Source organism: Primulina tabacum, chromosome 1 (assembly GCF_025594145.1).
Source record: "Primulina tabacum isolate GXHZ01 chromosome 1, ASM2559414v2, whole genome shotgun sequence".
Lineage (NCBI taxonomy): Eukaryota > Viridiplantae > Streptophyta > Magnoliopsida > Lamiales > Gesneriaceae > Primulina > Primulina tabacum.
The window spans coordinates 57,721,303-57,828,841 of NC_134550.1; the positions used below are offsets into that span (position 1 = coordinate 57,721,303).

Genomic DNA, 107,539 nt, shown 5'->3' on the forward strand with positions numbered 1-107,539 from the left:
AATTTGACATTTGAATCCGTATTTTACTCATCCGGATTATAAGGCATAATTGGGTGTCAAATGCAATTCCGTATTTTACTCATTTGAATCCGTATTTTACTCATCCGGCATTGCATTTGACCTTCCAAATCCGGAATCGTTGAAAAATTTTACTCATTTGCATTTTGACATTAAAATTTGTATGCCTTGTAATACTAATTACAAAATTAATGTATCACGCCTACTTACCAAGTGTTACATGTATTTACCATTTTTTTTAAAAAGAATAATATAAATGACTTTATAATTATTTCAAGGTTGCATTCCTCGACATTACATGTATTAAATTAATAATAATAATAATAATAATAATATATTTTATTCAAGATTTATTTAGAATTAATTTAATTTAAACTTTTATTTTAGTAACTAAATTAAGTTTCAAGGAAAATTTTCCTTACGTAGAAAAACAATTTTGACAAATATAAGTCTTATCTTTTAAATTTTTCATTTGTTTATGTTTATTATGTTTATTTTTATTTTAAATTTATTGATACTCTTAATTGTTAAAATTGTTAATATAAGAAATTGATATATTTGAAAATTTTAATAACTCATGTTTAAAAACTTAAATTTTTTAATGTAACTAATCAAATTTACTAAAGTAAAATTTAAAGTAATTTTATTTGCGTATATTTTTTAAATCTAAATTAATTTTATTTCAGTATATTTTATATTTTTAAGTATTTTATCTTAGTATATTTTTTAAATTTTAAAGTAATTTTATTTAAGATTTCATCTTTCATATCAAATTACTGTAACAACATAAATGTAAAATAATGGGTGAGATTTAATAACTAAAAATCAAAATGTTTTAATTACTGTCATTAGTATTAATAATGTAATTTTTTATCACATAATTATTAATGTTATCGCTATTCTCCTTTTTATATTATTATTAGTTTAAAAAAAATATCTTGTTTATTATTTGTAGTTACTTTTTTTTTCTTGTTTCTATTAATTATTCGAATAATTTGTCGTTGTTCCTAGTACTTATGAGAGAAACAAACATGCTCATATAATAAATGTCAGACAAACTTATATTGGAGTAATGTGTAATATGGAAATATATTTTACAAAACAAATATTAAATAAAAATGATTGTTGTTTGATTTTTTTATTACAAAATATGTTGTCATTATTACATTAATAAAATCTTATTTGTGTCAATAATATTATATTAAGCTAATTAGCTTAACATTACATTATGCTAATTTTCACAATCTTATTTGTGTTAATAATAAAATTCACAACATTTTAAAATCTGTCATGTTTTAATATATACTTTCTAAAATATATTGTTTTTTTTAAAAAAAAAAAATCGTGAGTTCTGACCATATAAGATAAAATAAATAATCACTTGGACCACTCTCTCTCCATATAGTATGGGGGTAAAATTGTTTCATAATAATTAAATTTTGAATTGCCATACCCTCCTCCATATATTCGTCGGGAGTTTTCATTATTTTTATTTTCTTCTTTTTTTTTGAAAATGAGTTTTTATTATTCCATGTATATAACTTTCACAATTTACCAGTATCTAACAATGATAGAAAACAATTGTTTTTAAATAAATATTCTGACCGGAATTTTAAGGAATGTGCGTCCGAAGATGATGATTGAAATAATATTACATTATGCTAATTTTCATAATCTTATTTGTGTCAATAATAAAATTCCATCAATCAAATTTAGTTCAATAAATCAACGACCAATAATAAATATAATTAAAAAAATCAATAACGTTACTTCTTAAGATTCACTAGTACGAAATAAATTATCAGATCAACGATCAAAATAATAACATGTCAATGTTAAACATTATTACAAAAAAATACAATACAAAACAACATTAATTCAATAACAATAAAATAAATTAAAACCTGAATCAGAAGAAATGCTTCAACTTGGGATGAAAATATGCGAAGATCGGTGGTGTTGAATTGCAACTGAATTAGGCGTGCTAATGAAAATCTGCGGAGAGAGTAAATTCGGTGTGCTAGCAAACTGCGGACATCGGTGCAATTTAAAGAGGGAGAGGAGGAGTCACGGGACTCCTCAGAATCCGCGAAAGTACATTTTTTTTAAATTTAGATTCCAAGTCCAATAAAGTCTCCATCGGTATTTAATATTTTTTCACTTCTTGTAAATTTTTATTAATTTGATTTTTTTTTTTTTTGTGTTTTTGCAGGTAAATTTTTGTTCCAATGTATATTATGTATACTAATATAAATTATTTATGTTAAATATTAAATTTATAAATAAAAATATTATTTATGTTAGACTAATTTTGTTGTGTTATTTAATTGTTTTTACAATTTTAGTTATTACGTGTTATTATTAATTTTTGTAAAGAAATTTCAAAATCAATTTTTATGATAAATTTCATTATCATTATTAAATATTAAATTTTGGAGGTGATAAAATTCAAGGAGTTGAATTTATAATTTAAATAAAAATTCAAATGTTGAATTTGTAATGGATTTAATCTATTAAATTCAAAAGTTGAGTTTATTAAATATTAAATTAAAATTGGTGGGAAGTATGTTTAATGGGCTTGTAGGAGTACAAGTCTAACATACTAAATAATTAAAGTTCTTAATGGACTTTGATTAATTAATTAAACTAGTTCGACTAGCCCAATTAATTAATCAAGCCCATTAATATTAATTATGTGTATTAAGGTCACGACTTCATTATAAAAGGGTGTTGAGAGGCCATAACTCTAGCCACCACAAGACACCAATTTCGAAAACACTCTTCTCTCCCTCACCTAAATATTTCAGCCCTCTCTTTAGAAAAGAGATTGAGCCGCCTCTCGATATTTTGATATCCAACGTAAAAACTTTTTCTAATTTTTCTAGTGCAAATTAGAAGAGGAACAAATCTTCTAGTCGTTGACCTGATTTGAAGATTGAAAGAAGGAGTTCTTGAAGAAAGTTCGTAAGGATTCATCAAGAGCTATATCCGCCTATACCGGATTAGTTGGAGCCAAGTGATTTAATTCAACCAAATGTATAAAATTTTAATGTCTTATGAATGTTTAATCATAAAACCATACGAGTGCTCGAATATATATATTTTGATTGTCAAAATAAAATAAAAATTTTAAAACTTCCGCTGCGTTTGGTTACGAGAAAACCGAGATCCAACAACAAACAGTTTAATCGGTTTCTACGAAGGATTATTTCGAGTATCTTCCGCTTGGTTTAAACATCAAACTCGATTTAATTCATCGATGTTCAATAATTCAAGAACTAGCTATTGTAGCTCAATGATTTACCCCCTAATCGATAATGTCATATGTGTTTGTTGCTGATAAAGAACAGTAGCATCAACATGTCCAGCATGTAATGACATCCTATAATTAATAACAAGAATAATATATTATTATCTAGCACAATAATGTCTATAAATAACAACTACAACATCAATTAACAAAACAATTATAATATATAACATTAACTATAAATAAACCAATTTTTAAAAAATTAAAAATAATAAATAAACTAAAAATAATATATTCATAATCTACTAGTTTTGAAAATACAAAATTCTTTTAATAATAAAAGTTTATATACATGCCTCGATTAAAATTTTTATAATTAAATTTTAATTGAATGAAAAAAATTAAAAAACGAATATTGAATAATGCAAATTATTTAACACATGCATTATTATTTTAAAAAAGAATAATGCAAATTATGATTTTTTTTTTAGAAAAAATAATGCAATCACTTGCCTTTTAAAAAAAAATGACGACATTTTCATTTCCACGTCAAATTATTAAAAGTAATACAATAAATCATTAAAAAAACCTTATTGTAACTTATGATTATATGGGATAATGTATTTTTTCAAAAATATTGAAGAATCAAATTAAAAAACATGATTTTTTTATTTTTAAACAAAAAACTACGTGATTTTTATTTTTTATTTTCAAAATAATCTTTTAAATTAAATGTGGAACAAATATATATATATATATATATATATATATATATATATATATATAAATATACAAAAATACATCAAAGTTAAAATTATTATTATAGTAATATACAATTATATAATTATTATAAAACAATAACAATAACTGGAAAAAAAATTAACTAACAAAAATTTACCTGCAAAAACACAAAAAGATTTTAAATTAAGGCATGTATACTAATATAAATTATCTATGTTAAATATTAAATGTACAAATGAAATTATTATTTATGTTAGACTATTTTGATACATTAGTTTCAATTTTATTTTTGTTTTATTTTATCAAATTATTAACATTAATAAAATAAACCGTTTCACTATTGCTTTATTTAATCAAATTATTATAATTCATACAAATAAACAATGAAAAAGCCCGATTAGTTGTTGTTATGTCGTCGGATAATGTCCCTTGAAGAATCAACAAGTAAACTTCATTGAACCATATAACACATTCTGTATCTCCGGCGGAAGGGTTATTGTCATCCAGAGGAAATCCATCAACATCCATCTGGAGAGGGATGTTTTCAGCGGACGGGGCGGTGGGATATGACTGATTTCTTGCATCGAGCTTGTAGAGGCGGCGGAGTGAAGGGTTTCAATTTTTATTTTAGCATATATCGAAGGATCTCAATTTTGATTTATCCAAAAATTAAAAAAGGAAAAGTCTTTTAAAAGAAAAAAGCTACAACCGAAAATATAATAGTGTGTTTTCGCACTTGCACGTACAAGGTTAACAAAAAATTCGGTTAAACTAAATTATTCTACCATACTAGACTAATTTCGGTTTTAAAAAAATCCATTTAACCAATATATTTTAATATATCTACTATATTATAATTTATAATACATAAATCCATTAGAGAATCTACAATTGATAATTTTAATGGATATACAAATTTATAATTTACCACTCATAAAAGATATTCGATAATTAAGATGTAATAATGTAGATTGATGACTCAAAAACTTTTCACATTAGCTTCCCATTATCCTAAATAACCATTATTACATTATCTTAACATCGAAGCAAAATTTATAATTAAAGTTTATGAAAATAATTAGACTATGAGTGTGTGTGTGTATCACCATCATAGGAGATCTACGGAGGCCGATGAATTTCAATAATCTATTCAAAAAGCAGGTTCCTCGTATAATTTAAGTAAAATTCCAACATAACAAATTGCAACCACAGACTATTATTATAGGCATTCAAAAGAGTAGGAAATGGGAGAAGAGTGTCTGTAAATTAACTCACATAACCATGTTAACTAAAAACTTCCACATGTTCCAAATCTGTGCCCTTCTCATTTCCCGAACCATCTCCACAAGTTGAAGAATTATCTGCACCTAAGTCAGGAAAGTTGCGGTAGTTCAAAGAATGCAGCCAGAGGGCCACAGCTCCATCCTTGTGCTCTGTTAATGCGATATATGGATAAATATACATCATTTTGAAGTCCTCGGCCTCCTCTGAAAAACCCTTCAATGACAACTCTTCGTGACTATCTTTCCATTTCTTATTGTAAGACGTGAAGAAGCATTCGTCCAGATACAATCCAACCTCAGGAGCCATGGGCACATTTATGTTAACTTTCCTGAACTCATTAAAAATGTAAGTTAACGACACAAGAATATTCATCAAAGAAAAGTTCAACCAAGTATAGGGTTTCAAAGAATCGTGCACTCACTGTTCAAAAACGGTCTCGAACAACGACACAGGGGTTAAGTTCCTCATGATCACAACTGCAAGACCGATCATTTTGCGTATTTGATGAAGCATGAAGCTCTGCCCCACAACCTCGCATTTCACGAATTCAATTCCATCAATGTTTAATGTGGTATCTGCGGTGAACGACATAATGTATCTTTTGGCGGATGGGTCCTCTGCTTTGATTCTTGAAGTGAAGTTATGAAAGTTGTGGGTTCCCTCGTAATTCTTGAGTATTCTATTAAACCTCTCCTTTACTTCCTCTCCATAGCAAAACTCACTCTTGTTATCCAAAATCGTAATGCCATCAGCATTCACATTCTCGAGGTCAACCTTGCCTTCCTCCGTCTCCCCGTGTAGCATGCCCCCATTTTCGAATTTCGTTACAGAATCACTATCATCATTTCCAGAAGTCGCAGCAACATTCTGTTCTGATAAAGCACATCCACTGTTCGACGAATTGCCTGAACCAACTGCAGCATCTTCACATACATACTCGAACTCTGAATTTCGGTTTCCCATCAACCCAATTACCTTCCGCCCTCTCTCCGAACATTCCAAACACTTAACGAGCTCATTTGCAGACCCTAAGCTAGCAAGGACACTCTCTCTATCGCGATGACAAGATGGATCGAGCGCAAACACAGGGATCAAGTAAACATACCGCCGCTTATCGCAGAACTTTTTAGCACTGAAGGAAGGCGTCGTGCGTTTGTAACCAAAAATCCGAATCTGGGTGGAAAGGTGCGAGTTCAATCTGTCAACCAATCCGGGCGGATCGATATAGAATCGCCCAGACACTACTTGACCAACTGCACTGACGCCCTTATCGGTCCTGGCAGACCTGGCAAAGTCGTACCGTTTGTGCAGACCCCTGTCAGCTTGGGGAACAGCTCCGGAATGGTACAGGGCTTCCTCGAGCTCGCCTTCAATGGTTTTTGCGCCGGGATTCTTCTGCATTCCCTGGTAGCCCACTCCGCAGTAAGCGAAAAATATCGCGATTTTTCGCCGCTTGAACTTTGGGTTTTTCGTAAGATTTTCACCGGCGGCGGTATTCTCGTAATGATCTTCGTCATCGGAGGTGGTTGATGACATCTTTGGACGTTTGGGATTCGGTAATTCTTTTTGTGGTAGAGGAGATGGCGAGGGGTTATCTGTAGCCATATTCATGTGTAGTGGGAAATGCGGCGTGTAACTGTGACCCCATGTAGAACCCTAGACAAGTAAGCAAGTATTCGCAAATCAAATGTACATGTGAAGGTGATACATACATACATATATATATACACACACACACACACATTTAGATAATAATATAATAAAATAATAGTATATATATCACATGATATTTAATGTTTTTTATGGATAATTTTTTAAAATTGTCCAAATTAAAAAAACTTCATCCCCTTTATATTGATTATAATTACTATTTTTTAAAAAATAGAAAATTATGCAAAGTAGATTTTAAAAGATAAATATATCGATTTTTTTCACTTATTTTCCCAAATAGTACTTTTTGCTTCTCCATGGTTTGTTTCAATTATAAGTATACCCTATCTTGATTTGTTTTTATTTTCTTTTTCGTGAAAGAGAGGCATCTTATTATCTATCGTCTTGGACACCAAAAACTCTCGAAATTTCTGTAAAAGATTTTAAAACTTGATCTGATTTGAACATGTTACGAGACTAATAATGAAATTGATTCCCGTTACGACGGAGACTGATATTAAGAACCAACAACGTCTATTGTTGATTGTTATAAGATAAATAAGACGTAATTACCACATCTTTTGGCACCTTGATTAAAGAGTAAATGCTACAACTTCAAAGGCAAATTTTGACGTTATTATAACCATCATGCGGCATCTGGACAAAGTAGCATATATGCTGCACAAGTGCAGCAAAATGTGTCATCAGGCCACATCAAAAGCCAAATGTCTTGAATAATCACCCCAAGAATTTCAAGGGGATGAAGAACAAAATCAAACCTGAAGATATGCTGGAAAAGATTGAAGGCGGTAAATACAGTGAGACCTACTTCAAGGGTCAACCTGATACAATCGGCATATAAAGATTTAGTTTTAAATAATGAAGTATTGACAAGATATAGGAGAAGAAACTTACTCGCATCTGAATTTGGCAACGAAATGGAAGCCAAGCCAAGCGGTGCTTAGAAAATAGGTTATAACCGGAAGCAATCAACGCTGCAATACAACATGATATATTAGGATGAGTCCGTCCAAGATCACCATCAACAAATTCCTTGATGTATGTTCCAGCCTGTTTGAGAAACAAGCATCAATACCAATGGCCAGTCAAATTTTTTGGGAAGGTGGAAATTCATTATTTTTTTTCTCATGTATTTTTATTTACATGAGCATTGAGCATAACTTGGAAATATAATCACATCTATGTCATCTGAAATCCAAATATGAAATGCAATCTCCTTCCTTTCAGTACATATGTTATGTAGTCTCCTCACAATTAAATATCTTCAGCAGCATTTTATATAATATAGCGATGGTATGGAAGCCTTAAGAGTTGTGCATAGAAATGGCGAAGACAATCCTACTGAAAAGATCACCTGTATGCATAGATGCAATAGGAAATATTGAGAATGTCCAGCTATCCTCTCAATTTTCATCCTGAAATGTCATGAATTGTAAATATATACCACATTAAAATGATACCGGAAAATTGTTTGTTAGTTTCAAATACCAATGTATGACTTTTTCACGCTCTAATGGACTTCGACGATGGAGAACCCATAATGGTGTTCTTTGCTGAATTGGCAGAATAATAAAAAGGACCCATTTATCATTTAATAGCCATGATATTGCATGTGTAAAGGAATAATTGCTTTTGAGTATATAGGGATTAACTAATCTCCAATTTATACAAAAAAAAATTCATTGGATGAGAGAGGAAGAACATAAAAAATGATGTTCACCGTGTCTTTGAGAGATGATAAGAGTCATGATGTTCACCCCTTCTCTCATCATCAATAATGCAGTGAGATTGGCTGACATCTCTTGAGTGCTGCATTAGAAAAGAGTTACTTGCATGATTAAGATATCTGGAATGACAATGTTAAACCGGTCAATTAGGAGAATTCTTCACGAATTAAATACCATGAAACAGATACCTAATGCCATAAAGTAGAAAATACACAGAAACAACCTATGATTTATGAATTATGAACAATTGGCCATCCGAGTATTGGCCGAATGCATCTCCAGAATTGAAGCCCACGGAGTGCAATGCAGGATTAAAAAGGTAAATTCCAAGGCCCCGTATAGATGGAAGAGGCTTATGACTCCTGAGATTACTTTTAACGAATGTCACAGAGATACATAGTTGCACCTTAAGATATCTCCCACCAATGAAGACGGGAGTCCTGTAGCCTTGAAAAACCAATGAGCAGCGTTGATTGATCTGAAAACAATGAAGTTGTCGCCAAAAATATTTAGTGTTATGTAACTCAGAATTGTCAATCCAAGGTTCCAAGGAATTAAAGTGATTATGGTGTTTCATGAAGCTGCTGCTTAGCTCCTCAAGTAAGAAAAATTGACAAGCGTGGAATGAATGACAGAATCAAGAATCATGCGCCAAAAAGCAGCATGGCCAATTAATTGACAGATAACAAAGTATTGAGTAATAATTCTTGTACATAATTCGTATAGTGCCTGTACATTAGCATATACTCTACTTTTCTACAAAACCGGAAACAAATCTTCCTAATAATGAAAGTAACAAATGAACTCCTAAAATCTCTCTAATATAATCCAGAAAAATATGTACACAAATATACAATATTCTAGGAAATCTTCCAACAATCCCCCTCGAGCTGCCTTGAATATATGACTCATAGCAAGCTTGCCAACCAAATTTTCAAACTGCGCTTTGGGAAAATATATCAGCCACTTGACTTGTAGTAGGTATATAAGGCATGCATAATACACCACTGTCAATTTTTTCCTTGATAAAATGCTTATCCACTTCTACATGTTTTGTTTTGTCATGTAGAACTGCATTATGAGCTATAGAAATAGTCGCTATATTGTCACAATAGACTTCAATTGGTGTCAGTATGAGAATCTTCGGCTTTTCCAAAATCCTCTTTATCCACGACACTTCGCAAAAATCATGTGTAACAGACCGAAATTCTGCTTCTGCGCTACTTCTTTCAACGACATTCTGTTTTTTGCTTTTCGTACCTAGGATGCGTCCATCCAAAGTCTCCATGAACAAATTCCTTGATGTATGTTCCAGCCTGTTTGAGAAACAATCATCAATACAAATGGCAAGTCAATTTTTTTGGGAAGGTGGAAATTCATGACTGTTTTTCCCATATATTTTTATTTACGTGAGCTTTGAGCATACCTTAGAAATATTATCACTTTTTCACCAACCACGTGTGCATCTATGTCATCTGAAATCCAAATATTATGTAGTCTCTGGAGTCCGGACAAAGATCCCATTTCAGGTTTATTCTCACAATTAAATATCTTCAGCAGCATTTTATATAATATAACGATGGTATGGAACCCGAGAGTTGTGCATAGAAAAGGAGAAGACAATCCTAAATCAGTTAAACAATCCTAAATCAGTTTAAACGCTGAAAAGATTACCTGTGTGCATAGATGCAGTAGGAAATATTGAGAATGTCCAGCTATCCACTGAATTTTCATCCTGAAATGTCATGAAATTATATATCACATTAAAATGATAAGGGAAAACTGTTTGTTAATTTCCCGTACCAATGTATGAATTTTTCATGCTCTAATGGACTTCAACGATGGAGAACCTCACTGGCGTTCTCTGCTGAAATGTAATGAAATGTAAATATATACCGCATTAACAATTAAAAAGGCCTATTTCGTGCTCTAAAGTACTTGAAGTCTTCAAAGATGGAGTATCACATTAAAATGGTAAGGGAAAACTGTTTGTTAATTTCCCGTACCAATGTATGAATTTTTCATGCTCTAATGGACTTCAACGATGGAGAACCTCACTGGCGTTCTCTGCTGAAATGTAATGAAATGTAAATATATACCGCATTAACAATTAAAAAGGCCTATTTCGTGCTCTAAAGTACTTGAAGTCTTCAACGATGGAGAATCCTTACTGGTGTTCCCTTGCCTATGCCTGAAGCAAAGCTAGCAAAAATTTCTAATAGCACAATGAGAAAAAATAAAAAAATTGAAAAATCCTAAAGATCATCTATAGAAAGTTTACAAGTTGAATACCAATTCGCATCCAGGCCTTGGTGATAAAATCTCCCATTCCAAACCCAAAAATTTCAGAAAAAAGCTTCCTTTCATTCCCTTGTGCAGTTGTGCAATCCAAGTGGTCGAAAATTCAATCTTAAATTCACAATACAACTTTGAAGATTTACTCTGGAACTCCATCACCAATAATCCGCACATGAGCAGTCTCCATCCTTGAAGTGGTGATAGCGATTTGTATCTCTAACAGAAATTTCTCTCCTCTCGAATCTAGATATAAACTTTATAACGGCATGGCAGTCTCCGCAAATGCGCAAGTTTTTAGTGACTCTGAGAGGTGACCCCTTGTTAGTGTTCAAAATTCCAAAAACTACAGCCAACTTTTCACTGTGCCCACATAAGATGTGTTCTTTCTCCTGATCCTCCACATCTTGTAGCACATAGTCAGTATCAGGGAAGTAACCAGATTTCTTCATTTCCATGCTATATTCATTCAACTTATCCATAATTTGAGCCATTTGTGGAAGTGATTTGTCACCTGCCAAAAGCATGTGAACTTTGTTTTTAACCTCTATCCAACTGCAGCCCGGGTTCTTCTTCAGCCCCTTATCTCTCATTATATCTCTTACCTCATCTACTTTTTTCCATTTGCCTTTAGAAGCATAAATATTAGACAACAAAATGTAATTTCCAGGATTGCTTGGTTCTAATTCAAATAATTTATGAGCCGCAAGCTCGCCCAAGCTCATGTTATGGTGAAGTCTACAGGAACTTAATAATGCACCCCAGACACAAGCATCAGGCTCAAACGGCATTTTCTCAATCATTGAATAAGCTTCATCAAGCTTTCCTGCACGACCAAGCAGGCTTACGATACAAGCATAATGCTCCAATCTAGCTTCAATTCCATGATCCACATACATGTTTTCGAAGTAATTACGCCCTTCTTCTGTAAGGCCACTTTGGCTACATGCAGATAAAAGGCTAGTGAAACTAACAGAGTCTGGTTTCTGCCCACTTCTTTGCATCCAGGCAAAAATTTCAAGAGCTTCTTTACCCTTTCCATGCATTGCATATGCTCCCAGAATTACATTCCAGCAGACCAAGTTATGCAATGGCATCCTGTCAAAACAGCATCGAGCTATTTGGATTCTTCCACAATTAGCATACATATCAATCAGTGCACTTCCTACATAAACATCATTTGAAATCCCAGCTTTAAGCGAGAAACAATGTGCAGCCTTTCCATACGTTAGAGCTGCAATATTACCACAAGCAGGAAGCATGCAAGGGATGGTCACCGAGTTTGGCTTTACCCCAGTGACCTGCATTTCTCTAAAAAGATCTAAAGCTTCGATATCTTTACCATGCTGTGAGCAACAAGCGATCACTGAGGTCCAAGAAACAACATTTAGTTCGATCTGCTGGCCTCGAAAGCCTTTAAAGACCTCTAATGCCTCACTGACAAGACCATGACGAGAGAGTCCAGCAATCAAGGCATTGCATGCCCCAACATCCACTTGACGCATCTCTTCAAACACTCGAGACATCTCCAAAGAGCATCCGCATTTTCCGTACATATTAATAAGTGCACTAACAATACATTTATCCACCACAAATCCCATCTTCATCACATGATTATGAATCTGAATTCCCATCACTAAAATACCCAAGTTACCTATGGCAGGCAGAACACTGGATATATTAGTCCCATCAGACTTAAAACCAAGTGAATGCATTTGCTGAAACATCAAAACAGCATCCAAGAAACACCCACTCTGATTAAATCCCGCAATCATACCATTCCAGGACACAGAATTAGGTTCAAACTCGAGATTTTGCACTTCATTAAATACCTTTTTCGCATTGACCACATCACCTTTCCTTGCATACCCTGCTGCTAATGCGCTCCAAGACTGCACATCTCTCTCAGTCATAGTATGAAACACCTTATAGGCGCAATCTAATTCATCACATTTCACGTACAAGTGAACCAATGATGATCCAATAAAAGGATCCAAGAATAGACCAAATGACAATGAATATCCATGAACTTGTTTCCCAATTTTGGAGGACAATAATCCAGTGCAAGCCTTGATAACGCTCGGTAAAACATGTACGTCAGGAAAAAGCCCATTTGATAGCATTTGAGAAAATAAACTGAGTGTATTCTTAAAATCATTGAATTTTGAGGAAGCATAAATTAAGGTAGTGAACGAGAAGATATCAGGGTTTATGAGAGATCGGATAAGGGTTTTTGCATCAGAAATGCATTGGCAGGCGGCATAGAGAGAGAGGAGCTTGGTGTTGTAACGAGGGTTATCAAAAAGGTAAGTTTTGAGGAGTTGAGCATGCACCTGTCGTGTTTGACACAGTGATGTTGGGACATTGGGGCTTAGTAGATGTCCAATAACTGAATAAATGTTGGGCTGAGCTATGACCTCACTGCTGCCATCAATGCTAGAAAAAATCCGGTAACCAAAACCCTGATTTTGGAAATTCAATTGCATGGTTCTGTTCATTTCAGTATCAGAACAATTGTTTGGCTGGTCAGAAAATGGTTCTTGGGAGTCGTTGGGAACTGAGATCGAAAATAATGGGTTACTGTGAAATGAAGCTTTACAATTTATAATAGGAGTTATAATCCCCCTGCAGACAAAGTAATAAACCAGTGCATCAATTATAAATTAACTTAAAGACATTAAAAGATACAATCTTCTGAAATAACAACTGAAGAAAGGTGAGGAGAATCCTATCCCACCTACTAACAGCATGACGGGTATTTCCACTGGTGATAGATCCCGGAAGAGCAATCATGAGAATCCTGTTATTCACATCACGACCAATAGGGATATCAACACACCCCGGTCTAGATGACGGAACTCCACTAGTAAGACTCGTGTAGACTTTGTTTATGGAGTGTTCCTTGAATTGTCCAGCTATATGGGCGAGAGAATGTTGATCCTATTCGGAGAAAATTAAGAAGCTGCCTACTTACATACTGATTATCATAGAAACACCAAGATGATCTTAGACAACTGAACGAGTTTTGAGGGCATACCATATGAGCAGACTTGTTGACAACAAGCACGTGTTCATCTTCAAATACAATGTCCAATGGACTATCTTCGGGTCCAGCCCTCAAATGATGCAACTCTGAGATAGTGCAGTGGACCATATCTCCGTCTCTCACCACATGAGACATCTTCACAAAATTTAACTAATAGCATTACCAACAAACCATTAACAAGAAAAGAAACTGCGAACTGAGATCAGGACTGATCTAGCTTGACAGTATCTCTGAAAGGCTAAAAAACACTCAAAATTCCCTAAAAATTTAAACTTGCCACAAAATCCACACAAAATATCTTCATTCCATCTCTAATTATCAGCAACTCACACCACTGAAAATAGAGACTTTCCATTACAAAGTAACAACATAACACGCACTGTTCTTTCTTTGAATACACTGAAGAAACACAAGCTTCTGAATGAAAAGACCGAGAAATAATTGGAACAAAAAAAAGAAGATAAAAAGAATGAGAAAATAACCTTGCTAACGACGTGACCAATAACCGACACCAACCCCGAGCGTATGCTGGACTGAACTCTAGCTCTGCTGATGCCATTTATCCTGGAAGCGATCCAGGAGTCAAGTCTCAGCTTTCCAAAATCCAAATTCAGGGTTTCCTCGATTCTGGTGTCAGAATAATGTAGTTCTCTAGAATCCGAAAAATCTGGGTTTCCGGCAGGAATGATTTCGGTACAAGAACAAGAAACGACAATGAGTCTTCCCAATGAAAAATTAACAGGTTTCGGGAAGGGCTTCGCACAGTTCCAAGCCATAGCGTTGAGCGAAAACATTTTCGAGGCTTTCCTACCAAAATTTGATTCTCATTAGTACGCATTAAAATACCTTTGAACCAATGGTAGACAATATGCAAACACATGGAATCTCTAATTTAGCTGCATAGAAAATGTTAGCTAGTTCGGACTCAGGAATTGTGAGACTTTTTTTCTTTTTCTTTTTTTGTTGATTTTAATTTGATTGAGAAATTGACCATTCAATTCTTTCAATAAATAAATTATCGTTCTTTTTAAAAAAAAAAATTAGGCTTATGTATTGGGTTAATAAATAAAAAATAATATATAAATTTGCCGACACTGCCAAGATACAGTGTGATTAGTGGCGTACCAATCCCGATCAAGAGTGAGTAATCGTCGGCGGGAGTAGGGAAAGGGACGGGGATAAAGGGTCTGCTCAGTGCTCTGCTCAGAATCCTGATGGCGCCGAAACCATCGGCGGCTTTGTGGAAGGCCAAGGATGGGAAATAGAAGAAACTCCCGATTTGATCCTTCATCTGAAGAATATACGTGAAGTTCTTTCCCGGTGGAATCGGGCATGTAGTCCCATACACTCCATCTTCATACGAATTCCTCCTGTTCTGTATCCCATTCCTGCATTTTTCATTTTTTTACCATACATTTTTATCTTGAAATCAGATTTATCATTCAAAGGTTGTACTTTTTGTAGCGAAATTCGTCATATATAATCGAGTTATGCTAGATAAAAATCTTGATTAGTTATGTGTTTGGACTAGGCATGATAACTTTCTCCACGGGTTTGGGGCTCCGTGGAGAAAACCGAAATAGGGATGGGAATCCTCGATTTTTTCGGATTTGATTTCAGGTTCAAAGATTTAAAAAAATCCCCGATATAATTCGGGACGGATATGAGATTATTATTCTTATCCTCGAAATCCCCGAACATGTCCCGAAAATAATATAAATAATAAAATAATAATATTATTAATATGAATAATATAATAATATTATTATATTTTAAAATATCAATAATCTTATTATTATTAATATTGATATTAATATTAATATTATCTCTAATAATAATAAATAAAAAAAATTTGGTTTGAGAAAATTTTCGAATTCGTCTTCGTCTTGTCATATTATTATTTTGGAAACGGGGATGAGAAGTTGATTCCCGATACTTTCCTGTCGGGGGATGTCGAGAGGATAAATGGTGCCGTAAGTCACATTCCACGTGAAGAATCTGTAAGGATCATCTGCCGAAACCGCCATGAAAAAACATAGAACAGAATACATTGCTGCTAATTTCAGAGCCATTTTTTTTTCTCTTTTTAATATTTAGTACCCAACCACAAATTCCATCGATGGGACTGACGGAAGAGTTTTAAATGGTGGAGGTAATTGCTGGCGAACACACAAATATATATACGTGTTTGTCTCAATGCGTGCGTGGTGTGTGTATTTATGTAAAAGTGGTGTTGTTCATTCAGACTGCAGCTGTGGATAATATACAGGAAATGTTGAACTTCTTTTAAATAAAATATAATGGGAAAAAAATCAAATTGCTTAGAGCATTTTCAAATATTGATCATTTACATTGATGCAAAAGTGGGAAATCTTTGCATAATTTTTATCATATAAATTTAATGAGCTTAAAATTATATTTCAAGACAAAACACAATATTGTATAAGATTGAACTATTAGCTTCATCGTCATTTAAAAAATAAAAACAAACTCCTATTCTTGATAAGCCTTCGTGTAAAATTAAGTAGAACAGGACGAATGTCATGTTCCCGAGTTGCAGTCGGGTGACCACGTTTGACATAATTTGATTTTGTTTTAGATTTATGTAATCGTGTATATGATCTTATTAACACTCAACAAACATTAATTCCATATGACACGTGTACGATTTGTAAAAAAATCGCAAAGAAATAAATAAAAGATTGGGTGGGAAATTTTCGAAAATAATGACACAAACTATTACAAGACGATCTCACGTGTCGACTTATTTGTTCACACATGCCATTTTCTTTATCTTTTCAACTGAGATCTCGACATTAAGCCATTACTGGCATAATTGATCTGTCGTCTGAATGCTGCAAATTTAATGAGTTTTCTGATAAGTTATTCATATATACATTTTGAAAATTTACTAAATGAATATATCATAAATGATTGATAGAATATAATTATTATTGTTTATGTAAAAAAAAATGTTGTGACCCCATCCTTTTTTATTTACTCGATTGAAATTATATATTAGTTTGCCAATTTATTTTTATCGATGACAAGTGAAATTTTCATTGGATCATTAGAGATTTGAAATTGTTCATATATCAGATCATATGCAATTGAATATAATGTTAGTTTAGCGTAAATATTTTTTTTATCGATAGACGGGATAATAGTGTCTGATTTCGGCAAGTGTCACTAGTCCAGACGCAGGTTCTGAAATTACCCTGAGCCTGAAATCACAAATAAGATCGTTAGGAGGGGGCCAGGAGGGTGTCCTGACGTAGCCCCTCCGACGCTCAAGTCAGTGACTGAGGATATATGGGGGGAGCAGCTAAGGGTGCTGCTGAAAACAATATATTGAATCCAATAATCATACGCTCCAACCTGGTATTTATAGGAGAATACATGGGCTTGTCATGGGCCATTCACCTGTGGGCCTTAATGATGGGCCGGGAATTTGGGCCGGATCTTGATGGGTTCATCCCTGGGTATCACCAGTCTCCCCCTCCCGAGTTGAACTGAATCGTAGGTTCAAAGTTCGATTGATTGCGTTGTTCTCGGTTTACAACATGTGAGTTGTGCATTTTCTTCCAGCCCTCCGTCAGTCTCCAAAAAGTTGGAAACAAATCAAATATCAATCCTAGCAACGCTTCATCATCACCTCGCCGCCTGCACGCCAGCCCCAACAGCGTGCGTCCTCCCTTGCACGCCTCGCCCCCTCGCGCGCTCGCCCGGCGCCCTCGCCCCGCACGGCCGCACAGCTCCCGCGCGCCACGCCCTCACCGAGCTCGTCCGGCGCCCTGCCGAAGCACTCGCCCCCTCGCGCACCACGCTCGCCTGCTCGCTCGGGCGCCGGCTCGCCCTCAAGCCCTCGGCCATGCCTTCGCCCTAGCGCCTGCTCGCAGGCGCCACGCCAGCTCGCCCGCACCCCGCAGCTCGCCCGCCACTCCAGCTCGCCCCTAGGTGATGCCTTAGCAGGAAAATAAAAATTCCCCACCCTCTAGCTTCTCTGCTAAGCCGGGTCTTAGCAGGAAAATAAAATTCAACTCCTCCATCTAACTCCTCTGCTAGGTGATACCTTAGCAGAAAAATTTAAATTCAACACATTCACCCTCTAACTCCTCTGCTAGGCCGGACCCTAGCAGAAAAATAAAATTCAACTCCTCCATCTAACTCCTCTGCTAGGTGATACCTTAGCAGGAAAATAAAATCAACACCTTCATCCTCTAACTCCTCTGCTAGGCGATGCCTTAGCAGGAAAATAAATTCAACGCGCCCACTCTCTAACTCCTCTGCTAGGCGATGCCTTAGCAGGAAAATAAAATCAACACCTCCACCCTCTAACTCATCTGCTAAGCCGGGCCTTAGCAGGAAAAATCAAACTCTCACCTCATCATCTCATAACTCCTCTGCTAAGCCGGGCCTTAGCAGGAAAATAAAATCAACACCTCCACCCTCTAACTCCTTTGCTAAGCCAGCTAAGCCGGGCCTTAGCAGGAAAATAAAATTCAACACCGCCACCCTCTAACTCCTCTGCTAAGTGATACCTTAGCAGGAAAATAAAACTTCAACACCCCCACCCTCTAACTCCTCTGCTAGGTGATACCTTAGCAGGAAAATAAAAATTCAACACCTCCACCTTCTAACTCCTCTGCTAGGTGATACCTTAGCAGGAAAATAAAACTTCAACACCTCCACCCCCTTACTCCTCCGCTAGGTGATACCTTAGCCGGAAAATAAAATTCAACCCCTTCACCCTCTAACTCCTCTGCTAGGTGATACCTTAGCAGGAAAATAAAGATTCTCCACCCTCACCCCCTAACTCCTCTGCTAGGCGATGCCTTAACAGGAAAATAAAATTTTTCTCATCCCCGACTCTGCTCCTCTGCTAGGCGATGCCTTAGCAGGAAAATAAAATTCTTCTCCTCCACTCTGCTCCTCTGCTAGACGATGCCTTAACAGGAAAAATTAATTCATTTCATCCTCACAATACAACAACATCCACGAACTTAATATAAGAACTTGGCTTTATTAACTTTCAACTGATAACATAAGATAAATTCAGAAACAAGTAACAGCAAAATTCAAGTCAAGATTAATATTCTCTAAGGTGGCAAGCGTTCCTCAGCCCCTTTAGACCCTTGCCCGACGCATTCTCCAACTTTTATCTCTGCTCCTCTTGTACCTCCATAGGACAAAGTTACACAGTTCTTCCTTTCCTAATCATGTTAACCTCCAAACGCGCTCTTTTCCCTTCCTCCCTCACTGCCCCTTCATAACATCGACACGCGACCCTCTGATCCCCGCATAAAACTCCAACCTCCTTCCCTACGGGAACTTCAACTTCTGATGATACGTGGACGCTACAGCTTTGAAATCCTTTAGGGCTGGTCGCCCCAGAATTCCATTGTAAGCAGATGGGGTGTCCACCACAGTAAATGTTGTCATTTTTGTTACCCGCTGAGGCACATGTCCCAAAGATAGAGGAAGGACAATCTGACCGAGCGGCGGGATGGGATGTCCTGCCAATCCATACAGCGGGGTGGATATCGGCTCAAACTCAAATCCTTCCATCTTCATTTGATCCAACGTGCTCTTGAACAAGACGTTCACGAAGCTTCCATTATCAATAAATATCCTCGCCACATCATAATTGACAATTATGGTCGTTACCACCAAGGCATCGTTATGTGGAGTCATAACGCCTCGAAGGTATTCCACCCCAAAACTGAAGACGGGGTCTTGTGGTAAGTCTGCACCCTTAGATATCTCAAAGTTCTCCAACCTTCTCCCATGTGCCTTCCGAGCTCGCCCAGAGTCTCCATCAGTAACACCCCCCAAGATCATATGAATCATTCCTCTAGTAGGGTGGTTATCCTCATTCATTCCTCTCCTCGGTTCGACGAGTTCCTTAGGAACACCTTGACCTCGACCTTCATCTCTCTGCTCCCCGACCCTCTGATTTAACCATGGAGGGCCTTGACCACGCCTAGGGGACGGGCAAGACCTCGGTCGACTCCCGGATGCAGATCCTTCTCGTCTGTCCCGCGAAGGCAACCTAGCACTGCTCTTAGCCCTTCGCGACTTCTCCCACCTCTCCTCGGGCTCCCTCACCTCCATCACCTCGTCACTGACTCCTATTCAGAGGAACATGTAATGAGAATTGTCTTTTGTCCCTAGCCTTATCATCCTCTCTCTCGCCCGCGCCTCTCTTCCTACTTCCTCTTTCCGCTCCCTCAACTCTACTTCCCCTAGGTCGGTGCTCCATCCTCTTATGCCGCTGGGCATCTTCGAGATTTACATATTTTTCCGCCCGAGATAACAGCTCATCATAACTTGATGGAGGTTTCCTTACTAATGATTTAAAGAACTCTCCTCCTCTAAGTCCCTGGGTAAAGGCACTTATCATGATGTCAGGAGTGGCCGCTGGTATCTCCAGCGCTGCGTTGTTGAAACGCTGGACAAATTCTCGCAAAGTTTCAGCCTCTTGTTGTTTCATCACAAACAGGCTCAAATAATTCTTCTGGTGCCTCTTGCTGCTGGCAAATCGGTGCGAGAAAGCTGTAGCGAAATCCTCAAAGGACTGTATGGAGTTGGGTTGCAGGGTATTAAACCATTACTGGGCTGACCTCACCAACGTGCCCAGAAACACCCTGCACCTGACCCCATCTGAATATTGATGTAATAGGGCCGCATTCTCAAATCTCCCCAAGTGTTCTTCGGGTTCAATATGTCCATCGTACTCTCTAACATTCGACTGTCGAAAATTTGGAGGAAGTCCTTCTTCTAAAATGGCTAGTGAAAAGAGACTTCCTCTCTTGGGTGCTGGTGCTCTGCTTCCCAACTGCTGCCTCAACATCTGTATCTCCCTCCACATCTCCTCCATCTCCGGATTCTCCTCACTTGGGAGGGGTCGCGTCTCCTCCACCCTACTCTGACTGCCCTTCACATTCTCCTCTCGCTCCTGGCGAGCGGCGTGTTCTTCTGCAAACATAGACTCTTGATTCCTCTTCATGGTCTCATCCACTGTTCGGGTGATAAATTGGCCCAACTGTTCCAGGGTCAAGTTCCCCACATTCTCATTGGGACGGGGTTGCTCGACCCTTGTCTCGTGAAGGGACTGCTCGGCTTTTGTCTCTTGACGAGATTGTTCTTGTCTCGTCTCAAGACGCGGTTGTTCTTGTCTCGTCTCAACATGAGATTGTTCGGGTCCCCTCTGAGGACGCGATGATGCCGAGGTAACTCTTCTACTTCCTTTCTTGCCTACCATCTCTACGTCTCAACTCAAGTGTTCCCATAGACGGCGCCAAGTGATACTCACGGGAAATTTAGGGTCCGATTCCGGCAAGTGTCACTAGTCCAGACGCAGGTTCTGAAATTACCCTGAGCCTGAAATCACAAATAAGATCGTTAGGAGGGGGCCAGGAGGGTGTCCTGACGTAGCCCCTCCGACGCTCAAGTCAGTGACTGAGGATATATGGGGGGAGCAGCTAAGGGTGCTGCTGAAAACAATATATTGAATCCAATAATCATACGCTCCAACCTAGGTATTTATAGGAGAATACCTGGGCTTGTCATGGGCCATTCACCTGTGGGCCTTAATGATGGGCCGGGAATTTGGGCCCGGATCTTGATGGGTTCATCCCTGGGTATCAGTGTGCAATCGCACTTGTACGGGTCTCGGTCCAAGTCGTGGAGGCCATCGCCCTTGAATTTATGGAAACTCACAAATGTTGGCACACGAGTTTTAAATAAAACTCACAAATGTTGGCAATCTTGAACCTCGTACCGTCGAGAATCTAGTGAGGCTTAAAAAAGCTAACTTGAATCCCAGTGTCGATCACAACATAAACCCCGGCTGCAATCAGCAACACACTCAACACCATCCCACAAATCCCCAATCCCCAATTCAAACACCACATAAATCCTCCTTTATTGGGCTTCTTGATCCTGATCCACATCAGGCATGGATAGGCAAATGTCACAGGAACAGCTATCCCACCGATTAATCCAGCCAAACTTCCAAGAAATGGGATCGCCACCGCCACGAAGAAACATCCATAGCCAAACATGACCCTAAAGACTGCCCTTAGCCACCAAGGGCATGGCTTCTTCATGAAGTTGGTGTATTTTGATTCCATGTCATCGAACATAGGCATGCCGTATATCTGGAATGAGCTTAATGCATTGATTATGATGAATATGCTTATCAATCCAAGGATTGTTTGGGACGTGTCTCGGCCATGGAAGGCATAGATTGCCGACAGCATTCCTCCGTATGCTGGTATCTGAATATTGCAAAACATGTCTTCAAATAACAAACTTGTGATAATGTATAGTTTTGGCCCGTGTCTTGCCAGAATAAATAAAATCAAACATTTACATGTAGCCTTATTCTTAGAATGACTTTTTGTGATATATACCTTATCCCCATATGCCCAATATCCTCCATAGCAAGAGGATACAAACATAGCGCAACAATGAAATATGCAGCTTGGACCCCTCTCCACATGGGCACCCGAGATGGCTTCTTTTCGCTTGAAGGCATAGTTGCCTGCAGGCCCAAATCAATGCTGAGTTATAGACACTGTAGATTTATGTAACTTTAAAAAAACTAAACCTTCGTTGATCTAATCGGAGAACAATATTTCATGTTTTGTTAAGATTTGGATTTGAACCTGACTTAATCCCAAAAGCTAGCTCAAAGGGGGAAGATTGTCTAAGTCCATATATACAACTCTCATGGATTTTATCCAACTGATGTGGGACAACTAACACACTCCCTCATGCCCAGAAATAAACATTTGGAGCTTGAAGTTTACAAATGACCCAAATATGGGCAAAACATGATGGCTCAACTATGGGCAGTCCAACACATAACGATGGAATATGAGCTCTGATAACATGTTAAGATTGAGCATTTGACTTAACTCAACTCCAAATTAATAGTCTCAAACATGGTTTTGAAGTTGAGTCAGATCCAAGTATCAATCTTAACATGTTTGAGACGATATTTCATGTTCAAGATCTTATTGTAATAAACATCTCCCTCAACTCATAAAAAACATTAATAGTCCCTTTGAACTCTCTCGTACCTTGTTTGTTGTTGACATTATGAGTTATGAATTTGGCATTAAGATTATACCTGAACTTCAAGAGTAACATTGTGGCCCCTAAAAGCAAAGGCAACGATCCCAAACGCGTTCAAAATCTCAAAAAAGCTTTCTGTATTAGTACTCGGTTTCACGTGATCATACGAAACACCTTTCAATCTCCCCTTTGTAACAGACACGAGCCACATCATGGTGCAGTACCCTATGGCCGTAACAGCGCCGAGGAGTGATACTCCGGCGATGGAGTTCAGATTCGGGAGCTGAGACAGAACCACGGCGGCGGAGCTGAAGACCAGGTACCATTCCACAGTGGTCAAGGGTTTGGCCGCGCAGTCGTGGCCTCCGCAGACTATTTGGTAGAAGAGCTTCGAGGTGGAGCCGCCCACGACGATGAGAGCCACGCATGTGCCACCGGATAGGTATAGGATTGGGAATAGGGCGAAGATTTTTCCCAGTTTCTCTCCTGTGAAATTAATGCATGTGATGGGGGTTCCATCGTTGATGTTTAGAAAGTGACGCTTAAGTTGAAGACAACACACGATTTATTTATGATAATTTATACGTCTTAATTATTACATTAATTTTCATTTTTTTTACCGGATTTAACCTTAACTTGACAAATGAATAATAATGATGTGGCACTGAACAAAGTTGGTCTATCCATGATGAAAAATGTTAAAATTAAAAAAATAATGACAAGTTAATTAGATTAAATTATGAAATAACCAATAATGACATAAAAAATAAACACGTTCAAGTTATTGAACATATTAAAATTGAAAATAATACAGTGATAAGTTACTAGACTATTTTATTTATTTATTAGCTATTTTAATAATAATAAATGTATTAGCATCATCCATGAGACTAACATGAATTAAATTTATTTTTTCGATTTTTTAAAATCGAATAAAACCAACTATATATTCGAACGACACTTGACTGTTGGTTTCTTGGTTCGATTAGTTTGGCTCATATCGATTAGTTTGGTCTTTGGGAAAATTCAATTTGGTTCGTATGGTTTTTACGAGAAATAATTTTTCCCGATTCAGTTAGTACTAGAAAACGATCGACCTCATATTAATTGGAGATTTACAAAATCGAGTTCTTCGATCTGTAACTAAATTACAGCAGATTTCTAGTAATTATACGCTATTTTCTAATATTCTTTATTTGTTTTTATTTTCAAAGTAAATAATAAAATTTTGACTTTTTAGATTAAAGATTATATTAGAATTTTGTGAACACGTAATGATAGAAAGATTTGTCTTTGATTGTACCAAACGTAGCATTGAAGAGTTGAAGAAATCTGCTGTAACGTATTCCATTTTCTGCGGATTCATGTAGATTTGTGAGCACCCAGAAGGTGTAAAGTTGCCATGCAAATGCCACGGTCAGACTTATGATCCCCCAACTCCTGCAAAATCATACCTATTATTTGAACTCCAAATGCCTAGCTAGGCAAGAAATTAAAAAGAGAATTAATGCAGCAGACTCCGATATATCCATCACTTACCAACCAAGAATGGTGAAGGCAACAGGGAGTACAAGGGCTTGGATCCCAATACCAGCACAGAGTGTGTGAAAAGCGGCATAGAACGCATTCCCATTCCTAGACTCCGTGATGGGAAGCCAAGCATCATGAGGATCAAGCCTCGTCAGCTTGATCGCCCTTCGCAATGGGCTTCCCAGCGGAGAAATGAAATTCGGAGTTCGAAAACGGGGTGGGTGAGGGGCTGAATTCGGGTGTACGATTAGCGAGAGCAGTGGCTTTCGAGATAGTGAAGGTGAGTTGTACTGTGTTTGCATGGAAGGGGCAGATATTTCGGTGCTACCCGTTGGCGGAGCTGTCGTCGGGCCTTCTTCGATCAACTCCGCCATCGATTCTCCGTCTGTATGTTTGTGTATGTGAAGATGACTGATAAATGGATGATTTTATAGAGGTATGAACGCTGAGGTTGAAGCAAGGGATTTTCTGCTGAAAACGATCATTCGATCGCCACGAGCCTTAGGCGTTGGATACGTTGGAAATTTGTCAAGCCATATTACTTACGAGTAGGTCTCTTGTGAAACGGTCTCACGAATATTTATCTGCGAGACGGGTTAATCCTACCGATATTCACAATAAAAAGTATCCTACCGATATTCACAATAAAAAGTAATACTCTTAGCATAAAAAAAATATTTTTTCATGGACGACCCAAATAAAAGATCTGTCTCACAAAATACCACACAAGTTTTTGTTATTTACTATATTGAGAGTGACAAAATTCTTGCTTTTTTTTTTTTTTTTTTGATAATTGCAAGTATAGTTCTTTGCCTCTTTGTTACTAGCTCGTTCATATAAATATATATATATATAAATATTATAATATATATATATATATTAATTTCCATATGATGGATTCACATAATGAATGATATTAAAATAAAAAAATACTCTTAATACGTATTGTGGATAGTTAGAAAAATTGGGGCACAGGAAACTTAATTTTATCTGACTTTTGATGCTCCAAAATGTTGTTTGTTTTGACTATTTATGTATGAAGTGTTGACCAAAAAATAGATTTGGTGGACGAATAATTCCGACCAGCACCACTTTTAGAAATTAATAATGATATACAAATGGTTCTCCATAAAGAAGGAATGAAAACATTATTTCTATCAAACAAACATGTCATAGCATCTCAAACTAAATAGATAATTTAGTAGTGTTGAGTGGAAATGATAAAAACAGTAGTAAATAAAATTAAATAACAAAAAAATTAATTTGCTATTATTATGTATTAAACATTAATAATTAGTTTATAACAAAAGTTCTTATGAGACTGTTTCACTGATCAATTTTTAGACGTATTTTTTACTTACTCCGACCCATACAAAAATATATTATTTTTATGTTAAATGTATTATTTTTTTACTCTTTACATAGATCGGATCCATCCGTCTCATTGATATAAATCTGTGAGTCTCGTCTCACAAAAAATAAACTCCTAGTGAGTTTATTTAAAAAATAAAAAATAAAAAATTATACTCTGATCTTAACTAACCACTCGCTGAACGTTGATACATGATTACGATGATCGACAGTCTCACGGAAAACATATTCTTGGTTTATTTGGAGAAGGGATATTTGATCTTAAGTAGCTACTCGCCAAAAGTAGGTACATGTATGTTTACGATGATTGACTAAATTTAGTCCTCTACTTCTTGCGTTTGTTTTAGTTATCTACCAAAGAAGTTTCAAACAAATTTAGCACCGTAACTACCCTACGTGGTAATTATAATTAAATTATGAATATAAGTTGGGCCCACGAGGATTTTTCATTTTCCAACAATAATTGGTAGATACTGTAAGCGAAGTATAAAATATTGAAAGCAGACACCTCTAATAAATGAAAAAATCAAGCGTATCGATTCTTAGTGTACAACCAAAAATTTTGCTTCCCTTCTGAGATCTGTCAAAAGGTAGCGAGCACACATAATGTGATCGAATCGGAACCAGAGCTTCATTCCCAGTTGACAATAATTTGCCAGTTTCAAGCACCTTGTAGCGGGAACCATTGTTGGGGCCACTTCGGATACGTTCGCTTAAACAAGCTCATGCACACGGTGTCGTGCTGTTGAAGAACCCCATTTAATATGCATTTCATCGCACCTGAAGGAGAAAACAAAAGGATGGAAAAGGTCATGTAACCAACTCGAACACGTTTCGCCGCTCTCAATCTTTGCAGAGGTAAAATTAACAAAGGAAAGAGAACTGATCAAATTTGGATTGTATGTGTCTTCGTTATGCGCAGGTGAGAAAGGATAAAAAAAAACATTGAGGTTATTTGGCAACACTAATTTGGGATATGAAAACGTCTAGAGTAGAGAGAGAGAAAAAAGAAAGAAGAAAAGGAAAGCGGGTGCCACAAAGGCACACCTTCATTTTGTATAAGAAAAAAAGCAAGAAAATTCCATCGTATGATTGAAAAAGCAGGCCTCCGCAATCAATCAGAAAATTCATTCAACGGTTAAAAAAATTTGCATGCACCTCACAAATTTCATCAAGGTGAGGAAAGTACCATGTGTGCCTACAGGTTCCTTGATGCGCCCGCGACGACCACATTTTGTCCAAACTTCAACAGGCTGCATTGAGAAAAGAAACCACTACACAAATAAATTCCAAATAACTTTAAACTTCACTGGTAAATTAAATTTTACAGATTTCCTAACCTTGAACCATCTCACATCCTCAGGGTTATGAAACATATATCTCACAGTTGCTTTTGATTTCGATACTCGTTGTGGATAACTGCATAAGATGCATCCTGCTGTATTATTTATCCAATTTTGAAGAATAAATTGAAATGCAAAACCGCATTATCAATTCCAAATCAACGCAAACTGATTACGAGGTGCATTATGAACAAGTTTCCTAAGTATCAAAATATCAAGCTAAGAATTTTCACATTTGTTTAAAGCAAACACAACAAGGCCGATATTTATCATACCCAGTTAAAATAATTTTCTTCAGAACAATCCTGTCGGGGTCTACACCTCTCAATGAACCAACAGCAGCAACGGTTGGAATGGCATCTTCTCCCTGGCTCTTGAAGGCTATCAAGGGAAGAGATGAAAAAGAAATCGGAGCATAAATTGAAGCGATGGAAAACCGCCCTGCATGAAGAAACCTCTCCATTTTGTGCTTGTTAGCATTGATACTGTCCGCGGAAAAAATAGGTCTGCAATACCAAAGTAAGAACGAGTTAATCATTTGTAGATCAGACAATAGATACATATATTTGTTTCTTCTAAAGCAACTTAACCAACATATATTACCGTGATATAAACTTGCGGAAGCCGACATGAAACAGGAGTTCTTCTTTTGCTTTAATAGGAGCAGTATATGTGTCATGCTTCCGAATGCTAAAATCCAATACAATTAAATATTGTCAAAAAAATGGCATTTATAAAATAATTGCTGCAACAATAAATCAGATTAAAGAAAAGGAGCACCTGAAATGGAGCACAGAGATTTTAGATTCATGCTGCAGAAGACCAGAACATATTATTGGCATGGTCTTCACCAATTTGCACAACGTAGATCCAACAATTACTGAAACTTCCTTGATATAAACTCTTATATACGAGCCAACTGGTACCGAGTCAGTTGTGTCTTGCTCTATACCAAGACTTTTTGCAAGTGCATGCTTTTGCGTTCTTGAAAAGTTATCAAATGCAAAAATTCTGGAATACTCAGGTGGCAGAGATTCCTACAAAGTTATAAAAGTCCCAAGAGATATTACCAACAAAGATCCAGGACAGTGCAATTAACTTAACTGAACATACTTTGGGGTCCCACGAAGAGGTTCTGAAAGATTTGACACCTCTGTACTTGGAAAATCTTTTTCGAGCTGGGACATCTAATGGAGTATCCACTTCATCAGGAAACTCTGTATTGTAACAATATAGATGCAATTAGCAACCAAATGAGAATTGGGTTTCAGTAAAAAGGACCTAGGAGAAGAAAATCAAAATTCAAATACAATTGCAACAAACTAAATGAAAGTCATGCTCAAAGATTTTTGGTATATCAAGACGTATTATTCAATCATCAAACTGTGCAAGGTATCTTCTGGGAGAATTCAATAAATTTAGCCAAACAACCTTAGATTATATATTATCACAGCTTATAAATTCATGTAGCTGAATACTGACTAAAAAGTAAAAAATTAGCTACATGTCGGAAAATGAATAAAATACTGAAAGGTACCTTCATCTTCAGCACGTGCTTCTTTGATTTTTCGAATTTGAGCCTCAATCTGCTCTTTTGTTAAATTCTCACCTTCCTGAAGAACGAAGTAACCTCATTTACACATTCAGAGGAAAAGAAAAGGCAAACTGTTGTATAGCAGGCATTAAAAGAATGAGCTTCAAATTGCTTTTGTTGAAGAATACGGCCTTACTTAAGTGAGAAAACTAAAGTGTTCCATTTAAAATTATCAATTGAGACTATTGAACTATTCATCAATAGACAAAGTGGACTATTTTACATGAATAAAAAAAGACACAAAAATCACCGATCGGCGGTCTATTCCAAAGAGTGTTCTTATAGGAACTTGTTATTACAGTTAAAGAAGACATGGAATTCATGCCAAACTTCATTGTAATGCATTTGGTATATGCCTCCTGCTTAGAGTGCTTGTACAGGTTATTGACATTGATTGACGGCAGATAAGATCACATATTTACCATCATTGAAGAATCTAAGTCAGTTTCTTCATCAGAATCTCTCAAATTCAGTGAAGCCTGATCCTCGTCTAACTCAAAGCCATTCTCTACTTTCTGATCAGAAGAGCAGGCCTCTCCATCTTCCACCACCATACCATTACCTCCATCTTCATCACTGTCCGGATAATTATCGTCAGAATCATCTATAATCCATGCGGCCTGCAATTTTTTTTTACAACAGTAGAAGCGTTTAATTACATTGCATAGGTGGTGTGTTGCCAATCTCCATCAACGAAATTTAACATATAAGAAAAGTTTAGAAATTTTAAACAAGGGAACAAACATGGCCACACCTGATACTCAGACGTGCCCTTAGGAAGCCTTTTCTTTTTCACCCTCATCTCCTCTTCATACTTGTCAGCTTCAGCCATTTCTGCCTCTGTTGGCCACGTCTGAATTTAGAAAATATCAACAGATACTCAGTAGAGATGATATAAAGATGAAGGAAAGAGATATGTATCAGAAGAAAATTTAATGAACACGCTTTCCAAGTGCACAGCAGGTTATCTCAGATAATTGCCGACATAGCAAACAGCTGTAACACAAGATGCACAAGTAAGAAATCAACATATAATTTGATTGAGGACAGCATTCCATGAAATAAAAGCCAAGGTTTCTGATGCCCAAATAGAAGTAACAGATATACAAGAATGGAATCAATTATCCAGAAGCTGAAAATATATGGAGCACCAATCACAAGATATCAACCTGTTCTCCTGCCAATACGTCTGGGATATTTTCAATGACCAAAGAATCTTGCTTCATAGGATCAGGGGTAAGGCACCTCACAACCTGCAATATGCGAGAAAAATAACAAAATGAATACAACTGAAAAGAGGACAAGAGCTCAACATCAGATGAAGTATGAAGATAAAACACTCTCCACCTCTGAAAAGACTCAAGTTCTAATCATGACATTTTAACTTAAAGCGCGACTAAAGATCCCATAACAGTAGCATGTTACCCTACAAAATTGTTTGCTAAGTTTCTAGGCAGCCAGTTCACGTTGAAAATCCATAAGAGTAGGTATATCCTAGATTTTTCTCTACTCCGCTAAATTCAAAAGGAGCGGGTATGAAACTCAAGCAAATAGAATATTAGCCAGGATTACTCCTTCAATGACCATCCAAATCCTCCATAAGATAAAATAGATACATAAATCACATAAATAACCACCAGACATGTTGACAGTCACATATTAATTCGGCGGTCCAAAAGATTAGTCATGTGTCGTTAGCTTTCATTTTTCACTGGGTAGCATAGAAAAAATAAGGTTCTGATAAGTGGTGGTCATAAGAGAAATGGAGCCGAAAGATAAACATATTCAATAATCATTAAATCATGTGTTGTGTAACTATGGCCATTGATTGGACATAATACATCCATTGGTCCATAGAAGGTCAGTTACAGCAACTGCAAGTAGTAACATCATATAGATGATTCGACATTCGATAATCAATACTTCATCCAAAGCATGTATCTGCATTAAAGTTTAAACAACTAATGACATACTTGTGCATCATTTATACCCTCTGAGTCCATGAAGTCCCCTACTTTTTGTACATTCAGAGTACACGGATCCTTGAGAAGTTCAATTTTGTGCAACTGAAAATCCCCTGCACCAGTTACGTGTACCTGATCCAGAAAAACTCAGACACTAACATATATAATAGCAGTAAATCAACTACAGAGGCTGAGGATGTCACCAGCTGATTTACTGAGAGACGACAAGCACGAAGATAGCCTGTAAGGACAAGGGTACAATGTTCTGAACTGCAACCGTCAACCGCAAAGTCAACCTGAGACAGTATTGAAGATTTTAATACAAGAAAAGCGAGATTCCTTGACTCTGAGTTAAGTAGCATATAGTTTCTTCCTACAAGTTAGAAGCCAATTCACATGCAATATATCGATTTAGTCAATGACAAAGTATGGGTGTCCTTGTAACTTGGCAATCTTTGCATAACTTCTCTCCAGTGCATGCAAATGGCCATCACCCTACATCGTGATATGCCACCAATGATGTTCCCCGTCATTAATTGTAGAGTCACAGAATTTTGAGACGAGTCATGAAGATTTGGAAGATTTAAATTATTTAATATCCACTTCAAACATGAGTAAAGCAGGCTTTACAGATAATCTTCCAAGATATGTGACTAGCCGAGGTGGTTGTGACAATTCTAATATGGTCACTTCAAGTCAAGCTAAAAAACAAGGAAGCTCATCCTCAGGTTCTAAGTTGAAGTTTAATTTTATTGTCGCCTTTGCTTTATGTAATTTGATTACTCGGGGAGGAGATTGGCCTAGTACCCTTCCCTTGTAGAAGTCTATCACTTTCAAATAGAATTCTCGCAAATTGCTACCAAAAAAAAGCTCCACATAGCACATCACATTTAGTTCAACAATTTGACATGAACACTACCTTACATTTTTGTCTAGAATTACTCGCGACAGGAAATGGTGTTCACCCGACACAATTAAAAAGTAAAAGTAAATTCATTTATTTAATCTAATCTAAATTAAATATAAGAGTTAAAAACAGTAATATCGATGTTAACAGAGAAAAGTAAGTCAGCTTCACCACGTCCATGCATCTCAAACTCATTAGTAGCGTCAGTAGCAGGGGGCTCAGGGGGATTTAGTCAAAATCTATTCGAGTGCAAAATAAATTAAATGAAGGAAGATTAGCAACTCAAATGGGAAAACTATGATACAAGCAATTCAATCAACTAAGATCAAATGCAAGTTTTACGAGACTGCCTAAAAATTTGTCATATTGTACCTTTTGAGCCATAAGGTAAGGCCTTTGGTTTCGCCAATGAAGCGCCTTAAGCCTTTGTTCCTTGAAAAGTGAAAGGATCTATGGCCACAAAATAAGTAAAGAGAACAAGTCTCAGGAGCCAATAAAAAGTGAGGATTGTAGGACAGCTTTAGTTGCCAGTTTGATAATGACATTATGATGCAGAAGGGTAATCAATTAACAATTTACCTTATGCAACTCATCCTTTTTATCTGCGGGATAAAACTTGCAATCTTCTGGAAACTCAGAAGCAAGCTCAGACATGCACATCTTCTTCAGCTCATTTTTTCCTTTCAATTCATCAGGAAGATCCTACAGACACCTCTGAGATTTTAACCCATAATTTCCTTCCAATATTCTATAACTAACAGAACAAGGGGAGGGGCATACAGAGATGTCAATAGAAAAAATCATATACCCGAATTAGCACCACGGTGCTCGGGAGACCAAGTGTTCTGAATACCGAGAGACACTGAGATCCAAATGAATCAATAAAACAATTGGAGTCACTCTCTTCAGAAAATCCATTTGGGGATGCTACAAACACAATCAAATCAGCAATCTACCAAAAAATGTGTCAGCATAAAAAGTAAGGATAATTCAATAGTAACAAGTATTAGATCTGCAAATTAAAAAATGAACCAGAAATTACCTTGGCCATTTCCATGCATGCTAATAAATCACCATGGGGTGCTTTCAAGACCTAACGCAGACACATGAAGTTAATACCCGTCAACTTACACATTAACATTATAAATTTTCAAACAACATTACCAAGGAAATTATTTGTTATTCTCATATGCCATCATGATTCACATATTTACTATGAGCGAACAGGCAGTGGTAATAACTATAAGCAAACAACAAGCTCCTAAACTTAAATTGGAACTGCATTAATAAATATTCTATCCTTAGTGAATTTGATGTGCGTAAATATTCCAAGTTTCAGCCTTAACCTCACTGAAGCTCACGACTTTCAGCTCATATTCGAAAATTGAAACATGCCTACAAAATTACATATTTCTGACACAAAAATAACCATGAAAAGGTAAAATTTTAAGCTACCATACACATTAACATTATAGAAGAAAGTGAGCTGTCTATAAAATCCATCATTGAGATACACAGTTACACACAAAATATTTGGGGATATAGACCATATTGTGAACATACCGTTGCTCTCATCTTGTAATCAGATGATGCAACTGCAGGAAAATTTACTCCATTTCTCTCTCCAGACAACAGAGCTAGAATGTCTTCTTCAAGTGAGTTCAAGTTCACTGAGGCTAAAAGGCCAAATAGCACCTAAGACACATATATGTTGTCAAAATGTAATTTGAAAAAAAAAAACTAAGCAGAAACTTTATTGGCGTCTTTATGGTAGTTTTTTTTTATTATCAAGTCTTTATGTTAGTTGCTTAAAGGAGCAAGGGAAAAAAGTGCATACAACAACACGAGGAGGACACATTTGTCCTGACAATGCCCTCTTCTCTTTCAATACCGCCACCCTCTTCTGTTCCCTTATCTGCAGTCATGTTTGTTAACTAGAATTCAGTTGAACGATGCAGTAAATTTCAAAAATTAATGCTATCCGACTCGATGTACCAGTTATTCGTGACATAAACCCAGTGCACTTGCACCTATAGACGTAGAAAATCAAGTGAATAGAAGAAAATAATCTGCATGAATTTTAACGATACCATCTTGTTGCGCTGAAGTCGACCAGCTTTCGCTCCTGTGAAAACATTGAGTTCGGGTTTTGACTTCTTGATTTTATCTGACAGCGAAAAAATACATTGAAATTGAGCATATCTGTTCCGAGAAGAGATAGATAAAACAATTCGAAAATCAAGAACTTCACCTTTTGCAGAAACTTTGTGAACATTGCGGGAAGACTTGGAAGCAAATCGGGTTTTGTGATGTTTGTTCAATTGAACCCTAGAGCCTCCCATGTCGCCAGACGAATTACAGTTCGGCGTCTCCTTTGTCTTTCTTCACATGACTGTGAATTCGATTTCTTACAACCGTGGGAAAATCGGCATGTATATCATATCATGGGCCTCAGCCCAAAATTACTTCAATATGGCTAGGCCCAAATATTACTGGGCTGGGTACAATTATCCGGAAGTGGAGGCCCCAAGAAAAAATCGAAAGCATAACAAAAAATTGGGAAAATATCGTTTATGTCGTGGAAAAGTAAAAATTTATGGTAAAAAGTAAAAATTTCAAACTCTCAAAATTTACCAAACTACACACTTTATAATATTTTTCTCTCTACTCAATTGTGATTTTCTTCACAAATGAGAGATCTATTTATAGGAAATCTTTACAAATAATCCAAAAATAAAATACATCATTACCTACATCATCACACACTAATTTTCAAGATTTACAACTCTTATTTTCAACATTCAAATATTCAATACACACATTTTAAATATATTTTTCAACACTCCCCCTTGTGATGATGTTCATAATGATTGTCTTCATTACGTGTTTTTATACTGCCTCGTTAAAAACCTTACTAGGAAAAACTCATTGGGATAAAAACCATAGCAAGGGAAAAAGACTGCAGTCACGTAAACTCCCCCTCATGTTGACACGAACAATTCTTCACAAATTTCGTAGATTGCGCATCCCAATATTATATATATGCTATCTGAATATTGACGTAGGAAGCGCCTTTGTGAAGATATCTGATGAATTTTCACTTGATTGAATGTGACGAACATCAATACATTTATTCTTCTCAAGCTCATTGGTGAATGCGAAGAACTTAGGAGGAATATGTTTAGTTCTGTCGCTTTTTATGTATCCTTCTTTCATTTGAGCAACACATGCAGCATTATCTTCATATAGTATCACAGGCTTCTCGTCGAATGATAATCCGCATGAGATTTGGATATGTTGGGTCATTGATTTTAACCACACACATTCACGACTTGCTTCATGTAGTGCAATAATCTCGGCATGATTTGATGAAGTTGTTACGAGCGTTTGTTTATGTGAACGCCAAGAAATTGCAGTGCCTCCACGAGTAAAAACATATCCAGTTTGGGAACGTGCCTTGTGTGGATCAGATAAGTATCCAGCATCGGCATAACCAATTATACTTGGATTAGCATCTTTTGAATACAAAAGTCTCAAGTCTGTCGTTCCTCGTAGATAACGGAATATATGTTTAATTCCGTTTCAGTGTCTCTTTGTTGGATATGTGCTAAATCTTGCCAACAAATTTACGGCAAAAGATATATCAGGCCTTGTACAATTTGTAAGATACATAAGAGCACCGATAGCACTTAGATATGGTACTTCTGGACCAAGAATATCTTCATCTTCTTCACATGGTCGGAATGGATCATTTTCTATGTTTAATGATCTAACAACCATTGGAGTACTTAAAGGATTTGATTTATCCATATTAAAACGTTTAAGGATCTTTTCTGTATAATTTGTCTGGTGAACAAACATTCCACATTCTTTTTGTTCAATTTGTAAACCCAGACAATACTTGGTTTTTCCAAGATCCTTCATTTCAAATTCTTCCTTCAAGTATGACACAACTTCTTGAATTTCCTTATTCGTTCCAATGATGTTTAAATCATCAACATATACAGCAATAATTACGCATCCGGATGTTGTTTTCTTAATGAAAACACAAGGGCATATTGAATTATTTACATATCCATTTTTCTTCAAGTGATCACTTAGTCGATTATACCACATTCGACCAGATTGCTTTAACCCATATAATGATCTTTATAATTTCACAGAATAACATTCTTTGGATTTTGAACTTTGTGCTTCAGGCATCTTAAATCCTTCAGGGATTTTCATATATATATTACTATCAAGTGATCCATATAAGTAAGCTGTAACAACATCCATAAGACGCATTTCTAAATTTTCAGATACCGCTAAGCTAATCAAATACCGAAACGTAATTGCATCCATCACGGGAGAATACGTTTCTTCATAATCAATTCCAGGCCTTTGAGAAAAACCTTGTGCAACAAGTCGAGCTTTATATCTCACTATTTCATTTTTCTCATTTCGCTTTCGAATAAAAACCCATTTGTATCCAACAGGTTTTACACCTTCAGGTGTAAGGACTATAGGTCCAAAAACATTACGTTTATTTAGCGAATCCAATTCAACCTGGATGACTTCTTTCCATTTTATCCAATCCTGCCGATTTTTACATTCACCAATAGATTTTGGTTCATGATCTTCATTATCATTTATGATGTCGATTGCCACATTATAAGAAAATATATCATCAATTTCTTCTATATCTTTTCGATTCCATATTTTTCCAGTATTAATGTAATTGATAGAGATTTCATGATTCTCGTCAGTTTGTGGTTCTGACAGAATATTTTCATCATCATGTGTTTCTTCAGGAACACCATTCTCTATTTTGTGATCATCATGTGTTTCTTCAGGAACATCATTCTTTATTTTGTGATCATCGTGTTTCTCTATAAATTTTCTTTTTCGAGGATTTTTATCCTTGGAACCGATTGGCCTTCCACGCTTCAGGCGTTTAATGACATCATGAGTATCTTCAATTCGAGCAGGGGCATTTGCAGCATGTATATATGATTTAGTTACCCCTTTTGTGTCAGCAAATGCATCTGGTATTTGATTGGCTATTCTTTGCAAGTGTACAGTTTGTTGTACATCTTTTTCACATTGTTTTGTTCTTGGATCCAGATGTAACAATGATGATACATGCCATGTAATTTCCTTTTCGGTATGTTTCTGTTCTCCCCCTAACATTGGGAAGATTTTCTCATTAAAATGACAATCAGCAAAACGTGCTGTGAACACGTCGCCTGTCTGAGGTTCAAGATATCGAATGATTGATGGACTATCATAACCGATATAAATTCTAACATTTCTTTGAGGTCCCATTTTCTTTCGTTGCGGTGGTGCAATAGGCACATACACCATACATTCAAAAATTCTCAGATGAGAAATGTCTGGTTCTTTACCAAATGCAAGCTGCAATGGGGAGTATTTATGATATGCACTTGGTCTGATGCGAATTAATGAAGCAGCGTGTAAAATTGCATGTCCCCATATAGAAATAGGGAGCTTTGTTTTCATAATCATTGGTCTATCAATCATTTGCAGACGTTTAATCAATGATTCAGCCAATCCATTCTGTGTATGTACATGAGCAACATGATGCTCAACAATGATTCCCATAGACATACAATAATCATTGAAAGTTTGGGAAGTAAATTCACCAGCATTATCAAGTCTAATTTTCTTGATTGTATAATCGGGAAATTGATTCCTCAATTTTATTATTTGAGCAAGTAATCTTGCAAATGCAACATTTCGAGTTGACAATAAACATACATGTGACCATCTGCTGGAGGCATCAATCAATACCATAAAGTATCTGAATGGTCCACATTGTGGATGGATTGGTCCACAAATATCACCCTGAATACGTTCAAGAAACATTGGTGATTCAGTTTGGATTTTGGCTGGTGATGGTCTTATAATAAGTTTTCCAAGAGAACATGCTTTACATTGAAACTTATTATTCTGAAAGATCTTCTGATCTTTCAGCGGATGACCATGTGTATTTTCTATAATTCTTCGCATCATTGTTGAACCAGGATGTCCCAATCGATCATGTCAATTGGTTAATATTGAAGAATTATCAACTACCATGTTTGATTCAATCGGACTTATATGTGTATAATGCAATCCAGTAGGGAGCATTGGTAGTTTTTCAATCACATATTTCTTTCATGATTTATATGTGATAAGACACATATATTTCTTATTCCCTTCATTCATTGTTTGAATATCATACCTATGGGAATATATATCATTAAAACTCAACAAATTTCTTTTCGATTGTGGTGAATATAAAACATCATTGATCAAAAATTTTGTACCATTAGGTAACAAAAATTGTGCTTTACCACATCCTTTAATCAAGTCTACAGGACCTGATATTGTATTCACCGTTGTTTTTGTTGGTTTTAGTTCCAAGAAATATCTTTTATCTCGGAGGATATTGTGCGTTGTACCACTATCGGGTATGCAAACTTCAGCTTTGCTCATAGCATTTTTCATTTTTGAACTTCAAAAAAATATGCAATGAAATAAGATTACTGACAATATATATTTAAATATAACACATATCATAATTATACAATAAAACATTATATGGATACATGAAAAATAAATTATTGTTCATTTATATTCTACCACTATATTGTTCATTTTCAGAGAAATCATTGAGAAAATCTGCAGCATCAATATTGTTCATTTGTATCCCACCAACATATTGATCATTTCCAGAGAAATCATTCATAAAATCACCAGCATCAAAATGAGTTGAATCACTCAAACGGTCACTGCGTTCAGTGAAGTTGGTCTCCTTTTCTTTCCCATTTAATGATTCTTTATAAAGTTACAAAGGTGTTCAGGGGCTCGACAAATTTTGGACCAATGTCCTGGAGTACCACATCTAAAACAAGAACTTTCATATCTTTTTGATTGATTCTCATTAACACTTGTATTCTCATGATGCCTTTTCTGTGGATGGTTTGGGACGCTCTTTTTGAGATGAGTTATAAAAATAACTATCTCTATTTTTTTCAAAACCACGGCCTCGACCACGACCACAGCCAATTCCACGTCCACGTCCACGTCCACGACCTCGACCTCGACCAAAACCTTGTCTTTGAATTTGATTTTGGTTTCCAGGTTTAAATTCATTTTTACTTATAGCATTTACTTCTGGAAATGCTGTTGATCCAGTGGGTCGGGACTGATGATTTCTCATTAATAGCTCGTTGTTTTTTCCGCCACAAGAAGACAGGCGATGAGTTCAGAATATCTCGCAAATCCACGTATTCTATATTGTTTCTGTAGAGTAATATTTGATGCATGAAACGTGGAAAATGTTTTTTCAAGCATTTCCGATTATGTGACCTCATGTCCACAAAATTTTAGCTGCGAGATTATTCGATACATCGCTGAATTATAATCGCTGACTTTCTTAAAATCTTGGAATCTTAACATATTCCATTCATCACGGGCGGTCGGAAGTATAACTTCCCTTATATGTTCAAATCTTTCTTTCAATCCTTTCCACAAAATCATGGGATCTTTTTCAATTAAATATTCACATTTCAATCCCTTGTCGAGATGTCGACGCAAAAATATAATGGCTTTTGCCTTTTCTTGTGATGTCGATATGCCATTTTCTTTTATTGTCTCACTTAGCCAATGACTCAAGATGCATTTCTACATCGAGAGTCCATGGCATATAATTTTTTCCCGTGATGTCGAGCGCAACAAATTCGAGCTTTGTCAAATTTGACATGGTGGTACTAAAAAATTACGATGCATTTTATTAGTTAATGAATATTGCAATACAAAGTAATGAATAAACAACAAGTACAAGCATTTGTAAAAATAAAGAAAACACACGAGGAGGATATTCTCCGATAAATAAAAGACTCGTGAGTATGATAACCAAAATAATTAAAAATAACCTTGAGAAAGTCATCTTCTTTTTTCTTCGAAAATTTAGTGAAGAATAATTTTTAGAGAAGAAGAGAAAGTTGGAGTGATTGAAATAGTTTGTGAGATCATATTTATAGGGCAAAAACTAGCCGTTTTTTTTACCATTTATGACCGTTGGTGTACAAAAAAATAAAGGTATGTATTTGTATAATTTTATGGTAATAATATGATGTATATAATATTAGACATGTTTAAATAATTATGTATATCATATCATATTATTATAACGAGGTGTCATAATTTATTTTGTTTAAAAACCTTATAGGCTTTTATACTTGTCGTATCCCTTACCGGGAGTGTGGGATGTCGTCTTAACATCCTCCCAGGATTTATAACAAGTTTTCGAAAAATTTATTTTTATTATTAATAATAACATTATATTATATATTAAATATATACACAATAAATAAATAACAGTAAAATAAATATTATTATTTTTGTTACCTTTTTCTTCTGTTAGGAGCTTGGAAAAGGATGGAGTACTTTTAGAGCTTCGTGCTGATAACGTGTTGTGAAAAAGTAAAAATTTATGGTAAAAAGTAAAAATCTCAAACTCTCAAAATTTACCAAACTACACACTTTATAATATGTTTGTCTCTACTCAATTGTGATTTTCTTCACAAATGAGAGATCTATTTATAGGAAATCTTTACAAATAATCCAAAAATAAAATACATCATTACCTACATCATCACACACTAATTTTCAAGATTACAACTCTTATTTTCAACATTCAAATATTCAACATTCAAATATTCAATACACACATTTTAAATATATTTTTCAACAGTTTACACCAATAAATATAGCTTTTTCTAATAAAAAAATACGACATTTTTAAAGCATATCTGTATCTATTGAATATCTTATATACAATATTATTTTTTATTTTTTAATTGATTATGATTGGATTAAAATATTTGAAACGTAAATTAATCAATAAATTCTGTAAAATTATTTTAACAAATTAAATTTAAATAGTAATTATAAATAGAAATATATAATTTTATTCGAAGCAACATTTACTATACGTACACATTTCCTTAGTTCGGACGCCATTTTCATTTCCTACGAAACCATATCGAATGATTAATAACGTTAATAAAACAATAATAAAATTATGACTCTAGAGATTATTAATTTTTATAATTACCTGGTTAAAAACATCTAATTGATCGGACAATTTTACTCATGCATCAAATATTATAAATGTAAATTTATAAAATTAACTAAAATTTGTTTTAGCTAAAAATTATCAGAACAAATTTAGACATTTTTAACACTTTTATTTAAACTAATTTAAATATGAGTATGTCTTGTGGGACGAGCTCGCATAACTTTATTCGTGACACGAGTCAATCATATTTATAATTATAATAAAAATAATAATTTTTTTCATAAAAAAACAATTTTTTTTTTTTATAGTGACTCAAATAGCACATATGCAAGATTCGTAAAAATGTAAGGCTGTGAAATTCACTCTTCTTCCTCTCACGTTTTCACGTCTGCGAGTAAATGTTGTAGGAGACAAATATTTGAACATTACACCGAAAATCTTCGAAGGGACCCGTACTATCATGCGCCACATTGTTGGTAGACTCGCCCCTTCAATTCTTGTCTTGTTACAATCATTATTCCGGTCCGTTTGATCCCCTTCATTCTCTCAAGTTCATTGAATCTCCTCTATGTGCAGGGAATATACAAATAACCTGAAAAATATTTGTTTTTGCACTAGATTCTGAGTGTTACAGACCTATAATCTGCATGATGATGAACTCTAATGTTTCAATTTGTACACTGCAAGAATTTGTGGGGCATTCCCAGATGCAGTTTTCAGAGTTGTGAAATGTCAAGGGGCGTCGTGCTCAGATTTGTATGTTACTTTGCTTTTTCAATATAGACAGTCGTTTCTTTTTCTTGGTATGCGGCTTTGGCGGGTGGCTGCCTACCGAATTTGTTGGGACTAAATTTATTTTAAGAAATGGAATATCAAGATTTTTTTTTTGGTTGGGGGGGGGGGGGGGTCGTCGGGTGTGGGGGGGGGGGGGGGTGTTTGGCCTGGTTATGTAACCGTTGAACAGCAGGAATATGTTTGTGTGTGTGTTGATTTGATTGCTCTGTAGCAAGTGTAAGATCATTGACTGTTCACTTGTTGTTTGGAAAATGCTGTGAGTTTTAGAGAAAAAGTTAAATCACTTTCCAACCATTTACTCTTAATTGATTGTGATTGAAAGGTTTTTTTTGTTTTAGCTCATCTTAAAAATTTCAGGTGGTAATGCATAACTTTTATCCTTTTAGTCGAATCTGAGAATCTTGTTGGCTTGTTACTTTCTTGAAATCGAATATTTTTTAGATGCCTGTATATTTATTTAATCTTAGGTATCAATGCATTGTTACTTGTTTTCTATGACAAACACTTCTTCAAGAACTAATGCCGGAAATTAAGAGAGGATCACCCCATTAATTACTTCCCGGAGGAACCTGCTTAACCAGAATGCTGATCTTTTTATCGAACAATTTTTCGGAATTAGAGTTCATATTTTGTATATATCTTAACTCTTGTGTAATTTGATTATCTGATTGGATGTAGCAGGCGAATTATGCATTTTTAGATGCAAATTAGACTGAAAAAATGCAAGCAGTTGGGCGGTTATCAAACGAGAATAGGTGTTGCTATTGACTGTAGTAGTAGGAAAAAAATTTCTCCTCTTTATCTTCTAGGTACAGTACGATTTTGATCATACTGCTTAAGGTTCGGAGAATATTAGAAAGACCCATGAGAGTGTCACCGTGGAATCAGTTCCAGTTGGTGGATAAAGAGGTTGATCCTGATATCCAGCTGGCTTCGGGAAAGAACGGGCTTGTCTGTGGGTGCACATTCTTTGTGTGCTTTGGTCGCCCATCTGCCAGACTTGAGAGCCCATGTCATTTGAAAGTTGGACCTGTGCAAAACCAAGAAGTCTTGCCAGGGCGTGCTGTTTTTTGTAAGAGCAAAGATCTGCGATGCTCTGATGATGGTGATGGTGATGATAGCAGCGTTAGAAAGATTATTAGTCTTAAGAGTAGTTTGAAGAAACCAATAGATCTTTCACTTGCTGCCACAGATTTTGGTGGCTGTACCAAGGATCACGTGGCATTTTGTGAAAATAATGGCGATGCTGCTTGTCAAATGGAGAGGAGGAAAGTGCAGTGGACAGATACTTCTGGAGGAGAGCTTTTTCAGGTTCGGGAATTTGAGATGAGGTAAGAGAAATTGATGCTTTGGTTTTTTTATGTTCCGGTCAATAGGATATTCTAACCAATTAGCTCCGGTTTTACTTCTCTTTTGTGTCACTTATGTTGTTTGGTTTGGGATACGCGGGCTACTCACCAACTACCAGCAATTACCTTTTCCTTGTATGGTTCTCTGTTTTTGGTTTTTGCTTGGATTAGTTGAATTACATCATCATTGGACTGAGGGTCTGAAATGCCACATTTGGTCTACTGCTCTCTGTGGACCTTGTGGTGTAGATTCTCATACTTGGAGGGACTCTCTATTTCGGTTGGCTGGTTAACTGGTAATTGTAACTTTATTGACTCAGAAACTTAATAGTGTAACTATTTTCCATCTATATTTTATTGATTCTCATGGGATTTTATTTAAGAACTTAAATATATATGGAAATGCAGGAACTGTATATCTCAAAATGGTACCACAGCCTTAAATGTTTTTGAATACATATACACTTTTTCTTTCTCCCGGACCACTGGAGCATGCTATTTCCTATAGCTGAGACAGATATATGATTGGCATCACTTTTTAAAAATGTTAATCATGAAAACTTTCGTATCTCTGAAACTTGTATGTGAGAGTGAACAATGTTGGTTATTCATGGACAATACGCGTAAACCTCAGATATCGTTAGGGTAGCAGAAAGTGAGGCAAAAAAAAACTCACTCTTGGGCATTCATTTACCTCATTTTTCCTTGAGGCTTGTTCTAATTGGCAGTTCCACCCCGGAAAATATAGGTTATACTCTGTTTTGTTTCTGTAGAAACATATTGTTTGAAAGTTAAATAAGAGAATACGATTATCTGTAATTTTGTTTTTAGAGAAGGACTTTTTCTATCAAACAGTTAGTTAACGTGAGAATTTGTTGGTAAAATGTCACTGGGTAATGTATAAATTTCTTATAATGTGGGATATTTTAAAACCTTAATAGATGGTGGGGTGAGTTATAAGTATCATATTATAAAACATAGTAATATAGTTGTTTTTGAAAGTGAGGAAAATGTGAATTGAAAAGAATGCTTGAATTTGGAGATGTGAAAAAGATTGAAAAGTGGTCCATTGTTTTATTTTGCTTTCGGAAGAAAATAGCTGGAATATGATTGTATACCTTCTTGGTGAAGGGAGTACCAGAGTTAATAAAGAGTATGGTACGCATTCTGTCATGGATAGAGTTCACGCAAAAGAGTTTTTGGAATCTCAAGCTGTACATTACTAGGAAAAGCACATGGCTGTGAGCTTGCCCTACTATAGTTTTTCCTTCGAATGGCAAAAAACCCTGATTCATTGCTGTAGTTCTGCACAATTGTGTCGAACAAACCTGCGCACCCTTGTTTCTAAACTTTGGTTGTCCGCATACAATTGTACTTTTTGTATCACATTTAATCCATTTGAAGATTGACAATCTTATGGCATGGCATTACGCACATGTGTGTTTTGTACTTGTTGAGTTTGTTCTGTGTATAACATTCTCAGTCAGTTTAATGATCAAGCATTCAATGTGATTGCAGCGAAAATGGATCAGACGATGAATTTTTTCATTGCAACAAAAAGGCTTGTTCTTGCAGTATTATGTAGTCTGAGGTTTTTTTTGCCTGATCCAACGAATCACTGCAAAAGATGTATTGAGCCTCATGGAAGAAGGAAATTTTGAGCCTATACAAGAGGTGTCTCTACTCTTGCTGTTTTCCTATTCCTTTCGCCAAAGTCGATGCTCACGTTCGTGCAGTAATAGCTCTCTTATCTAGTTTCTTGTTTGATCATTTCGATTCGGATCAGTCTGGGAAGAATCTTCTGCGCGTGGATGAATGATAGAATTGTTGTTGTGAGCTGTGGTACTTCTTTTGTAGTCTTGTAAAATCTAGTCGTATATGCTAAACTCTTCTATAAACTAGTGTTGTGTGCACACGATGCGTGTCGATTGAAATAATTATCATTGAGACTTTCTTTTTATTATGAATGATATTTAAATATTTAATGACACATATAGATATAGATAAAAATAAATATATTTTTTTATAAATTTTTTTAAAAGTATAGCTAAGATATAATATACCTAAATCATCAAAGTTAACATAAAGTCCTCGTGATTTATAATAGTGTATATATTTTATATATCATTGGATAAATGAGTCTCATATTTTGCAATACAATAATGTGTTTTCTTGTGTATTATGGAACAAACTTATAAATGATACAGTTTTTTTTTAATAAATACAAAATGTTGACTTGAATTTTAGCTCAATTTATTTTATTTTATCCAGTTATTGAGCTCTAGTTATCGAAAAATAAATATTTGAATTGGAGTTTGATCTTATGGGATTTTTATATTATATTATAATTATATATAATAATAATAATACATGCAAAAATCTGGTCATGTCTAACTCATTCACATCTAGAGCTATCGATGCGAGATTGGCTCGTTGAGTTGGCTCAATCGTCAGCCAAATTTAATGGGTTGGATCGGAAAAATCCCAACACATTTAAAAGCGAGTTCCATGGGCCAGCGGCCCGACCCGTTTTGCAACTCTGTCCACATCTTCCTAACTCATTAACCACAGGTAAAGGAAAATAACAAATAAAAAGAAAAACAAATCAAATTGTATAGAAATTTCACTTTGGGAAAACACATCATGGGTGAAACATAATTAATTATTTAAAGTTATTTTAGGTACTAGCGTCTATAAATGTAGTTCTAACTTAAGTTATTCAGATAAAGTGACAATAAAATAGTTCTAAAAGTGGATATGTTCTTATAAAAATTCTATTTCTATTTTTGATTTCATTATAGTGGAAATTTATAGCGGTGACAAGTACACGTGCTCTCACATCGATAGTGAACCACTATAAATCTTTTATATTCTTGTATTTATCTTTTATATTTTTTTATCGTTTTCGATAATAAAAAATAGAACTATAATTCATAACAACTGATATCAGAGCGTATGTTGAATTTGAAAGAGATGGCTAGCGAAGAAGGTTTGACACATGGTGTAATGTCATGAGGCTATTGATCTTTGGACCTGCAATCATGTTTCTCACAGTATCTCATGTATATAATTCATAGTTATATATCACTCAAAACAACAATTTCTCTCGCTTTTTCCCAGCACTCGAACTTAGTACTTTCTAGTCAAATATATATGTTCTTAAAGTGTTTGTACCAATTGAGTTAGCCATGGAGAACCCATTTATTTGACCAGGAAGTACTAGGTTCGAGGGTCGAGGAAGATGAGAGAAATCACTGCCATGAATAGGACAATACTGTGAATAATGTACATGAGATACTATGAGGGCCGCAGATCAGTATGCTCGTGAAATTACACATGAGATTGGAAATTTTGATGAGAACGATTTTGTTTTATGAAGAATGTAGATCAAGGAATGTTTGTATGATAAAAAAACTGCATCAACCGCTTGTAGGAAAAAAACCAACAAATTGTTCAGACGACAAATGGAAGCTTCTTGATAGCCATGTGTCAGGTGTTATTCGATTGACACTATCGAAGAATGTGGCTCATAATGTTGCAAATGAGAAATCGACTTCGGGTCTGATGAAGGTTCTTTTAATACGTACGATAAGCCTTCCGCAAATAATAAGGTGATTATCATGAATTTTTTTAATTTGAAGATGACTCAAGGGTCTTATGTGACAACACATCGATACGTATTTAACACAATTGTCAATCAAATATCTTCCATTGATATTAATTTTGATGATAAGATTTGTGTCTTGATACTTTTTACGTCTCTCTCAAACAGTTGGGAATCAATGCATGTTGCTGTTAGTAATTCTGTTGGTTCTGAAAAACATAAATTTAATTATGTTAAAAGATAGAATTCAGGTTCGCACAATAGATTCCTGTTGTACTTTTTCTACATCTTGTTTAATCATCAGTTGTCCATGCATACATGTTACACATGGACCACTGGACTGGCATTGGTTACAATGATAAATTGTACTTGGTGCTTTATCTAAGTGGATTGATTTTGTTTAACAACTAGTCTTTCTTTAAATTTATCTTCACGAGAATTCTTGTCTTTAGATGCAGCCGAGAGAGAGAGGAAATAAAGCTGGGATAAATACCTCTCTGTTCCCTTTGAAACTAAAGCCTTTTGTTGAGCTAAATATGGACGTGGCCTCAGCTTCTCCTAGACGTTACTTCTTTGAGGTATGCTACACCAGTTGCTTTGTATATTTTGCTATGTCAAATTATTCTGAATCGACGACAGGATTGATTGGTGTATCCTGTTATCGTGATATCTTAATCTTGCACGACTGCTTTATTATCAAGATACGTTCAGTTGTATTGTTTCTAATCTAAGGGCTTCTTTAGGTCACGAGTGTTTTTGCCAGTGCTGAACATGAGAATGAAATGCTTTAATATTTTGCCTCGACGGAAGGAAGAGATGATCTGTACCAGTACAACCACAAGGAGCGAAGGACTGTTTTAGAGGTGACAAGATATTGTTAATTTTCTGCCAGTAATCCCTGGAAAATGCAAGACATTCGATATTCACCTTCCATATTTCATATTTTTCAAGGAAAATGGCAGTGTCCTTGATTTGCAACTTTATTTCTGACATATTATATATTGGCTTTGGGAAAATATATCACTAACCATTTGCATGAAGGAAATAATTTTGTTTGTACGCATAAATTGCGATTTCTTTCTTAACGAACCAAGGAAAAATAGTTGCAGTCGTCTGTATATATTGCTATATATCAGAGATATAATGTGTAATATATTCTATGTTTTCCGATAATGTGCTCTTTGATAGGGTTCAAATGCTTCATTATTTATGTTAGAAGGACGAGGAAACGTTATCGACACTTTTCCAGTGTTAGAAGGACGAGGAAACGTTATCGACACTTTTCCAGCAAACTTCTTTCCTACCATGCATTCATACTCATTTTCACTGGTCGCTGTGATGTTGGTATTTGAGGATTTCCCTTCTGTGCAAATGCCCTTCAAATGGTTGGTAAAATTGGTTCCTACATTAATAACTAGGGCCTTCTCCATCTCTTCTTATCATTCAGCTCATCCAAATCAAGTGCACTTAACGATAAGTGTGGTGACATGGACGACCCCATACAGGAGGAAGCGTTCAGGGCTTTGCTCGTCATGGCTAGCGAGTCTTGATCCTCAGCAGTGAGTCCATTATCATATTCTGACTTCGATCTGTTATACCAAAATAACCTTGGTTTCCTGTTTATATGCTTTCACAATTGTATTTATTTGTTAACAGATGTACTAATAGCAGCGTGGTTTAAGAAAGGTTCGCTCCCTCCTCCACCACCATCCCTTCCTCTTATCCTCATTGGCCCTGGAATGGGATGTGCACCTTTTCATGGATTTGTGGAAGAAAGAGCACTTCCAAATGAATCTGACCGGATCATTTTTTTTCCTTCGGATTTAGAAACAAAGAAAATGACTCTCTATTGAGATTTTTCGATGAAACATTCACAGAACGGAGGGGTACTATCCGAGGACAAGGGTGGAGGATTCTATGCTGCGTTTTGAAGGGACCAGCCACAGAAAGTGTGTGTGCAACACAAAATCAGGGAGCAAAGCTATAGGATATGGAGTTTGCTTAGTCAAGGTGCTTCTCTATATGTTGCTGGATCGTCCCCTTTATACAATACAAGTTTGTTGCTAGGAAAGGAGAATCAGTCATCAATAGAAGTTTACTGACCTGGCCTCCGAACCGTACGTGGGATGAGTTTCTGCCCAGGAGATTCGGTAAAGTCTTCCGTTGACTAGGAAAACTTGCTTTTAGGCCTACAGGCGGCCGTCCGCCCTACAGCCGCCCGAAAAGGAACTGCAGTGATCTTGAATAGGACTCGGTATTAAGAGTATAAATGATAGCACTCTAATTGGAAGGCTTTCAAACAACCTAGCTTTTACTCGAAAGCATTAGCGAGCTCATAGCCCTCCACCCATTGTCTCCCGGAAGACAGAATTCCTTCTGATGTATTATCAGCATTTGAAGAAATCGTTTCTGCTGAAAATGGGGTTTCGAGCACTGGAAAAGGCTGGTAAGTATTATGTTGAAGCTGTGCTGTTGGAATGTTAACAGTATACGCTGACAAGCCGCAGACTTTGTGGATCAAGTTATAATCCACTATATACTCGATCTTGAATGATGCACACTTTTCTCGATCATCGTGACCCGTAAGTGTCACTTACTGTAATGATCATGCATTGTTTGTTAATTTTGGGTTGCTTTTTCTTCAGTTTATTGTGCTGCAATCATTTCGTCCATTGATCTTCTTAGCTCTCAAGAACACAGAATTTTGAACGTTGAAGCTCCTTTTTTGTGTCACACTGTGTACTAACTCATTTAACCTCTCTGTATATTTTGGTTCAACTTTTAATTTCAAAGAATTGATTTGCACGCTAAATTCCCTTCTGCTTTTGTTGTTTGAATCATTACAGCAAGCCTGTCTTCTTCAGCTTTTAAGCCTGTGCTTTAAAAAAAACAATATAGATAAATAAATATGAAATAAGGTAACCATGTCTTAAAATTCGAGAATGGAGGTTAGTTTTTAATATTGTTTTTACAACGTCACACTAAAAATGTTATTTAATTGTTAATTTTAGAAAAAATGTAATGGTGGTGACAGTTGTGCATGACCAGAGACAACCAGGCACCAATTATTGTTCACTATTATTTTGCCATTGTTCCAATATTAGAAGTTTACACCCGTGGGTGTGTGTGATATAGCACATTTCACTTGTTAAACCTTAAAATAGATCACCGGTCGAAGGGAAAATAGGTCGTTGTAATAAGAAGATTATGAGTTTAAAGTATGTTTGGAAGAACAATGGAGAAATTCGACTGTCTGCCCAATATGCATCAAATGAGTTACATTAAGAAATGATATTGTTTATCAAGATCAGTCTATGCTATATCGATAATGTTTCTCTCTCTGTTTCAATATTATTATACCATATTGGTTCCTCGCATTTTTATGAAAGTCGACATATATGTTTATATTTCAAAAGATAACATTTAACCAAATCATAGATAGAGAAATACTCTAGTATATGTTTTTTATTGTTAAAGTAACAGTAATAATTTAAATATAATGGGTTATTTTAAAATTACAATTTAATTTTTCACTAATTTTTACAATATATTTTAAGTATAATTAAATCAAATTACAATTTATAATATTATTTTTATTTAAATATAAATCAAATTAATTATAATAAAATTTCATACCAATTACACAAGTTTATATTAAAAAAAAAAAAACACTTTTTCTCCAAACATTCCCAAACTTTAAAAATAAACCCTGATTTCCAAAATTTCAAACCCGCTCTCCCACTCTCATCATCAGATCACAGAAAGCCAAGAGGATTATCAAGCCCCCACTTTTATTTCATAAATCCTGCCAAAAGGTCACGTTTTTTCAAAATTCAGCCCAATTCTGTAACTGAAAATCGCTCACTTGCGCAATTGCTTTTGGTCGTGGTTGAACGTCTCGAAAAAGGAGATGGACAATCACTGCAAGTTCCAAATCTTTGACTCCTTTCCCGCTTAGGACAGATCAGGGCGGCATAGTTTTAGCTCTATTTATTCTTTCTTCATCGCTGCTGTTTATACTGAATGGATAAGCGCATTTACGAAGTTTGGAAGGGGAATAATGTGAGATTTTTGTTTCTGCGTTTGTTTTTTGGGTACTTTATGTTTGTTCATACTTCAAAATTTCTGGGTTCTTCTTTTCTGGGATTTGAGTTATGCTTTTACTCTGGCTTATACTGTGACTGTTTTTCCCTCTTATCAGTGTAATTAGCATAAAAAATAAATAGTTCAAGTATTTTAAGTTCATTTTTGTGCTTTTTTTTTGTTCAAGTGGAAATTGATCTTGTCCAGTACTGTTAGGAAGTTGTGGACTTTATATAGTGGTTATCATGATAACTCGGGTAACTTTAGTTGAAATTAAAGGGTGTGGACTTTATCTCTGATGCTCGGGCATTTACAGCTAACTCTTGCTTTATTGAGGTATCATAGATGATTAATATGTATCATGATGATGGACATTGTCGTCTAAATTTGTATCCAAAAAAAGAATCAAGTGGAACTTGTGAGGCAACAGAGATTAATGCATCTGTTACATTTAACAGAAACGCTATCTTCTCAACTTCTTAAAATAGCGTGAGGGCTTGAATGATAAGTTTCTCGATTATCAAATATACAAGAAATGATTCAACAGAGCAATGGATAAACATGTCTTGGAATGAAGGCTATCTGAAAAATGGATTCTACAATGAATGATTCTATGTTCTCAACTACTATCATCTTTGGACTAGAAGTAATTTCTTTGAGGGATATTTCATTTTATATTGATATTGGAGAATGTGATCTCAGAATGGTTTAGGGGACACTGGTATGCATATGGTTTCCTTACTGCAGCCAATAATGTCATTATAGCCCACATGTGGGGCTCACATGCATTTCGAATCATGAAGTACTACACATCCTTACACTCGTTTTATGCTACTGACTTAAGTTTGCCACCAACATGATAAAATAAAGTGTGAAGTGTCCCTTGCACAGGGAATAAGAGCTAAAAATTGGCCATGCGTGTGTCTGGTGTATGCCTGCACTTGTGCATCTATGGAGTTACAGAATATTAAAACTAAGGGTATGAAGTGAGAACTTGTATCCACTGTGGTTAGATATTTTTCTTCATTAAACAGTCAAAATGGGTTAAATTGTGGAAACTAAACACTATAAATGTCATAACTTCTCATAAATAATTTGGTACTGCTTTGCATTTTATAAATTTAATAACATCTTCACAATCCACCTCTTGCAGATCTTTTTCCTTGGTGGGAGATTGATATTTGGCCCTGATGCGAGGTCATTGCTTGTCACCCTATTGTTAATAATCGGCCCAGTTGCTGTCTTTTGTGTTTTTGTTGCAAGACATCTTCGCCACGAGTTTTCCTCGTATAATGCAGGATATGCTATTATGATTGTCGCTATAGTCTTCACAATTCATGTTAGTGCGAAAACTCTTTTACTCTTAGATGCTTTTTGAACTAACATGGCATGCTTTGAATTTTTGGCTGGTGTGCGCTTTCCCCTGCCTTTTGTATGATTGCAATCATAGTTGTTCTAAACGGCAAGGATGTGTGGACATTTGACTGGGTGATCCTAGTATTTTTCTTCTGGCCATATTTTCTAAACTTCCTACAGACTATATTATATTTCATTAGGTAAAGCATAGTTCGCACCTGAGGGAGCTGGCATACTACCATGCATGGTTGATGCCAAAGAAGGCTGGTGGTGAGGGTCATGTATGCTATAAGTACTGTTTGTTGTGGACATAACATCAGCATGGATCATTCAATCAACAATCAACCCACACACATCATCAATTTTCGTATCTCATGTTCAAGGTTCAAAAATTCATTAGGCGCTGACTAGGCGCCCGCATAGGCGTCGCTAGATGTGATAAAAAAAATAAGGGAAATTTTAGAAATTTTAGTTACTAGGGCTCCAATCGTTCGGATCTCCTCCAATCTCATCATTCCTAGAATCTTTGCTATTCTCTTGAAGAACGTCGAAATCTTGGAAATTCCTTCTAAGAGGTACAACTGTTCTTACCCAGACTACCAACCTAAGACCGCCTAGGCTGGTCGACTAGCACTTTTTCTGTGCGGTGCCGCTGCCTAGGCTGCAATTTAGAACATTGCTTATGTTACACATCCATATCCTTTCACCATCCCATCCTGTCCCACCAGGATAGCGGTGCCATATAGTAAGCAATGACCATCATAGTAATTTTTTGGGCCCCTATGGTATGTCAATGTGTGAAATTATTTAAATTTCCAGTATCCCAACAGAGACATGCTAATATACCTTCTCACCAATTATGTTGCGGCTGCATCTTCTCATGTATGTCATGCCATTTTTCCCAAGTACTTACTCCATTGCTCATTGGCATGAAAATTTCTCCTTATTTGAAATTACATATAACTGCTGTCATAACACACACACACACATACAAAAGAAAGGGACCCTTTTTGATCTCGTGGTGAAGCTTGTTATAAAATCAATCTACACTCTCTTCTCTTCATTTGATCGTCTGAATATATATATATATATATAAACTCTTCCAATTTCCCACTTTAATTTTGCATATTAGTATTTTTTTCTCAATATTTTATTTGTTATTCAACAACTCTTTTATTACTATTATAGTCCAATTTTTTATTATAAAATCCATCTGTCTTTTTAAGTTTTACAAGATTATAATATATTATATCCACTATTTCACATACGCAAATTATGTGCATCTATTACTAGCTTAAATTAAATGCCAACCTATGCTTGCTCAACCGTGATTATTAAGTGATTTACTGGACAAAATGCTTGTTGTTATGTTGTAATTGCGTGTGAATTGCTAATTGGCTCCAGCTATATCTTATGCAATGATTTCATTACCCTTAGATTTTTTATATTCGTATTATCCGTCCTCTTTATTCCATTATGCACTCCACTTACCTTTATTCACTGATCTTTTCACCCTGCTCTATATAATGTTATCAAGATATGAATGCATTTTTCTTGATGCATGGTTTATGTTAATCCAAGTTTTTATTGGTTTATAATGAGATTTTAACTAATTTTGACAGGTGTTGGTGCTTCTTCTCCTCACTTCAGCTCGGGATCCAGGTATCGTACCGCGTAATTCACATCCACCTGAAGAAGAATTTTGTTATGACAATTCAGCATCAGTGGAGATTGGTGGGCGGCAGACACCAAGCCTCCAGTTTCCTCGAACTAAAGAAGTGATGGTTAATGGACTTCCTGTCAGAGTTAAATATTGTGATACTTGCATGCTCTATCGTCCTCCTCGTTGCTCACATTGCTCCATTTGCAACAATTGTGTGGAGCGTTTTGATCACCACTGCCCTTGGGTGGGCCAGTGCATAGGATTGGTATGAGAATTCATCTTGAGACTGTTAACATTTGGATTCTCCCTGCTTTTCCTTTATAGATGTGTTATGTCTTTTTCTTTTTTTTACTGTATTTTACTTTATTGCCCTAACTGGCTCTTCAATTCTTCAATGTGCAGCGGAACTACCGGTTTTTCTTTTGTTTTGTCTCTTCTGCTGCCCTTCTTTGTATCTACGTGTTTGCGATGTCTGCTTTGTACATCAAGGTTCTGATGGATGATTATCATGGGACTGTATGGAAAGCGATGAAAGAATCTCCGGCGTCTGTAGTTCTGATGTCATATTGTTTTATTTCCTTGTGGTTTGTTGGTGGACTTACCGGGTTTCACCTTTATCTAATAGGCACAAATCAGGTTGGATTTATAGTTTTATCTATTTGTCCTTTTTATTTAACTCTTTTTTTTGTTTTTGTTGCCTGTTGTTTGGTTGGTGGTTAGATTTTGGTTTTGATTATTCAAGAAACTGTAGAAAGAGCTGATGTAGTTTGTGCTCTGAAAAATTTGTGCTATTTGCTTATCAGAATTTATTAACGCCCTTGATATAGTAGTCACATTCCAAAGTTCAGTCAAAAGTTCGTTAAGGATAACACTGCATTGAGATAGAGCAATGGAATTAAATTGATGTAAAATGAAAATTTCTACCTTATCTGACTTTTTCCCTATTAAATTATTGCAACTCTCTGGTGGTTTTGGCTGTTGTGAATCATTATTGTATCATCTGTGATATTTCCATGATATAGTTCTTTCACCCGGTTGCGATTAATTCAAATTCTCTTTGTTGATATATGTTTCTGCAGACAACCTACGAAAATTTCCGCTATAGAGCTGATAACAGAATCAATGTTTATGATCGCGGTTGTTTGAATAACTTTTTGGAAGTATTTTGTACGAAGGTAAAACCTTCAAAAAACAACTTCCTAGCATTTGCACAAGAGGAGCCACAAAGGCCTCCTCTGCCTACCACCCGGGATGCTGAACCTCTTGATACTGGTGAGGACCGACGCACGAAAGTGGAAGATGATCTAGATATCGGTGGAGATCTTTTGAAGATCTCGCAGCGTCACAACATTGAAGATATTGAAGCAGATATTCGTAGCAGAGGAAGTGATGTTCCCCATCATAATTCCTCTGAAGGCGATTCTGTTTTTGGATCCGATAGGCGAGTCCCCACCATGCAATCAGATGTGAGACACTCAAGTTGGGGAAGACGAAGTGGAAGCTGGGAGATTGGATCGGAAGGAACATATGTTACTCCAAAAGAAGCATATCAATGAGCACATATAAAAACAGTTAATGAGATTCATACTTCGGAAGAGGTAACATTCCCAGATGCTCGATTCTTGTGTCGCTTTTGGACTTTGGAGGAAATATGCCTTGTGTTAGCTATTCAATCTTAGGCAAGCATATTGAGGATACTTTTGGTCCTCTGATCTCAATCTAATATTTTTATTATTTATGTAGCTTGAGGGGAAATAGCTTTTTTCTATCTTTTCCTGCATCTCTTAACATGCTTATTATTGATTTGTTGTGTGATCGTGTTCTCTTGAATTGGTATTCTTTGTGTAATTAACCTCGGAGGTCAATTATTGATTTTATTATTTATTTTGTTTCTTGTTGTATGCTATATTTTATATTTAAAACTCTCCATTATGTATGATTTTGCGAAGAGCATAAAAAATATCACGGTTTGCAAAAGAGAGAAATTGATACAGATGCAAAAAAGGCTATCCACTTTTCTTTTCTTTTCTATTTTGATTTGAAGATTATTATAATACAGTTTTTTGTGTTACAATCTATAAAATTTTAAAGACCTAACAAATAATAATTAATTACTCGACTGTTCCAACTATGATTGGTGTAGTGATATTTTTAGCATAATATGCCGGCAGCGTTGGCCCTTGGACTAGGAGGGACATTTTACAGTTTTCTCTAGCAAATATTGTCCCAATCCTCTAGGGACTTTTATGGAATCTCCTCTATCAAATAAAAGATTGAAAGACTATTTATCCAAATATATTTTGAAAGTTACAAATCATGTTGCGTAACTTAAAAAACAAAGGCACATTTAATGTGTGTGTGTATCTATATATATATATATATATATGTATATATATATATATAAGCAAGTCAACAAATTTGAAATTCATTATATCAAATCCATAAATCTAAACACAACCTTAAACTTCTCTGTCTAATTTTCTAAGTACAAGGTTAATATGAGAGTAATATACTAATCTCAAGGATACAAATTCAAAGAGAACATTGCACAAGCCTTGTTTTTATTACAAAAAACAGTGGGTACATCTACAATTGGTAATACTGCACAAAATAAAGGCCAGAATCAAATATCCAAGTTCACAGAGAAAGATACAAAACAAGCCCTCGAGTCTAAAACAAGAAGAAAAAGGTTCTTGTATGAGTACCCTTCGCAAGAAGGTGATATAATTTATGGGAAAAAACTTAACTTTATTTTCTTTTAGAATCACAGAACATAATTTATCCAAAGAATTGATGAAAACAAATATAAATGTGCGCATCCCAATCTTTTTTATCTACACACAGATCGCCCCATACCTTCTTCAGATAAAATATTTCCACTTCATGTCCATCAAAGATTGGGGATCTTTCCCTAGAAATTCTTCTGTTTTCTGCAGTTACCATGAAACTTTCTGCATATAAACTCATAAAGGCTGGTATGTTTTGACATCTTTAATCACAATTCAACCCGCAGACTTCAAGTATTATACCGTCTCTTGACAAAAACGGGTTGATTCGTACCCACAACAATGAGAATATAGAAGCAAGAAGGATAGACCACACCACAATGATGGTGGGAATCCTGTTTTGTCTTCCCATGAAACCTTTGAGGAAAGGGTATAAATGGAGAATGACCCAAATTGCGAAAAACAAACGGCCAAATAAAGGACCCCATGATTCGTACCCATTGCTTATGGCATCCGATATGCCAACTATAACTCCAATGATGTTGATGATCATTAGCGTCAATGGAGGGATCAACAATGAGGTCCATTTGAAAAGATAGAGATCAGAAAATTCTCCATCATCTGCAGCTTTGGAAGTAACAGTGAAATTTGTATTCACACCAGCCAAGACCTTAAGGAGACCTTGGATCAGAGCAAAGAAGTGAGCTGAGACGCCTCCAATTACCCAAAATTGCTCGTTTCTCCACATGTCATCTATCCCAACACGTCCCCACTGTATTTCTAAGATACTCGTTGCAGCAATTGATATAAAGAGAGCCATGAAAAGTATACTGGCATAATTGCTTATCTGTAGATTAACAAGAAATATATCAACAACAGTGCCATTAAAGGTAATAAGGAAGTTTCTTCTTGGGTGTACTACTGTTAGAAATCAAAGAACATATTACAAAATTTAATTGATAATATTAAGATTATGATTCATCTTTAATATGATTAATCCACTTTTTACCACATATATCCAATATTTTCACTTATATAAGGAGATGATTATTGCAACCTACTAAAAAAGATATAATAGAATTCTAGCCCTCTAGGCATTGTGCTGTGGAGACAAGGTAGTTAAGGCCGAACCACGTAAATTATGTTTTGTGTTGCATGCTTGCCTTCATTTTTAGTATTAATCCCGCATTGCATCCATAATGAGCAGGAAGAAATTTAAAATAGCATGCAAAGTTTACTTGACTTGCTCAATTCTGGAACAGAGCTTACCTCAGGGACAATGAATTTTCCTGTAAGGAGACAGACTGCTGGCAAGGTACAATAAGCAATCAAGGGAATAGAAGTCAATGGATAGATGATCGAGTTTATGTAAGAAAATCTCTCTAGTGGCTTCAGACCACACCCATACCCATACCAAATCGGGCAATGCCTACTCAAGAAAATCTCAACTGATCCCAAGGCCCATCGAAGAACTTGGTGCAAACGATCAGAAAGATTGATCGGGGCTGACCCTTTAAACGCGGGCCTTTTGGGTATGCAATAAACAGATCGCCAGCCATGACAATGCATCTTAAAACCGGTTAAGATATCTTCAGTAACAGAACCATAAATCCATCCAATCTAGAAGAATAGAGGTGTGAGAACATATAAATCAAGAAAATGTCGTGAAGAAAATTGTATTTGCAGAGAAAACATACATCTCTTCCCCATTCAGTTTTATCTTCATAACCACAACTAATGACATGAATAGCTTCCTTTAAGAGCGATGCCGAACTTGCTCCGGCAGGAACACCGCCATCTTCTAGAAGTGTTGAAGCAATGAACACCGGCGACTGTCCAAATTTTTTTTCAAACTTTATTTGGGGCATGAGGGATGATTTTTCGCTGTCAACTCCTGCCAAAAAAAAGGGGAAATAAAAGCATTAATCGGATTCTTGAAAAAGGGTATTGATGACTCTTTTGACATTTTTTATAGGATCGAGCTCTGTCCTGTAACTAATGTTAATTGTGCAACTCAAGTTAATTAAATTATACGTCAACCCCAACACCAAGTTTTGATCAATGCAGCCACATAGAACAACAAGAGCAATTATTGCAACCTGATATATCCACTCACCTTCGATTCCTTCCTCGATATTTTCTAGAGCATGAATCTGTGTCGAAGCTTCCCTAACCTTGGTATTTTTCTTCTTATCCTTCAACGTCTTTTTCTTGTTCTTCTTTCTCGATCCAAAACAGCAGCAAAACCATTTTGGCCAACAATTGCATGTCTTACCAGGGGGCTTAGCCTTCTTGGGGGCGTCGTATCCATAAAGTGCTTGCCTCCTGAAGACACATCCAGTTCCAACATATATCGGACCTTGGATCCCATCAAGTCCTTTCATATTTATCTGAAATCATGAGAACATTAGCTTCCTGAAGATAAAACTTATGAAAGGATTGACCAATATTCACAAAAGGAGTCACACATACATCGAAAAAGACAACATTACGATTTGAATATCGATCATGCTTATCAATTCCATCAAATCTTTGAGGAAATTGCACGTAACATATTTTCTTTCCAGACTGAGGATCCATCATGAAACACATAGCTTCCCTAAGAGCTTTGCTGTTATTTATATAGTGATCACAATCAACATTGAGTAGGAAAGGTGCATTAGAGATGACAGCCGACACCCTTATCTGGAATCACAATAAAAGGGAAAAACAAAGAGAGAATAAGATAGCTCAATATGTTAAAAATTAATCTCAAGAGAGAAATGACAAGATTGAATTACCAAAGAATTCATAGCACCGGCTTTTTTGTGATGCTCAAAACCCGGCCTCTTCTCACGAGAAACATATATAAGCCTAGGTAACTCATTCCCTTCAATATCTCGCACACCATTTTGACCAAGGAACACCTAAAATGAAAAAAAAAAGAAAAAGAAAAGAAAAGAAGCATTTATTAGTAAATAGTATGTTGCTGTCTCTTCATCAAACATGTAGGACAACATCGAGCATGAATTTTTAATTATACCTGTATCATTCCTGGATGGTCTCGAACATTATTTCCCGGCCATGGAGTTCCGTCCTGCATGGTCCAACCATCCTCAGGAACCTTCTGCGCTGTGGCAACCAATCCATTTATTCGAACTTTGAACTCTTCGTATTCTCTCTGTGTGAAAGCAGTCACAGCAGACAAGTTGCAGCCATTAAAGTTGCACCAAAACAGAACTTACTCAATTTCTTGGTACTCGAGTAATAAAACCAAAACTGGGTATTTTTACTGAATGGAATACAAGCATCTTCTTCTACATTTCACAAAGAAAATATGCCTACTAAGAGAAAAAAACAGAAAATTCTCAAACAGCTACAGTGAAAAAGTAGGATACCTTCATTGCACGGCGTTCTCTCACAAATGTTGGCTCGACCTTGTCTTTCAAATAGTCGACCTTTTGAACAAAATACCATTCAGGAGCCCGAGGCTCTATGCTATATTTCTTGCAGAATGGGACCCATTTTCGGGCAAACTCAGATGTTTCAGACAGAGCTTCAAAAGTAAGCATTGCAGCACCATCGTCCGAGACATAGCATGCAACCTTGTCAATTGGATAATCCACAGCAAGTATAGAAAGAACTGTGTTTGCCGTAATAAGTGGCGGCTCTTTCATTGGATCCACCGTACTCACGTATATGTCCACAGGAGCTAGCTCTGAGGGCTTTCCTTCTTTCTCGTACCTAATAAAAGTTTTCAATCCACATGAATTTATAAATAAAAACAAACTGAAATGGACCAGATAGTGGATGAAGGAAATATAAAGATAGGTATATACCTCAGCGAGAGCCTATCCAAGTAGGTTTCTCGCTCAATGGGATACCATTTTGGAAGCTGGTCAAATATCCACGATACAGCGAACCATATCTCACAGATAATGGATGTTAACCATAATCCATATGCATCATTCACAGGGTGAAGAATTCTATAATGGAAGAACAACCCAAGAATCGCCAACCGTATTACAATGATTATTCGGTAAGGGCTAATCTTGCTTGAAGAAATCGGTAACTTCCTGGAAAGTGGCTGCCTGCCTTCATCCATCCTGAAAATCATATCATAATGAAGTTTTAAAAAGAGAGATATCAAGGATGACAAACGCATTCAAAATCCTCTTCGGGGTAAGCACTTCGACCGTTATACCAAGTTCTAACCTTCTAAAGAGTTTGTTTCCAACATTATTACAACTTTAAACTTTTATCCATTAAGGTTGCATTCGGAATGATGGATCTCAAATTCATAGATTTTAGTTTCAAGTTCACTCAAAAAAGGAAGAATTTGAAATTTATTGTATTTTGTGTAACTAGTATGTGAATATAAAAGACGTAGATTTAAGATTTCATCCATTGTTTCATTGTACCAATAAAACTATAATCGAAATTCGTGAATTTCAAATCCATCCATCCAAATGTAACCTAAAACTTTATCCATTTTCTGCCAATGGAGGATGTAGTAGAACTTTGAGTTCAAAATATTGGCCTTGTTATCCATAGGGTGACAAAGCAGGAAAGGGGTATGAAAAATCACCGTCTCCAGAGGAAAAAAAATGAAACTGTGTACACCAACGATAGTTTCTTGAATTAAACCTTGTTATTAAATTCCAACCACGAAAACAAGAGTAGTTACTAAACAAGTCAACCACTCGTTAATATTTTTTTAAAAACTTGAATCGATTGAAAAATCACAATACAACCCAGACCACCGACACTTCTATACCGAACATAAATGAAAATCAAAGCGAGTGGACCTACTTGGGTAAATCAGGATCATCCAGCTCATCTCCATTAACACCACCTTCATCTCCTTGATGCTTAACCACTTGAAGCTTATCATTTTGCTTTCTCTTCCATTCTTCCATTCTATCTTTCCAGGCAATGGTACCATAACCGTATACGGCTAAGTCTTTCTTCGGATCCATCGGCCGTGGTGGCACTGAAATGTCAGTAGGCAAATAACATTTGTAACCCAGAAAAAAGATTTTTAAAGAAAAATATTAAATATTTTAAACCAAATTCTAGGGTAACTCACAAGTCATGGAGGAATCGGTGAACGGAGCCGGATGTATTCGCTTTCCACGGCTCATAAATGGTGGGATAATAAGAGCATGCTTGTCGGCAGAAATCGTATCATCCTTCAAAAAGACACGAGACTTTAGTTAACTTTAAAATCAAAACACTTGTACATTTACAAGAAACATCAAGATTCCGGGTTTGAGAAATTTTCGAATTAAAACCCAAATTTATACTCAAGAAACAAACAGATGAAGGAAAAATGGACGCCCAACCAACCTCTTGACCATACGTGAGAAGAGGGATATCTGAGTTAAGATTTGAATGGTCCACTTCCGACGGAATGGTGATCCCAGAAGCACTCCGGCCAATATTATGGCGAGCAAAGTGGCCAGCTTCAGAAAAGTGCAAAGGGGCTCTCCTGTCATCGCTGATATAGTCAAACTCGTTCTCCAAATCATCAAATTCATCTTCATCTTCGTCTCCATCAACTCTAGGACTCCCTGAAAAGTTAAGTAGGCCGGTAATTTAAAGCAGACAAAAAGCTGAGAAAATTTCAGGCACTAGTTACCTTTAATGCGTTTGTATCTGATTTTGCACTGAGGACAAGCTTGATTACCCTCCCTTCTTTCGTATTCATAGCAAGATCTACAAACAGGGAATGCACATTCATTGCAGGCAACGAAGGGCTCCCCATCTACGGTGAATTCAATCTCATCCCCACAAATCTGGCAATTTTGACCGCTCAACTCTTTTACAGAAGTCACCTGAAATTGCAAAAATGAATCTTTGAAGGTGTGAACAAGCTATCAAATCAAGAGAACACAAGATTTCTACAATCAATGAGACTGATTTTGGAGTAAAGAGAAGTGGAAATGCAGGAAAATGTAAAATTATTAAAGAATGCAACTAGAATTTTGACCGGCTCTGAAATCTAGAAAAGTTAAAAAGGAGGTAAAAGAAGCTAATTCAGGAAAAGTCATTCACATGACGCATAAATCGTGGTTTGACGCAGAAGGGCAAATTGTACAAACATGATTGTGTTAAGAAGATGGTAAATCTGAGCATCCAGAACAAAATGCAATGGACGCTAAAAACTTTTTTGAAAAAGAATACCAAATCGCATAAAACCTTAAAAATTAACCATGTTTATCGTAAAAACAGTGATTCCGAGTACAATCCATTTGAGAGATGAACCCACGAAACAACATGATGATGAAATCTTTTCAAACACTCACTCTTCCAACATCATCGGCATTGATGACCACAAATTCATTCCTGTTGTGTGAACCAGCAACAAGCCTGCCTTTAGTATCCATCCCAAAAGGAAAGAACGCCTAAAAAACCTGAGCCTCCTCTCTCTCCCTCTCCACTCAAACACAAACACGAAAGATTACAAGTAAAAATGAAAATCAAACAACCCCATTTGCACCTCTTCGAAGAAAGAAAGAAATAAATGCAAAGGGCCTCTGATTTTTCCTCTCCTCTTAAACACGCAGCCCCTTCACATTAAACAATCAACTGAAAATGATACGCTAACAGACATTAAAGAAAACAAAATAATATCACATTTGGAGATGAAAACTGGTTTTTTTAATCACAATGACTTCTTTAGTTTTTGGGAGTGGTTGTGTAGTCTCCCCTTTGATTCTTTTCTTGAGGGTAACCCCCTGTTTATGAAAAGGGTCCCTCTAAATACCCTCTATCTTTCCTACTCTCTCTAACTTTTGTTGAGTGGTGAGCTGGGGAAGCTGTGGTGCGTAGATCACAGAATCGGTTACCACGGGGTTTGAAGACCCCGATTGACGAAGACAAAAATGGTACGTAAATTTGTTTGTTTCGACATGTAATTTCAGGAAGAAAAAAAAAGGCGTTGAATCAAGGAACTGGGTTTTATGAAATATAGGTACAACTGTAAAAACTTTTATTACAATTTACAAGGGGAGATAGAGGGATGTTTATTAATGGAGTTTCTAAAAATATTCAACTTTTATTACAATTTACCAAAATTTATAAATGGAGTTTCAAAAATAATAATAAATGGGGTTTATTCAAAATATATATTATAAATAAGATTTTCAAGTAATTTTGATAATGTGAACTTGTCACTAATAATCATGTTTCTTTCATTTTTCTATTATTTTTCTTCAACATCTTTCTATTTTATCTCAAAACTCATTAGTTTTTTCTCTCTTAATTAAATTTTTTTAAAAAAATATGACTTTATTCGAATTAAATTATGTGAACACGCGTGTATATATATATATATATATATATATATATATATAAAGAAGAAAAGAAAAAATACATCACTAAATTGACCAATCAATATAAAAAAATATGAACCAACAAATAACATGAGATTGATTGTTAGTTACCAGAACAAAAAGCTATGATCGGAGGTAATTGTATATTCTAAAATTTGCAAATGTTATCATAATTCAAATATCATGTTTCAAATCATTATTCCATATAGAACTAACCATAATTTCATCCCAACAATTTTACCACTTACCTAATAAAAAAGCAAATATGAGATCTAAATTATTATTCTACAAAATGGGTAAACTTGTATTACTTCAAACAATATTTTAATCAGTGGAAAAAATCAGTGATTTATTTATATTTTTCAAAATCATTATAAATAAAAAAAATAATTGACCTAAGATGAATAAATTTAAAAAATAATAAATCAAGTAAACGATTCTCATTTGCATTTATTTTACATTTTTACCTCCACTGCGGTATTTAGCAGTGGACCCAAATGTATAGTACAGACAGTTGTTAATACATAAATTTTTTTTAAAATGTACCACATGGTGTATACACAAATATAGAGTAGGAATATTTTTAATATATATATGGTCGGAATATGTAATGCACGAAATTCATATTTTTCAAATAAAGAAACATACTGTAATTTTAATTCTCCTTTGAGTATAAATTGGTATTTTGGCGAGAAGAATCAGATTATTTTTCGTTGCTTTTGCCTTTCAATCGGTTAATGAGATCCTACCTATGGTACTGACCTCACTTTCATTTCAACGGGTAAGATCTCGCCACACATATAATTTCAAAAAAAAAAGTGGGTCCTATATATGTATGGGCAAATCTTGACCATCCATCCTATCATGGGACAATGCTCACATGGGTAGGATAAAATAAACCCTCTCAATCGAGGTGGTTTAATGTAAACTTTAAAGAGCCGATACATTTATGGAAAAATCTGTCTCGGTTTCACATTTATGTTCACCTGTTTTTTTTATTAAAATCATTTTCATTATATATTCAGTAAATAATGAACGACAATTTATCGATAAACAACGAAATCACACGCAAATATACAAAATGTATACGGTTCCGAAAACTATGTTGAGCTAACTCATTCATCACTTAGTTATCATTATATTTTGCTTAGCTATCGGTTCAGCGGGAGAGAAAGTAGCTTGTTCTTCTATGACTATTGAATAGAAAATTTTCATATTAAATTTATTTCTCAAAATATATTCTTTTTTGTTGATATGATTTTTACTTGTGATTTTGTCTTTCTAGATAATGATGTTAAGATTTTATTGTGATATGATATCTTTGTTTAAATAGAGTTTTTATCTAACAAAACTCTTACTTTCCATATTGTGTAGGTTTCCTTGTTGATAAACCCTAAGACTATAAATTAGAAATTTTCCTGATGCCAAGGTGTGGAATTACGTGAGTGTTTACAAAGGAGACATGTAGAGGAGTTTTTCGTTGTGATGTTTCACGTGTGTTCGTGACCGGTCGTTCCTTTTGGTGTTTAAATTCTATTACTCTCGAGTGTTTCGTTTTTTTACTATTCGCTTGAAAGTTTTCGTGGATGCATATCGTGTGCGCACTTAATTTGCACGTCGTGGATTTCAGAGAAAAACATTCTACAAGGATGTTGTTTTGAAGAGTGTTGTTGCACGTGCTGCCATAATTGTTGGAGACATTTCAGACAGAACGTGTGCAAGTGTTGACTGAAGATCGGTTTTTGCTACTTCAAGTTTTTTACATCACTTTTTTGCTTTCATATTTATGTTTTCGTATTCCTGGTTGTTTTAGAAAGCTATTTATTCTCTCAACGTGTTGAGAAAATTGATTTTCATTAAGATCACTAGTGATTAGTTTTTTGTAAACGTAACCGTTGTTTTCTGGTGATTATTTTTGTCATGAGACAAATTTAATCTCGTCCATCTATTTATTTAAACCCAATTTGTGTTACAAATTTTAATATTTCTCTGCATATTGTCTTAAATGTTGTAACATTTAGCACAACAACACTTAATTCTGATAAATACAAATTTACAATATTACAGTACTGGTATTATATAAACTCATATCTCTCAAACAATATCCCTGACATCTATGATCATTTGTATAGCATCGGTTTCAATTATAACTCTTTATCACACTATGCTGATAACTTTCTTCAACCTTTCTCTAACTGCATGCAATATTCTACGGTTCTCACACATAAAGCTCCCTGGAAATTCCAGGCTTCTGCAGATATCAGATAACGATTGTTATCACGTCCGGAAATGGTTAAATGATTGTGACTTTTACTCTCTTTTTTGGCGCTTTCATGTACATATTTGTGTATATTTGATGTATAATATTTTTAATAAATACAATTTCGGCTCTTCAGATTAGAGCGACATCCGATGAATGAAATTATAAATTTTCGACAATCATAAAATAAAATGATGATGTGAGGCTTAATTAGTATTTATATCACAAACCCCTGATTGTAATAAGTTCAATATTTTCTGAGAAATATAATATTATCAGTAAGTAGAATGCAAATCTTGCCATTAATCAGAAACAAAGAAAATCAATTTAAATTTTAATTATTTCAAAAAAAATTGCACTAAAATAAAATAATAGTTATCTAATCTAAACTGACATTTATTTGCATAGTAATTTATTAATTTTTATTGAATATATATTTCAAATCATTTTTGTGATTTATTTGAATAATTAAATATTTTCTTCCCAATTTTTTTTAAAATAAATATATATTTTGGCATGGGTTTAACGACTCACTTGTGCATACACGAGTACAAACCCCCTAAGGACCAATATCATCATACGTTCATATATTACTATATCTATCAATAAGGTGACATGACATCCATCTATTTGATGTGATGAAGAATATCTAAATTTTACATCCAATAAGTGAGTACTGTAACTTCGTTTGTGAGCACGTACGTAGACATGTTGAATGTGAAGCATAAATATATATATATATATATATATAGTTTTTCTAAATGAAAAAATCTATATTTATTAATATTTATTGAAAAATGTTTCGAACTTTATATATTTGAGTTGAATTATATGTAAACTAGTTATATTTTCAGAATTCGAAGCTGCGAAACTACAAGGAAAATATTTCCATTAAAATAATTAATACACGCATTTAGTTGCGTATGTGTACATGAATGCTCGGACACATGTCCAGACTTTTTTAATATAATTATAATTATATAATGTCATGATTTAATTAGTTGTTCTGACATTAATGTTTTAAAGTTTGGGATGAGACTTTGAATTTAACATCCAATTATATATACCTAACTCACTCACCAACTCAATACATGTAATAATAATAATAATAATAATAATAATAATAATAATAATAATAATTTAATTTTCTGCTTCTGTTTATTTATTCTTTATTTAATATAAAACAATTTTTTTTATTTTTCTATTCTCTTTATTTATTCGTGAAGTAAGTGCGACAATTCTCTAACTAAACAAAGCGAGTGGTCCCTTTTCGATGTTTCTTCCTCTGCCGCTCTGTTAATTTATTGTTACCAAATTTATCGTGCTGTTACTACGTTGATTGTAATTAAAAATAGAATATATTATAAATCTAATCAAATCAGATAAATTAAAATTACCAGTTCTTCCAGAAAATAATTTGGTCGAGCTTCGATAATATTGGAAATAATAGAAATAAATTTGTTCTGTTCAAAAAATGGAAAGAAAAGTTTAATAGTCTTAGTCTATATTTAAAATAAACAATTAGTTCGATCAAGTATTTTTTAATTATCTTTTCAAAATTCACCCTGAATATATTATATATATATAAGTTGATAAATGATGATTCTCGAAATGGTTGGTAGAAGACGACATCGAAAACATGTTGTAACCACTTTTCATATTTATATTATTATATATACAAGGAAATAACAATAATAAAATAATAATAATAATAATAAATCATATGCACTTATTGGATATAGTCTGTTTAATGTAAATTAGAATAATTTTATGTTTGATATAATTTTGATATGTTGTTTACATGTTGATGGACATTTCATGAGCGATTTAAAATATTCGTGCGGACATTTCAATAACATTTATAAAACATTAAATAAATGTTTTTCAAGATCTGAAATGATACGTGAGAAAACTATCGATGTGACGTTACACAATATATATATATATATATATATATATATATATAATATGATTGTTACAATATCATTATAATGATATTGTAATTATGACGTTAGGAGAGTTTGATCTCGATGCAAGGAAGACTTGATTAAAATTAGTATTCAACAACATTAATCCATAAGATGGTAGTAATTAATGTCGAACGTGGGTAGTTAAAGTATAGTTTTCTATTTAACTACTCTTGTAATTGCGTTATACTCTGATGTTGTACTCGTTCGCTCGTTCTTTCTCGTGGAGTTGCTATTGCTTTTCGAATATCATTAGTTTACAATTAGTGAGTCAAACATTAAATATTTTATATATACTCGAAACAAACTGTAATGCCCGAAAGTTAATCGCTGTTAATTAACGATTATTGAATTATAATTTAATGTGATTATGAAAGGGATCAACCGAGACACGATTTGAGGTAACGTGTGATAAGGTATGTGCGAGGACAGTACCTCTTACGCACATGCGCGACGTGATGCGCGCACATGCGCAAAACGGGCAGAGGGTCTCGCGCATATGCGCGGTGGGTGTGCGCGCATATGCGCGAGCTGTGCGATGGTTCAAGTCCATCTCCAGAGAACCTCGCGCATATGCGCGGGAGATAGGCGCACATATGCGCGAGCTGCCGAGAAGTTATGTGCGATGACCAGTAGGTCTCGCGCATATGCGCCGGTTGATGTCGAGCATATGCGCGAGACGTGTTTTGCAAAGGATGAGCCACACGTCCATTACATGCAACTTGATATATATATATATAATGTTATTTCCCTCAAACTTGAGAAGAAAGAATCGAGAACTCCAGAGCAAATTTCCCTCAAAGTTATTCGTATTGTAGAATTTCGATTTTGGCAAATTCGGTTATCAGAATTTAAATCCGGACACAGTTCTGTGATCCTCTCATCGACAGCTACAACTGGACGTAAGTTTTATTGAGTTCTGTTATCATTTGAAATTATGATATTGGAGAAATTATTATTTGATCATTATTATGTATTCTGGGAATACTACACATCGTAGAATTGAAGTCAGATCGAAGAACAGATTGATTATGGAATTGTTATGAATTTCTGATTATATGGACTGAAAACCGAACAGATTTAGATTACTGATTGATTACAAATTGTATCGGATATGAGTTATGAGTTGTAATTGATGTCTGTTGATATGGTATTGACGGAGATACTGAGATTGTGCCGTTATGCCGTAATTTGAATTAAATCCAGATTAATCAGATTCAGTGTTGAATTGAGAATAGAACATTGATATTATGATTCTCAATATGTCGTTTCAGATTTACAGAGACACTCTTGAGTTCAGAACTGATATTGCGTCAGACCGAGACTACAAACGCAATGTATAAGTCAATGTGGTATTGGGAGATCGACTCAAGTAGGATATACTTGGGTTTCCCTAAATCACATACTTATTGTTATTATATGCATTGATTTGATTATTATATGCTTGTTCTATTGATTTATAGGAAGCATGTATTCGACGAGTATTAGACGAGTGATCTTGTGACAGAAGCGTCTGATAGTGGTGGGATCGCCACGAGCACATTGCACGATGTCACAAGATAGGAAATTGGTGAAAACGCCAAAGTCTGTGACGGTTAGGTCAAGACACTGGATGTTTGGTTATATCGACGTGGATAGAATCAGAGTTTCTTCTATTACTGTTGGTCGATATAAGAATACCACATCTGGAAACCGGGATCCTTAGACTAGGATTGAGTCTAGTCTGAGTCGTGGAGTCACGAGTACGATTGACAGTTTTATATTGATTATGTTTTCAGACTTTGATATATATTACTGTTATCTGTTACATGCTTTTTTTATTGATTATATGATTGCATGTTCGTTGATTTATACTGGGATGTATTTCTCACCGGAATTATCTGGCTGTTGTCTTGTTTGTATGTGTACATGACAACAGGTGGGACATGATCAGGGTCCAAGAGATGAGGAGAGATCGTGATAGAGTGGAGACTTCGGATTTTGATGTATATAGGGTTTTGACACTTGATAATTAGATGTTGAACATTAGTTTTTACTGATTTGTAGACGGTACAGGACTTGTACTTTATTTTATACTGAGATGTATATAAGTTTTATTTCACTACGTTCCGTAATTCTTTTTTTTTTTTTTAAAAACGAAAATTTAGACCATGTTTATTATAATTGATTAAATAGTTCCAATGACGATTAAGAACATGATTAGCGTCGGGATCCCCACACAAACTCACACGTATAACTTTTTGTTTATGTTTTTTCGGAATCTTTCAATTTTTTTTTAAAATGTTTCACACAAATTCAATCATGTACCACTTTTTACCGGTTGCTAATATATATGTATGTATTATGGTGTTATAAAATAATGCATTACTAATGATACTTGTAAAGAAAAAAATTTATAATTATATCTCATAGAGTATGTCTCTTGTGATACGGTTTCACGAATCTTTGTCTGTGAGACGGGTCAACCTATCGATATTCATAATAAAAAGTAATACTTTTTCATTGATAACCCAAATAAGAGATATGTGTCTCAAAAAATACGACCCATGAGACCGTCTCACATAAGTTTTTGTCAATCTTATATGACTAAGTTTAAGACGGTCATATTTATTTATATTTGTGAAATTAGTTGATTTGGTCCATATTTATTAAGAAAATAATATCTTTGGTATGAAAAAAATATTTTTTCATTAATTGAGTCGGATTGAAAATTCGTCTCACAAAATTGACTATTAAAAGAGTTTTATATGAGTCTGTATAATATCATATAATTATCATTTCATATCCATCTTTCTTTATTCCCATTTTATCTTTTTTTTTTTCAAAAACTAAAAAAGGCTAAAAAATAGTACTAAAAAAATCCTAAATCGAACAAAGAATTAAACATACATGGGCAGAATGATGAGGGCGGCTGAAGGCCACGCGCTCTTCCCCTGTTTTCGTCGGTGGAATGAGACACTACCCTCCAAAAAAGAAGTAAAGTCCGGGCGGACCCATTAGGCCCAACGATTAAAAAAACGGGTATCTTTTGTACGCGCTTTGCGCAGTGCGCCATCTCCGCCGACAGCAAACTCACTCCTCCATCGACGGCTAAGATATGCCACTTGTCGAACAGCGTGGACCTCATTACAGCTAAGTGAAAACACTGACTGAGCGAAGTTGGTCCCGTCTGTTTCTTAGCTGTCACCCAAAATTGCGAAGAACAGAAGAAGCTGGTTCCATTTTTTTTCGACAAATCATTATTTTCGCAAGAAAATTATTTAGTATCTATATTTTACAATAAATTTTTGATGAGTGTTTTGTATTCGATTGTCCGATGAGATCTTAGTATAAAAATAATATTTTCGTATTATATATAAGAGTTTGAGTATGTTTTTTGTGAGACAGTGTCACGAATCTTTATCTGTAAGACGAGTCAACTATACCGATATTTACAATAAAAAGTAATATTTTTTTATGGATGACCCATATAAAAGAGTAGTCTCATAAAATATGACATGTGAGACTGTCTCACACGAGTTTTTGCATAAGAGTTTTTCTACATAAACTCTATATGTTTTTATGTAGTTCGCATGTCCAAATCTTTTTAGAATCTTTGTATTTTACATAAGTTTACTACTGATAGTAGGATGAACTTAATTATTGTTGAAACTTATCTCTCTTAACAAATCCAGGTAATATAATATAGCATGAAGATAAGTGTCCAATATTAAGTACATACGAAATAAATACAAAAAAAAAAAAACTATTTATTTTTCAGGAAATTTTAAAAAGGATTCTAAAAAAATAAATACAATTGAATGTCCTTTTTATTCTGGATAATGTTTTTAAATTAAGTATCAATCTTAGGAATGGAAAGTTTTATGTCCAAGAAACCAAAAAAATAGAAGTATTTAAGGCCTAGTAAAAAAGACGAGTTCCTAAAAAAAGAAAAAATAAATGAAAAGGCTTATTTTTCTACATTCAGGGGAAATTTGAGGTTAAACGAAAGGGAGCCCATAAAATGTAAATTTTGGATTATATATGAAGTCATGGGATAAGTTTGATCACAAACAAGATTAATTTACAGATAGAATTAAATTAATTCAATTGCAAAATTATAAATAAATCTGGACAGACGATAATAACCCTCGATCGTTCTTACATGCAGTTAATTTTTTTTAATAAAAATAAAGTCAGATTTAATTACAAATAAAGTCAGTATCAGTATAATAAATAAAGTCATGAACATAAAACATAATAAAAATAATTAGTCATGTGTTACCCGACATAACTATATAATATATTTTTTTAATCAAACACAATTAGTACACATCTCCAATAAAATAAATATTACCGAAAAAACAAAATTAAACACAATTATCTCAAATTCAACTTAAAAATTAATTAAATAAGCCACTCGAAACGTTTGACCCGGCCGTTTAATTTTATAGAGTCGGGTCGAAATATAGGATCCTGCCGACAGATGTTTTTTTAAAAAAATAATGACCAAAAATCATGACCACCACGTTCTTCATAATTATCACTATTTTATTTAAATTATTTTATTTTCCCACCGACAAAAGCATTACTAAGTTAAAACCAGATTTATGAACACATATGAGATAATGTCCCATATTGAATGTATAATTTTATCGAACGTGGTCTCAGTTGTAATCACATAAATGTTCATGATGTGTATTTATAATATCAATTTTTTATATATAATGAGATAATTTCCAGACAATTTGTACCTAAAATATAATTTGTTTGGTTATTTTCATGCAAAGCCGTAACTATGTTGTCGAGGTCTGCATCTAAATAGTATGTATTATTGTATATGCTTTCACGCTTTTTTTACTAATTAGTCATTGGAAGTACGTTTCTTAGTATTTTTGCACAGAGTGTATATAAGGGAACACGGTACAACGGTTTATCCAATAATATGGAATCAGTTTTATTAGCTCAGTGAGCTTGTTCTTATTTTTTTTACATGGTATCAGAGCTTTGGAGATTATTCCCGGCGCCCAATTTTTTCTATCAATTGCTCGATTGAACAGCTCTCGAAGCGATTCCATGGCTGCTACTACCAACTTCAATGATCCACTCTATATTCACCCATCCGATACTCCAGGGATGAATCTGGTCAGTGATCAATTGATCGGTGTTGAAAATTATGGCGTTTGGAGCAGAGCTATGTTGATTGCACTTCGAGCGAAGAACAAGATCGCTTTAATTGATGGAAGTTGTCGACGACCACCAGTAGGTAGCCAGAATTTGCTTCAATGGGAAAGATGCAATGCGCTTGTGCTATCGTGGATAATGAACTCCGTCTCGAAGGAAAATTTTGGTGGTATAATCTATGCATCAGATGCTTCGGGAGTGTGGACAGACTTAAAGGAACAATTCAATAAGATCAATGGATCGAGAATTTTTTCACTTCACAGAGAAATTGGACGCCTCACCCAAGGTAACAGCACTATCTCCACATATTATTGTAAGCTTAAGCAACTGAGGGATGAATACTCAGCTCTTGTGGTTTTGCCTTCGTGTGAATGTGATACTGCTCGGAGATATTTGGATCATGATCAACAACAGAGACTTCTCCAATTTCTGATGAGACTCAATGATAGCTACATGAACATAAGGAGTCAAATTTTAATGATGAGTCCATTGCCTACAATTGGACAAGCTTTTTCTTTGCTATCTCAAAAGGAATCTCATAGAGAATTATCCTCAGTTGATGCTCCTATAGCGGCCTTCTATACTAATCAGACCAGAGAATGTACTGCCATGAAAGAGAGGACAAACATGAGTTGTGATCATTGTCGCATGAGTGGTCATACCAAAGAGAATTGCTATAAACTTGTTGGTTATCCTTCATGGCACAAACTGTACAAAGCTTCAAATAAGGGACTAAGCAAGACATGGCACAAGGATAATTGGAAAGGCCGAAAGATATCAGGAGATGCCAATCTTATAGAAGAGAATACCACTGCTACTCAGGCAAAATCAACAAGTGGAACTCCATCTCTTTTTTCTCCTGGCCAATATGCTGAAATTTTGAAGCTTTTGGGCAGCAGCAATGTTCAGGGCAGTAGCAACATCCAAGATGAGTGTGCACCAACTGCAAATATGGCAGGTATTACCTCAAACAATATCATCTCTGAATGGATAATTGACACAGGAGCTAATGAGCACATGATTGGGGATTTATCTATGTTGCAATGCTCAAAATCTGTGGTAGGCTCCACTGGCACAGTGCGATTGCCAGATGGAAATAGAGCCAATGTTGATAAAATTGGTTCAGTCCCTTTGACAAGTTCCATTGTGCTCGAATATGTTCTATACGTACCTCATTTTCGGTTCAATCTCCTATCAGTCTCCCAGTTGACAAAAACACATGGTTGTTTTGTTACATTCTACCCCCATTTTTCATGTTTCAGGACTTCAGGACTGGGAGAGTGATGGGGATTGGTAGGGCAAGGCATGGACTCTATCACTTCATCGCAGACTCAGTACCGGAATCATCTTACAAGGATAGTTTTACTTTTCCATCTTTTAGAACTAAATGTGGTGAACTGTATTCATGCTCAGCTACTGAATCTTGTAAGGATGTGAATATTGATACTTGGCATAAGAGATTAGGACATATGTCTATGTCAAGGATGCAAATGTTGCCTTTTATACAAAGAAATGTCTCCATGTATCATTGCTCTGTGTGCCCTGTTTCAAAGCAAAGTAGATTAAAATTTCCACGAGTTCGGTCCTCTCAATCTTCATCAGCATTTCAGTTGGTCCATATGGATATTTTGGGTCCATTTCACACCCCAACCTACAATGGTGAGAAGTATTTCCTTACCATTGTTGATGATTTCACTAGGGGAACATGGGTTTACCTCATGCAATCTAAGATGGATGTGCTTAGGATGATTAGATTGTTCTTTGCTATGGTAGACAATCAATTTTCAAGCAAAATCCGAGCTGTTAGAACAGACAATGCAATCAATTTTTTCAAAAGTGAATGCCAAGCCTTCCTTTCTTCTTTGGGAGTGGTACACAACAGCTCATGCCCCTATACACCACAGCAAAATGGAGTAGTGGAGAGAAAGCCTAGGCATATTCTTGACATAGCACGAGCACTTCGATTCTAATCTTCTTTACCACTCAAGTATTGGGGAGATTGTGTATTGACAGCTGTGTATCTGATTAATAGAGCTCCTACACCACTGCTGAAGAACAAATCTCCTTTTGAATTGCTATTTCAGAAGGTTCCCACATTGGCAAACCTATGAGTATTTGGTTGTTTATGTTATGCTTCGGCTTTGCCAATCGGCCACAAATTTTTTTTACGTAACTTAGTGTGTGTCTAGGTGTGTTTGTGTGTGTAGGTGTTTAGAGGTGTGTGTGTGGGTTTAGGTTTAAATAAATAAAAAAACAAAAATTTGTGGCCGATTGGCTTGTGTTTTTATTGGATATTCCAATGTTCAGAAAGGATATAAGCTTCTCAATCTTCAGTCACGAAAGATTCTAATCTCCAGAGATGTGGTGTTTCATGAACATATATTTCCATTTGATGGTACTGATCAACCTCATTCCATTTTTAATCCACCACCTCTTTTAGTGGACTCTTCATCCATTGATGAAGGGTCATCTACTGCCATATCCACAGATGAACCACCGATTTCTGGTGATGTATCTACTGCTGTACCATTACGCAAATCCACCAGAAGTAAAGCTCCTCCGATCTGGACAAAAGATTACTCTTGTTCATTTACTCAAAATCATGGTGACAGCACTTGCCTTTATCCTATGATCAATTATCTTACCTATGATCGTTTTTCAAAATCACATCAGAACTTCTTAGCAGCCATGTCTTCGGTTAAAGAGCCAAATTTCTACCATGAGGCAGTAACTAATGATAAATGGCGTGATGCCATGAATGAAGAGCTTGTAGCTCTTGAAAGAAACCACACATGGGACATTGTGGATTTGCCACCACAGGTCAAGCCTATTGGCTGTAGGTGGGTGTACAAAGTTAAGCTGAAATCTGATGGTGACGTTGATAGGTTTAAAGCACGATTAGTGGCCAAAGGATACACACAACAACCAGATATTGATTTTGATGACACTTTTTCCCCCACTGCGAAGATTGTGACGATTAGGTGTCTTCTCAATGTGGCTGTGAATTGTAATTGGCCTCTTTTTCAAATGGATGTCACCAATGCGTTCCTACAAGGAGATTTGGATGAAGACATCTATATGGTTCTTCCGCAAGGCTATAAAGTTCAGGGGGAAAACAGAGTTTGCAAGCTGAGAAAATCATTGTATGGTTTGAAACAGGCATCTCGGCAATGGAACACGAAGTTCTCGAATGTCATGATGGAGGGTGGTTATTGTCAATCCCAACATGACCATTCTTTGTTCTTCAAGCGTGATGACACTTCACTCACTTTGCTTGTAGTATATGTCGATGACATTGTCATCACTGGGAGCTGCGCAACAGTAATCACCAATTTGAAGATGTTCATTCACTCCAAATTGCAGCTTAAAGATCTTGGGGATCTAAAGTACTTTCTTGGGATTGAAGTAGCACGATCTATGAAGGGTATCTACCTTAGCAAACGAAAATATGCGTTGGAGCTTATTGATGATGCAGGGGTGGCGGGGGCCAAGCCGTTTGATACACCAATGGATCAAAACAAGAAGCTCACTAGCCATGAGCTTGATTCTGTTATGCAGAAAAGTCAGGGCAGTGTTTCAGTCGATGCATTGCTGGAAGATCCAAGTGAATACCAGCGATTGGTTGGTCGGTTAATTTACCTGACCATAACTCGACCAGACATCTGTTATGTGGTTCAATCTTTGAGTCAATTCATGCACGCTCCGAAGACATCTCACTTCGATGCGGCTATTCGAGTTGTGAAATATATCAAAAGAAATCCTGGTCAAGGCATTCAACTATTGCCTTCCACTTCTATGTCTCTTACAGCATATTGTGATTCGGATTGGGCTGCTTGTCCCATGACTCGTCGTTATGTTACTGGTTATTGTATCAATCTAGGGACCTCGCTCTTATCTTGGAAATCAAAAAAACAGAACACCATCTCACGATCATCTGCGGAAGCTGAATATCGTGCCATGGCGACCACCACATGCGAAATTATTTGGGTTATTGGTCTTTTGCGTGACATGGGAGTTCACATTCGTGGTCCTACGACTTTATTTTGCGATAATATGGTTGCTATCCACATTGGTGCTAATCCAGTGTATCATGAACGGACGAAACACATAGAGATAGATTGTCACGTAGTCCGCGAGAAGATCAAAGAAGGTATCATACGCACTCAATACATCCCTACTCATCAACAACTTGGGGATATTTTCAAAAAAAGTTTGGGAAAGGTTCAGCATGCTTGCTTGCTTGAGCTTCTGGGAGTGCGTGATTTGCATCAACCTTAAATAAGAATTCTACCTTGCTGCACGTGTCAAGCGACTTCAAGCTTGTTGTTCATAACTACATCAAGCTTGAGGGGGGAGTATTATTATATATGCTTTCACGCTTTTTTTACTAATTAGTCATTGGAAGTACGTTTCTTAGTATTCTTGCACATAGTGTATATAAGGGAACACGGTACAACGGTTTATCCAATAATATGGAATCAGTTTTCTTAGCTCAGTGAGCTTGTTCTTATTTTCTTTACAGTATGTGAATTGGACATTTTAAAAAAAATTGGACATTGGCCCATTGAAAACATGATTAAATATGATGATTGTGTTCATTGATGATTTAATCAAATTATGTAGAGCCCAAACAATAAAACTACACGGCTCATTAATTAAATTTTTAAAAATTTTGTATGCATAAAATGATAATGTTTGTCCAATATATTTATTATTTTATCTTTTGTCAACTCGTGTGTTAAACTTTTATATTTTACTTATCGATTATTTGATCTCTTTTCTGAAATTTATGTAGTTGGACACATTTCAAAAAATAAAACACTAAAAATTATGATACTTACCTATTTTACATATCTTTATTTTTATTTTCTTGAATAAAATATTATATTTATTATTTAAAATAAATCATATATTTTTACAATATTGGTTCATTATATTTATCATTTTGTATTTGGATATTTTATATTGATAAATTTCAATTTTAGCAACATATCTTACAATTTTTGTCAATTTCAATCTTTTTCCAATATAATTATTCATATGACACTGCATTACGTTAGAGTCATGTTAATGTTGTGACACACGAAGAAAAAAATCGCAAAAAGATAAATATATAACTCGTAAATTATATTTTCCTTATATATATTATTTGGTTATTTTTAATTTGCAAACTGAACTTTACAGTTATTTATCACAACAAGATTTTTTTTAACATATCGCCTCAGACCCTGTGAATCACAGGTACGGCTCTGTTTTCAGGGTTGCCACTTGTTTCATTTAATAACAATAAATTAAATAAATAATCGTAACAACTTAATTCCTAAATTTTACGGTAGGAAGGTAAGAGCAGTCAATAATGGAATTAAATTGTCAGAAATACTCTTAATAAAATACGAGATCCTGAAAGTCTTTTATTTTTTATAGTTTTCATAAAAATTTCACAATAATTCTTTTAAATGCAATTTGGGTTCAGACAAAATAATCAAGTATAGTCACGTTTGACCAAGTTGGTGATTCAGCTGTCACCACTACTCGTATCATCGAATAACGAAGAAAATCCTACATTGTGCGGGCCTAGTTTTAGAGTTATTAGAATTTGAATTATGTCAAAAACTTGTGTAAGACGACCCAAATAAAATATATGTATCACAAAATACAACTCGTGAGACCGACCCAAATAAAATATCTGTATCACAAAATACAACTCGTGAAACGGTCTCACGAGTTGTATTTTGTGATACAGATATTTTATTTGGGTCATCCATGAAAAAAGTATTATTTTTTATGCTAAGAGTATTACTTCTTATTGTGAATATCGGTAAGATTGACCCGTCTCGTAAATAAAGATTAGTGAGATCGTTTTACAAGAGACCTGCTCATGAATTATTACGTGAAATTTGGATTTTCCAAAAGTGAGATATTGGCACTTACCTGCGGTTCACCTCGGAACCGAATCGAAACAGGCCCGTCAAGAACCGAAACCGAAACCGAAACCATCTAGAAAGTCATATTAAAATCGAATTTCAATCCTCAATAATTTATTTTAAAGCACAATAAAAAATATTAATCTGAAAAAAGATACAATGATAATTTCATGATCATTTGTATATCATCCTCCTCTGTGAATAGTTGGAATCTTGTCATTGTTCATCACTGCAAAGACAAAGAAAAGACAAATGGGCCTCTCCGCAGGCCCAATAAAACGTCTAATCAAAATCATCATCGATCTAATTTTTTTTATCGTTTTAAGATTCAATTTCATTAATTTAAATAACAGACATGCCCAATTGACATTTTAATTATCGTGATAAATAAAATAGAGATCTACCTTATAATTTGGCGGTGTTTCTCTCTCTTTTTTTTTAAAAAAAAATATACTAACAAATGATATTTCTCTAGTACGAAGAAGACATGCAGCCTTGTGCCAAAATATATTGTGCATCCAAGAGAAGCCCAAACAAAACATCGACCCAACAATGTTTAAAATTTGGGTCGACCCAATTTCACCATATTTCTTGATCCAGCAACTGCTAATCCAAATTGGGTTTCCCGGCGCTGGTTTGAGGCATAAAATTAAATATTTGATGACTTTGATTTGATGGGGTTCACATCAAGAAGCCGATCCATGCTCATTTTGATTTTTCGAAAGTGACAAAGATATTTTGATATACATATGATACCCGTTTTTTATTCTTTTCCACGTCTTTACAATCTATAAATTTAATCAATTATCTGAAATTATAATCTTTTCAAACAATAACTTAGTTTAATATGGTTAAATGGAAGGCACAATGGCCCATTCCCGCCTCTCTTTGTTTGAGACTCATCATTTACACCAAACGATAGATTATGCATGCATATAACCCTTGTATAAGCTTTCTTCTTTTTAATAAATCTACTGGACATATAATTTCTGAAAAGTGACAATAAGAACCGGATTTGATATACCATTAGAAAATTTAATCCATAACCAAGTTGCTATCTTAAACACAGCTAATGGATACGAAAAAGCTGACATCCATTCTCTTCGTTAAGCCATGGAAAGAGAGTTTTTTGCCCTCCATGTTAACACATGAACCTAAAAACCAGCCCCGAATAGTGCAAAATGAAGCCATATCATATTTTTCAATAAAACAGCACCAACAATGGAAGGCAAATATGTATTCAAGTGATTCTCAGCTACAAAAATGGAACATCAGCCACACATTGGCTGGCATTAAAGGAATGTTAGAGCAATAAATACACTGATCCTTCAGTTTTGCAACTTAGTTTTCATCTCTCTATCGAGTCAACAACAAAGGAGTCGAACCTGCAAACAAGTGAGCATACAAAAAAAATTTCTCCACCATTTCATCCACTTTGGTTGATGGGGGAAGCAAGAGTCTCCCCCGCTTCAACTTCCTTTCGCTTCAAATACTTGTCCATGATTGTGAGCCGGGCTGTTTCAAATGCAAAGTACCCTATAGCCGAAAAGCATGCACTGTAAAACACTCGAGGCCCCATCCCACGTGTAAAGCCAACCCACCCTTCTTCCTTCAATATCCGCTTAACCATAGCTGTGACCCCACTGTAACTTGCGGCAGCAATCCTATTCATAGACTCTCCATGACCCTGAGTCATCAGCCTAGTTTTCACCACATCCAACGGGGTTGTCAAAGATGCAGAAATCGCCCCTGCCAATGCTCCGCAGATCACACTCTGAAAAGGCTCCAAAAAAGCTTTTCCTGTCTCCCTCAACACCGCAGCTTTCAAATACTCAAACGAAGAATAGCTCAAAACGCCAGCAGGTAAATTCCTAAGCAATGTAGCACTATACCCCGCATATAAGCCCAAGATCCCATCTTTCTCTAAAATACGTAACAAAACCTCCCAAGACCTACCCTTTGCGCCAGCCTGCATCCTTTGAGTGATCAATTCCTTCGGCACCATTATTGCTGAAGACATGATGTTCCCCATCGCACCAGCAGTTGGAGGAATCAACACCGCCGGATATTCCCCGATCCTCGAAAGAACGGACTTACCAAACTCACAAGTCCCAAAATAAACCGCAGAAGAAAAGGTAGATCCCACAATCACAGCAGACACGCCGCTATAAAACCCAAGAATCCCTCTATTCTGAAAAGTCTTGACTATGACATCAAACGCCCCCTTGTAAATCTCGGACGCCCCTTTCGTCTGCAACTTAGTTTTAATCGTATCAAGTGGATGAAGACACACATACGTAAAAGCACCGGCAATTCCACCAGCTGCAGCACCAATGACTGCCCTCTCGAGAACAGAGAGATTCTTGAACAAAGCATGGACCGCGGGAGAGCCTCTCGAGGCGGGCTTCAACCAATTCCGAGAAATGGGTTTTTCTGGGTTCTTGATATTGCTATGAATCGAAACGGTGGTGGATGAAAACTTCAAACTTACATCGGGAATTGTTGAAAATTCAGGGTTTCGCCTGGTTTTAGGACGAGGGTTTGGGGAGGAAATGAGGGTGTTGAGATGGTTAAAGAAGGAATTGAATTCATTGATGGAAGTGGGAGTGAGCGAGTTTGCAGAGAGGAGGGCCAGAGACTTGCTGGTCGGAGCTTCCATCGATTGAGGGTTGGGCAGGGCAGGTTAGGATATTCTGTTTTAAATCAGGTTCGGTTGGTTCTGCAAATATCCAAAGCCCGAATATCTCTTCTTTGTAATTCTGCAAGCGCCGTACCATACCTATGCTATCAGAGAAATTGCTGGATATAATTATTTTAAAATTTTATATATTGTTAAAGAATATAAATTTTTTTTTTATCCGTTGGATGAGTGCATTTTGTGTGATAAAATCCTCTTAAATATCAGAATTAATGTCACGTATTTTATTTATCAAATGAGCATATTTATTGTGAATATCGGTAGAATTTACTCATAGATAAAAATTCGTAAAATTGTCTCACAAAAAAATTAACTATGAGTCGAAAAGTAAAATAAATTATTGAGTAAATAAATTTTAATTTTGTTTAGTTTCTAAAAATGGGAGTATAAATAGGCAGTTCCCATCAGCATGTGTATACCTCCCCCCAAAACAGAGCAAGAATAAGATCAAAAGCCACCGTCAATCTGACCCCTACACTGCTCTTGCGAGATTATTTTTGCTGTTTTGCTGTACTTATGGGTGATGACTATTGGAGCAATCAGCAACCGCCGCCGTATCAATCGGCCACCTCGCTGAAGCGAAATCGCACTGATTTTGGTATTTAACCACTAATTTGCCCTAATTTTTTTGTCGCTTTTTCTATTTTGAGGGATTTGATTCTATTTACAGATGAGAACGGGCCGTAGCTTTTAATTGATGTGAATGTTTTAGGTTCACGCGAATTGATTAAAGGCAATTGCCTTACTGCATTATATTTTGATTGATTTTATCTTGTTAACCTGAATTCTTCGGTGGCTATTAACTTATGAAGATTGAAAATTTAGCTTATTGTCACTAAACAGTTGTTTAATGGTTTATATGAACTAAAAATTAAAGTTAGGCGCATGTTTTCTTTTGAATCAAACGTGGGTTTTGAAGTCAGACTTCTTAAAATTACATTGGTACTTGATTTCGACGTTTATTTGGTTTATGTGTGCGATTAAAGGTGGGTGCACTCTTTTACTCTACAATGCATGATATTTGTGAGTAATTTTTCTGCTGCTCTTTATTTCCCCAAGTATTAGAATACCTGAGAGCATGGGCAGCCTTTTCAAGAAGGAACAGATAGAATATATGTAAAATAATTGTAATCAGTGCCCTTGGAACTCATTTAGTATGGCTTTTAAAGATCTGGTGTTGCATTGTGCCTTATTTCAGTTTGCGCATATTTTTTTCTACACCATGGGCATCGAAACAAGTTTCATTTAGCAGGACAGAAGCATTGACAGCGACAAAATTTCATCTGTGACTAGTTTTGAGGAATCTAATCTTTGTCCTTATGATATTGCTTTGATTTATCAATGCCAATTTTTGTATTGATGAGAAGTATCTGTAGTTAGGCAACTTCTGGCTGGGTATAATATAAGTGTAACATCCTAGTTTTATACCTCTTTGAGTGTGGACGCCCTTTACGTTGTATCTAGTTTGCCTAATGTATAGCAAATTCTCAGTTCATACATTTTTAGTGGTAATTTTTTGTAAAAATCTTATCCTTTTCATATGTATATAAACTAAAGTGACATTAGAAAGTGATACTCGATTTTTTTTTTCTAATTTTTTTATCCCGGTGTTAAGAGTGTTGGTGAGTTAAATCCTCAGAGCCACTTGTGTGCCTGGGCATTGGAGTTTATCATTGTGGAAGATGAGCATAAATTGATGGGTGTGAATAGCAATTTTACTAATTAGCAAAATGTACTGTTCCCTTCCTGATATAATCACACGCCTCTTGGGTGAGATTTTAAATCAACGAACTGTAGGATCTGCTTTAAGATTACAAAAACTGTACAAATCCATTGATAAGGCTGGATATTTAATCTGTCATGCCCTTATGATCCAAACCATATGGAGCCTAGTTGTGTGTTGTGTTCTTTTCAACATGATTAATTTAACGTCATTATTGTTGACTCCTCAGGGACTTCTGAAACCTAGTTTTCTCTCTGTTTTCTGTAAATCAGAGCTTAAATGTTCGTGTTGAATTAAGATTTATGATTTGAAGTTTGACCAGACTTTGATCGCTGACCTTTGGATCAAGTGTCTTGCTCTTGACCGTTGGACCAAATAGATCATTTGATCAATTTGCCAGTTCTGTTTCTGCTTTTTATCTGGTTTAGAGAAATCACAAGCACAGAACTCTATCCAGATTTTAAAAATTTGTAATTATTAGAAAAAGTGTGCGACAACATACAGGAACCGTGACAAACGACATTGGCTTATGTGGAGACACATATGAAGATGCTTCTATAATGGTTTAAATAGAAAATTAATTATTGCATGTAGTTCCTTCGTCGAAGTTAAATATTGTTTTTCTTACTAATGCAGATCTTCCACCAATTGGGGTGAACTTTTCTTCTGAAGTTCTTTGCCAGAATCATGATCTAGATGGATCTAGACCAATAAAGGACACAAAATCAATAGGATCGGCATATGACAATTATCTTCGTAGTTCGGTAATATTACCTTCTAATTTTTTTTCGGTTTTTTTTTTTGTGTGTATGCGCGCTCTAGCGAGTTTAAATGATTGTTTTTCCAGCAATTACATTCTGAGGAAGGAAGTCATTATAGCCAAATGGGGCTGGGAAATGCTGCTGGTAGAGTTTTGCCTGCTTTCCATCTGCAGGATCATCTTACAATAAAGCATCTGGAAGACGTGGGTCCTGAACTAGCACCAAATGATAGAGGCACTGGTTTTGGTCCACCTCCAATAAATAGAATTACCGTACCCCGGGAAATTATACCACTACCTCCAGATGCTTCTGGTACATTGTACACTGAGGGGCTACCTCCTAACAGTACACGGCGGGAAGTGGCTCGTATCCTTTTAATGTGGTCTTAATTATATATATATATATTTTATTTTTTTTTTCTATGTATGAATGCTTTGATTATTGTACATTCTCCTACCCGTTCTTCATTCTTTAACTTCCCTAGATATTTTTCGCCCTTTTGTAGGGTACAAAGAAGTAAGGCTAGTAAGAAAGGAATCAAAACACGTAAGTAGGCACCAAATTTTCCAAGATCTCTTTTCGCTCATTAAAACTTAAAATTTCTTCTAGGCCATCTTTATTCTTTCAGATATACGTCGGGTTGACGTTGGCAGACACATGAGTGAGGTTTTGATTAAAGATTTATTTATGCAGCGAGGTGGGGATCCTCTTATTCTTTGCTTTGTTGATTTCGTAGACGCGGCTTGTGCAGCAACTGCTTTGAGTGCGTTGCAAGGTGATTGCCTTTTATTTTAAGTAAAATGCCTTTTCTTTTTTAAAATATCAATTATGCACGATTTTTCAGGTGTTCTTTAAATCTTTTTTCCAACAACTTCTGACCTCTTTGTTTGTTTTGGGTTGAAAAAATGGAAAGCGAGTATTTGTGTCTGTTTGAAAAAATTGAAAGTGAATATTTGCCAAGTTGAAAGTTATTTGAAATGTACTTGTGTCCCCCTGACGTGTCCAAATGAAGATGCTCATCGTTTGATGAAAATTGGATAGTTAGTGAAAATGGAGAAGCTATTGCAAATTTAAATTGTTTACAACTATTATATTTACTACAAGTGTATACGCTGGAAAGGTATGCCATTCTTTAATCATAGGTACACGTTATAGTTTCCACGCTCTAGGTAAATATTGGTGTCTTTGATTGTTTATGCAGGTTATAAGATGGATGAAGAAGATCCAGATTCTCCTTACTTGCGTCTGCAGTTCTCAAAGTCTCCAGGTCGGAGGTCTGCCCCTGGATCTCGCGGGAGGCGATGAGCAACTAATAACTTTTCCTTCTACAGCATGTTCTGTAAAGACATGAAAATTATTCAGATGGAAGATGGACTCGATACAAATCTATAACTTTGCATCTTGCAATTTAGAAATGGCATGTGGCTGTATTTTTCATTAGCTGGTGGCAATATACCATGTTGTATGATTTCTGATATAGTGAAAATCCATCCTTATTTTATGCTGATAATTATCACAAACACGTATTGTCATCTACTTGAATAGGAGTCCCTTGAAGTTGGTATGTTAAAAGGTATGTTGCTAAATATAACATTACATTTAAATTAATTTAAATCGATAAATATACGAGGAATTAATTTAAATTGATAAATATACGAGGGATAAGAATGGTGAATCTGTAAACTTTACGAGGAAATGACAATCTTGTCACAACTTCCATTTCTAATCACAATGCGACGCTCTAAATGCTGTATGATATTATTTGCACAATGGTTTTGAGGAGTTCGATCAATAAATGTTCAGGAATAGAAGTAGCTTTGAATCGACCGAGTTTTAAAACAAGATCCTAGGCAGAACAGTTGGTAACTATTTGAAGAGAAATTTTCACGTCTCTGTTTTTTTTAAAAAAATATAAATTCTAATATAACTTTAAAACATATTATCTTCGTTTAAATATCTGCTCGGCACCATTTTCATTTATTGATATAATGCAAATCTGATTCAGGGTACAAAATGATATCCGATATAATTTTTTATCTTTGTTGAACCCAAGTTGAAATATAATAAGAGACGGGCAAACTGACGTAGGAAGATCCATATAAACGATGATCCCATTTAGTGGGATAAAAGCTCGTGTCTGCTTGTGTTGTTGAACCTAAGTTGAAAGAAATCCCTATTACGTGGAATATGCTCTACTCTCTGTTGTTTTGAAAATTCCCACTTCAGTCGTTCGACTTCAGTGCTTGTTATTTGGAAAATCTTTTTTTTTTTTTTTTTTTTTCATAAAGTTCTTACCCCGATTCCAAGAATTAAGTGAACAGAATAGTTCATTTGGGATTTGAGCCATAACCTACATGGGGTTTTTCCAATGCTCTGATTATCTCTCAGGTTAAAAAGTCGACATGGAATGCTTTGCAGCATCCAGTGGCGTCGGCTTTTTTGGCCGTCATTTATAGTGATTACATGCTTACATCTCAAACAGCAAAGATTTCTTGTGATGGACATTATTTTAGACCCTCGGACCTCCGGAAGTTTGCAATCTTACAGGTATAAATTCTGTCATACAATGTTCTACTGAGGATCAAATGTTACTCCATTAATCTTTCGAAAACCAAACTTATTCATGGATGAAACGACCTGACCAAAAAATTATTAAAATCGTACTAATCAGACTGAATTTTGGCAAAAAATAAAAATAACTCAATTTATATAAATAAATAATCAGATCGAAACTTATGTAAAAATATATTTTCTTTTTACGTAACTTTGTTTGATTTCTGAAAAAAAAAAATAACTGGCAAACAAACTAATCGATCTCTTTAAATTTTAATAAACGACACGTAGAAATAACCAACGTACTGAACTTATTCAGTTTGGTCAATTTGTTTGGTTTGATCGAATTCATCATATTGTTCCACATCTAGATTTTGTGTTGTATTAAACAATGAATCTTATGCCTTCTTCTTAGGCTGATTATATTTGGTTAGCAATCCTATGAAGATGAGTTATCTTGTGGGCTATGGTGATAAGTATCCACAATATGTCCATCACAGATCGAGGTGCCTCCATTCCAACTGATGCAACAACTGGTTGCAAAGATGGTTTCAAGTGGCTCGAATCAGATGAACCAAATCCCAATATTGCAATGGGAGCGCTTGTTGGTGGTCCTTTCTTTAATGAGTCGTTCATCGATTCAAGAAACAACTCAATGCAAACCGAACCAAGCACTTTATAACAGCGCAGTCATTGTTGGTCTCCTTTCCAGCTTAGTAACTACGTCATCCGTGGTACAATCTTTTACCTGAGAAAAAAGATCCTCATAAAACTGTCTCGTCCTATATTTACCATTATCATTTGAGCTACATGATGAAACACAAACGACATAGCAGCAGCAGCAGCGTGCTGAATTGTGATAGAGGTGCTGTGTAATTGTGTTGACGGATCTTGAGCTATGCTGCAAAAAGAATGGTGTGCACATTTTATATTTCTTGAGTTGTATTTGATGTGAAATATCTAATATTTTGTTCTGCGTTGACATTGTTTGTTGTTAATGGAAACAAAGTTTGATCATGTGTTTGAATTTATTCGAAATTTAGATTTCATAAACCATATTTTCGTTTTAAGATCATCGTCTTTGATAAATTTATTTTATCAATAAAAAATTTATATTTTTGGGATTTACGTAGGATTCAGATTCACATGTCGCAAACACTCCTTGATTATTAGTAAAAACTATAATTAATAGAGATTTATAAGTACAAGGGATTCTCGTGTGAAAATTCCTTAAATCAATAAAAAAATAATGTTTAGGTAGTTTGTTGGAATTATGTATACATTGGACAATGACTTTGGTTGGTTGGGAGTAATAAGGACCACATCCGTTGTCCTTTGATACGGATTCATTTGCTATAAGGCCCTCTAAGGTTTGTTTGGCCGTTGGATTTAATTTCATATTTTAAAAGGTAAAACTAAAATTCAACTAAAAACATGTAGTTACGAATTCTTTTCGTCTTGTTTGATTTAATTCCCATTAATTTCAATCCATTAAACCGTAATTTTAGCACATAAGAATTCGTTTATGTATGCGCGCGCGCACATTCATTTATTGCCATATTTTCCTCGAACAAAATATCAGTTCAAACGCAACCGAATAGAACCAAGCACTCTATCGAAAATCTCACTTGGCTGTGCTTTGGAGATGATCTACTACTTGCATCTTGTAGTTGTAGTTTGATTTAGAACTACTTTATATCAGTGATTTATAAAACAGTTAGTTTCATTAAGATACAAAAATATATTATTATTATTGTTTTACAATGATAGAAGTTATGGTCCTTACTTTTTGACGTAAGCTGAGTAAATTCTTGGAATAATACACAGAAACTCATTGGAGAACGAGATATCAATTACTTTTGTGTATTGATATATATTTCACATATCTTGGTGTTTTGTGTAGCTAATGTGAGTGTTCGTACCACAAAAATTACCATTAATTAAGTGTTGCTAAATTAAACATGCAAATGTATTTTAATCGACAAGAACACACAAATTTATAGAAGATTAATGATAATAAAATCATAATAGAAAGGGTGGATTAAACTTAACGGAAATGGAGAGACCCTGGTGTACGTCTCGATGAAGCCCGACGATATTAGGTAATTTCAATGGCTTTAGTTCCCTACAACTCATATATCTTACCCCACGGGCACATGCCATTTTTCCCGGAGAAAACTTAGTTTTACCTTGATGTTAAATCTTCCTAATTTACTCAAAAATAAAAAATCTTCCTACCTCACTCTAGTAAAAATAAATTCAGATTTCAGACTATATATATATATATATATGTGTGTGTGTGTGTGTGTGTGTGTGTGTGTGTAGTGAGTGTAGCATATAACATAAATACTGGCACTCGTGCACAAATCACACAGCATCATTATTTCCAACTCTTTTTTTTGTTTTTGATGAAAAAAGCCCAAAATAGTGATCTTGATCATCATCCCATATACATGAAAAATGCCTGTAAAAAATCGAACAACATGCAGTCTCAAAAGGCAGTGATCATCAAGCAGATTATGAAGCGGTGCTCAGTGTGCTTTGGAAAAATATTAAATCAAAATTTTGTAATTAGTGTCTCTATATTTTAGCTAATTAACCAGCTTACTCCCTGATCAGCTCGATCCTACGTATTTTTTCCATCAAATATATATTATAGTTCATATTTATAAAATATCAAGTGAACTTGTTCGAGATGGGTTTCAATTTTCGTAACTATTTAATTCACGTTTCTAATCAAAATTTTCAAATCCCCACTATTTCTAGTTCAGCTACGTCTTTTCATGTCGCCATGTCCATTGTAAATGATTGAACAATTCACGTTCTTTGCTTTTCATCTACGTAGCGTTTTTAATGCCGAGCAAAGCTCTTTAGAAAACGATACACCAACTATTTTTGCATTCCAAATCATGTGTCGTTGGATCAAATGCATTTTCTATTCAGCTACCAAAATTTGGAAACCAAGAATTTAATGTATCTGGGAGAAATTTAACTTGGGATCAATTATGTGATCCAAGTATCGATATCACATGGAATATAACTCATTCGATATAATATGAATTCCACCATTTGTGGTTTGAAGTTTGATTAGCATAAACAAGCAATTATTGAAAATTTGTTAGATCAAGACTGCAGCAGACAATTGACAGACGATCCTGTCAACTTAAAATAAATACACCAACTAAGTATACTATCCACACAACTATATAGAGAATTTAAAAATCTAACAACAAATTACACAAAAGAAAGAAAAGTTTGGAAGGTTCTTCAATATTTACAGAAAGCTCGAAAATGTAAACTGTTTATTATGCTGGCGAACTGTCAGTCACTACTGACCACTCTTTCCTTTCGCTGAAAAGAATCGGCTAAACCCACGAGCTTGTTTCTCAGGAGTGGGAGTAGACGAGCCTGAACTTGTGGGATGGTGTTTCGAATACTTAGAAACTGGTGACTGCGGTGGATAGTGTGCTTCAGAATCTGATGGACTAAATGGAGTGTTGAACATGTCTAAGGGGGATTCGGATCCTGCTCCATGAAAATTGAGACAAGGGATGGTGTCCATTAAGGATGAATCCACATCTTGAATATTTGTGCTACTTACAGTTGGTTCATTTTCAATGGGGTGGTCGGCTTTCTGAGTCCTTTCGTTGTTTGGGAAACTGAGAAACTCGGTTTGGGGACGCATAGCTTTTAATTGCTTGCCGAGAAGAAATATGGTTTCTTGACACTCAGCCAGCTTTTCGGCTGCAGCTGCCAACCCCTTCTCCTGATATAGAAGAAAAGTGTTTTTAGTTTTCTCCAAAGCTTAACCACATGGATGATACACGCCTAATAATTGGAACAGACTTCAAAGCCGGACAAGCAGGCCAGGCATTCCATCAACCGAGAAAAACTAAAACATTATGAGTCATATGGTTTATTTGCAAATTTGTAATACTTTATTCAAATATTGAGCGTGAAAAAAATTGTCCCCTGCCAATTTTTTGTTGTGGCTCCTGAATATCATCTTTTGAAACTATGACATGTACCTAGAGAGAATTTTTCTCTACAAACTCACTTCCGAGGATTCAAACCCATAATAATTGAGGTCATGGGTGTTAAATGATGACAAAAAGGCTTAGCAGAGCATAAACTTGCCCCACGACAGACATATGCTACGAAAGCACTTGGTTTAAACAAACTTGAAAGGTATGCATTTCCATATAAAGGATCAAGTGTCCACTCAGATATATATAGAAAGCAAGATGGTTTTGCACGCTCACCTGGCTAATCTTGTCATCAGTATCAGCTGCTGCACCGCAATCACTACTGGCAAGGAAATATCAAGGCAAGCACGGTCAAGTTTGTGAGATAAAAATCATCACAATTTTAACTCATACTAAATAGCAAAATCAGGCAGACAATATTAGAATATACGGTACAATGGTTTGTATCCTTAAATTTGCATCAGATAACTCAGAAAGAGCATGTGTAGATTTCAGAAATCGCTTAAGAAGCTGCAATGAAAAAGCCAACGGGCCAGAGCATGTTATCACGGACCTAAACATGAAAGTCAAAATTTAGGGTTGGGCAAATTTTCTTGTTTCTTTGTACTCTTTAGTTTCCTTTATTAGTTCCTATTTCTCTTTTTATAGAATCTTAAGTTGATTGTGCTTTATGTAAGCCCGAAGGAATCAATTTAGAATTGGACAACAACAAAAATTATGGAACTAAAACATCAAAAAGCAATCGGTCTATAATCTATAGATTTATTACATATATAAATGAAGGCTAACCAAGGAAAATAAAGAGGCTTGCACTGGAAGTCTCAGGCATATTCTCTAGAGCTTATAGGCAAAGAAAGACCATTTTTATGTGTAAGTGGTAGCTTTTATAAGATTAAAAGTAGGATATGGACAGCTTAAAATGATCTTCACTCAATAGGACAGGTAAAACAAATTTATATTAACACAATTAATGAATCCCTTTAAATTGAGGACACAACCATCTGCTTCAATCAGTTTCGAAACCAAATCAATGCAGAATTGCTAGAGCGGGAAATATATTAGTACCTTTGCAACCTTTGAAACGTTTGCAGCTGCTCTTGAAGATCAGTGCATCTGGCAAGTGTATCGTGATGACTTTTTCTCTCCTCTTGTAGCTCATTTTCTAAACTTTTGATATCCTGCTGAAGGTGATTTACCTTAATCTCTAATCCCTCTGCCCGTGTTTCAAGTGATTTGTACGACTCTGCCATGCATTTGAGCTGTGTCTCGAGTAAGCTGTTGGTCTTTTGAGCAATTGTTAGTTGTGAATGAACCTCAGAAAGATGCTGCTGCGTTTCCAGTAACTGAGACTTGTTGACTTCGAAGATTTCGGTACATCTAGCCAGATCAATTGCAAGATTCTCCTTGTCCAATTTCAACCGTTCAAACTCCTCCAGTGAGCATTTCCACGATTGATTTGTTGAATCAGAGGTCGGAACAAGATTCCCATCATGGGGGACATCAGGATCAGATGCCGAATCAGAAAAGTGGGCACAGCCGTTCGGATAGCTGTCTCCTGATAAATCAACGAAATTTTTGTTCTCAGGAAGTGCAATCTTGTCTATACAATCAAATGAGCATGTTTCCATTTCAGAACTTTTAAATCCCATAACATTGAATTGCAGCTCACTTGCTTTGCTTAATACATAAGAGATGTCAAGAACAAAATCATTCAGATTAATCCCACTTTTTGTAGATTCATTATATTTGGCAGAGAACGAGTCAAGTTTTGTACTCAGTCCATCTCCATCAAGAGAAATTGTTCCCAGGATTGCCTTGGCCTCTCTACCAAGAATCATGAAAAAGTCATGAATCTGAGAAATGGCAATTTCCAGTTCTTGGTTAATGATTTGTGCAGTTTCCGTGCACGGGTTAACATCTCCAGATGTAGGAATAGCCTTGGTTGCTGTTATCTTGGCATCCTCACTCATTGGGTCAGATTGATCAATCTCCACGACGGAATTCGTCAACAGATATTGTAGAGAATCATGCATATCCTGCATAGAGTGTCTAATGTCCTCCATAACTTTGCCGTTGTCTTTTCCTGCAGACATCGACTCAAGAATCGAAGATATTTTTGATTGGAGCTTCTTGAAGATAAGTGCATCTGCCTGCAGCTGTGGACTTGCAACAGTTACATCATCTTTACAAGACACTCCAGCTTCCGAACCACAAACCTCCTCAAGCTCCAGGGGGCCAGTCATCATGGTGATTTCAAGTGATTCTTCCTGCTTAACAATTGCAGATCTCTCATTGCCTATATTACATGATATACCCTTACTTGGAACTGTTCCATTGGATAGATATGCTAATTTCTCCATCTCCAGAAAGTCATCCATAAGATCCAACGGATTTGTGTTTTCAGACTTCTTCAAATTAGAGAGCTCAGACATAACTCCAGTAGCACACGAACCTGCACAACTTGTGCCATCATCATTTCCATCTTCTGAAATAGAGGTATAACTTGGTGGATTACCAATGCTTTGACTACAGAAACTTTCTACTGGAACCAAAGCATCTGATCTCTTAGAAGTTCTCTGTTCACCATCAACTTGTAGTTGTGTTTCTAAACTTTGAAGCTTGCTAGCGGTCTGAGCAAATAAACTCCTAGAAGCTTGCAATTCACTGTTGCGCTTTGCCAGCGCTTCTGTCAACATTTTCATTTCTTCCTCCATAGCTAATAAACGTTCTGTTAGTAACTCATTGTCTTTCTGATACCTTTGTGTGTTGCCTAGTCCAAAGTCAGGCATTTGGGACAAGAGTGGAGTTGGAGATCTCACAGGATACCTCTTCAGACGAGACTCTCCACAATCCTGGCCCAAGTTTTCAACTTCTAGTTTCATTTGTGCTAGCGCAGCTGGACCCGGCAATCTCTTCCGAACAAGACCGCGTAATCGTTGACACTCTGCTTCAAGCTTTGCAATTTTCTTAACTCCCTCAAGATGCTGCTTGTTTGCTACTTCAGCAGACCGCACACTCATATTCTTTTCCTCATTGCGAATTTCCACCTCTTTTCTAGCAATATGAAGCTCATACTTATGTGAATTCACTTCTTTTTCCCAGGCCTCAATTTTGCTCTTCAAAAGTTGTATCTCTGCCTCAGCTTGTAACTTCTCCTCGTTCACCTTGATCAGCATGTTCGAGCGTTCTTGCAAAGATCTAGAGAGTGCAGCATTTTCAGCAGCAGACCTGAGTATTTCTTGGTCTAAATTGGATATTTTTGTTTCAAACTCGAGCTTCATCTTATCGAATAGCTTTGTTTTGTTAATGACAACTTCATGCAGCTTTTGATCATGTTCCTCCTTCAAATTTCGCATTTGCCTCATGCATTCCTTCAGAGCACCATCTAAATGAGATGCCCGATCTTCGGCAGTAAGCTTTAGCAGTGTGACAGATTCAAGATGAGTTTTTAATGCTGCAGCTTCAGCCTCCGCCTTTTCCCAACCTGTGAAAATATTAAATAAACTTAAGTTTAACACATTCTATGTTCATGAAGAAATGACAAGAAAATTATAAATTTAAAACCTGAAACAGCCTCTTCAGCGACTTTTGCATGTTGTTTCACCAGGATCTCTTTATTGGTAATTTCTGAATTGGCTTCGGATAACTTTTCATTCAGTTCAGTTACTTCATCTTCTAAAGTCTTGACTAGATCCTCATAGGACTTCAATTGATTCTCCAATCCAGTTATACGTGTATATGATTCCATTGATAATTGAACATACTTTGGTTTCTTGTTTTCCTGCTTAGACTGTAAAAAATAGGAAACAAGATATATAAGCATAATAAGGCAGGGTAAACTACAAATCAGCCATGACTCGTACAATTGTTGTTTTATCTAAAAGAAATCTGCTAAATACACATTTTTGATGACAGACAGAGCAAAAATTTGTGAGGAAATGTAAAGTGATCCCATGCTCATCGAACTGGGTGGGAAAAATGTGACAAATGTTAAAAATAAAATGAAAAAGGAAGCTAAAGGTGTCTAATGCATAGATCACATATCACATACCTTGCCAACTTGAGTTTCGCTGGTCTCTGAAGCAACATTAGAAGCGTCTAATGCAGTAGCAGCTACTTTCTCAACACCCTGCTTATCAGATGACTTTTTCTTCCATGGCCAACTCCTTTTATCCATTGCAAGCTGTTGACACAGTGCCATAAATTTGTAGGCTTAAAGTGAAACTCACTATTTACAACAAAAAGACCCGATATGCCATGCATTATATGTAACATCACAAACACACCGCCAGAGTCAGATATCTAGAAAGCCAATCAGCAATTTTAGTTTCAAAATCAAAGCATGAAAAATTTTTCATGTAACTTGGTGCAATTAAAATTTATTCAAGTATGCCTTCTCGACCATACAGTGGCCATGAAAATACAATTTGTGCAAATGTTTTGATTTTCCAAGTCAATATATTCGTTAACAGAAGTATTCACTCAATAGGCAGCTGGAAAATTAAAATTGGGACACTTTCATAGATTGAATTGTTAACATATGTAGTTGACTAACAAGTAAAAGGGGTAGAAGATGCAAATTATTCAACATATACCTAATAACCAGCAAGATATTGTGGGCTAAGTCATTATACATACCAGAAATTCCGAGAAGAACTACTATATGTAGAAGGAAAATCTGTAAGCGCCTAAGCTCACATGATAATGAAGTACATTCCAGTTAGGATGAGTAAGGATTAGGTGCACGATGCAAATGAATTTAACAAATTTTCAGCTCTTCAAACATCCAAATCAATGGAGAAAATATCCAGAAATAACTTTATAATATAATGGATCACAGCAATTGAGAATCCAGGACTCAAAAGTCATAAAAAATTCCAGGTCATTATTATCATATCCTGAGCAAATAATTGGGGGTCAGATAAACAAATACAAGTTCCAATCAGATGTCAAAAATTTTAAATCATGCGATCAACTTGCATAATTTAAATTTATGCCCACGAGGATCAAGAAAATGAAAGGAAAACAAAATACACCTTGACTAAGACATTTGCATAATTTAACAAATATGAATGGGAAATAAGCACCAGAAAGTCTCCCTCTCTTAATACCAAAATTCATTCTCGAATTGCATTCCTCATCAAGCAAACAAACCATTACAATATCGATATCTCCTATCAATGAAATTGAAAAATAAATTCAGACATTGTACGTCAACAAGGTATCTTCAACATGCTTTGATGACAGCATAAGAAGTAAGGCTTCAATCTTTTGATGATCCAAACCTTAATTATATGTAATGATTATATATTACATGGGAAAAACTAAAAGAATGTGTGAGATGAACAAAAAAAAAGAGCACCCCGGAACAATGTGTGCGGAGCAGTAGCACTCCTGAAAAGGGGGGAAAACAAATTTTGTGTGTAATTTATTGGATCCCTTCAAAAATTTCTGAATCCACTTCTAGTCTCTGATAGAACTATTAAGGTCGGGGAAAAAGTAGAGTTTGAAATAAGCTAAAATTTACACCAAATAATCGAACAACTTGCGATAAGAACCATTGATAGTTATCGAAGGAGACCACGTCATTCTACGACAAATCAACAAGCGCTCACAAGTCCTCTGAAGCATTATCGCAGCTCCGAAAACAGCAAGGAAAAAAGTAGATAAGCTCATGCAACACACCCAGAAGCAAAGTGCCAGTTAAAGAGTGAAAAAGCGACACCGACAGAGAACTCGGAAAAAAGGAGAAATGCTCTAAAGTTCGTGAAGCAAGAAAGCGATATAGATTTCAGAATGAACAAAATAACGGCTCTCCAAAACACGGAAAACAAAGCAAATTGAACAATTTAAAAAACACACACGAAAAACAGAAACAAATGGTTAGTTAAAGATTTCGATCACAACCATCGACGACGCAATGCAATAACAGAAGGGCTAAAGGACTAAAATCGAATTTTATCGAAGATCAATCAAAGTCTGCTCGCATACTGATATCACACTTACCAGCAATGCAGTAAAACGGGGATTTATTTATAAAAAGTTAGGATCTTTGTTCAGGAATGTAGCTCGTTCTCCGCGTGGTTCGAGTGCTTCAGAAATATAAATGACGGAGAAGGTGGCGGTGAGACCGGCGGAGCGGTGGTGGTGGGGAGGAGGAGGTGGTGGAAGTGTGGAACGCTCAACAGTGTTAGCTGTCGTTTAAAAAGGCAAAGAAGTTGAAAGGCTCCAATGTAATCCACTTTCTAAATGAGCATCACTTCAAGGAAATTAATTAATTAAAATTTCAAACTTTAATTCAAAACTAGAAAAAAATGAGTCAAAAATGCCACGTGAGACTATATCATGAATCGTATTTTGTGAGATTGGATCTCTTATTTGGGTTATTCATGAAAAAATATTACTTTTTATGCTAAGAATATGATTTTTTATTGTGAATATCAGTAGGGTTGATCAGTCTCACATATGAAGAATTGTGGGATCGTCTCACAAGATACATACCCTTAAAATGAATATTTTGGAAAAATTCTATTAACTTAATTATATAAAAGAAAGTGATTTTGGTGATATTTATTTTTTATTAAATATAAAAATAAAATGCAAGTGATTGAAGAAATTTTAATTAGACATCTCTATTATTAAGTGTATTATTTCAAAACAACTGTTATTTTTCAACATAAAATATGAATATAAAATAATATGAGATTCTTCAGTTTTTGTGAGATATATTTCTATTCAATGTGATTTATAAAAAATATTAATTTATGTTATAAAAATATTACTTTTCGCCTTTTATTTACAAATATAGATACATAAAATTATCCACAAATTACCACTTCAAATAGAAATCGACTTCTTCTTTATTCCAGATTAATTGTCAGATAATTTTCGTTTATGAATATACAATAAAATAATATTTTTAAATTTGTTTTTATTTATAAAAATTCAAAATGGATTGTGGTGGCACGAAAGTACGAAAACGCCCTTGGGAGAAAGATAAATAAAAAGAGTGAAAAGATGATGTGAGCTGTATTTCTTAGATATTGATGGTGGTTGTTTGGACCACCGTCAGTCCAGCTCATGATTTGATGGTGGCGCGTCTGCACTTTTGCTGCCATGTGCTGCCGCTCTATCTGATCCCTAATTCTTCTAATTTTGAATAATAACCCAACTTAAATTTCATTTTCGTAAAAGTCTTACCATAAACAGTTGGTCTAATAATTGTATCCACTTTAATATACATATATATATATACAAAAAAAAACATTAAAATAGAATTTTTAAATCATGAATATGCCAAAATTTTGAACTGGATAATAACATATATAAATAAGACAAATATATTTTTAAAAACACTTTGTTTTCTTGTTTAATTTAATTGAATATTTTTGTATTTTTAAGTAAATTTTATTTTCTTTTTAATTTATAGTTAAATATTTATTTTTATGGTTTTATATTAATTTTGAATTCAATGGTAAGCTCGAATTATATTATAATATTTGTAAACTTGTGCATTATTACACTAGAAGGAAAAACTTGTGTGAGATGGTCTTACGAGTCGTATTTTGTGAGACGGATCTCTTATTTGGGTCATCCATAAAAAAAATATTACGTTTTTTGCTAATAATATTACTTTTTATTGTGAATATCGGTAGGGTTGACTCGTCTCACAGATAAAGATTCGTGAAACCGTCTCACAAGAAACCTGCTCTACACTAAAAGCCAAGAATATTGCCTTTCATAAGTATTGATTCAGGCCCGCCATTAGATCACATGATCTTCCTTTTAATATAATAATAACAATTAATAAATTATTGGAATTATGAAATGCTAAAAATGATCGAACAAGTAGGGTTATGATATGCTAGTTTGAGAGCTTTTAATTATTAGTTGAGAGAAATTCCAAAATCTGAAATTTGAATTTATTTATTTATCTTACCTTTTTTTAAGGCGAATTGTTTGACAATTTATTATATTATTAAAAATATTATTTTTGCTGGTTTTCTGGTTTCAAGTAGCTGGCTATACTTATTGAATACATAATAAAAAAAGTCATACCTAATCAATCAATTTATTAAGGAAATATAACAAGCTTTGGTAGAGTTTTTGTGGGGACCCGAACGCTAATCATCTTATTAATCGTTATTGGGACTAATTTAATTAATTATAATAAATAGGGTCTAAATTTTTTTAAAAAAATGCGGAACGTGATGGCATACATCTTAACATACACGTCAGTATTAAAAATACAAATCTTGCACTATATACAATCAGTCTCAACTAAGGTTTAACAACTATATAACAAGTGTTTAAACCCTAACTCTAGTCCAAGTCTACGTAGTCTCCACTCTAACTCGATCTTTCTTCACCTCTGTGACCCTGAACATGTCCCACCTGTTGCCATGCACACATACAGACAAGACAACAGCCGGATAACTCCGGTGAGATATAAATATCCCAGTATAAACAATGTATCAATGCAATCATATAAAACATATATAAAAGCATAAACAATCATTAAAACATGTATCCAATCTGACTACATGAACCAATACGAATCTGTATTTAAATCAATGACTTATTATCTTGTCTCAACTTATTTCTAACCTAGGGATCCCGATCTAATTTAGACTTTGGTATGCTGTATCGAATGTCTACAATAGACGTCGATCTACATCTAAGCTCATCGATACACCGTAAGTCTAGAGTCTTCGCGGTTCTGACAAAGACTCGGCGGTTTTGCCCTAGCTAGGCTGATCTGCCCTAGACTCAAACTCTGGCTCTGCTATAATTCAATATACTAAACATATCAATCTGATAATCTGCAAATATCAATGCAATAAATAAAGTATGTGATTTTGGGAAACTCAAGTCAAACCTAACTCGAGTTGTGCAATCCCGAATCAACATTTATTTATACCTTTTATTCTGTCGCTCTGATACAATCGAAGTCTCGACTCAAAGCCTGTCAATGTTCAATCTGGCAATGACAATATCAATATACTGTATCAATATTCTATTCAATCAAAACATCCCCGTCTTATCAAATTCTGACGGTACAACATGTACAATCTTGCGATACCGGTGATACCATACCAGTATATCCTAATTCCAATAATTATAATCAACCACCGTATAAATTTGACATCACATCTCAGTCAATCCCATTCTGAAAATCATAACAATTCCATATGATATCTGTTTCTTAATCTGACTTCGATTCTATGATGTCTACTATGTCAAGAACACTATATATGAATCGTATCTGATTCTGGACATAGCATAATTTCAAATCTTAACAAAATGTAACAAAACTTACGTCATGTAGTAGCTGTCGTTGCTATGAACGCAGTACCGAAGTCGGATTCAAAATCTGACATACGGATCGCAATATAAAGACGTAAGGATTTTCAACAATTCTCTCGTCCCTTTTCTTATTTTCTCAATTCTGAACGAATTCAATGACATATATATATATATATATATATATATATATATATATATATATATATATATCTCGATATATCTCGTACATGCAGGAGGACGAGTGGCTCAACCTTTGCAGCACACGTCTCGCGCATATGCGCGACCCCAATCGGCGCATATGCGCGAGACACTCGATCTCCGCGCGTATCATGCACATCGCCTCGCGCATATGCGCGACTCATCTCCGCGCATATGCGCGAGACTCTCTGGAGTTCCTCGCATAGGCTTCGCGCATATGCGCGACATCTTCCGCGCATATGCGCGAGGTCTTCTGCCTGTTTGGCGCATGTGCGCGCATCCGGTCGCGCATGTGCGCCGTTTCTATTGTCCTCGCACATTAATTTTCACACGCGATCTCATTTCGTGTCCCGGTTAGCCCTTTCGTAATTATCTCGATTAAAAATCAATAATCGTAATTTAACACGGTATAAAATCTCGGGCATTACAGTTTTAAATTTATTGCAACGAGTTGAGTGGATGAGATTTAGTATCGATCCTGAATTTTTGGGAAAATAAATATTTGACTACATTTTAATAGTCAAAAAAATAATAAGAAAACTTATTTTAGACAAATTATACAGTTACGTAATTTCAAACCAAAATATTATAATCGTGCATTTGATTTATGCACTTAAAATGGTGAAAATTTTGTTGTTTGGGATATTCAAATATGAGGAAAAACAAGAAGAAAACAATGAAAATGGCTTTGTAGAGGCAAGTGTTGAACACTTTGTCCTTAAGAAGAATTTGCTCTCACAATGTGCTAGAGTTTGTGACAATCTTCTCCCAATATACAACTACAACACTTGAATAACTGAGCACTCAAATGTTCAAGTTCTTTCACAAAGAAATGGATGAACTCTCTCTTGAAGAAGAAGGAAGAAGAAGAAGATGCAAAATGATGTTATTTGTGTTTGATTTTAAATAATCATGCATTTAATGTTTTTCAAATGAAAAGACATGATCTTTAATTCATAGGGGGTGTCTCTTGGCCATTGTAACTGATCACAAGCATCAAACAATGCCAAAGGAATTGAAAAACCATCAGAAAATTCGAAAAAATCCGAAGGGATGCGTCTGTGCGCGCAGGGGCGCACGCCCGCTCGCACGCTGCCGAGCGCGCTCGACAGCGCCTGCCGAGAGCTCTCGGCAGGCGCGCGCCCGCTCCGCGCGCATGTGCGCGCCAGACACTGTCAGGCGCGCCGGCCCTCGCGCAGTGGCAGGCGCGCGCACCTGCGCGCAGACTACCGTTCATGCCGAGTTTTTTTTTTCCTTTTTTTTCTTTTTTTTCGATTTTCGTCCCTTACATGTTCCGACTACTCGTTTTAAGTTCGTTCAACATTTGATGAACTTGTTGCGAGTTTATTTCAGAACCACCGAACTTAATATTCGTTCATTAAGATTCGTTCTTCATTTCGAATTTTTTCAATCAAATACATTGATTTATTTGGTTAATTTTCATTCATTAAGCATCAAATTTTCCAATAAATTTTATTGCACCCAATAAGTACCGAATGTGAGAATTAAAAAATAATTAATTTTGAGAGGGAAAATACATTAAATATAAATTTTAGAGTATGTCTCTTGTGAGACGGTCTCACGAATCTTTATCTGTGAGACAAGTCAATCATACAGTTACTCACAAAAAAGTAATACTCTTATTATAAAAAGTAATATTTTTTCATGGATGACTCAAATAAGAGATCTGTCTCACAAAATACGATACGTGACATCGTCTGACACGAGTTTTTGCTTAAACCCTTTATTATTAAAAAAAAGTTTATGTTATATCGAGATATCTACTTCTGGTTTTTGTTTTGAATAAGAAAATCGGTTCATCATCTAATTTGAAAATAAAAAATATAAAAATCATCGATATTTTTTTTTGTTTTACAATGAAATGATCATCTTATGTGAATATAACCGAGAATTTTATTCGAACAAACTTACTCAAATATATATATATATATATGAAAGCGGGGAATAAAGAGGGGGGGCGGGGTGGTTTGTCCCTACGACAATAAACAGATGGGAGGTTTACAGCATATTTTCTTACAACATGGTATCCCTAGAATGGTGGGACAGGCAACAGACATGTGCGTTGGGGGAAACAATATCAACTATACTTGCACAACATTTGAGTTGGCATCTACCCTGGAATTAGGTTCTTACTTACTGCTTTTCCAACCAGTTCTCTTTTAATACATACACACACACACACACACACACATGTATGTATCAATGAGTTGATATATATTCCATCATATTATGTGTATTTTTTTATATTTTAATAAAAAATGACATTATGTATTAACAATCGAAATACTAAAATCTCATTGTATCATAAGAATCAGATACTTCAATTATAACATAGAAAACGTCATATTAATCGTCATATTAATCATGTATCTGATAATCTGATTCAAACATTTTTAATGTAATTTATGACATAAATAAAATATATTAACTAATTATATATGTATAAGATCATGTGTTAGTTATCAAATATTAATATATAGAAAATCAACCAAATACGAGTGTCAATGCCATGGAGGTATTACAGGTCAACCTATCTCCAAAATCTACCAAATTTCCATCCCCATATAGCCTTAGACTCACATGAATTCCTCTAGAATGAAATGTAGGCAGACATTTGTATCTTTGTAAAATATGATATTTATTTCGATGCCTTTTGTGTGTTATTTTATAGAAGGAATTGAACATCTATTTCAAATCATCTCTCTCATCAATCCCTGAGACAAGTTTGAAAAATGAGCTAAACAAGGTACTGTTCATATACATCATAGGATTCCTAGGATAGCAGCGAAGGCTGTCCGATCTACTGAATTACGGAAAAGGGTAAATTTAATAGTAAGGGTAAATTTCTTTTTCTTTTTTTTTTTTTTTTTGGACGTAGAAAGGCATTGGAACATTTATATTTATACATTTTCAGTCGCGATTTCAACATTTGTTAGTCGGTCCCATTCACCAAATGCGAGCGACAGCATTTGTGTGGTGCAGTTTGTTGTAGGAGCTAATGTGGTTCGGTGGGTTTCAGACCAATATCAGACCCAAATTTAATTAGTGGAGCCATGCCTATTCATTATATATTCTCTTTTTATGCTTACATATATTACTTTTTTAAAAAATATTCTCTTTTTATGCTTACATAAATTATTGTTTTTAAAACGATTCTCCACTTTTTTCGATGGTCAAAACAATTTAAAAGTTTTTAAAAAATGCGCAGTTCGATTCTTTTGTTTATTTCGAGATTGTTGTATCCACACAAAATATAGTACATACACTGTTGGTGTTTGTAATCTTCTTTTTATCTTCAAAACATGGGAATATACAAAAATCATATGTCATGAAATAGAGTGATAAAATCTTAGGTTGGAGACAAGATTTTGAATTCGACGTGCATTTCTCAATGAAATCAGGTGGAGTTATTGCAACGGGACCAGCTAAATCTACACGTGTTAAATTGAATTGTACTATGGATCTGATCACAAATTAGGCAGGTTTGTCAGTGTAGACCTAGTCATGGCTGGGTGAGGTCCGGATCCGAATCGAGCCCATCGGGTTAGGGTCGGGGAAATCATAGACGGTTACGGTCTGGGTTATGAATCCGACGATTCATGTTCAGGTTCGGATCCGGTTAACCATTAAGTCCGATTCAATATTTATATATTTTTTAAACGCAATGTTTCATGAACTAGTAATCAAGTTTCAAATTCAAAGTACCACATGAAGCAAAAAAATATATGTTGGGTGCAATAATTGTTCCTACTTGGTAGAGCGATCGAATCGTGGTGCTTGAACTGCTGTGCAGTTTAAAATATTTGAGTTGCACCATTGCTGTTGGAATTTTGATGCTTGAATGAAAATTAAGCAAATAAATCAATGTGTTTAATTGGGAAAATTCGAAACGAAGAACGAATCTTAATGAACGAATATTAAGTTCGATGGTTCTGAATTAAACTCGAAACGAGTTCATCAAATGTTGAAAGAACTTAAAACGAGTAGTCGGAACATGTAAGGGACGAAAACGAAAAAAAAAGCGGCATGAACAGTAGCAGGCGCGCGCCTGCCGAGAGCTCTCGACAGGCGCTGTCGAGCGCTCTCGGCAGCGCGCGCACAGACGCGTCCCTTCGGATTTTTCTGGCTTTTTCTGACATTTTTTCATTTCTTTGGCATTGTTTGATGATTGTGATCAGTTACAATGGCCAAGGGACACCTCCTGTAGCAAATTGAGAGGGACAAATTCTTCTCAAGGAAAAAGTGTTCAACACTTGCCTCTACAAGCCATTATTTTTGTTTTTCTTCTTGCTTCTCCTCTCAAATTTGAATACCACAAACAACAATTACTACTAGCTATAACTTTTGGTAAAGCGGCAAGCTTTATCTTACAATATAAAGAAATGACTTGAACTTGTATAGTTTTTTTTTTTTTTTACAGAAGTAGTAATTCTTTTAGTTCTTATATATATATATATATATAAAAGAAATGACTTGAACTTGTATATATTTTTTTTTTACAGAAGTAGTAGTTCTTTTAATTCTTTTATTTTACAGTTACAATTCAAATAGAATCTTACAACGTTTGTAATCCTCGTTATACGTCTGTATGTGGTCATGACACTAGCTCGAAATATGTAATTCTCATTACCCTCTGTTAACTTTATTGATTGATTAGCATCTAATTAATTTATTGACGATAAATTTAAATAAGGAGGCTAAATGCATTCGCCTCTAAAATTAAACCACCCCGAAGTTAATTGTTAGTTAGACAACTAATCAAAAGTTAATATATCATTATTGAGAAGACTGAAGATATATATTATACTTAGTTTTATAAAATAATACAAATTACATGTTGAAGTGCATCAATCAACTTTAGTGTTACATAAAATATGTTGACTGTAGGCTTTTTGAATGCCGTTTTGTCATATTTTCCTTTTTTGTAGATTAGCTCTATTTTAATGCTAATTATATTGCGTTGGATGATGTTGCTTGTGATATATATAAAAAGTTTTGATACGTTGAACACTCGTTATTGATCTTTACGTGAGGACTGACTGAGATGACGTCCATCTATTTGATACATAAGACGTCACTTCAGTTGTGCTCAAATAAATTTGCATAGTGGGTTTTCACGGTATTAAAATCACACACACATATATACATATGGAAATCGCATTTTTTTTGCTGTGTTTGACTCTTGGTGATTTTGTTCATTTATGTTATCAAATTTTAGTCTTAAACAGTTCAAATTTTTTTTTTTTTTTATGAAATTTTGGTCAATTTTTCGACGTGGGGCTTATATGTCTAAAATAAGATGCTGACGTGTGTTGTTTCACACCAGCTCTTCTGATGCAAAATAATTAAAATTGCCAAAAATTAAAAGATATGACTAATACTGAAATGTAATAACATTTAAGATCAAATTCGCAAAACAAACATACAACAACAAAAATAATGTAATTTTGCCTATATATTAAAAGGGAAAAAAAAAGGATGCTTGGTTGCCGGTTTTTTCCCCTCGAGTTTAAGCTCAAACTCAATCATTAGGCTAACTAATATCTCACACATACGATGCACAAAACTTTTAAAATTAGTATATATGAACATTTAAATAATCACTTAAAATTATTGATATAATGAATATTTTTTTTATCATTTGATAAAATATTCAAATAAGGATAATAATTATATCGTCAAATTGAATTATTTACAGTTGAATTCGAAATATTGATTGAGTGAATTAATTGTTACCAATAAAAAATATAAAAAGATATTTAAAAATTATATGTTATTTTTTTATAAACATTTTAAAGAATAAATAAATTTTTTTCAAAAAATAAACAAATAATTTATTAGATGATTATTTCGATTAAAAATTTTAATTCTTTTCTGAACATTTGAAAAATATTTATACTAGAGTTATAAATAAATAAATAATATTGATATATTGATATTTAATATTTCAAAAATTCATTATGACATTCTTCAATAAAAATTGAAAAAAGTATTATTATATAAAATTTTATAGTTTATTAATATTTTAGCGAATATGAAGAACTAAATATATAAAAGTAACAAAAAACCCATGATCGTAACCGAGATTAGTGAAATAATACGATCAATGCAAATATTTAAGAAACTGTTATTTACACTCCATATTTTTTAAAATACAATTCATATTTATTTCTTTACTCTAAAATATCTAATATGTCCTCAAATGATTTTTTAAAATCTTGAGAAATAATGAAAAATATTATTCTTATTTTTAAAATAAACTAATTAATGACATTATAAATTAGAACATTATTAAATGCAACACTAATTCATATATATATATATATATATATATATATATTTTAACATGAATATATAACAACTCCTCTATTTTTTATAAAAAAAAAAAAGAAATATTTGGTACTTGACTCCGCGTGAAAATTCAGCAACTTTGGACAATGGTTGGAGGGATTATTTATAGAGGATGATTAGTTGCGTTGAGGAGACACGTTTCTCCAGACCGGATGCTTCGAAGAGACACCATTCTAGTCAAGGGATACATTGGTTGGACGAAAAACTGATGCCATCATAGCCAAGGGACGCGCATGCTTTCAGAAACAGCGCTGCGCGCGCGGCCGCGCGCAGCATTATGCCTTTGCGAGCTGCGCGCACAGCAAGGCGCGCGCGCCCGCGCAATAAGCTGCGCGGCCGCGCGCCTTGCTCTGTGTTCGCGCACAGTAGGCAGTAGCCCACGCGAGAATCTGCGCGGCTACGCGCCCTGCTCTGCGCACCCGCGCGCCTTGCACTGTCCAATGCATCATGGCCGCATGTGCGTGTGCTTCTTTCTGACAATATTTTCCAACTAAATTTGGTCCAAAAAGATTAATACTTGTCAAAGACCGCACCGGGCCGAGCCGAGCGCGCGCGCGTGTTTCACCAAGACACAGCTTATTAGCGTCTTCCCCCTTCTAAAAACTTCTGGTACCCCTTGGGGCCCAAACCCTATTCAAACTCGGAGTTTATAAGGAAGACATCATTTGGCTATTTCTCCGTGTGGGACAACTCCCACTTCCTTTATACTTCAACACTCTTCTTATTCATTTATCCAACGGTCCATCTATTTGATATATAAGACGTCACTACAGTTGTGATCAAATAAATTTACATAGTGGGTGTTCACCATATTATAATCACACACACAAACACATACATA

At 35.3% G+C, this 107,539-nt stretch overlaps 9 protein-coding genes, 1 long non-coding RNA gene and 2 pseudogenes across 28 annotated transcripts; 4 read left to right on the top strand and 8 right to left on the bottom strand.

The window, feature by feature from the left end:
• Positions 1–5,133: 5,133 nt before the first annotated feature.
• Positions 5,134–6,993, bottom strand: LOC142553924 (uncharacterized). The gene is made up of 2 exons (XM_075664476.1): positions 5,715–6,993; positions 5,134–5,621 (listed from the first exon to the last, which is right to left on the bottom strand). The coding sequence occupies exons 1-2, from the start codon at positions 6,902–6,904 to the stop codon at positions 5,294–5,296; spliced, it is 1,518 nt and encodes a 505-aa protein (XP_075520591.1). The 5' UTR covers positions 6,905–6,993; the 3' UTR covers positions 5,134–5,293.
• A 966-nt stretch (positions 6,994–7,959) lies between these two features.
• On the bottom strand, positions 7,960–8,677 carry LOC142553972 (uncharacterized). Its single transcript, XR_012822064.1, has 3 exons — positions 8,453–8,677; positions 8,319–8,379; positions 7,960–8,014 (listed from the first exon to the last, which is right to left on the bottom strand). It is a non-coding gene; the product is annotated as an uncharacterized LOC142553972 (long non-coding RNA).
• A 651-nt stretch (positions 8,678–9,328) lies between these two features.
• Positions 9,329–15,477, bottom strand: LOC142553931 (pentatricopeptide repeat-containing protein At1g20230). Of its 9 annotated transcripts, none has more exons than XM_075664531.1 (10): positions 15,158–15,477; positions 14,515–14,839; positions 14,024–14,167; positions 13,724–13,926; positions 10,984–13,611; positions 10,698–10,758; positions 10,495–10,558; positions 10,366–10,426; positions 10,118–10,191; positions 9,329–10,007 (listed from the first exon to the last, which is right to left on the bottom strand). In XM_075664531.1, the coding sequence occupies exons 1-5, from the start codon at positions 15,364–15,366 to the stop codon at positions 11,145–11,147; spliced, it is 3,348 nt and encodes a 1,115-aa protein (XP_075520646.1). In that variant the 5' UTR covers positions 15,367–15,477; the 3' UTR covers positions 9,329–10,007; positions 10,118–10,191; positions 10,366–10,426; positions 10,495–10,558; positions 10,698–10,758; positions 10,984–11,144. The 9 variants fall into 9 exon arrangements, with proteins under 9 accessions (XP_075520646.1, XP_075520640.1, XP_075520631.1 ...); XM_075664525.1 differs by having other exon boundaries at positions 10,698–10,761; XM_075664516.1 differs by having other exon boundaries at positions 10,698–10,882.
• A 5,386-nt stretch (positions 15,478–20,863) lies between these two features.
• On the bottom strand, positions 20,864–25,143 carry LOC142553977 (lysine histidine transporter-like 8; annotated as a pseudogene).
• A 1,361-nt stretch (positions 25,144–26,504) lies between these two features.
• Positions 26,505–34,229, bottom strand: LOC142553986 (uncharacterized). Of its 5 annotated transcripts, none has more exons than XM_075664580.1 (21): positions 34,077–34,229; positions 33,916–33,992; positions 33,663–33,740; positions 33,389–33,520; positions 32,868–32,918; positions 32,634–32,777; positions 32,405–32,527; positions 32,198–32,275; positions 31,122–31,214; positions 30,928–31,050; positions 30,124–30,207; positions 29,709–29,807; positions 29,377–29,574; positions 28,898–28,973; positions 28,474–28,577; positions 28,141–28,397; positions 27,964–28,050; positions 27,636–27,866; positions 27,358–27,436; positions 27,207–27,270; positions 26,505–26,797 (listed from the first exon to the last, which is right to left on the bottom strand). In XM_075664580.1, the coding sequence occupies exons 1-21, from the start codon at positions 34,165–34,167 to the stop codon at positions 26,679–26,681; spliced, it is 2,388 nt and encodes a 795-aa protein (XP_075520695.1). In that variant the 5' UTR covers positions 34,168–34,229; the 3' UTR covers positions 26,505–26,678. The 5 variants fall into 5 exon arrangements, with proteins under 5 accessions (XP_075520695.1, XP_075520704.1, XP_075520712.1 ...); XM_075664589.1 differs by having other exon boundaries at positions 27,176–27,270; XM_075664597.1 differs by lacking the exon at positions 33,389–33,520.
• A 7,001-nt stretch (positions 34,230–41,230) lies between these two features.
• Positions 41,231–44,999, top strand: LOC142554029 (uncharacterized). 4 transcript variants are annotated; one of them, XM_075664653.1, is made up of 3 exons: positions 41,231–41,651; positions 42,369–43,021; positions 44,558–44,999. In XM_075664653.1, the coding sequence occupies exons 2-3, from the start codon at positions 42,555–42,557 to the stop codon at positions 44,622–44,624; spliced, it is 534 nt and encodes a 177-aa protein (XP_075520768.1). In that variant the 5' UTR covers positions 41,231–41,651; positions 42,369–42,554; the 3' UTR covers positions 44,625–44,999. The 4 variants fall into 4 exon arrangements, with proteins under 4 accessions (XP_075520768.1, XP_075520756.1, XP_075520773.1 ...); XM_075664641.1 differs by having other exon boundaries at positions 42,372–43,021; XM_075664658.1 differs by having other exon boundaries at positions 41,231–41,417; positions 42,372–43,021.
• A 457-nt stretch (positions 45,000–45,456) lies between these two features.
• LOC142514522 (NADPH-dependent diflavin oxidoreductase 1-like) lies at positions 45,457–49,140 on the top strand (annotated as a pseudogene).
• A 1,195-nt stretch (positions 49,141–50,335) lies between these two features.
• Positions 50,336–55,646, top strand: LOC142554014 (protein S-acyltransferase 8-like). 2 transcript variants are annotated; one of them, XM_075664624.1, is made up of 5 exons: positions 50,336–50,705; positions 51,880–52,065; positions 53,705–54,010; positions 54,148–54,381; positions 54,825–55,646. In XM_075664624.1, the coding sequence occupies exons 1-5, from the start codon at positions 50,667–50,669 to the stop codon at positions 55,299–55,301; spliced, it is 1,242 nt and encodes a 413-aa protein (XP_075520739.1). In that variant the 5' UTR covers positions 50,336–50,666; the 3' UTR covers positions 55,302–55,646. The 2 variants fall into 2 exon arrangements, with proteins under 2 accessions (XP_075520739.1, XP_075520746.1); XM_075664631.1 differs by lacking the exon at positions 51,880–52,065.
• Positions 55,647–56,276: 630 nt separating this feature from the next.
• Positions 56,277–63,285, bottom strand: LOC142554051 (cellulose synthase A catalytic subunit 2 [UDP-forming]-like). The gene is made up of 14 exons (XM_075664668.1): positions 62,759–63,285; positions 62,092–62,287; positions 61,800–62,023; positions 61,540–61,642; positions 61,263–61,443; positions 60,290–60,556; positions 59,849–60,194; positions 59,494–59,631; positions 59,252–59,377; positions 58,944–59,156; positions 58,588–58,861; positions 58,169–58,365; positions 57,741–58,091; positions 56,277–57,318 (listed from the first exon to the last, which is right to left on the bottom strand). The coding sequence occupies exons 1-14, from the start codon at positions 62,837–62,839 to the stop codon at positions 56,737–56,739; spliced, it is 3,279 nt and encodes a 1,092-aa protein (XP_075520783.1). The 5' UTR covers positions 62,840–63,285; the 3' UTR covers positions 56,277–56,736.
• Positions 63,286–80,098: 16,813 nt separating this feature from the next.
• On the bottom strand, positions 80,099–81,871 carry LOC142554058 (protein MITOFERRINLIKE 1, chloroplastic). The gene has a single exon (XM_075664680.1). It carries the CDS (start codon positions 81,758–81,760, stop codon positions 80,528–80,530), a length of 1,233 nt encoding a protein of 410 aa, XP_075520795.1. The 5' UTR covers positions 81,761–81,871; the 3' UTR covers positions 80,099–80,527.
• Positions 81,872–82,196: 325 nt separating this feature from the next.
• On the top strand, positions 82,197–85,781 carry LOC142554068 (RNA-binding protein 2-like). The gene is made up of 6 exons (XM_075664688.1): positions 82,197–82,397; positions 84,159–84,286; positions 84,370–84,649; positions 84,768–84,829; positions 84,977–85,058; positions 85,485–85,781. The coding sequence occupies exons 1-6, from the start codon at positions 82,316–82,318 to the stop codon at positions 85,586–85,588; spliced, it is 738 nt and encodes a 245-aa protein (XP_075520803.1). The 5' UTR covers positions 82,197–82,315; the 3' UTR covers positions 85,589–85,781.
• A 4,185-nt stretch (positions 85,782–89,966) lies between these two features.
• On the bottom strand, positions 89,967–97,063 carry LOC142554075 (filament-like plant protein 4). 3 transcript variants are annotated; one of them, XM_075664716.1, is made up of 6 exons: positions 96,829–97,063; positions 94,874–95,005; positions 94,387–94,612; positions 91,888–94,306; positions 91,099–91,141; positions 89,967–90,602 (listed from the first exon to the last, which is right to left on the bottom strand). In XM_075664716.1, exons 2-6 carry the CDS (start codon positions 94,997–94,999, stop codon positions 90,165–90,167), a joined length of 3,252 nt encoding a protein of 1,083 aa, XP_075520831.1. In that variant the 5' UTR covers positions 95,000–95,005; positions 96,829–97,063; the 3' UTR covers positions 89,967–90,164. The 3 variants fall into 3 exon arrangements, with proteins under 3 accessions (XP_075520831.1, XP_075520816.1, XP_075520823.1); XM_075664701.1 differs by having other exon boundaries at positions 91,099–91,144; XM_075664708.1 differs by lacking the exon at positions 96,829–97,063 and adding an exon at positions 95,910–95,930 and having other exon boundaries at positions 91,099–91,144.
• Positions 97,064–107,539: the final 10,476 nt, after the last annotated feature.

Bases quoted from the DNA above. Each gene is read 5' to 3' on its own strand.
- LOC142553924 (XM_075664476.1), bottom strand. From the start codon at position 6,904: ATGAATATGGCTACAGATAACCCCTCGCCATCTCCTCTACCACAAAAA. The intron at 5,622-5,714 runs GTGAGTGCACGA...TAATGAGTTCAG, and splicing joins TTCGAGACCGTTTTTGAACA to GAAAGTTAACATAAATGTGC.
- LOC142553931 (XM_075664539.1), bottom strand. From the start codon at position 15,366: ATGCCCGATTCCACCGGGAAAGAACTTCACGTATATTCTTCAGATGAA. The intron at 14,168-14,514 runs GTTATTTTCTCA...AATTTTGTGAAG, and splicing joins TTGGTCACGTCGTTAGCAAG to ATGTCTCATGTGGTGAGAGA. The intron at 13,612-13,723 runs GTGGGATAGGAT...CTTTGTCTGCAG, and splicing joins ACCCGTCATGCTGTTAGTAG to GGGGATTATAACTCCTATTA.
- LOC142553986 (XM_075664580.1), bottom strand. From the start codon at position 34,167: ATGGGAGGCTCTAGGGTTCAATTGAACAAACATCACAAAACCCGATTT. The intron at 33,993-34,076 runs GTGAAGTTCTTG...TTTCGCTGTCAG, and splicing joins TCACAAAGTTTCTGCAAAAG to ATAAAATCAAGAAGTCAAAA. The intron at 30,208-30,927 runs GTATGTCATTAG...CGCATATTGCAG, and splicing joins AGGGTATAAATGATGCACAA to GTTGTGAGGTGCCTTACCCC.
- LOC142554029 (XM_075664653.1), top strand. From the start codon at position 42,555: ATGAGAGTGTCACCGTGGAATCAGTTCCAGTTGGTGGATAAAGAGGTT. The intron at 43,022-44,557 runs GTAAGAGAAATT...ATGTGATTGCAG, and splicing joins GTTCGGGAATTTGAGATGAG to CGAAAATGGATCAGACGATG.
- LOC142554014 (XM_075664624.1), top strand. From the start codon at position 50,667: ATGGATAAGCGCATTTACGAAGTTTGGAAGGGGAATAAT. The intron at 50,706-51,879 runs GTGAGATTTTTG...CACCTCTTGCAG, and splicing joins AAGTTTGGAAGGGGAATAAT to ATCTTTTTCCTTGGTGGGAG. The intron at 52,066-53,704 runs GTTAGTGCGAAA...TAATTTTGACAG, and splicing joins CTATAGTCTTCACAATTCAT to GTGTTGGTGCTTCTTCTCCT.
- LOC142554051 (XM_075664668.1), bottom strand. From the start codon at position 62,839: ATGGATACTAAAGGCAGGCTTGTTGCTGGTTCACACAACAGGAATGAA. The intron at 62,288-62,758 runs GTGAGTGTTTGA...TTGCAATTTCAG, and splicing joins ATGCCGATGATGTTGGAAGA to GTGACTTCTGTAAAAGAGTT. The intron at 60,557-61,262 runs GTAGGTCCACTC...TATGATTTTCAG, and splicing joins GATGATCCTGATTTACCCAA to GATGGATGAAGGCAGGCAGC.
- LOC142554058 (XM_075664680.1), bottom strand. From the start codon at position 81,760: ATGGAAGCTCCGACCAGCAAGTCTCTGGCCCTCCTCTCTGCAAACTCG.
- LOC142554068 (XM_075664688.1), top strand. From the start codon at position 82,316: ATGGGTGATGACTATTGGAGCAATCAGCAACCGCCGCCGTATCAATCG. The intron at 82,398-84,158 runs GTATTTAACCAC...TTACTAATGCAG, and splicing joins GCGAAATCGCACTGATTTTG to ATCTTCCACCAATTGGGGTG. The intron at 84,830-84,976 runs GTAAGTAGGCAC...TTATTTATGCAG, and splicing joins TAAGAAAGGAATCAAAACAC to CGAGGTGGGGATCCTCTTAT.
- LOC142554075 (XM_075664701.1), bottom strand. From the start codon at position 94,999: ATGGATAAAAGGAGTTGGCCATGGAAGAAAAAGTCATCTGATAAGCAG. The intron at 91,145-91,887 runs GTACTAATATAT...TTTCCTTGCCAG, and splicing joins ACGTTTCAAAGGTTGCAAAG to TAGTGATTGCGGTGCAGCAG. The intron at 90,603-91,098 runs GTGAGCGTGCAA...CTTCTATATCAG, and splicing joins CTGATGACAAGATTAGCCAG to GAGAAGGGGTTGGCAGCTGC.